Genomic DNA, 121896 nt, shown 5'->3' on the forward strand with positions numbered 1-121896 from the left:
AGCACCTTGCTACATAAACCCAGTACAGAAAGTTTTCACCATTATTTGGGACCTCTGTGCCTGCACAGGCAGAAACAAAACAAGAAGTCAGCTGTGTTAAGTTGCAAGCATATTATTCTCTTCCTAGGTAGGAGTTTTACTATTTCCTAAAATCGTCAAAGATCAAACTGTTCCCAAGGACCTCCTATTGCTTTCATCAACAAGCCTGAAACCCTTTATCTCTTCCTGAGTCTAACATTTATATTTAAAATCTAGAAAGATTAATTAGATGTGTCACAAACTTTTTCAAAGCTTGGTGCCACGGAGTTTGTCATAGGAGAGCACTTTTTCATATCCCACTCCCCCCCCCCCCCCGTATTTTTCTCTTCTCAGAGAAGTTAGAAAGTTCTATGAACACAAAAATACTGTAATCATTCTTCAGGGCAGGTAACACCTTCTGCTGAAGTAGTTCAATGAACTGATAAATTACTGCCATGAATCACTGATTTCTTTGGACAATCTAACCATGCACTTTGTTAGTGCTTCATCCCACATTCATCAAACAATTTTTCTTCTTTATTGCCAGATAAGCTTGGTGGCAGTAGTTGGCTTCTAGCTTCAGTATTGAACTTTGACATAAAGACAGTAGATATGAACCATGCAAGCTGGTTTGATCATGGATTGCCTTGTGCTGTTAGGAAAGCAGCTGCCTTCAGTGCACAGGTGTACAGTTTCCATAAATCACATTTCATTTTGAGACCTGAGTTTCTGCCAAATCTGTGAAGGATGAAATGTCAGCATTTCCCATGGAACTGAAATTCAAAGTGTTGATCAGCTTTCATCCCAAGTGAAACATGTCTTTATAGTTGCCTAGGCACAAGCACATGACATTGTTCTGTCTGCTTGATGATTGAATAATTTCAAGGCTTAGGCAGCAAGGGAGGCAAGTGCTCTTCTCCCCTTCTAGCTCAGTAGTTTCTGTGTTGTGTAGGAATAGTGTTTCTCTCTTTCCGTATTAGAATGGCTGCAGCATAGAACCAGAAAACCATTAAGGTTAGGAAAGACCTCTAAGATCATCAAGTCCAACAGTCAACCCAGCACCACCATGACCACTAAACCATGTCCCAAAGTGAATGTCTACATGTTTTTTAACACCTGCAAGGATGGTGTGTCCAGCTCTTCCCTGGTCAGCCTGTTTTAATGCTTGACCACTCTTTCAATAAAGAAATTTTGCCTCGTATCTGATCTAAGCCTCCCCTGGCACAACTTGAAGCCATTTCCTCTTGTATTATCACCATTTACTTGGGAGAGGAGATAGACACCCCCCCCCCCCCATCTCACTACAACCTCCTTTCAAGTAGCTGTAGAGAGTAATAAGGTCTTCCCTCAGTCTCCTCTTCTCCAGACTAAACAATCCCAGTTCCATCAGCCACTTCTTATAAGACTTGTTCTCTAGACTCTTCACCAGCTTTGTTGCCCTTCTCTGGACACACTCCAGCAACTTGCTGTCTTTGTGACTTTGTGTAGTGAAGGCTCCAAAACTGAACACAGTATTCGGGGTGCAGCCTTGACTATTTTGTGATAAGCCTTTCTAAAAGACTCAGTCTCAGGGCTGCAAGGAGAGGTGTGACTTTTTTCTGTGCTAGACTATATTTCATTTTGCCACTGGGATTCACAGCCCTTTGTTGACCAGCAGAGGCATTTTGAAAATCAGGTGCACTGGGCTTTGTATTCCATATTGGCTGTCAACTTCTTGTCTCTTCCCCGCTATGCTTTTTCTCCTGTTTAGTCTGACTGTTTCAGACCTGCCCTGTCCATACCATCTGCCACAGTGAGCAGCCCAAAGGTCCATGTAACCCACTGCTCCATTCCCTCTGACAGAATCATAGAATTGTTAGGGTTGGAAGGCACCTCAAGGATCATCCAGTTCCAACCCCCCTGCCATGGGCAGGGACATCTCACACTAGATCAGGTTGCTCAGAGCCACATCCATCCTGGCCTTCAAAACCTCCAGGGATGAGGCTTCCACCACCTCCCTCTTCCAACCTCTTCCAGTGTCTCATGGTGAAGAACTTCTTCCTAACATCCAATCTGAATCTACCCATTTCTATTTTTGTTTCATTCTAGTCCTATCACTACCTAACACCCTAAAAAGTCCCTCCCCAGCTTTCTTGTAGGCCCCCTTCAGATACTGGAAGGCCACGAGACTCTGGAGCCTTCTCTTCTCCAGACTGAATAGCCCCAACTCTCTCAGTCTGTCTTCGTAGCTGGCAAGCTCCAGCCCTCTGATCATCCTCATGGCCCTTCTCTGGACATGTTCCTGCATGTTCAGATCCTTCTTGTAATAGGGGCTCCAGAACTGGATGCAGTACTCCAGGTGGGGTCTCTCCAGAGTGTAGTGATACTGAGCACTCATATGAGCAAGAACAACAGCAGCACACGATGATCCTTCCTCCAGCACATGGACACATGTGAGGAATTAAGTCACAAAAATTAAATACCAGGGTTCTACTGACTTTGTATTCAACAGCTTAAGGTAGATGTGAAGGTATAAAATGTTTACAAGTTAAAAGGAAAATGTGAGAGAGGAGGCGTGCTATTATAGCTGCATTGGTATTCACATTTTTTACTGCCTCTGCTCAAGCAGTAGAGGATCTGCACAGCCTGTTACCTCTCCAATATGCTTTTTAATCAACAAATTTTTTGAGTTGAGCTTTTTATTCACCCTCTTTATAAGAGCTCCTGTTCTGCATTTGAATGATGAAAGCCTACAGCTCTTTCAAATCTATGGTTGTGCTTCTGAGCCACCTCTTTCAGCGCTTTTCACATTTCCTATTACAATTCACAGGACTAATTATACTGCCAATCCATTTACATTTTCCAGTTTACAATTCACAGTAGTGTAATAAAGAATTAAGAAATGTTATCTGGTAATCCCCCTTGAAAAGAACTGTACTGGTTCCTTGCTATGATTTAGCATTGCTCTTGTGAAATCAGTCATTTGCATTAGTCATTTGCAGAAAAAAAAAAAAAAAAAGAAAGAAAAGAAAAAAGAAAAATCCTGATGATTTTGTTACTGAAATCAGATAAAAAGTGATTCTGTTAGGGAAAAAAAAGGAAAATAACCATTCAATAGTTGTGAAAGTTGAATAAATGTGAGCCTAGAACTATCTCAAAAGATTATTTAATGCCTCCTCTTTTCTAAAGGCTATCTGGATGCCTGGCAGATGCTATCTAATGTGTTATTGATCCAGCAAAGGTGATTCTAAACCAGGTCTGCTTCAGTGCTTTATTACTGTTACACCTGGAATTTTTTTCCTAATATGTAGCATAAATCTCCCGGAGTTCACACTGAAGCCATTATTTCTTGTCCTACCTTTCATCATACTTTGGTCTTTTTCAATAAATTGCTATACAGTAAGAGACATCTACAAGAAAGACTGGACAAGAGAGAGAAAGCAATGCAGTTCCTCCCGAAGTCACATTTTCTGAGCTTCCTTTTGGTCTTGCTGCCTTCAAGAAGAATTACTTTTCTGTCTCTCCTGCCATCATCCTGGGGTGAGAGTTATATTTCATGCCTGAAAAACATCAAGCAGAACAACATCACTGAATTCTGTGCCCTTCATGGTATTCTTTGATGCATTTAGTTATTTATAACATCATACTTGGGTTCCTATTTATTACAATTTGGGTTTTTTTTCTTGGGTTTTTTTTTCATATTTCCGTAGTTGTTGCTTCCTAGACAATAAGTCCCCATTTTGTGTTTGTGCATTTGATGTCTTGGTTTTCCAGATAATACTTTATATTTTTGTATGAGATTTCTTCTTGCTGATTTCTCCAATCTGTGCAATACATTTAGTTTTGATCTTGTCATTCAATGTGCTTGTAACTTCTTTCAACATGCTGTCATTAAAAGGTTTTATAAGCAGCATTTTTATTCCATTATTTCAGTTATTGTGACTAATACTGATTAGCTCTTGGGGCAAAACCAACCCATTTTCTTGCATTTATTCCTCCTACTTTGATAACCCTTTATTAGGAATGATTGGTTACTTTTCCCCTAGATTATATTTTCTTATGTAGGAGTGCATAAAAAGATGTATTTTACTACAAAATTACACACCTACTATTTATTTCCTCTTCGTCCATTAAACCAGTTGCCCAAGAAAAAATAAAATCAGATTTTTTGATAGGTACTCTTGACAAATTTTGCTGGCTGTTTATGGGTGACGCCAAATGTTCATTTGTGAACACTTCCTGGATTAATATTATTTTGCCATTTTGTTACTTATGGCTCTCTGGATGCTGATCTGAGACTGATGTACTCAGTGTCCTCAGAGCTCCTGCTCTCTCCTATCTGTAAAGGGTAGTGAAGGAGGAAGAATGGGTAATCTTTTTTCATTAATGCATACACACATGCACACAGAGCTCATCTATCATTCAGCAACCCTAGTTTCCATAAAATTCACTGGTATAATTTTGCTAGTATTTCAAGGAATCTACTTCTTTGAATATTTCTGAGCAGAACTGAAAAATACTCTAGAAACGACTTTGGTAGCATATTGCAGCCAAAGATACAGATGTAAAGGTGCATGACCTCTGAAAAAAACCCAGAGATTAAAAAATACACAGGATCCAAGGGTAAGTTATTTTAATGCTTTTAGCTTTGTCCTACAGGATGCCAATGCATGAACAGCACATGCTTCCCAGAAGCACAGAATGATAGGGGTTGGAAGGGAACTCTAGAGATCATCTAGTCCAACCTCCCTGCCAGAACAAGTTCATCTACAGCAGGCTGCACAGGATGGCATCAAGGCAGACTCTGAATGACTGCAGAGAAGGAGACTCCACCACCTTTCCGGACAAACTGTTCCTGTACTCCACCACCTTCAATGCAAGGAAGTTCCTCCTCATGTTTAGATGGAACTTTTATTTATTTAAAAATTAACATTCAATTTTATCCCTAGCTCAGCCTGCAAAAATACTGATAAGTCACAACACAAAAAACTTTATACTGAAGGAGGTTTTATTTCATGTGTTTCCCTATGACATTCATCTGTGCTTGCTCATAAAGATCTGCTCTTAAAGAAGTTCGGACTTCATATTCAGCCTTCTCCTACTATAACCATTAGCAAGTGTTGAGTATTGAACGGTAGTGGGAGAGCACAGCAATATAAAAACCAAGCACCATTAAAACTTCTGTTTTGCACTAGATGTTTTATTTTTGTTTCCCAGGCAACTGCAGAGAAAAAATACCTGATGCATTTATATATATATATATGTATATATAAAGGTATTTTTATTTTATATATATATAATGTATCGAGTCAAATTAAACTAAGGATTAATTTTTTAGGAAAAAGTGGAATGAAAAGAACCTGACATTGCAATTTGCAACTACTAAATTCTAACAGCATCTTTGTATCAGATAATTGACACAGACTCGTTCAAGGAACAGAGGGGAAAAAATCCCAGGGTGTTACTGCTCCTCTGGAGGAACCGCCCCTCTATGTCCAGCAAAGGGCAGATATACAGCAATAAAGTTACAAATAAGCGCTTCATCGCTTTCATGCGGCAGTGTTATCACCGGCGGTTTCAGCATCAACCGAGTAGCGACACCGCTCACCACCGCCGCACCCGCCACGCCGGGAGGCAGAGGGGCGGCCCCAGACTCGCTGGTGCGGATGCCCGGAGGAGGTCACTGCCAGCCCAGATGGGCTTTGAGGGCAGGCGGTCAATTCCTTTCCTTTTCGGCTCGGCAAGGCTAGCTCCAGCTAACCACCGACCAAGCCAAACCCTGCCCGCGCCACCTCCGTCCCCCGCTGCCCGCCGGCCGCTGCCGCAGGAGGCTCCACCCGGCCCGGCGGAGGCGGAGCTGCGCAGGACTCGCAGCCGCCACCGCCTCCGCTGCCGGAACAGCCGCCGCCCGCGCCGGGGCCATGGACGAGTTTCACCCCCACAACGATGAGGTAGGACCCTCCGCTTTCCGATGGGACGGGGGGCTGTGGGCTATGCCCTGGAGGGGTGCGAGCTCTTCCGCCACGCAGTCCCCGGGCCCCGCGCTGCCTCCGCCGCTCCGAAGGACCCCGGCCGAGAGCCCGGCGCGGGGCGGGCAGTGCTGCTGGGGCCCTTTCCCCGGGCGGGACGGGCAGGTTGAAGGCTGTAGCTGTACAGGTGAGCTATGCGTAGTCACCTCTCGTTCCCCGCCACTTGAGTGCTCCCGGGCCGGTGCAACCCCTAGCTGTCCACCTCGAGGCGGAGTGGGGTTCGTTGGTGCATTCGGGGGACTTGGCGCTGCCAGGGGCTTCGGTTGTTACCGGTCTGTGGCAGTTCTGGGAGCTAAAAGTTCCTGCAAGGCAAAGCGGAAGCGGTTTTGGAGGGTGCTGCCGCCCGCTCTGGAGCTGTCGCCCGCTCTGGAGCTGTCAGTCTGCGGCCATCTTTCTTAAATCACCCCTGGAAAAAAATCTAAGCAGCATTGGGCCTGATCTACGCTACAGGCTGATCCCTACTAGCCAAAAGTGAGGAGCCTTTCCTTTCCCATGGGTCTTTAGCCACCAGTTTTCATTAAAAAAAAAAGGTGTCTGTGAGGTTTCTCTCTGTGCCCAAGTATTTGAAATTGATGGCTGCAGTGAGGCAGATGGCACGGTGGCACATCTCATGTTGACTTTGGAAGCCAAGCACGAATGAGCAGAAAGTAGGAGGCACTAAAACTTGCAAGCTTTTTCTGCACTCGAGAAAGTTAGTTGGGTAAAGTAATGACTGTGGGATCTGGTCTTCTTGTTACTAAAGTTCCAAAACCTTGTGTAAACCATGGATTAGCATGTTTGTGACTTCAATAAAAATTGGATTGGGACCCAGTGCAAAATATTTGCCATTTAGCTTCTTGTTATGGAAAATATGCCCATGATAAACAAATAGTGGTGAGATTTAACCTTTAAAAAAAGTGTAAATTGAACCTGTTTCCAAGCTTACTGAGGCCTGAGCTTTTTGGGTATACTCAAACATGACTAGCAAAGCACTACTAAATAAGGTGTGTATGGTGCTGGGGGAAAAAAATGTAAGATTTTAGAATTATACTAATAGACTGTATGATGCAGATAACCAGATGTGAGGCCTGGTCGTTGCATGTTACTTAAAACTGCATAATTTGTTTACTTTTCTATCAGAAATAGTAATAATTCATTTTTATTACAGATGATCTTCAACGCTGATGAGGCTCACAACATAGTTAAGGAGGTAGGTTTTAGCTTGCAGCTGCATTTCAAAGACATTCTTTATCTTACCTTGCCCTCTAGTGAAAGCAATTATTTTCATTGACTATCTTATACAAATTCAATCTCACATGAAAGTGCTACTTATATCAAATAAAGACAGATTTTTATTGGGAGCAGCTTCAAGCTTGATCTAATTGCTGTCTTCATCTCTCTACAGAGAAGGTAGATGAAAGAAAAGAGAACCAGAATTCACTTTACAGTGGAAAAAAATGAGGTGTAGCAGTCACAAACTGCAAGGAAAATTCACTCAATTCCCCCTCTCCCCTGCCTTTATCCAAATAAAGAGTAGAGAGGTTGCAGGGGGAGCTTGTGCAGTCTGCATCCATAGGAATTTTTAAAACTTGACTGGACTAGGTCTTGAGCAACATGATCAAACTTGGAAGTTATCTTGGCTTGAACAGGAGGTTATACTACATGAGCTTGTTGTTCCAGCAATGCTTTTGAAAAACAGTTTTTATACAAAAAGAACAAACTGGCACCAGCCTAATGTTCTAAATCGAATACCTAGTAACTAGACAATGATTAACAAAGCCTGTGGCATAAAGATGCTGTCAGGTTTTGCATGGAACTACTGTTTAGAGAAAGCAATCCCTGCAGAGGGGCAGGTCCTCTCCCACCTGCACTTTGACAGCTGTCCCAGTACACAACAGCAAGCTCTTAGATATTAGATAAACAACGATTCAACCCTTTATATAATCGTCCCTGCCTTGAAAGGCCAAATACGGCATGACAGTGTCTCCAGACACTGGGAGTAAAGCCAAGTGTTCCTGCCTCTGATTGCAAGCTTAGCCAGTGCAGAGGAGCCCTAGCACTGAGTACTTTTTTGCAAGGACCAAAATCCCTGGGGAATCTTCTCATCCCTCTTCTGCCTTCTCTTCTGTTTTGTGAATGTTTGTTTCCATTGAAGCCTTTGTTCAGCTTTGTACGCTGATCAGAACTAATCGGGCTTTCTAAGATCTGGGGATCAAGTATCTTACACAGCCTGTTGGTGGCCAGTGTGTGGGATTCATCTTATGGGATCAGAGGAGACTATAGTTTTATTTTACTTGCTGTGTATTTCTTAAGAAAATTTCTGAAGAAGTACCCATCAGCACATAATTCTGAATTTCTTAGGAGCAGAGAATGCAGTGTAAAAGTTACGCTAATCTTAAGTTTAAGCAAGCATTGACCAGTCTTGTAACTGTGGGGTAACATGCAGTTTTCAAGCAGTTCAGGTGCTTTTTCTATTGCAAGATATGACCCTTGAGTATCTCTCACACTTGTATCTTCCTCATCTTTTGAGCTGGGGCATGCAGCTCTAACGGAAGATTTTTGCTCTGAAGATTTTGGTATATTGCTCCCAGGCTCTGAAGTGTTGGCCAGCCCAAGCTGACATATCTGATTTCTATAACATTCCTATTGCAGCAGCTTCTTAATGCCAAGCTGAAGTAGGCAGTCATTAGGAACAGTGGGATGTGCAAGTGTCTTCACTGGTAAATAGATCATTTTTATTAATCTGGGTCTTAAAGTGCATGGCTAAGGTCTGTCCTACAGGAAATATTCATCCAGAGCCTCTTTCTTTGCTATATAATAATGTGGTATAATAATGTGGTAAACACATACTAAAAATAAGTTTCCAAGAAGGCTCATTTTACCTCCCATTCAGCAACTGATACCTGATGAGCTCAAGTGATTTAAAGTAATCCAATTGCCAGATAAAATTCCTCAGATTATGCAAGACGTTTTAAACCTCTACAATTTGAAGGATGTTTATTGTAATTCTCGTTTTATTTTAGTGCATAGAAAGTGTTTTAGGCAAGGCAGATTATAATCACAACAAAGTCAACCAGTGGACTGCTGCTATAGTGGAACAGTCACTGACACACCTGGTAAAACTTGGAAAAACGTACAAGTACATTGGTAAGTAGAAGCAGTCATAATTTTACCACATTATATCATGATAAGTAATAGCTGAAAGGTTCATTTGAATGCAGTGGTATATTCAGTAGGAAGTTTTAAACTGTAAACAAAGCAGAGCAGATAGCTGAACCCTTCCATTGTATAGATTTTTAGTAATACTTATGGGAAAGCCATGACAATTTTACCTGGGCTAAGCATGTTGGCAGCACTTATCACAGGAGATGACATGTTACACAGTTTGTTAAGCAACTCCAAAACTATTGTGTCAACTTTTTGGCATCACTTCAGGAAATAATTGGTTATCTTAAATAAAATTTTCAGTAGGATTAAACTTCCTGTAAATGCAGGCATTTGAAAGACTTCAGTCCAGTGCTCCAAGTCGTGTCCCATGTTATGGGTTTAAGACCTGGGAGGTCTTAACCACAGAGAAGTCCTCCAAGGACCAGAGAGGTGCAGGGAGGTGGACACCAGAAAATGTAATCTTTTGCTATTTCATCCCGTCATGGCTGCATCTCCCCTTTATAAATGCACATTTCTGGCTATTCTGCCCTTTTTCTCTCTCTCTCTTCTCCCAGACAGACCTTGTCTCTTGTGGGGGAGGTTTGTGGCCTGGCTCAGCCTTGGCAGAGCTAATTTTTCCTGTGTCATTCAGGCCTGGGTAGGGAGGTATAGGGGACAGGCCTTGAGGCCTGGGGGTTTGGTCTGGTGCCAGGGAAGCTTTGGAAGGTTCTGGCCTAGTGAGGTTTTGGAGAAGCCCAGGGTGGAGAGCTGGGCTGAGGCTGAATATGAAATATGTGTATTTTGTATTGTTGTATATAGTTAAGAATAGTATTTCCATTTAAATTTCTGATTCTTTGCAATTCTCTGTGTGTGTGGAGCATTTTTCATTTACTCCTTTGGGGAGGGGTAAGTGAGCTTCTGTTTTCCGTGAAACAAAGACATCCCATTACATATATGTGCATACTTTGGAAGGGAAGGGGAAATAAGGAGAAGTTTTACCCACTTTTCCGGAGTGTCTGCACTCTGTTCTGATTTGGAAGTCTAGGATTCAGATTGTCATTGGTTTTATGACCATTGCACTGTAGTCTAGAAATGCTGCATGTTACTGGAGTGTGGTTTCAGAGGGCAGTCCATCATTTCTTTGGGAAACAACTCCCATCAAATGCAGCTTCTGCTGTACCTGTGAGGACAGCACCTGCAATCCCATTCTGAGGTGCACATGGCACAATCCATGTCTAAATAGTTTAAAAGATAAGACCCACAATCCTATTAGCAAGCATTTTGTTAGAGCTGTTGCCTTTATGCAAGTAAAATCAATCATGAAATTAATACCAAGTTCTTGAGGAAAACACTGGGAGCAAAGAGGTTGTCAAAAAAGGGTTTGACCTAGTTGAATGCCACCTGCTAGCCATTTTGAAACATAATGCAGGCTTGAGTTCAGGAGTAATGAATGATTCACCTCTTCTGCTCTTATAATGAATGCCTTCATTTTATGACTGTATCTTGCAGTAACCTGTGCAGTGATGCAGAGAAGTGGAGCCGGTCTTCACACAGCAAGCTCATGCTTCTGGGATACCACAACTGATGGTTAGCTTCCTCTCTCAAAAATTTGTAGTAAATGTTCCTGCTCAGCTGCCACAGTGAGGTTGAACATTTTCAAGAGTGACTGCAGAAGCAGTAGCTTCCAGGATTAAATGGTTGTTTACAATCCTAGCAGAAAAATGTTGTTAGCGGTCCCTGCCTGTGTTAAGAGCGATTGCTTTGTAAATGATGCGAAGCAGGAGTAGAAATGCCTTAATTCTGAAGTGAGTCAAAACATTTAACCCTCCTCATCCTATCCATAGATAGTAAAACATTGCTCACCACAAATGTAAGTGGGCAGTCTTAAACATATCTGCCTGTCTGCTCTAAAGGACCAGTGCTACTTTGGAGAAGAGAAGTTGATAAACGATAGAAACAATTTGAATATCAGTCTGTGTTTTGGTTGCTTAACTATCAGCCAGACTTTAGATTCCTTTTCCTGCTTCCAAACTAGTTCTAAATGCATTTTTTCCTCAAGGTTAAATAATCTTGTATCTGTCTCAGACTCAGGTCTTTTTAGAAGAGGACACCGAGATTTAACTTTAAAATAGATATGGCTTAGAAAGTCAGCCAAGGTTAAACAAAAATGATCATAAAATGGTGTTAAATAAACAAGTACAGTTTGATCTTTGTGTTTTCTTGGCTTCTAAAGCATTGATACAATAAAAGAGGAAAAACTATAGAAGGGAAACACACTAGAAGGCATTCAATCTGTTCTTGTTTTCGGATTTCTTGTCTGATTCAATCTTGCCAGTTTCGATATGAGATTTTATAAGGATTTTTGCAAGTTTCCTGGAAACCATCTTAAGCATGCAAAGCTCACGTTAGGTAGTAAAGAATGTACAAGTTAATGAAAATGTTTTGAGGAGTATAGTCTATTTACAGCCAAGATAACATAACAGTACTCACCTTAAATCACAACTGAATTATTCTTATTAATTTGACATAATTTTCACCGTGAATGTAGTAAAGATGCTGGCATTAATTTTTTTATTTTGTACTCGTCTCTTCTAGGAACCTGCACAGTGAGATGGGAAAACCGAACAATGAACTGCATTGTCAATGTGTTTGCTGTTGCTATTATTCTGTAGCTTACTGAAAGATAAGTAGGAGCAACACCGAAGCCTTTAAAAAAAATAATCATCCAAACACATGGCTAAATATTTCAAACCATTATTTGTTTTCATATGAGGAGCATACAGAAGTTACATACAGAGAGCATACAGTCTAAGTCAGTTCTCGTAGATTAATTATCTGAAAGCTAGAAAAAAAATGTATCTATCTAAAGAGAAAGTTTTAAGTAATTTAAGTATTCAGAATTATGTTAATGAGAAGATACCACAAAGATCAATACAAAGATGTTGTTTTTGAGAGGAAGGAGACACATCAAATCAAAAGAAAAGGCAAAGGGCAAGCAAGACCTCTCAGGAGTAGAGTGCATTTGGGAATAAATCTGAATGCAATTCAGAGTGGATATACTTTAAATAATACTGGTGCTTCATGGTTGATTAAACAAAGCTAACTGTCACACTGAATGCTGGTGCTTTTGAAATTGCATGAGCATCGCATTTTAGTCAAGCGTGAACATTTACAGGGAAATTAAATCCAGTTAAGCTTTCCTCTGGAGGCAGAGAATGACTTCACTGGGACAAAGGTGAAACACACCTAGTCCTAGCAGAATTCTAATTTATCTTCAGAATTAAGAACATGTTTGTGACCCAGGGAAATATACTGGACATCAAACATTATGATTTATAAATATGAAAACATTCTGAAGATAGTTAAATTTGCTTTTGCTCTGTAAGTGCAGAATTTGTGATGAGCACTTTACTAATTTCTCATGCAGCAGCCAGGAGGTAGGGCAGCAACACTGGGCCCACATTACTCCCAAGTAGGATTAAAGTGGAGAGAGGGCACACACATTTCTAGAGGCTCTTGCTAGCTTTGAAAGCATTTGTCTTAAAGCAACATATCCATTCGTTATGGGAGTGTCTCCTATGTTCTGTAAGTTTATAATTGGATCTTAGTCCTATGAAATAATACAGTTCAGGTTTAAGCACTAAGAATTCCCCTCCTGTAAAGATTTAACTTAGCTTTGCTCATCTTATGAGTCATAACTTGAAATACTCCATGGGGAGGAAAAGCATTTGCACACATGCAAGTATTTGCTGAATTGGGGCCTATGTTTTTTGTTGACTAATGCACAAATTCTATGATAAAGAGATGTATCAACACCAAAAATGCCTAAGTGATGGCTGCCACTAAGTGGCAGCTAAATTAAGTTGTTTTCTCAGATGCTGCTTGAGAATAGATTTTATTTTATTCTTTATTACTGCATATCTTTGGAAGAGACTGGTAACTACCTAACAGCTACTGTAAGGCTGTTTTGTATTTTAACAAATGAGTCTTAAAAGCACTATTACGCAGTTTTGTTTTGATTTGTTTTGTTTTTCAGATAACTGACTTTTGGGACATGTAGCAAGTGTCTTGTACAAAGAACAAGCTAAAAAAACATTTCATTGCTTAAACTGTGTATACATATAGCTAGTGTCAGACTGCAGAAGGAACGTGTGTACATGTAATTCACAATACCATTCAAAATCTCTTGCTTTGCAAATAAAGTTCTGCTTTTACCTAAGTGCAAATAAAATTAATACTGTAATACTACAGTTGCCTGACAGGCAAGTGTAGCGTATATATGTTGTAGTGACCTTCAAATGTATAATAATTTATTGTTACTTGGATTAAGACAGCAGTTTCTAAAGTAGGTGCCAGCATCCAAAAGCTGAGTTGTGGAACTGACAAGAATGCAGTAGTTTTACTGTTATTTGGGATTGTGTAAAGTGAAAAAATAAGTAGGGTAACAACTGGAAAAAAAGTTGGTATGATTGATACAGTTTAAGACGTGAGTAAAAATAGCAGTGGCTGTTATCCCTTTTTAATGGGCAATTGGGTGCCATGGTCAGAAGAAATATTCCAAATAGCCACTTGTAATCTGTGGTATTTTTACTTTACTTGAAAACAAGGTGCACTGAATAAGACTATCAGTTTAATGAGGGTTGTTGGAAGTTCTGCTGCGGAAGAAACATAGAAACTTTGCTTAATTATAAGACTGCTTCATTTTACTTTCTACCAAAAATTAAATAAATAAAGTTTTGCCTTAGTTGTATTTTTGCCTCTTGTTCTTGATCGTTATAAGTAGGAACTGAGAAAAATACTCCTTTTGCTTTCCTTCACTTGTATACAACAGTGAGAACTTGGGGAAATTTATTGAAGTTGTGTGTAGATTTTAGAGATGAGACCTCATCAAATACTAGTTCCCAAACTTTATCTCATGTCTTACACCTCTTGTCTACTCAGACCTCTTCCTCTTACTGCTTGTCTTGATGGTCACTCCAGAAATATTATTGCAAAACTCTGGGAATTTTTATTTTGTATCGTAGCCTAGTTATTTTAACTGCTTTCCCAGAAGAGTTTGCATTAAGGCTTAGCCCACATTCCTTTATGGGAAGGTATGAATATATGAACATACGAAGCTATACATTCCTGTATATGGTGTCATGACAAAAGATGCCTGTTCCTCACATGTAGATTTTGTTAATTTAAACAGACAAGCATGAAAGGGAAACTAAGGGAACAGATTTCTTATTTTCCTTTATGTTACCTGCCAGATATCTGTCAGTAACTTCTTGACTGCCTTCCAATTATCACAGAATCACAGAATGGTAGTGGTTTGAAAGGACCTCTAGGGATCATTTAGTCCAACCCCTCCTGCTAAAGCAGGTTCCCCTGAAGCTTTTTGCAAAGGAATGCATCCAGATGGGTTACTCAAGTACAATCCTGGTATGTTCAATTTAGATTCATGCAATGTACAGCACTTCAGAGAAGCTGCTGAAACCCCAGCGTATAGCTACCCTGTTGAGAGCTGGACATGAATGTCAGCACTGATATTTTATTACACCATAAAAGAGAGAACATTAATTAGATATGCATTAGTGCAGTAGCTGCCATGCAGAGAAAAATAGGAATTTTCCCTAATAAAGGCAGCAGATCCTGTAAAAAGCAATTATTACCTAAGTGTTGGGATGGGTCTTGTGGCAGGTTGTTCTCTTCCCATTTAATTTGGAGAGGGATTTTTTTAGCACAGTCACAGTGTGACACAAGCATGGAGCCAGACTGCACACACACACCCCCATCAGAACGTCCTGAGCCAAGAAGTTCTGCCTGTGTGTCTGTAGAACATTTCAGCTCAAAGCTGGCACTGGTTTGTCTCTTGGGGAATATCTGAGCTCAGATGTGGTACTCTCTAAATGTGGCAATAGACCCAGTTGCAAAGTGGCTCCAACGCTATGTAGTCATGCTTCTGTTGTCTGGTACGTGAGCTGTTCTAGCCTTTTGAGTCTATAGCAGCTAAGGGGGCTGTGCACAGTGGCTTGTCAGTGGAATGGTTTCTCTCTTCACCCCACACTGCAAGGAAGGCTGTAGCCAAACACCACATACCCATTGAGAGGTTTTTCTATTCCAGTGAGTCTAAATCACTACTGACTAACTGGAGGTTTTAGCTCACTCGTTCCATCAAGCATCTGTTTCAAGACACAGAAATACACTGTAACAACAGCTTTGTTATGCAAAAGTTTTCTAAAAAGGAACAGAGTAGTGCCCAAGTGAGAACTACAAACACCCCAGTAACTCCTGTCCTGCTATCTGATCTAAAATGAATTGAAAAGGAATTCAGTTATGGAAACACACCTCACTGACAATTATTATTTGTGTCAGGCTTAACTCTCTCATGTAAACAAGCTTTTGGGGCTTGTGATGGATGCACCTGACTCCAAAGAAGGCAAAGTCATGAGCCATAGCTGGGCCAAGAACTCCTCCAGGAAACCCCCAAAACAGCACAGTAAACAAGCTTAAGTTGTGGGTACAGGGAGTCTCATGTATACTTTTCCCAATGTGCAGTTTGACTGTGAGCCAGCCACTTTATTCCAGAAATATGACAGCGTAAGTGAGCCTTCTTGGAGCTCTCTGATAGGCAGCATGGCTGCACGAGCTGCTCTCCAGCAATGAGATCTCTTACCAGTGGCAAATCAATGGATGAGCCAAATTTCAATTCTCCGTGGGCAGCAACTGGACTGTACACCAAGCATCTCTCCCTGTTGAGCAGGGACATCTCTAGGTGTTCACACATATTAGTTGTTCAACTTAAAAGAGTAGGTTTGATACAGACTGAATCACTTGGAGTTACAATGTTGCATGATTTAGTATGCTGTTTGCTTAGCTTTACTTAGCTGTGAGTCGCTATATCTGCTGAAGCCTTAGGACACGGGATGGAAAGTTCCACTAAGATTTACTGAATATGTACCTACTTAATCAAAACAGGGCCTCCAGAACCTGCATAAATCAGAAGACAAGCAGGCTTCAAGACTACAGCCATAAACTGCAGGTGCAACTAGACAAGATAACAGCTGGGCTGGAGACAGTGAAGGAATTCAACAAAGATGCCGGACAATAATAATTTTTCAGACCCAATGAGGAACAAGAAGACTCCAGACCCACACTGGACTGAACTGTTGTATGAGGGTTGAGTGAATACTCTGTAAGGGTGTAATTGTCTAGGGATTTCATTGTTTGGGGCTTTCCTTCCTTTTCTCCTTCCTTTTTTTTTTTCTTTTTTTTTTCTTTTTTGTTTTGTGGGGTTTTTTTTTTGGTTGTTGTTGTTTGTTTGGGGTTTTTGTTTGTGGGGTTTTTGTTTGTGGGTTGGTGTGGGTCTGTTGTTATTTTTGTGGAACCCTTTCTGGAGAGCCCCTGTGCAAGGTACCCCTGCTGCTGTACCACTCTATTCAAACATTTATTTTATAAAGTGAATTGGGAACAAGCATGTTGAACTTCTGAAATCCTAGCTACATGACAGAAAGGATCAAGTTTAACACATATGATACTTTGACCATAAATACAGTCCTTTAGCCCTAAACACATATAATCCCTTAACCACAAACACATATAATTCTTTAGACATAAATTGTTGACCAAGTCTGGGACTAGGAGGGGATCTAGCTGCACCTAGACTCCTCTCTCAGAAGGAACTTAGAAAGCAAGTGGGTCCATTCAGAACCTCATGACCAAGCAGGAGGGTCTCCCTTACCTTTTCACACACCTTTGATCTCTGTGCAAATCATTCCAAATCAATTTTAACTCAATTTTCTCTTGTATTTTTCCTGAAGGAATTCATACTTCATGAATTGCTCCACATGAAGCAAACACAAACTTCTCTAAACATGCAGTTCTGCTGCTGGGAGTAGGCAGGAATACAGCATGAACCTGTCCTGCCTTTCACTTATCTAGGAGATACAATCTTGGCAAGTTCGGCTTTTACCCCGGACCTTGGGTGCTTACTCTTAAACTGCCACTCTGCACCCATTTCCCAGTTAGAGCAGCTTCATGACAGCAAATACTGAACCGGCTGTGTTAGGGCTTGGGCACACACTGGTTGCCGGCACCTCCGGATTTCAAGGGAGGCCCAGCCGCTCGTTTTCAGGATTTTGGGAGTCTTTGGGTGCTTACTCCTGCACAGGAGCCAGCGCGCCGCGGCCCCCTCACGCCTCCGGTCGAGGGCCGAAGCCGGCGGCAGGTGGCGCCGCGGGAGGACGCGGCCGAGCTCCCAGCCGCAGCTCTGCTCAGGCTCTGGCGAGGGGGCGGGCTGTGCCTCCAGGATCCTGTCGGCTTGTGAAAACTCACAGCTGCTCGGCCTGAGGAGAGCCGTCCCCGGGCGGCTGCGGTGTGTGAGGGGCTCGTAACACTCCGGCGGGTGGCGGCGGGCAGCAGGCACAGAGCGGCCGGGCCGCCGTGTGGCGGGGATTCGGTGTGGTGCAGAGCTGCCCTATGGAGGCTCCGGCGGGAGCGCGGGCAGGGCGCCGCCAGCGCCAAGGAAGGAGAGCGCGGCCTGGCCAGGCTGGGCTGTGGGTGGGAGAGGGGCCGTCATACAGGGCAGCCACAGCTCCTGGCAGCAGAGCTGCGCCGCTCGCCTGCGTTTCACAGCGATCGGTGCAAAAGCCCGGTGCTTCCCTGCCTGGGGCACGGCCGGCTGGCAGCTGCCGCCAAGGGGGCCGGTCTGGCGGAGCCTCCGAGTCCGGGCACAGTGCCACGCCGGGCAAAGAGGAACCCTTACAAGGCGAGGGGGCGAGGCAGCAGCCAAACACAGCCGCTGGCACGGGAAACAAGGAAGGTGGAAAACGCCAAACTGTAGTCTTAGAAGTCGTAGCGATCACACGTAACAGTAACTTTCTTACAAAACAAAATGCAGCAGTTACGGTTATGCCATTCCTCTTGAAACACGTTTTCTGTTGAATTGTTGTAGCCTCCGGGAAACATGAGACTGCAAACTGTGATTGCTAGACCACAGGTACCCCACAGATGCTCTTAGTTCCCTACAGCGAATTCAGGAGTTAGATAGTGGCAGCAGCTGTGAGCTGTGTAAGCAACAGTCACTCCCCCATCTTCTGACTTCGGTTATTTTTACATTAGCTGTTGGATCTCATCAAAGTAAGCTTTTTGTACACATGCTTAGCTATATATATATATATATATATATGGCATCCATCTAATTTCAGTGTTGCTACTATTAAAGACATTTTCTCTTGAGAAGAGACACAGGACTGCCATTCATGTGTCGTACCACAACTGTAGTGATATCTTTTGATACTGAACAGATGTTGGGGTATTAAAAATAGAACTGGTGGTATATATTGTCAGCCTTGTTCATTCACCCATGGGAGCCTAACAAGGGACTGCACAATCTCATAAACATTTACATGATGTTTCCTCTTCATACAATCATAGGGGTGTGGGTTGGAAGAAACCTCTGGAGATCAAGTCCAACTCTCCAACCAAAGCAGGATCACCTTCTTTTTGACAACCACCTGCCAGATATTTGTAAACTTTAATAAGATCCCCTCTCAGTCTTCTCCATACTAAACAGCCCCAGGTCTCTCAGCATTTCATTATAACAGGTTCCAGTCCCTTAATCACCTGTTGAACACTCTCTAGAGTTTCCATGCCCTCTTGAACACAATACTTCAGATGTGGTCTCAAAAGGGCAGAGTAGAGGTGGGGGAGAACCTCCCTTGACCTTCTAGCCACACTCTTCTTAATGCACCCCAGGATACCATTGGCCTTCTTGGCCACAAGGGCACATTGTTGTCCCATGGCTAATCTGTTGCCCACTAGGACTCCAAGGTCCTCCATGGAGCTGCTTTCCAGCAGGTCAACCCCTAATCTGTACTGTCAATATCTGCAAGTCAGACTTGAACTGGAGAAAACCAAGGACAGGCAGTGTGAAGGGGCAAAGTAAACACCAACAGCTGAAACAGAGTCTGAAGAAAGAAGACAGAGGAATAGAGCTCCAGATTTATTTTTTTTATTTTCCACACGGGCAGATTATTTAAATGACAGTCCAGCTCCTGAAATGCAACTGAATTTACAAAGCTTGGCCTCTGTCTCTTTTTTTCAGCAATCCATTTGTTCCCTCAACTCCTGTCTCATTTCTTTCAACTCCTGTCTCATTTCTTTAAACATTAAATTAATTAAACAAATAAACCTATCTTGTAAACTTAGCTAAATTGCTAAACAGTAGCCACTGACATGTGTGAGCCTGGTTTTCCTTAGCAGCAGTAGTAGTGTCATTATAATGTTATTGTTACTGCATCACTTAGAAACACAGAGTTTGCACCAATGCCTTGCTATGCTGGATGTTATTCAAAGAAAAGCCCAGCTGCTCTCTGACAGCTGTTCAATTTGACTTCAAAGAGAAAACTGCAATGAATGGACACAGGCAGTCTTAGGAACACAAGCAATATCAGCCAACCCAAACACAGTACTCCTAAATTGTCTCTACTAAGGACAGGGATCTTCATCTCCGAGGAATGCCATGGCTGAGCATGTTTGTGCTGACTGATATGTAGAAGGGCAACAACTGAGGGCTAGGGATCTAGGGATCTAGGCCTAGCTAGAAACTTTAGTCACAGCATTTGAGAGTTTCCCTCTGTATAAAATACTTTTTCAGTTATAGATGGAAGAGAAGAAGGGGTGGTAGTTACATTAGTCAAAAACTGATTTGAGAGGATTCTTGAACTGGGTGGAGAACAAGACAAACAAGGTGAGAGGGTCCCTTTGCAGCTTGTGTGGCATTTACAAGCTACACAAAGGCCAGTCCTGGGCAACATTTCCCACTGACACCTTCCTTGACAGGAGTAAATACCTACTCAACATGCAAGGCATTTGCTAGCTTGCCCCAGCCATATTTTCTCTTCTGATACAGCTTCCTTGTGCAGTTACAAAACGCAAAAGCTGCCCCCATTAGCTGACAATGAACAGCAGCTTTGTCCACTGGTAGGGAGACAAAGGAAAGTTCCAGCATCTTGAAACAAATTAAATGGCTGTGAACCTCAGCTGGAGGGAACACCTGTTACTACGAAAGGGGAAGTGGCCATCTTAATGGGTTACAGCTTAGTCTTTGCAGTAACACGAGGATTTTCATAATCTCTTTGGTTTGGGGGCTAGTTTCAGTTGCTTAAGTAAGTGCACGTGTGTCTGTTTAATGTTCCTGTTAGTAAGCTGCCTGTATCTATCACCTCCTGACTAAGTCTGAGAACTGCAGGTTTCTTTGAAGCATGCCAATTGGAGGGACCTGTTCTTTCTATCCAGGCTTAGAAGTCAAGACTCATATGGTGGCTCTCATCATCTCCCTCCCTGATTACGACTGTTCTCTTTCTGCCAGCCTCAAAGACACCCTTTCCAAATGCTGCTACACCAATCTTTAACCTGCTATGCCTGCATCTTGCTAACTTACAGTCAGCCACTCTGCTACCATGGAAGTGTTTAGGACATACAAGTTCCCACAGAGAGAGTCAGTGCATAAAGGGCTTCAATAGCAGGAATTTGTCTTCAAGGCTGTCAACAAGGCACACTGTCAAACACACTAAATGTACCAATGTATTTGCCCTGTAATGCAACCCTCAGGCCAACACCCATATCACTACAGTTATCCTGGAGGAGAACAGTTATTCAGAGAGGTTCTTGTGAAAAAGCTGCTGGTATAGCCCAGGCAGTGGTGTGAGGGCACATGTCATAGGGACCTGCAGCCCCCAAATGGTCACAATTCATTGCGTGGCTGTTACAGTGGTACCAGCCAAACATCTGAGAGATTAATGCAGATAAGGGCTTTGGGGCATGAATTGAATTACCACGGCAATGACTAAACTTGAAGCAGGATTCTCTGGCTATGTTTGCAACATGGGCTTTGCTGCCTGCCTCAAAGGGTATGAAGTGGTAGGGAAAGGGCTCACTTCCAGCTGCAGGAATAACTGCAGCAAAGGATACAATTTTTAGGGGTTTCCTGTAAAGTAAAAAAGAAGTAATCTTGGTTAACTGAGAATCAGTTAATCCTCTGTAAGCGGTGTTTCATTGCAACAGTGTTACACACTGGTTTTATCATTATTTGTTTTGGCTTGTAACATTAGTTCTTTGCTATTGAGTGCTTAATTTATGCACATGAGATGGACAACAGTGATGGACAATGATCCACATATTTACTTAATCATTTGCAGCCCTATTATAGTGAGGGTATTTCATGAGTTGCTGACAGGTAAGAGGAACTTTAAACATTTTGAAGCAGAAGGTAACTGCTGATGGTTCATTAGGATCTTCTCCTGTCTTCTCAAGAGAATTTGCTCGAGAAAATGTTTCTTATGTTTGGTTTGCCAGTCTTTGCTAATTAGTTCCTTGCTACTGTCTGAGCAAGGCTAAGGTCTCAGAGGGCACCTGAAAAGAGGCTTGAGCTAGCATTGGTTGTCACAGAAGGGAAGTAAGAGAAAAAAGGCAGAGAGAGTGATAAAACCACAGCAGCAGCTGTCTTCATTAGCTTTTCATGGGAACTTGCACAACCTTGGGTTGTCCTGCAGGAATATTCACTTATGCCCTGGATGCATGGGCTTGCAGGGTAGAAATCTCTATAAAGGTGGAGAGTCTGTGGTATGAAACTGGACACCTACTATGCCAAAATCCCCTGATGTTAACACTGTTATTAACAACTACATTTTGACCTGTCAACTGCAAAGAGATGCTGGCATTTCTACACTCAGGAAAATTCCACCTGAATTTTCTCAGTGCTCTCCATCATTCAAAGAGGAACCTTTCAGAGCTGCTATGTGAACCCAGGACTTTTGTATGGCCCACTCACAGGAGTGTAAAAAGACAACAATAACATAGGAAGCACCTACATTTTACTTCAAAGGCAGCTTGACCAAAGATATCTCTGAAATCCTTTTGTCCTTTACTGAAGACAGTAAAATTCATGGAGGAGCAATTTGCCTATTTTCTGATCTTAACTCCAGTTGATCTACAAGTACTAAACAAAGACAACCAAAGAGTCATTTGCAGGGCACTTTGCTTTGTAAATTGTTCCCAGAATTATTAAGCATCAGTTCAAAGGGAGAGAGGCAATCTGACTTCCCCTTGGCTCACCTTTCCCTCCCTCCCTCTATGGTAAAGCTCAGCAAGGTGAGTGGGTATTTGTGAGGGACTGATTTTTTGGGCCATTTCCCTCATTTCTGAACAAGGTAAATGAAATGTAAGGTCAAGTGCAGGTGTGTTTTATGGGATGAAAGTACATCATTTGACCCATAAATGCTGAAATTCTAGAACAGAGCAGCTCATAGAATTCCATCATTGTAGAATTTAAAATAAAAATTGTTAAGCAAGGGGAGAGAATATTACAGGAAGGGACCAAAATAGTCTGGGCAATCCAGGGGTGGCTACAGCCCTGTCTATTTGTGGTGACAAGGGAAGTTGTATCTGAATCATGATATGTGAGATGTGTGCTGCACTGGTTGGAGCTGGGAGCAAAGCCCTCATGTCTCTCCCTGCACTTGCAGTGGGCGCAAGCATTTGCACAATGAGCATAAAGAACATGGGAGCTGAAGATCTTGGGGAAACTTGCAGAGCTGGGGAACAGGAAGGAGGGAGTTGAGTGAAGGGATGGAAGCAGCAGTTGATAGAAGAGGATGGACAGAGCAAAGTCTAGCTGGGTGGGCAGCAGAGATACACAACCAGTTAGCCAGGCAGAAGAGTACCTGTGGAAAGGGAAGGAATGAGGTTAGCAGAGTAGCAGAGGTGAAGAATGGGGATGGAAAACATTTGTAAGCTTTCAGCAAGTCTCTCAACACTTTTCCACTCTACTGTAATTAATTTTGCTGCTAGTCTGGGCTGGTTTGTGTGTGGTGAATGTAAATGAGACCAACTGGTTGCTAAGGTCTGTATGAAATGCAAAAATGAATATGTGGTTCATGACAAGTAATTACTCTGGCTTCTGTCTGTGGAACTAGCACTGTTGTACACAGTCAAACATGAGGATCTCGATCCTGTCAATGATTATAACCTTTAGCATCTTAAACTATACTCCTAACTTCCTTTGAGCACATATATATACACCTATGTGTTTGAGGTGTCAGGGCTTACATTTGACTACGAATGCTACAAAGAACTAACTGAAAAATAAAACAAACAAAACCAGTCAACATTCATCTGCTGTGTATACTCCAAAGCAGGGTCCTGAGAAAAAGTGTTGTCATGAGACCCTAACAGGACTTCTTGTTTGTTCAAAAGCACGTTGTGTGTCACAGGCAACTTTTGGGTTGTTTTTTCTGCTTCTACTTTGGTTTAACTCACCATTTGAGGAATGAAAGGCAGAAAGTCCCCACCCAGCAGAGAAAGTCTTACACCACTGAAAAGAGGAAGCCCTATTTTGCAACCAGGGTGGTTTCCCCTGGGACATGCATGATGGTGAGTAGCATTTTTATTGTAGATTAAAGCTTAGGAAATCTTAGATTCCACTCGCCTGTGGGTACATTTTGCAAGTGTGTACCAGGCAACGAAGGATGACCAGATGAAACTCAGTACATATTGAGGTCCCACTTTAATTTATTATCTGAATATAGTCAGGTGCCATGCCCCCTCCAAAGCCCCCTTCCAGTTTCCAAAATCAATGGAAACCAGAGCTACCTAGCACCCCAGTCAGTCTTTAAATTCAGGACTAACCACAACAACTCAAAGGATCCAGTGACCATCAAGGATAGCGACAAATTAATTAACTGCATATTCCAGATGATTATATATAGGCAGAGAGAGAAAATATAAGAAGGGAAGGAAAACATGCCGAACTGAGATGGTGAGATAAACTTGTCAGTCACTTTGAACTGAATTCCTAATTGCTTCCATTAGTTGAAACAGTTGTAAACTCTGGTGCAGCATGAGTTCAACAGTACAAGCCAGACAGGCTGTGCTCTTGTCTCTGCTGATGGTGTCAGGAGTAGCTAAGAGGTTCACAACTCTTTTAGAGTCATCTCTCCAGATACAGCAGAGTTGGGACCAAAGGTTATTGTTAAAGGACAGCCTTAATGGGAGAGCTGCTCTTGATGTTCAGTGGAAGTGGAGATAATTCTGGAGCGCACGAGAGACCCTGGCAAGTGTGGCCAGTGGCAGAGCTCTTCCAAAGCAAGCCCAATAGCTCATTTACTTTGGCACCCAGCCAATAAGGAGCTTTGTAAAGTTCTGTGGTGACAACTGACCCTTGTCAATGAAACAAGTGACCCTTGCTCAGTCCTGCCTTCAGCCATTCACTGCCACCCACCTCATGCTGCTTCCCCTCGCTGTCTGCAGAAGCAACCTTGAGATGTCTCTTCCTTTCTGAAAACCTTGTTGGTGCTACTGCAGCAGGGCCATGGTGCCAGATAGTGTTGCCTGAACTGCTAAGTATCATGTGCATTTTCTTAAACAAAGGTGAGAGGCCACTCTTTCCAGGGCAGGCCCTTTGGAGTCAGCAATTTGAGAACAAAAGGATTAGTTTATTGTGAAAAAGACCCCTTCCTTCATTCCAGAGAGACAACATCATCAAACACACAGAAAGAGGAAATTTGTAGCTGAAGCTTAACTGATAGCAGTGGTCAGATTGCAACCAGTGGCATCTGGCCCCAAAAGAGTGGGTCTAAGGTTACCTGTAGCCCACTGCCCTAGCCTTCTCATCCAGGTGAATGAGGGTCACTGGCTGTTCTGCCTGTGTAGCAGTATCCATTGTCCCTTGTTCCTATCACAGGGCACTGTCAAAAAGGGATTAGCATCTTCTTCTTCTTCACAAGCACCCCTCAGATATTTACAGACATTAATAAGATTCCCTGTCAACCTTCTCTTTTTCCAGGCTAAACGGCCCCAGGTCTCTCAGCCTTTCCTCATAAGATAAATGTTCCAGTCCCTTAATCATCCTTGTAGCCCTCCATTGGACTCTCAGTTCCTCTTGAACTGGGAAGCCCAGAACTGGAAAATCAAAGGCAAATATTTCAGTGCTCTCTGCACAGGATGAGAGCTGTATTGTATTTCAATAGCAGTATTTTCTGTTCCACAGAAGAAGTTCCTATAGTTCTGCTTATGCTCTTGTTCTAATTTAGTAGGTGTGCTTCGATCAGAATGATGTGGATTTAAATATGGAGTTTCTCCCTTTTTTTGAGGGAAAGAACTGAAAAATTCTCCACCAGCATTTGCCAGAAACTGATATTAATAAATCAGAGGCTGTCCTGAAGTAGCGTGGAGTGCCTGGATAACATTTTAAATGCTGTAAAGAGAGAACACATCCTGTCTGACAAATGGAGGTTTAAAATACGCTGTGTGCAACCAGATGGCTACACAAGCTTGTCTGAAATTGCCAGAGATCATTTTCTTCTGTAAGAACCTGTCAGCAAGGTTTTGTGCTACGTAGGAGCTATCACAGGGCTTGGCTGTGGAGTTTAGAAGTCACTAACAGTATAGCAGACTGAACTGTGTGGCTTTTTCAAGGCTTTTGGCATTTTTTTTTCTTTTTATTTCCTATGCTGCTGGTTTTAATGCTTTTCTTTTCTCTGTTGTTGGTATTAAAAGCTTTGATTTCCCCCTTTTTTAAAAAAAATTCTTTCTGAGAACCTGTTATCTGTAGTGTACATACTGATAGAAGTATGTATAGAAGTACTATATATATGTAAATAATCTCTGTGTATATATTCATAGAAGTACTGTGCTGCATATGGGTGTCTTGTACACATCAGAAAATTTATTCATAGCTATTCCAGCTACTGCCCACATGATTATTGCTTTCTCAAACCTGTTTCACTGTCAAAGAGGAACAGCTGAACAATAGGGCCAAAAGCACTGTATGCTCTTAAGAATGCTTCAGAAAATTACCAGCATTTAGCAACAAGCTTTATCAGCCTTCAGAATCAGAAATGGCAGTCCTGAAAACACAAAACCTCTTCTTGTTTGGCTCGCTGCACTGTGAATTTGAAGATGTGAAGATATTAGAATCAGCAAAGAGATGGTTTACAACCCAAGGGACTTGGTTTGACTCCATCCTCATCAGCCCACCATATCTGGGGTAGAGGTGGCACTCAGAAATCCAAGTGGTTCCTTTCCAGTTCTCTCCTTTCCTAAAAAGGAACAGCTGCCTGTGTTATCTCTTGGACAAGACATTTAGGTTCCTATTTGGAAGCCTGAAAGATGCTGATACAAAGGGGATTTTCTAATAGCAAGCATTATGCTTTATTCTTTAATAGCATTAAGCCTTATGGGTGTGAATTGGCTCCCAAATGCATAAGGCTGCCTAGAGCCTTCAGCAGTCATTATGAATCATAGAAGGGTAATGGCAGTAAATTGGGAGGAAATCCCATCACACACAGAAAACAGATTTCTACCAAACTGACAGCACCAGGAGGGCAGTGCAAACTTTCCCAAGGTAAAACTTGACTCTTTCACTCTACCACAGTGCCAAAAATAATTCCCAAGAAGCATTAGTGTAGATGAGATTAGAAGCTGGGCTGTCCTTCCCAGACTCTAAACAGAAAAAGGAGATCCAGTCTTTAGACTTTGTATTAAATGGCTTCCACATGCTTTGGGAGTTAGAAATTTTCCTTGTTAAAAATGAAGTGTACTCCTCGTGGGTCAGCTTCTGAGTTGCTGATGCTCTGCTTGTTGAGTGTGTCAGCTAGGCCCTCAGGTCCACAGAGAAAAACACCTATTCTGGAGCTGTTAAGAAAATGAAAATAGGGTCAGAAACTAGGTATGGAGCAGCTGGGTGTTTTTCATGTAAATCACTCATGTTCTGTAGGTTCTCCATTACATTATAAGGAACTGAAGTAGAACTGGATTTCTATCCCTTAAAACTTACAACCCCTTAAAAGGCATTTGCTGCTGCTTCAAAAAGAAATGGTGGGTTCAATCTCAGCTCAGTGAAAGTTACTGAAGACAGTTTTCTTGACCTCAGGGGAATCAAGGAAATAGAGCTTCAAAGAGCTTATAGCATAAATTCTTGAAAGGGACTGTTCTTCATTTTTTCTAATTTTGGATGCTCAGCAAAAAGTCATCCATATTCACAGTTTGGGTTTTGAGGTAGGAAGTATTTTTGGATTTATTTAGACATTCCTATACTTTCTGTTACTAGACAGACACTCCATGAAGTACCTCACCATAAAGGGATGATTTGTTTTTCTTTTTTTTTGTTTTAACTGTAGGTTAAAATTATGGGTCAAGACCATAGACCATGTCCATGCTGAACCAAAAATAGAAAATACCTGGAGATTGTTAGAAAAAATGTTCCTCAAACTTTAACAGCTGAAGGAACAAGACTGTACTATTACGGCATTTACATAGAGGAAGCCCATGGATACTATCAATTTGTACAGGTTTACCCAGGATGCTGTCCTGCAATAGTTTTGAACTCATTTTCCCAGTTAGGTCTTCCATATAAGGTTTTCTGTTTAAGGCCTGTGATCACATCTTTCTCTTCATCATGATGCACTACAAAGTGAGTGGCCTGTAGGAAATGAAACACAAAGGACAATGTAAAGACAGAGTTAGATATGGCAGCATTATGTTCTGTTAAAAAAAAAAAGTAAATAATGTTGATACACACTCAGTGATCAGGGGGTTAGAGCACCTCTGCTACAATAACAGGCTGAGGGAGCTGGGGGTGTTCAGGTTTAGATTGGATGTTAGGAACAAGTTCTTCACTATGAGGGCAGTGGAACACTGGAACAGGTTTCCCAGGGAGGTGGTTGAGGCCCCTTCCCTGGAAATATTCAAGGTGAGGCTCAGTGAGGCCCTGGGCAGCCTGATCTAGTGGAGGATGTGCCTGCTGACTGTGAGGAGGGAGGACTAGATGACCTTTGGAGGTTCCTTCTGGCCCAGACTATTCTATGATTCTATGAATTATTTCCTGATTGAGAATATGGAATTAATGGTAATTAGAAAGGAAAGCTAACATTGGTGCTGACTGTCAGTGTCTATCTCTTCCTTTTCCCCAGACTGGGTGATGTCAAGAGTTAAAGCCATGAAGCACTGGACACAGCAACTAACTACATCTCATAGAATCACTAAAGCTGGAAAAAACATTTAAGACCATCGAGTCCAAACATAACTCAACTACCATGGCCATTAAACTATATCCTGAAGCACCACATCTACACGCTTCTGGAACACCTCCAGGGATGATGACTTCACCTCTCTGGGCAACCTGTTCCAATGCCTCACCACTCTCTCAGTAAAGAAGTTTTCCCTAATGTCCAATCTAAACCTCCCCTGGCACAACTTAAGCCCATTTCCTTTTATAATGAACTGCTTTAGTCTAAGAATTGCAAAATAAAGCTGTAAGGATTAACCAAAACTTCCCCTTCAGGTACAGTAATACAAGTCCCTTGACCTTAGTGATGTCCTGACAGTTTGATCTCTGGAAAGTTTGATCCATATGAGGAGGTCTTCTCCACCCTCCCTGTGCAACTTTCACACAGACCAGCTAAGCTAAGCAAAGCCAGGAAGAAAAGATGTGGTTAAGGACATCAGTTAAAGCCTCATGGAATTCTGCAGCACTCTTGTATGAGAAAAAAGTTACAGGTAACTTTCTCCTCAAGCAAAAAATTGTACGACTTTTCTTCTTCTGTTCCATTTTTTTTCCCACTGCATGTGTGATAACTTCTTATCTTGCTCCCACCTTCCCTGTCCATCTAGCTGAGCTACAGCACCTCAGGCACATGGTGAAACAGTGAGATATAAGTAAATTAAAATATCATGAAAAGTAGCAGGATAAGCACCTTTCCTGACTCAATCACACATTCTCAAGCAGTTCATAGAAGAGCTGCTCCTTTGTATCCCTACAGTCACCTACCTGCATGGGACTAGACAGAGAACTTGAGAGTCCTGAAACAAATATGTCTGCCATTGCTCAAACTTTGTGCATTAGTTTCTCCAGTCCCAGATGTAATTACTTGTGCTTTAAGCAGTACTGCCTGTCTTAGAGATATTTGCATGGGCAGCTAAGGTTGCTGCTGTGAGGAAAGACTGCTTCCCAGGGAGTACAGCTAGAGTAAACCAGAAAGGAAGTCAGAATGCATGTTAGCAGCTGATCCCATGTAGCTTCTGATGGCTAATACATGCCTGCATTTAAAACCTCTGAGACCCAGACAGAGGCCCCAGGATAAAGACCATTTGAACATTTCCCAAAGCATAACAGACTTGCTGACATCAACCTCATTGCACATGTAAGTGGTGTTTTCCACCCTATTGTTACCTGAGATTCATCCCAGCCTGTAAGGTAGATGTTATAGCTGAGAAATTCTGCATTATTCCTCTCCTGCATTTGAGCCTCCAAAGACTGCAAGAGGTCAGCAAACCATTCAAAGGCATGAGTGTCCCTGCAAAGCCAGTAAAAATAAATCTGGAAGAGACAAGAGTGAGCTGTCAGGGGACATAAGCACTTATGGTTTTCTGGTTGTGTGTCTGCTGACAGAATGAGGATTGTAGAGTTCCTGTAGAAAGTGGCCTGACCACTTCAGTAGATAGGTAGGTTGCTATTGAAGCTATTCAGGAGTTTTGATGCTGTGAGGGTTACAAAACAGAATGAGTGACTGCAAGAACAAGGAAACATCTTTCTATTTCTCATCCATCAGCAGGTTACATTATTTAGTTAATGATGTTTCCCCATTTACATCCTTATAAAACCATTTATTAGGATATAAATTAATGATTTAGACATAGACTCTATCTTCCTGCCTGCTGGGAGGCAAGATAAATTAAAGCAGGTAACAAAACCAGTTCTGTACTCTGAATACCTCTCCACACCTCTGCGCAGGGGCTTTCCAGGGGCAAGATGGGGGAGGAGGATGGTAGCAGTGCTCTTCCACTGACATAAAGTTGCTCTCTGTGCTTAGGGAAGGAATGCAATATTTTCATAGGCTGTATTAGTGCCTTGGACTTTGTGCTTCTCATGCAGATTGAACAGCATGTCCACTGCAGGTAGAAGTCCCTAGGGCCACAGTCAGAATTTGCATGTGTGCTTTTGCTCATAGGTTATTTTTCCTTTCATTGTGTTTGAGCTTTTGACCCTCTTATGAGGTAACTGGACTTTTCTCTTAGGACTCACATATGCCTGAAGTCAGATCACCTCTTCTGGGGCTATTTGGATTTGGGCTGTCAGCCTGTGAATGACTACAAGGGTTCTGGGGAAGAGGACATGTACCTTCTTGAGTTTGAGGTTGGTTGCATCGTGGCAGTATTTGTACCAGACAGACTTGAGTACAGATGCAAAGGGGGTGACTCCTATTCCAGCTCCAACCAGCATAACGGTTTCATATCTGAATACATCCTCACTTGCTGTTCCAAAGGGACCATCCACAGCTATCCTGAAATTGAAAGCACATTTAATAAATCAATAGCAAATATTTATGAACACCATTTAAAACAACAATAAAAAGGTAAGATGTTTGTCTGCTACAACGTCCGTTTGGGCTGAATACTAGTCAGCAAAATATGAGGTGGGGTTGATAGGAAGAAACTGTAAAGAGCCATCCAAGGACCACATCTGTGATGGAAATAGTTAAGGATTGTATCAGAGGTCCCACCAAACCGGTTGTGCAAAAATTAAACTGTCATATGTGTTGGTTGATTTTATCATGGAAACTCTTTGTACACACTTGGGCAACTTCCATGGTTGATTTGACCATGGAAACTCTTTGTACATACTTGGGCAACTTCCATGCCTCCTGGAATTCTTGCTTATCACATCCACAGGCATTAAACAAGCCCTCTGTCCAGTCTCCTACAATACGGACATGAATGCTGAAGTAATCCTCTTCTGGAGCAGAGGTTAATGTAAATGGATGCCATTCCAGTTTAGACACTGCTGGGCATTTCACAAAAATGTACTGCCCAACCTCCATCTTGAAGCCCTTCTTCATCATCTGGAGCTCAATTGTCTTGAAGGGATGAATGACCACCTACAGGGGGACAAAGGAAAACAAAATGAAAGCAACAAGGCTGTCTTCACTGTCCAGTGGATGTATCTGCATCCTCCATCTTTAACATCATCATCTGCTAGCAGGGTAAGGTGAAGTTCCCAGACACAACTGCAAGTGAGGAACAGCACCTGACAGACAGATGAAAAACTGGACATGGTGAATTTTTGGTTGAAGTGTTTTTTCACACCACGCTTGCAGTCAGTCCAAAAGGTCAGATTGTCTCATCTTGTAACACATCACCAGATCTATGTGTATTCATGTTGTTAATTCCAGAGGTGCATTACACAGTGACACACACCAGGAGGGTGGTGGAACACTGGAACAGGTTGCCCAGGGAGATTGTTGGGGCCCCATCCCTGGAGATATTCAAAATGAGGCTCAACAGGGCTCTGGGCAACCTGCTCTAGTTGAGGATGTCCCTGCTTACTGCAGAGGGGGTTGGACTGGATGACCTTTAGAGGTCCCTTCCAATCCAAACCATTCTATGATTCTATGATAGTGTTAATGGACCTGGCTGTATGTATAGGGGCAAAACCATAGGGCTGTCATACAGATAGGGAATTGGACAGATAGTAGCATGGAAAGCGATGCTGTTGTGTTATGGCTGTGTGACAACTGTAATATGGGCATTAGCCAAGAATAAATAGAAGCAATCTTTTAGAAACAAGGCTAATATTTCCATCACTAAGAGTTTTTAATCCTAGAGTTACCTGCTAGGGTTAATCTCATTTTTCAGAAGAGATTTGCAAGATGAAGAACTAAGTCTCTCTATCTGTTAATGCAGGTATTAATAATAGTGCTTAAGATCGTGGAAGAAATTATCTGCCAAGAGGGAACTAAGCCATAGACATATGGTGTAGAAATGGCTCAGAGATACTTTGGTAAAATTACCAAAAAGCACCCTAGCATATAGGAGCCTTCCAACATGTCAGCATTGTTCCAGGGCACAGGAGAGTCACCTAATGTCATCCCCCAAACCCTGCTATGATTTGAACAGGGCATGTCGACAAGATGCAGCACAGTGCCATGAGAAGACGTTGCACTGGGAAAGGCCAAGGTAGTTTTATTTGTTTGAGCTTAGTGCCATGCTAATTTGACTGTCAGATTTTTAGAACCAGGATTAATCTCTGCAACACACCATGGGGAATGGAAGCTCAGCATTAGCTTTCCTTGCAAAAAACAGGGACCTCCTAACTATCCTTTTCAGGTGCAATTTGTTCTGCTGAAAAAGAAGAACTAATATTTGAGTAGCTCTGAAAACAAAGATTTGCTATCTTAAGTTACTCTTAAGGTTGTGGAATTTCTACATTGTTGAATTTTTCACTCAATAGAAAGAAAATTAATTTCTCTTCCTGTGCCTTAGCTAATGTCCTCCTCTTGCTTTCTTTTAGGGGCAGGCTACGTTTAGAGGTTAGCATCACGACAGAGGTTAGCATCATGACAGCACCCAGAACATTCTTTTCCTTGATGGCACTGTCTGTGGTGTAGGAACTGCTGACTTTGCTGCACCTTTTGGAAAGCTTGGTAATGTTTTGCCTGGTGTTAAGCATAGCATCAACACATACCTTTGTGATAACAACCTTCTGCTGTGACCTCCACAACCGCACCAGCCTCTCACACAGGTACAAGAACATGGGACCTATTACCCACTTCCATGTCTGTAAGGAGAACAAAATAAGAAGCCAAGTTATGGTCATGGAAACTTAGATTAAATCAAGTCATGGAAATGTTCTAAGCAGAGATGAAATTCAAGTAATCTAGGCTCTTTATCAACCAGAGCAGGGAACCTTTAAGAGCTATGACACCTTCAAAATTACTTCTTGTCAGAGAGGGAAATTATTTCTCTGTTGAGAGTTGCAGCTGGCGTTTTAGTTGCTACTAGAGTTACAGCAAGATATTTTTCCACAAGGGATTTTGTATTTGTCTAAAAATTAAGGTAACTAAGTGAAATGTGGAGTAAAGCTCTGAATGTATCATTGACTCAGTACCATATTATTGCAGGAAAAGATGTTGCTTCTGTTAACAGATCAGGCTGAAATGTGCTTGGTTAGTCAATAAAAGATGAAGTTTCAAGTCACGTTTCCAGAGGCATTAATATTCTATTAATGATCATTAGTCCATTAATAACGCAAAACTTTTTATAATATGAATTATAGCACTTTCTAGAATTCCCCACAAGCCACAAAACACACTTTATGTGAACAGTTCTCAGATACAATTTGCTCTTTTTCTTTGCCTATTAATTGTGGTCATTTTACACTACACTGGAAGTGAGCTGCCTGTCTGTCTGCAGTCCATTTCTGTTTACAATCCATGGTGTTGAAATCTCTTGCTTTATTTAAACTGCCACTGAAGAGCACTGTGGGTTACACAGCTGCTTTTCTACAGCAAGTGCATGAGTTATTTAACAAAAAGAGTAAACTGTAAACATTTTCAACTGGATTTACACTCAAGGCTACTGTTCTTACCATAGGAGGATTCCCTGAAAACCTGGGGATTGGGCAATCCCCCTTCTTCCCCCAGTGAGTGAAGTTCTTGTAGCAAATCTCTGGATTATGTTCCTCCAGGCTCTCATCTGTCTGCCCCCGTACAATACGTCTGGAAACAAATAAAAACCATTTAAGGCAATGAAACGAAAATTAAGGTATCCATCCCTTATTTTTATTCTATTTATCTACTACACTGTTTATGTGGAGCTGTGGACCTCTGCAATGCTACAGCTTTACTGCTCTAACCAACTCACAAAATTACTATTTAAGTGAAAAAAAAAGGGAGGAAATTTTGTTGGGGAAAATATTGACTACAAAATTAGGTAAGGAACTGTGAGGTGTGTTCATTACTGTTTGCAGGGTGTGATCACAATAGGCAAAATTAATTCTCTTCAGAGCTATCTGAAATGATGTAATTATTTTTTCTTCAATAAAAACAAAACCTGCAGTGAGCAAGGTAGACAATTTCCTAGTGACCAGTAAAGAAATTATTTCTGTTGTTTATCTCAGAGAATCTGGAGGACTCTTTCTTATTCTCTTTCCTACTTACATTCTTCCTCCCATCCTTCCTCCCCTCTAAAGCTATGGAATAGCCATTCAGTTGGTTGTGAATGCACACAAATGCTTCTCACCCAAAGCAGCTGTGCCAGCTACACCAGCTTATGTCAGCTGATGATCTGGTCTCTATAATTTTGCTTGATTAAGATTTTCTGTTTGGTTTATTGTTGTTGTTATTTTGGAGAAGCCTGACTGTTCAGCTGTATTTCCAGTGGCAGAGCGAGTGCTGAATGACAGTTTTTAAGGGGGAAAATATATTCTGATCTTGTTCACTATTTCCTGCCTCTGTCTGGATTTCTGCTAACCTCAGAGGTATGTTAGAATCCCAAAAAATGATGTCAATTAGTAGGATGAAGGTCACAGTAGAAAAATTCAGATTAAGATCTGCTGACTTTCCCTAGAAACAGTCCTCTTCTCATCAGGCTGTTCAGTTTTATGCCAACATGATATGGTTGATACCTTCTTCCCATGACTTCTCTTTCTGCTATTCTAGTTAAGTTTCCATTCTCTGGACTATGTTTCTGATCTTTCAAAGAACCCATGGTATCTAAGTCCTGTGTATGCCTAGCTTTAAGTGCCAGATATATCAATCAGAGGATTATTAGAAAGCCAGTGCACAGTCTTGAACGTTAAAATATTGCACTGGTCATAAATATTACTGATGAACCTCTTCCTCATTAAAAGTTTGATTAACATCCTGCCAGACAAATAAAGGGAACCAATGACACTGTCCCAGGAGCATCACAAGCTGCAATGTGTGGGAACATCACCAGTCACAGTTTACTTCCCCACTAGTGACAACGGGTTCAGCTACCCTCTGGGGTGAGTTACTGGAATGGGAGGAGACTATTTCCTGCCAATCAGCTCCCCATTGCTTAAGGAAAAGTGGCCCTGAAGGTTTTTGCCTTGCCCTATGCTCCATTCAAAGTTTGAAAATCTCAGTACCCTGTAATAAGAGAAAGAAAATACTTAGTTTCCCTTGTTACTCAGCATAGATGCTCTTCCAGTACTGTAATTAAGATCATACTTGTCCCATAACATCCATCTTTGCACACTCATGATGCCTTCCTCGAGTGCAACAAGCCTTCCAATTTTTTTATGTGCTGGTAGTTTTACTAAACTCAAAATGTCATTATTGCCTTTAGGGCCAAATAAGTGAGGGCACTGAGTTCACAGAGAGAAAGCATCTTTCCCTCTACAGATAATAATATTTCTGTGCTTATTTCCTTCCAAAAGACAACTGAACTACTCTGACAACCGTGTTCAACTCCACTGCTGTCCAAATTCTTACCTTTTCAGTATGGTGTAATAAAATGGTGGAAACACACTGAATGTGAAAGTAAAGAAAATGTCAACTTTTATGAAAGATCTGCTCCTCACTGGCCTTTAGAAAGAGCAATGCTTACTTTCTGATAGCATTGTGTAGTCACTGCTGGGGCAAGTTTGGCTATTTTGTCAGTAATTATACAATATTTGCTGCAGGAAACAAGTTGTTGCTTTCCTTCAACAGGTTTTGCTCAAAACTTCTTCTTCTTTTGGAAGTTGGAATGAAGAAATATGCTGGTGGCAATTCTCATCTGCCTTCTATTTTTGTTCTTCCTGTTCTAGTCTCATATTTGTCCTTTCTCTGTCACTATTGGACTGAGAGGAAGTGTTTTTGAATAGTCATTTGTGCCAGGCATTTTCAAAGCACACTTTCTAGTGCACCCAGAATTTCCTTCAAAATGGACAATATAGTGTAAGTATGAACAATGAAATGTGGCTTGGATGCTTTAATTGTTTTTTATCTCTTTACCCAGCACTTCTGTGGTATTATAAAACAGAACTAAGGTTAATTTTTCTAAAATTGCCATTTAATCTATTCTGAAATGCTGCAGATACTGAAGTTCATGCAAGTCTGAAAGACAGATTGGTGTCATTATAGTTTTCATTTACCCAACAAAATTCTAGACTGTATCAGTTCTTATGCTAATCTGTGTGATGCAATTCATTTTGTGAGAGAAAGACAAATTAACAATTAGAAACAGGAACCTTGAGAAAGAGCTTTCCAATTAAAATGTCAGAAAGAGTTGAATATCAGTGATCTTAGGTATGCCAAAGTCTCACAAAGCCTGATGCACAGGAATAGGTTGTGGCATTTATCAGTGAGAGGCTCTTGGTTCTTAGAGCCTCTATTGCCCTATCACCACCATCAAAACCCCCTGCTGCTTAAAGTCCCTATACTTATGTGTGTCAAGAGCTTTACATTAAGATCCAGTAGTTACCATGCATAAGTGGGAATACTCACCCAGCACCATGGATGACAAGGCCAATAAAGAAGATGACAAAGAGGTGGTGGGTGTACCAAAATACTTCAAAATAGGACCTTCGGATGGTTTTGGTGGATGATGTGATGATTAGTATGAGGGCCAGCGTGATGACAACACCAGTGAGACCAGCCAAGTATGTGAAAGCCACATAGAGGCCTCCCACAGGATTCTATAAAATAACAGCACATGTTGGTCTGAGGAAAGGGTTACATCAAAGTAGAGCCTCTGTGTCACCTGCCCAATCCTTCACCTTGTTACAAGTCTTCAAGTCATGCTGCGTGAACCTGTCTGTGAACGATGCCAAAATCCCACTCCAGTTTTGCTACAGTGCAGATTTACCTTGACTAAAGAAAGTGGAAGTAGAAAGAAAAGGATTTCCACTGGTTCACACATTGAACATTTTAATTCTGCCACTGCTCAGCAATTTGAGCATGGGGAAGGTGAAAACATTTGTACTGTCCTTTACTAAAATCTGGAATTCTACACCCATGCTTAGGGAGCAAAATGAAAACTCTCCTTTTCAGTGGCATTGTGCAGCTGTGGGTCTTGTAACTCACACACAGACAGGATGCTCAGTGCTTTTGGTCTATATAATTTTGGTAATTCTTGTAATTTTGGTTTTTATAACCAGAACTAGGGCAGACCAAAACTTTTAGGATGCTTTTAGATCAAAACTTTTGCCTTAATTTCTGTGTGCCTTTCTTTGTGCCATGTCTACCCTAGTCAGAAGACTGCTTTACAGGGTATTGGTGTTGACATCATCTTTTAAAACAATATTGAAATCCTCTGGTGAAAAAAAAAAAAAAATTAAATACTCCTCGAATGCTGCATCCAGTTCTGGTGTCCCCAGCATAAGAAGGACACAGAGCTGTTGGAGTCAGTCCAGAGGAGGGTCACAAAGATGATCCAAGGGCTGGAACACTCCTGCTATGAGGATAGGCTGAGGTAGCTGAGATTTTTCAGCCTAGAGAAGACAAGACTCTGTGTGGGACCTTACAGCTGCCTTCCAGTATCTGAAGGGATCCTACAGGAAGGCTGGAAAGAGACTATTCATAAGGGTTTCTATCAATAGGACAAGAGGGAATGGTTTTAAGCCGAGAGAGAGTAGGTTTAGACTGGATCTTAGGAAGAAGTTCTTCAGTACAAGAGTGGTGAGACTCTGGAATAAGCTGCCCAGGGAAGGTGTGGATGCCTCTTCCCTGGGGGTGTTCAACGCCAGGTTGGATTAGGCCTTGAGCAGCCAAGCCTAGTTGAAAGGCTGCCCTGCCTATGGAGGGGAGGTTGGAGTAGATGACCTCTAAGGTCTCTTCCAACCTAAGTCATTCTCTTATTCTATGATTTCCAAAATTCAGCAACAATATTACTGATAAATACAGAAGAATGAATCATATGAAGTTTTGCTGCAAGATGGCCCAGACCCATATTGTGCACAACAGAAACAGGCACTCTGATCAAACAGTCTTGTATGAACATCTAACCAAGTGTAATAATGACTCTTCACAGCTCAATGTCACTTACCCCAATAGTTTTTCTAAAAAAGTTGACATAGGTTTCATGTGGCTTATCACCAAGGCTAGAAAGTGCAGCTGCCAGAGTTCCTTCCTCTTCAACACGGGCTTGCACGCTCCACTCCACGTTGAATAAATGTGCAATGGTGTGAATGGCTAGGAGTGACAGGAAAGACATAACCAGGGTTAAGCACAAGATACTCAGCGGGTAATCATTCAGTTGTTTAGGATGACATTTGAAACTTTGTAACCTTTGTCAACTGCACCTTAAAACCTCTGCCCCTCTCACCCTCTTCTTCCACAATTTCAGATGACTGATGTGTGCTACCGTTAGAGATTTACCATGGAAGGAAGGAAGTTCTGATGGTGGAACACTGGAACAGGTTGCCCAGGGAGGTGGTTGAGGCCCCTTCTCTGGAGCCTGGAGATATTCAAGGTGAAGCTCAACAAGGCCCTGGGCAACCTGATCTAGTTGGGGATGTCCTGCTGACTGCAGGGAGGTCAGACTAGATGACCTTTGGAGGTCTCTTCCAGCCTGGACCATTCTATGATTCTACGAGTAAAGGAAGTTTCCATGATGCCTTTGTTCAACCAAGACTTTCAACAGTTCATGTAATAGTTCCCTAATACTGGGAAACTGAAGAATGGGATGACTTAAATTGTTTGTTAGTATCATCCAAGAATTCTGTAAAAGAGCCAAGTAGCAAATTTGGATCTCTCTGGTATCACATTTGCTGTTGGTGTTTTGCTCTGCTGTACTGCTGATAATCACTAATAATGTTCTTGCTGAGCCGGATGCATCCATAAACCCAGTACAGCTGAGGAGTTCCACACTACTTCCACCACACATTATTGCACAACGCTTTTCTAAACATTTCCCCTTTGGTGTTACCAGACACTTATTCACCTTCAAAAGAGGACCTGATGGGTGCAGACACAACACTCCACAACAACGCAACCTCTGCTGCAGACCTCCTCTGTGGCTTTATGTTAACTGCATTGTCCTGCTCCTTTTCTATGAAGTGGTGATGAGATTTCAGCCACAGCTCAGAAAGGGAACCTGCTCAGCTCAAGTAATCTACTGATACAAAGACTGTTCTAGGATATGTGATTTGTAAGGTACTTGCATTGAGACAGGATTCTTAATAAACAAAATGAGAGATAAAATATGGAAACGTTTCCATGGCCTGTCCAAGTTTTTTATATCTTTCTCTTTCATAATCTCTATTATTAGTTTCAGACATGACAGCTAAGAAATAAGTCTAAAGAAGAATTAAAGACAGGGTATCTGGTTCTCAGGGCACAGCTAAACACCCTTTATTAACCAGTGTCTTAAATGGTGCTGACATTTCATGAGAAAAATAATCTTTCTTATTTGTTTTTTTGCACTCTACCAGGTGCAAAATAATATTTGGAAACTGATTTAAGTCTTAGAATCATAGAATACACTGGGTTGGAAGGGACCTTTAAAGATCATCTAGTCCAACATCCCCTGCAATCAGCAGGGACATCCCCAACTAGATCAGGCTGCTCAGAGCCCCATCAAGCCTCACCTTGAATATCTTCAGGGATGGAGCCTCCACAATACCCCTGGGTAACCTGCTGCCTTTTTTTTTTTTTTTAATTATTAAAAAAAAATCTATTTTTCATAGCCAGGACATTGCCCTGGTAGAACACCTCTGCAGCTTCCCAGAGGGCTGGAGTCCAGCTTAGTCACCCTTGCTCACTGCCAGCCAAAGGCAAAGGTAAGGAGTAAGGAGCTTAACTGGGCTTCACTTGTAGTGCTCTAAGGACACAGCTTTGAGGCTCTGACATCAGGAGCTGGTGTTTCACAGAAAGCCAAAGCAACTGCCCACCCCACCATTACCAGCCCAATGGAGAGTCATTCTCCCTTCCCAAGGAGAGACTCACAGGCTGGAAGCATCAAATCCCAACCCAGAAGTAACAAATCAAGTGGGACCCAGACCCTGCTCCAGGACCCAGCACCCTGACTGAGCCCCACTTCCCAAACCCACAGCCAGAGCTGGATCCCTGTGCTCTTCCCTGGAGACACACTGGAATGTGCTAGCTTCCACATCTGTTGAAGAGGTTTGGTGGCATCTCATGGCTCTCATCTTCTCAGATGGCTGCTAGAGCCAGGCTGGCAGCACCACGGGGTGGGATTAGCCTCATTCCCCACCTTCCTCCACCACATCAGTGGCTGCAGATGGTAACACCTGTGGCATTTGGACTGCTGGGTGTGGGGTTTGCTTTTAAATCCTGCCCTCTCCCTTCTGCAGAGCTGTCAGGGATCACTCCTTTAGGTTAATGAAATCAGGTCACCTGCCATATCCTTAAGAAACTGAATGCCACTTGGATTCTGTACAAAATGCAGGAGAAGGGAATAAATAAAGAAAGATACAAGTACCAACCAGTATGAAGGGCAATCATCCATGCCACCATTTTGTGAAAGGTGAGGTTCCTGTCCAGCTGCCGTCTGACACGGGTAGAGCAGCACTTTGGGTGTGAAGAAGAAAAGAAGCACTTGAAGACTGTTTGTGATATCTCTGTATACTTATTTAAATCCAAGGACAAAAACCGACACCCTGAGCACAACAATTGGTGGTGTGGCTAGTGAAAAATCTAAATAAATATAGATAAAAATATTTCCCCCCCATGCTTCAGAATATGGGAATATGAGAGAATGTTTTCACGTGTTCCATTGAGACAAAGTATTTGATAATGTAAAATAACTTAGCATCCAGTATATCTTATCTGTTACAAGTTATAAACAGAAGGAGGGATCACAGTCTGCCATGGCAGGGGTCTGCTTTGGTAGAGTTTCAAGCTGGCAGCTAGCATAGGACCTGGTGTGGTTCACAATGTATAAAACGATTGCAAAGTTTGAGTATAACTGTCTTAGGGAGCTTCCACCCCAAATGTGCTGGTCATTTATGGTTGGAAATACGAAGTGATTGCTTCCCTAGAATTATGGAAGTACTTGCTGGACATTGATTTACAACTTGTTGCTGGAATTACCAAAAGAGAAACCGAAATTATAAATAAATAAATAAATAAATAAATCTGTGTAGTACAAAAATGGAGAAGTTGGTTCTTAAGAGAAATGATAATTGCATTAAAAATGATGTCAGGTTCCTATCAGGCCCCATCTAAGTTTTACTGAAAAGGAGGTTTCCTGTAACTTCAAGTTCCTGTGAAGATAGCATTTGATGTCTCCACAGAGTAGAGAGCATGATTATCCTGTATTGTGTCTTTATATTGCTTTTGCTGACTGGCAAAAACTGTGAAAACTGACACAAACATTTCCTGAGAGGAACTATTTGTGTGCTTCACACAACAAATTAAGAGAGCCCAGATGTTTGCTTAACTTTCTGGATGGTGGGGTAAAGTATCTTCCCATCTGACAGCATGGAGCTGATCATCCCAAGCCATCAAGGAGTGAAACAAAAGAAAGGATGACAAAACACCAGAACAGTTTAATTTCTAATCTGTTCCTTACTTAGTGAAAGTATACCAGCAGTGGCCTTACTCTTCCATTTCAGGCCATTTCTAAATATCTTACAAGTATCAGTTGTACAGATAAAAAGATGAGCAGGAAACAGTTCTCTCCTTTAGTTATTCTCCAGCTGTGACACTGCTTAAAGGGCAAACTCTAATGCTCTGGGGCTATTGCAATGACTTCAGTAAACTGTAACAACAGCCAGGAGAAATTTGGCCTCCTCCTCCTTGAGACATAATTAAAAGACTGTAGAATAAACTGTATCACAGAGAGGAAGTGCCAACTCTGCTTGACCACCTTCCACCTTATCTTTCTGCTTAAGAAGCTGAAGGCCAAGCAATGGCAAAATGCTGTAGCTGGGTTCAGTAGTGAGGCTCTTTAACTTAGAGATGAATACAGCAAGAAAGGGCATGAAAAGACAACACAGCTGTTCTTTCAGTTAATAACAAACAACTCTGTGGTGTTTGATTTCTGGGTGGTAGGATGGGAAGGGCAAGACTTTCCAGCACATCCTGACTGAACAGTGGGTTTGAACATTTCTCCCCTCTCCTCAAACCCAATGACATTTCTGTTGGAAAGGTGACTACCCCTTCAGTCAGTTATTTGACATTTTAAGACCCTTATTTCTCTTAACAGATCCTCACAGGTGTCACTTGCAGAGCATAGCTAATCAGAGACAACAACAGAACAAGCACAAGCTGTTGTACCCGCGTGCTAAAGCCACTACAGCCCTGACACTGCTACTGGCACACTGGCTGTGCATGTTCTGCTGAAGATACAAAATTACCTCCTTCCTGAGGTAATTCCTGTTTATGGAGAAAAGCAACTGAAGTTAAACAAACTTCAGCTTTATTAGAGTCCTACTTTATGCCTCTCCCTCACTTCCTTGCTCATCCTCAGAGTCCTTCACTTCCTCATACAGCTTTGCACTATCAACAAGATTGCAAACTGCAGGCAGGCAGCAGAAATGGAGATGCAGCTCTCTGCAGGGTTCTCACTTGCAAATTCAGTGTAGCCTGTGTGAGATTGTATCACAGTGCTCAAGGCAGGAGGACTTACTCTGTAGATTAAATACTAAGGCAATAGGGACAGCTTTATCAAAGTTCTGCTTAGAAAAGTCGAGCTAGAAATGACAGCAGATGGGCAGTTCAGGATGAGGAGCATAAAGTTCTGGCTAGCATGCATTTCTCTGATTCCTTGGAATCAGTTTTAAGCCTTTCAGCACTGTTTCCAGAAGTGTCTCCAGCTCTTTTATTGCTTTGACCTCAGAAGACCTCTGCCCAACCTGGTTTCAGGTCAACCCCCAAGGAATCTGTTTCAGACCCCATGAAGATGTTGTATGATCAAGAGTTCATCATTATTTTCCAGTTGCATTCATCCAACAGCAACACTGTTTCTTACTAAATTTATGTTCATTATTGACTTCTGCAACCTGAAGAGTCAGCTCTGAATTTTGGCAGATACTAATTGATCTTAGGGCAGGGGAAGAGCAACTTTAACCCTAAGTTTTACTTACTATTCTTTTTTCCTTTTACACACGTTTGGGGTATGACTCTGCTCTTGTAGCAGAATCTGAAGGGGTATAGCACAAGACTGAAAGCCTGGCCTGTGTAGTTCCAAGCATTATGCCTTCAAAAGGCCAGGGCACTGACTTTACTCCTAAAGGGAATTTAGAAGTTTAATGTGGCAAACACATCCCATTTATTCAACCACGCTGTCAGGATATATGGAGGCACAGCCTTCGCTGTCTCTGATTATTTCCTTATTACTTTGTATCTATCTCACTCTCTTCCCTTACAAAGGCCTCTTAAAGCACTGCATCAATTTTATTGTTTCCTCTTTTACTCTGCTTTGTCAGCCCCCAAAGGCTGTCTCATTTATGTGAAAGAATTTATATCATATTTACAGATGAGAACCAACTTCCGTAAAACAGTTTTGTTGACCATGTATATATCAAAGAGGGTAGAAAGAAAGGGAGAATCATGATGTATTTGTAAAGAGAGTTCATGAGCTTGGGGAGACTATTGCTTTTTCATGACCTCATGGCATGCAGTCTGCATTATTTCTGTTATAACAGCCAGAGATCTAGATTTCAAGGTTGTGATACAGCCAGTGCAGCCTCTCCATCTGTGACTTAGAATCAGTTGTCCTTTCCTTAGGAGTGGTTCCTCAGTGCTGCATATAACATTTGCATTTGGGAGCTAGAAATGTTCTGTGATTTCATCTTGAGATGGAAATGCAGCTCAGACAAGTAGGAATATCATTTATGAACTAGCTGAAAAAAACCCCGTCCCATCTCAAAAGTCTGTGGAAGACTAAATTTACCTTAAGAATTGAACCTGCAAAGACAGAAGACATAGAGCAGGATGTCCAGATCTAAATGGGTCAACACCCAGTGCTGTCAACACAGTGACAAACAAGGCAAACACGTAAGCACCACCTATGGCTGCTGCCAACTGGAAGAAGGACTTTACACTTTACGTGGTACCCAGGAGGCAAGCAAAAAGGGCAGACTGAAAGGAGGCTAATTCAAAGCTAAATCTTTCAACAGAGCTCTAGACCCCTTGGAATATAGATCTCAGTCTTGCCCATACCAAAACTCCAGGCTTATCTACTTCTTAATTAAGGACATCCCCAAAGTATTTTTGGGGAACTTGGATGAAGTTGCTTGGTACATTTGCAAGGCTGCTTAGGTTCCCTTTCATAAATTTTGAAATTCTTTCTTCATCTTACCGCACTTGATCCTCTGAGGAAGGAGAGCAAGTTTCGACATACTGGCAGCAGAATCAGCATGCAATTGAAATTCAGACAAGCTGCAGGGGCCCTTGCCAGAGCCAAAGCACGCTGTAATTGGAGAGACACTGTTATTAAATGCCTTACTTGAGACATTATCCAGGCATATATTTTATTTCTATATTATATCACAACTTTTCAGCAGTGTGAGATCTAAAGGTACTTGACAATGTTCACATTTCAGAGTAGTCATGCTCTGGCCAAGTCAGAGACACATATGCAGACAGAACACATTCCTTCAGCTAGACACCAGTATTGAAGTAATATGGTTGTACAAAGTGCTCGTCATCATATCTGACAACCAATTGCCAAGCACAGATACAAGGGTAAGCCATTAGTAGAGTTATCTGACACAAGGCTGTAAAGAAAGTCTCACTGCTGTGGTTTCAGTTGGATGGGAAGTTACGGTAGACAGAAGGACAGCTTATGAAGAAAGCATTTTTATGTTCTGTGTTGTCAGGGAAGGCAGTGTAGGGAAATTTGTTCCCTTGTCTTTTAGGAATATGTTTTCTTAATATTGCTCTTCACATCTTGGATGAGTTAAGATGTTGAACGAAGGCTGTTTGAAAGAAGGGGATAACAACCATATTACTCCAACCACAATGAAGGGAAGACAAGAAATAATATTGATGTTTGCTTTCCTGGCATTGGCTGGGACATTTTCAGGTTTCAAATCACAGTTACTGACTGTGGGACATTAGGCTGAATTCTAGTTACCCAAGCACAGGTCTCCGTGACTTCAAAGGCAACTGCACTATGATTGCAAAGGACAGAATTTGATCCATAGATGGGAAGCTGTACGCAAAATGGGATTTCACGCCGTGCTGAATTAAACCACGTCTTTGCAAACCTTTTACAAAGTGCTGTGTTCTATAATTTGAAGCTTAAGACTGATTTTCATGTCTGATCAGCCTTTGAAAATATATGAACAAATTAATTTTCCTTGTCAATTAGTCATGACCTGCGGTAGCTTAGGAAGCAAGTTTGTAGTAGGACACTTAATGTTGCATTAACCAGTTGGACTATATTGAATAGCCCAGGGTCCAGGATCACTTCACCACTTGCCTACAGTTCACACACTTGATGAGTATGTGAAGGATGATTGTTTTTCAGAGCCATCAGCTTTATAAACTATTCATGCTATGAAAAGCAATCGCAAGGGGAAATGGTTGCACGATAGTTCAATGACAATATATTATTCATCTTTTGCTTAATTAAGCAGCCACAATTCACACTCCCATTAATCACCAGGAGCATAACAGTTACCTGAATACAACTTTAGAATAGGATCTCTCTCTATTTTGCAAGCAGCTTTCTATTCAGAAGCACTGAACTTCTGTCAGCATTCAGTTATCTGTTTGCATGTAACTTTTAACTCCTGCATGAACCTGCTGCTCCAGCCACTTTAATGCACTAGGGGAAAAAAATGCTGTGTACTCTGTCTATGCCATGATAACCAAGACAATACATGGGTTTTACTTACGCCAAGGAGTACTCTGGTGTAGAAGAATTTTGGTGGGACATCGTAGGCAAGGTAGTACCACCAAAAGAGGAAGACGTTTAAGCCCAACCACACAAGCTGAAAGAAATGGAACAGGAAGCTTGATAGTTTGTTTTCAGAGATCATACATCAAAATTTACACATGGTTCAATAATGGCCAACCAGCTCATCGTGCTCTTGTTTTCACAGAGAGGTGTACTGTAGGGTATGAAGGGTTCAGTAGGGCAATAGAAATTTTTCTGGTGGCAATGGTGTCTGATGTGCACACAGGAATGCTAATAAACCAAAATATAGCAATGGATAGTAGAAACATTTGCACAGCTCAAGAGGTTTGGACATGATTGTATAACAAGCATTGTATTACCAGTGTTCAGCTAAGTCTGTGAGTCAAGCTGAATCTCCAAACATCATTAAAGGTAAAGGCCTCTTCCAAATGGCAGTTTCTCAAACATATTAACCTATGTAAGAGGAAGACTTTAGAGCTGTGACAAAGAAGCTTGAGATCTAAATACTGATGGCCTAAATTACACATATAGCCGAACTGAGTAGGAGGTGCTGAAGATCTGAAATCAGCCAGCAGGAAATATTGAGCACAGGGCACTTTGACAGTGTCTAAACTATCCCAAACTGGGCTTCTTCATAGCTGTACTGTGGTATTCTCTCACAATTGCACATCCTATGATGCAGGTTTCTTTAACAAAAGAGAGGCTATTAGCCCTTCTCAGACCTGATTCTCAAAGCCCATCTGGCCAAATTTGTCATAGTAAATCTGGGCGCCTGCTCTCCTGATGCTGATTGACTGATTTCACATCCTATAGTGAAACCAATCTGTATCAGTGTAGATTTACTAGGTGGTGTATGAAAACAGAGGAGAGAAAGTCTTAGAACTGGGAGAAAACCCAGTCTCTGTTTACAGGTTAAGGATGCTAGAAACCGTGACATTGCAGTCCTTCACCCTTCCTAATGCATATGTTTTGCTAGTCCTTTGGCCCAGTTGACAATCTAAAAAACTTGGGATTAGTTTAAGTCTTGAAAACATCTTACCCTTGTGGCATAAATGCAGGGAAATAAAGGGATTTCCGACATGCTAAGGCAGTGTATGGGAAATCCCCAAATCCTTATTAAAAACTAAGCTCATCTCAGGATTAAATGCTTAGGAGACATACTTCAAGTGACAGTGTGCCACTCCCATGTACGGCAGCCTGACAGCATGCCCAGAAAACCAAGAGGTTTGGCATCATCCCTGCTGGTCTCTCACAGTTATTCTTGGTGCTGACCCACAGGGGACACAGACCCTTTGAAAATGGGTCTATGGACCTATGATGCTCTCTGGCTTCTTGGGTTGAGTGGAAGAGTTAGCAGGCACCCATGCTCTTAGCCAGGACCAATGGAGACAACGTAGGCTGGGGTTAAGGCTGCCATGTTTCTGTTTTATTGAGGTAATCAATAAAAATTCTGCCTGTCCTGTTTCTTTCAAGTGCTGGGCAACTCTGTACCTAATCAACATGCAACAAAGCTGGAGAGGGCAATGCAGAACACTTTGGTAAGGCTTCAAGTGAACTGTCCTTTTAACTGGTTTCTTTATCAGTGACTTCATTAGTATTTTTCCCTATTAGCTGACCTTGTTATAGCTTTGAGGCTCTAAAAAAAAGATTCCTTATTCCTCTTTCAAAATAATTTTTAATATTTCAGTTCTGGTGGAAGAGAAAAAGAAGCCAGAATTCACCTCTCTGCAGTTTCAACTTCAAGTCACTGGAGGTAACAGCAAACACAGTTACTACTTTTTGAAGCACTGTAGTGCCAGATTATGTTCTTAAACTAGAGCTACACATCTACAGTACAGTTTTGCATTAATTGTTCAAACCAGCAGAAATATTTTTTGCATAGATGTTCACACTTCAGTGAGCACAAATACATAAGTTCTATGCCCTTTCTTTTTTTTCCTAAGTATTTGTATCTTCTAACCACACTTGGCAACAATACCTTAACTGATAGTACACTTTGGTATTATATATGTATTTATATATGTATGTGTATGTGTACAATTGTATGTGTACAATGTACACATTGTATGTGTATGTGTACAATTGTACACCTATAGCTCTTGTTTCACATTGTGAAATGAAAAAAAGAAAGCACTGAAATATTAACTTCTGCCTAAATTTTCTTCAAGGAAGACTGCACTACTTTACTCTTTTAAACATGACTGGGATTTTACTTTTAAATCTTGCTCAGCATTAATTTAATATACTTTTACAGCCCCTCTGTGCAAGCTGTGTACAAACTCAATGCAAATAGTAATTGTCTTAATGAAGGATTCATAACTCTCTGCTCTAAATTCTGGAATCTGACTCTAATACAAACTTTATACCCATCAAGACACTTTGCTTTCAGTTACATCCCCTTTTGTTTATAAAAGTGCAAGAAAGGGTGGTTGCTGTAATGGCTTTCTCTGATGAAGCATACATAGTTAGGTGAGATGTAACTGAAGACACTGTTGCATCCAAAAACCTCAGCTACTTCGCTACTTCTAACAAAGCAAATCAAAGTTAACATATGATCATTCCTCAGTTGACAAGGAAGCCTAGAGCAAGCGAGACACTGGACAAAGCTCCTTAAAAACATTATTCCCTCAAAGCATCTCACTGCACTTGCTGCCCTAGTCTCAGCATAGTCAGACGAATCATTCACTTGCACAGCCAGAACCGCTTGGTACAGCTTTCTGTAGAACTTTTTACTGGACACAAATCACAATAAGAATGGTACTTACAACGACAAAGATGGACAGTCCTTCATTCTCCACCCAGTTACCCATGACTGCCTGAGACGAGTGTGCACAACGGCCTGGTTCTTTCGGGGACAGCGTCTGTGTCTTCTCTCATAAGGAAGTGAGAGCAGAAGCTTGCAGCAACCTGTTTCCTTTCTCATTCATTTAGGAAATAAGTTAACCATTGAATCATGTCCATAGTTCTGTTTTAGCCATGTCTTTATCGTCTTCACATACAACTTTTCATAATTCAGATGCATATAAACTGTGGAAATAGTGTATTTTTTTCCCCTTGTGATACAGAGAATAAAATCAGTAACACAATTGGACAGGTTTTCTCCTAAAAAAAAAGAACACATTGCCACTTTTACATAGCTTTGAATGCTGAAATGTAATAGACAATGCAGAGAAGAGTTCTCTCTTCTAAATTCTTTCTGTATTTTATCACCCCAGGTCTGAGTCACTATTCCTGCTGATCCTCTTTCATAAATAATCACTAGAATTCTTTACCTTACAGTAGTTCAATGTCCACAGAAGCTTCCAAAAGTAATCTAATGCTCCTCTTGTCTGGTACACGTAAGCCTTGCTACTTCCTCTCTGTTTGGGCCCACACTGAGAACATGCCTCACTAAACAGGCTATTTTTCATATTTTGTACTCTCACAGAGTCCCCAGCACCAGGAACTGTGTCACTGAATAAGAAAAAAAAAAAAAACAACAAAGCAAGCATTTTGCTTTTGTGATCAGAGAGAAAGATGTAGAAAATTGCCCAAATTAGTGAACCACTAATAAGAGCAAGAGCTGTGGAGGTGAGATAAAACCTGTGTGACTCACATCCTCCGGAAAGGTGACACAGTTTCTGGACTCATTCAGAAACTTGCTTTCTTAGGGCCTGATTCTGGCAGTGATGAGACATTTGGTCACAATGTAAACGGGGAAAATGCCTATGTGTTGGCTAGCAGCTCTCTTCCTACCTCTACTTCTGAACATATTACTGCCCTCACTAAATTTCTCCTGGAATATGGCCTTCATAAGGTCACATAATTACAAAACACCCCACCAACCTCATATATTTCTGCATTTTTCTAAAACATATAGACAAATGTAGCTATCTGAATGACACAGTCGACTTCTGCATTATTATTCCTTCAAGTGATCTAAAGATGTAAGGGACAAAACACAGCCCAGGGATGATCAGCAGTCCTTTACCTCTTCACATAAACAGTCTTTTAATCATCTTACTTCACAGAAGCCTCCAAAGCTGCAGTAACTGAAAACTTAAATGAAGACTTCAAAACTTCTTAAATGGGAGTTTGCAGCAACTTCATTTGACAGGCTCTGTGATAGGCCAGGCTGTCATCTGCTATCAGTCACATTGATCACCATCCCAAATGAATGTTAGCAGAGGGCTTCATCCCCTTAGCCTTTGGGAGCTATACACTCATTGGGGAAGGGAAGGAAGGCAGTGAAGACTAGCCCATTCTCCCTGCCCAGAAATATAAGTGCTCTCATAGCCTTTTTCTTCCCCTTAATTCAGGTTACCTACAGCTTCTCTGGGGTGAGCAAGTGCTGGCATTCAGCATACTCTGAGCTTTGGCAGCCCTGCCTTGCTTGGAAGCTCCTCAGGCACCAGAGCCAGTGAAAAACAGATTTACTGGCTCGGGAGGTTTCTGGCCGGCCACGAATCCAGAAGGGGCTGATCTTAGATCAGTCAGAGCAGTCACAAAGTCTGATGTCCTCTTAACAGCCTGAATATAGGCCATGAAACAGCAGTTTCAGCTGCTTCCAACCTAGCAGTTATCAAATGCACACAGCTGATCTCAATGCCTGAACTCAAAATAGAGGCTAGAGGTGCTGGACTCTTCCACAGCTGGTGTGCTCTAAAGCTATCTGCTATTTGTAACTTTTTCCATTCATTTCAAAAGTGATAGGGCAGTGCACAGCAAACTTTAACTGGTTGCTGCAAGTGACAGGTATGGGTAGAACTGGTACCAAAACCAGCCACATGTCACCCTTGATTTAATTCTGGTGCTTGCACCCTCAGAATTAGTGAAACATCTTTACTGTAACATTACAAAGGCTTGCATGGTCTGTACTTTGATCTAATTTGAAAAATGCATCCTGAACAAGAAAAGACAACATTGGCAGCTGTGTATTAATTACATAGGAGCATGTAAAACTGGAGTCTGCAAAAACATTAAACACTAGCCCATTCTGTTTCTAAAATTTCTTTCAAGCTAGATGATTATGAGTGACATTTTTCATCCCTCTTTGCACTGAAAAGTTCAGTGAACAGTGATCCTTTTGCAGCATGACAGTTTTGCAACAGTATTCAGGTCTCGGGGTTCTTTATTTCCTTGTAGTAACTTTACTCACTTGCTTAATTAATCTAGTTCCTCCCTGGCTCTGCACAATAGTGTTCTGTGTATTCCTGCACAAAATTTAATCAGTTGGAAACACAGAATTGTTTGGTTGGAAGAGACCTTTCAGATTGTCTAATGCAAGTTAACTTAGCACTACCAGGTCACCACTCAACCACATCCCTCAGCACCACACCTATAGATCTTTTAAATACTTGCAGGGATGGTGACTCCACCATTTCCTTGGGAGTTGCAATAGGCCTAGATGTTTAATGCCTGCCTCCTAAAAGGGACAATGTAACATTCTGCATGCATAAACCCCAAAGAGAAAGTGATACAAAGAACACAGTGAAGGCCACCCAGCTCCTGAATTGATGAGGATGTTGCTGAGTTGAAGCTGTTGAGCTCCTTCACATGTAGCAGGAGAAAAGCCAAGGAGAGACTTCAATTAGCCTTTTCTCTTTTTCTTTTCTTCCTTTTTTTTTTTTTTTGGTAGACTGAAATATTTATTTTGAATCTTGTTTACCAACCTTCCCCTGATTCTACACCAAAAAGGAAGAAGCAGACAAGAGACTTGTCAAGCTGTCTTTCCTGAAGGGACTGATTTCATACACAGCCTGAAGCTGTCTCTCTATGTAGCTGCCTTCACTCAACAGAATGACATAGCCTGAAACTTCTGCTGTTCCTGTTTTGTTTACAAAATAAAAGATTCCATGTTAAGACATGGAAGGGCAGAAAAAATTGAGAGGTGTAAGCAAGGAAAGAAGTAGCAGTGAGATTCCAGGACTGACTGGCAGATCCTTCTATGTCTTTGTTTTACACTGTAACAGTGTAGTTCCCTGCTCCAGTACTTCCTCACACTGCCTTTTGCAATGATCATGGGAGACCCACGTGCTGTATTCAAACAATTTATGTATGATCCAGTTGCCACATCAGTCCTGGCTTGAAGTCAAGCAGCACCATCTCACAACAGGCCAGAATAGTTGCACACTGCTGTGTTATTGGAAGGAAGAGCCACCACCAGTGGCATACCCCAAGCACAGACAGAGATTTTATTTCATTAAGCTGGCAGTAGTTTCCAGGTAGAACTGGAGTAACATCGGGATAGCATAAGATCCCATGCAAAATAACCTGCCTTTTTGTGGGAGTGAGGGAGCCCAGCTTGCAGCCTTTTGGCAGGGTGCCAGGCTTTATGATCCACTAGTCTGGCTCAGGGACTGGAACACAATGGCCATCTATTTGCTTCTCCCTCTGTAGCTAGACTTCTCTTCCCAGGACTCCAGATCCACTATTTTTTCACATACCTGTGTAGCCTGGGGTAATGATTCTCTGCTTGGAGAGAGGGACTTCACCAGGAGTTGCTGACCAGCAGTTTTCCACTCAGGAAAACATCTCAAAAGTATAGTGTATTGTATCTCAGAAGATGTAAGAGGGAGGGCAATTTTCTGCTATGCTCTTATTGTGCATCACCTAGAATACTTTCAACTTAGCAAACTGAAAATATGGCAAATGAGCTACAGCTCAAAGGAAGCTTGTGGTTCACCAGATGCTGGCTGCTTGGGGGCCTAGGCACTGGGGAATGTGCAAGGTGGCTCAGCAATGCCACCCACTGGGGAGCACCGACAGGCTCAAGCACAGCACCCAGAACTGAGACTCCAGCTCAGCTGGAGGAGCTGAAAGAGACATACTCATTCTATCCCAGACCTTCCCACCATATGGACCTGCCCCCCATGTTCCCTTTTCTGTTGCAGCCTTGTTCAGATATCTATTTCCTACCATTCCATCTCTTTTCTAGTGCTGTGCTATCAATTTGCAGCTCACAATCAGAGTCTGGAGAAGGACCTCCAGGTATCCATTATCTCAGCTCCATGATTCCAAGTAGGACCCACCAAAGCTGTATTACTCCTGACAGACATTCGCATCACCATTTTCACAATGAGAGGTGCCTCACAGCCTGCTAGACTTGTGCTTCAGTAGCTCATGACCAAGAGTGGGCTGTGCAAAGAGTTAATTTAAAAACACATGAGAAGACACATCTGCTCAGAGGGTGTTAGTGGTCCAGGCCAGGCACTGGGGAGTGAATTTATCTTATGAGCAGCAGCTGAGGGAACTGGGATTGTTTAGTCTGGGGAAGGCTTAAGGAAGACCTTATTGCTATGTACAACTATCTGAAAGGAGGTTGTAGTGAGGTGGCTGCTACTCAGCTCTTACAGCTGGAAAAGTCCTCTCTCTTCCCTCAAGTAAGTAACACTAGGGCAAGAAGAAATGGGTATTGTGCCAGGGGAGGTTTAGATTGGATACTAGGAAAAATTTCTTTAGTGGTCAGACATTGGAACAAGTTGCCCAGGGAAGTGATGGTCACCATCCCTGGAGGTGTTCAAAAATTATGTAGATGTGGCACTTCAGGAGATGGTTTAGTGGTCATGGTAGTGTTGACAGTTGGACTTGATGATCTTAGAGTTCTTTTCCAACCTTAATGATTCCACAATCTCTGTCGGTCTGCATATACTCCTTGCAGCCATCCCTGGACTGATTGTGACAGCGCATCTCCTGTGCTTTTGTATGGGGAAAGACCTTGTCATTCTGCTCCTCAAGGCATCCTGGTGGAGCATGCAGGGTGGTGGGCAGTAGTAAAAAATGAGGCAGATTTTCCTTAGATGTTTGTTGGGGCACTTTGTCAATCATTAGGCTACGTGCAGGACTTCTAAAGACACCAGGAAGTCTCTGAAATTGTTCTAACAGACCCGTAAGAGCTGAGGAAGAAAACAAGCCCACTGTCCCTAAATGTTAAGCTTACATTTTGTGTTAAATGTTAATTTACCATTCAGGAACCAGCCCTTTCATGGGGAAGTATTTCAGGTGATAACAAATCAAAAACAAGAGTGAAAGTCACTGGTGTGAAACTTAGGTAAAATACCAGCAGTTTCAGTTCAGTGGCTGCCATGACCTACAGGCTCCAGGCAGCAGCTACCTTTTCTAAGAATGTCACTTCCTCACTCTTGCCCTCAGGCTCCCAGCTCCCCCTCACATGTCCCACTGCTGACCTTTGCAGCTATATGCTCCACGAGAAATCTGAAAATCTAACAGACTTGACTCATGACGAGCCTTCTGCTGTTAGAGAGAGGCAAGCTAGGATTTCACTATTGCTCCCCATCTATCACCTGTCTCTCATCTTTTAGAAAAAACAGCTTTTGAAGATGAGTGTCTTTTTACTGCATTTACACACTGGTTAGAGTTAGATCCATGACTTGACTGTCAGCATGTTATAATATTGTAGAGGAAAGCAACCTGGGAGCACGCACACACACCCAAAAGCCACCGCTTCACTGAAGGACCTGTGGCCCCAGGTCGAAGCTAAATCTGCAGCATGGTTTATCTGTTGGCTGGCTGGGTTTCCTATTGTCTGAGTTATGACAGTGGAATAAATGGCTTCCATATAACTACACAGCTATAGACCTGTTCTGTGGCAGCTGCTGTTCTGCAAACAAGAGCTGCTGGGATGCATGCGGAGTGCACGATTCTCTAGCCAGAGAGTCAGACGCTGTGAAGAACAAAATGACAACATTCCTACGGACAATATCCTGCAGAAGCCAGCTCTCCAGACACGCTGGCATCTTTTACAGGGGAATTCTTTTTAGCTTATATACAGGGCTGGATTCTATTGGTTAGATGAATTAGTGTGAAAGATAAGAAAGGCCATTTAAACAGCTATATCAAGCAATAGAGGAAGATTGAGGGGTTTAAGGATTCTGTTAGGCACTTCTACTTCTGTTAGCTACTTTTTCTGTTAAGGGCTTCTGGGACTTCTGTTAAGGCCACTCTAAAACTGCAGTGCTGGGGATTCTGCAACACTCAGGGACTTCTGAGATTCTCTATTGTCTGCATTTCTGTAATTCTGTTGTGGAGCAATAATGGGGTTCATGCCTTATCATTAGTCATGCAAATGGCACCCCGAGACTGTGGGTTACTATAGTATTCCACTATCCCACTTCATGCACAGGAAGAGCTATCCAGCGTGAACACCCTAGTGCCTACACCCTAACTACACAGGTCTGTGTTACTTTATATTGCTGCAGTTTGTCTTATAAAATACAAAGGAGTGTAGCTTTTTGCTGATTTTTTCCCTCTCTCCCACTCAGCGTGAGGGTGACGAGGTGACCCAGTTCAGTTAGCAACACGTGGCAAATGCAACCTCTGGCTCAGTCCTGTTTTTTACTGAAGACTTCTAATTTTCATTACTATCAATAGGGGATAAAATGAGGAATGTCAGAGACATCCATCCATTTCTTTGGAAAACTTAACAAAGACACAAATGACATACTGCCTAAGCTTTGAACTGGGATGACTTTCTTCCAGGCTTAATTACTATTGGATTAACAGCTACTGAAGCTCGTTCACAGCACTTTATACACACATATCTACTTCCCTTCTGAAAAACACTTTTAGCACTTCCAGAGCAACTACTGTTAAAAATTAAATGAAAATTAGTGCATTAGATTGTGGAAAACAAACTCCACAATATTATTTATTCATTCTCTTTCTTGCTTTTATGATCTTATTTAACATAAAAGGTTTAATGGCTTAACATTTTTCTGCTATTTCCATTGCTCAGAATTTCCTGGGAGCAGCAACAGACAGGAGATACCTCAGTTCTTTCTCAGCTGGATTTAGAAATCCTTCTCCCAGATAGTTTTTTGCCAGAGCGTAGAGAGCTGTGTCCACCTGGGATCAGAATCAGAGCTTTCAACTGTTAATTACAGTGACCTACATTTTCCTTTGTATTCTGGGACATCAGTCCACCTCGCTGAGACTTTTGCTACCTGGTAGGGAGGGTCTGCCAAATCATACACCAATCCTTTGCCAATCTTTTCCCATACAAATGTGCTCTGAAATGTGATAAAATTGCATTTAGTTTTCTAGTACACTGGGAATTTCTTGTGAATGAGTGATGAGACCACAGAAAGTTTGTGGGGTTTTTCAGTTTTGGATCTCCCATTAGTAAATTTTCCCTTCCCTTTCACTTGCCATTTTTTTCTGTGTTTTCTTGCTTGAAGAGACACCTGCTCATTTGCTGTTGTACCCTGGAAAGAACAGTGATATATGGTTCATTAAGAGAGCAGCTCAAGCACATAAGCGCTTGATTGCTATAGGGCAAGTGATTTATAGGTGTTGACTAATGGATAAGTGCTTGGGGCCCCTGGGGTCTTCCATTTCATTTTGTACCAATGGCAAATTGTGCCGAAGAGTCAGGTATCATTGCAGTGGAGTCATTATGATGTTAGTGGAACAACAGTCCTTAGCCTTTTCTGAATTTGCCTTACTATCAATCTTTACGGCACAGCATCAACATCGTTACTGAGGTCCATCTTCCATGGCAAGACAGAAGTAATTTGTCACTTCCTACATTCCTTGCCTGTCCCCACCTGATAACCTGTTTCCCCTGCAAGGTTTTCAATTTCCTCTTACTCTGAAGTAGTTTGGTTCGTTTCTGATGTACGCAGACAAATCCACATGAGTAACACTCAGCATGTGCAATGTCTTATGCTTCTCTAATCACAGTTTATCTTTCTGAGAAGAACAGACGTTGATTTTTTTTAGGGGCATCACATGTTGTCAGCTAATGAAGAAAGCATGATCCAAGTAGGAAACAGCCAGCCAGTGTTAAAAGCTCTCTGAAATATTGCACAGATCATATGAAAGGTAGCATCAGGCAAGGAAACTGCACATATTATGTCTGTGTTAAGGTTACTGTTCTGACCATATGCATGAAAATTGCCTATTTGTGCTGAGATGCAAAATCAAAGCAAGAGGCTACATGGTCCTTAGTGGCTGGCTGAGGTTAAACCGCAACAGCTCTCTGTCTCCATCCCTGATCATTTTCCTGAAAGTATCTGTCTGACTACACCTCTACACAGACAGGACATAATAAGCAGATGAAAAGACTAACTGATGAAAGAGATATAAGAAGCTAAAATATGTAAATGCTTATTCCCTGTCAGTTTGTTTGCTCTGTCAAAATAGGAACTTGAGCAATTATGAACATGAGGTCACAGAACATGTTTAAGACAAACGGTTTTGAGTTCATTGGGTCTCACCTTCAGTGCCAAAAACTTACAACCGTGATGTTATTCCAGATGGATCTCAACAAACAACATCCAACTAACTAACATCCATCCCCTGCTTAGAGGCTTTTAGCTATTAATCATAGAATCAGTCAGGGTTGGAAGGGACCACAAGGATCATCTAGTTCCAACCCCCCTGCCATGGGCAGGGACACCTCACACTACATCAGGCTGGCCAGAGCCTCATCCAGCCTGGCCTTAAACACCTCCAGGGATGGGGCCCCAACCACCTCCCTGGACAACCCATTCCAGGCTCTCGCCACTCTCACTAGTCTGTGAGTAGTATGGATGGCAGTGGATTCCCTGGGATGCAGACCCAACCCAAGGCAGTAGGCCCAAACACATGGCAGGTAGTCCTGACCGCATGGTCAGCAGCTTTCAGCAGCAGCTACCAGCCAGGGAAAGGAAGGCAAGAGAGAGAGCCAGGCCAGAAACTGCTACATACAGAAGTACAGAGAAATACTGTAGTGTCTAAAAGGAGTCACACTTCATTGTTCTATGCTCCTCAGGGACAGAAACTAGAACATGAAGAAGTTCTTCCCCATGAGAGTGGTGAGAGCCTGGAATGGGTTGTCCAGGGAGGTGCTTGAGGCCCCATCCCTGGAGGTGTTTAAGGCCAGGCTGGATGAGGCTCTGGCCAGCCTGATCTAGTGTGAGGTGTCCCTGCCCATGGCAGGGGGGTTGGAACTGGATGACCCTTGTGGTCCCTTCCAACCCTGACTGATTCTGTTCTAATTCTATTCTAAAAACTGAAGTGTCTGGTGTCTTCCCCAGATACGTGAGGTATGTTCCCATGTGAAGCTCAAGCCAAAAATTCCCATTACCACACACCAACAATTTAATGAGATCTACATACACATACCACACACAAACATGTATTAAGCAAAACAGAAAACAATAATTCCATTATAAAACTGATGTATGAAAACGTTAATTTACAGTGCAATAAATAAATAAAAAACAGCTCATCTCTTAGCAGCACTACACGTGACACATTTTGTGATAAATTACCTCAGACCTGAACTTGAGACACTTCTAATACAACGATGCTGATATCATCCCTATTGAAGAAATTCACATCCTCCATGGGATGGAAGACATAGACAGGATGGAGGCTAAGCTTAGGGCACTAGCAGGTGTTTTGGGTCACAAATTGCTTGCTAGCAGCCACAATGTATAATACTCAAAAAAATTACAATGTGCTAAGCAAATAAAGTGCAAAAAGCTTTCATTTAATTTTTGCAAATACAGTTGGTTTTGTGTATTTCCACTGAATTCTTGAGTGTTCATCTTCTAAAGCTTTCTCAGCAACTGATAAAACATAGAAACAATTATTTGTGTTGATATAGTGCATAGAAGAAAGAGTTAACCACTTCCGTTTCCTCTTCCAGACTTCAAGCCTGTGACACTTCTGAGGTAAAAAGAAGTCAGAGGGTTTTGAACTACTTCTGTAAAACTACCCATAATATATCACAGCTTCAAAAAGGACTCAGTGCCTTCTATCCTCATGCAACAAGTCACTGACTTGCCTGCACAGTGTGGTATCAACTCCCTGACAATCAGGGTGTAGTGTTCATCTCTTCAGCCATCTAAAAGAGAGACAGATAGTCAAAACTAATTGTCAAGGCTTCTGGTTAACACTGACTGAGTAACAGGCCTCCAGAGAATGACTGCTATTTTGTGCCTTAGAGAACATTTAAAGATGGGTTGAATTGCTCCCTGGAGATACCCTCTGGAGAGCACCTACATGACTAGTTCACACTATCTTCCCAAGTTTTAGATATTTAAAGTTCCATAAAGTGAACACCAGTCTAACAACAGAACATGGCAAATTATCAGGTAAACGATCATGTCAGAAAAATGAGCTATTCCAGAACATCACATTTAATGTGTTAAACTTAATTCCCTTACTAACAAGCAGCAAATATGGAGGGTAAAACAGTGCAAAGCCAATAACCAACCTCTCTGTCCTCAGTAACAGTCACAGTTCAGTATTAATAGTGGCTAATTGGCTGTTTCTTGGCAACCTAGAGTACAGTGCATTGTAGAAGTCCAATTCTTATACCACAGAGAGAAGTATAATTTTATTACACTGATTAGAGTGGGAAAAAAAGTCTGCAGCCTGCTCAAAGCAGACCACAGCTACAGTCTATATATAGTGAAGTTCTGTGGTCTGTTTCCATGCTAAGGGTGGCATGCCATAATGACTTCCTACCTGAAACAAAATGCATTTCCTTCCATCCTCAGATTTCCTGAGTAAGATGAGCATCAGGCTAGTTTTTGAAGGATGATTTCAAAACAAGCACAGGATAATAAACTCTGAAACAGAAGTCTACAAAAAATGACTGCTCTCCCTACACAAACACACACAGAGATAGGCATACTCTTATACTAAGTTTTCCACAAAGGTATGCTTGTCAGTTGTCATGCAGTGCTACACCTGCAAGAAGGAAAAAAAACCATCCACAAGACAAGACGTCCAAGATACACAACGTTTCCAGCAGGTGATCTGCCACCTTCCAAAGGCACCTACTCGCTTCCAGTTGTACTAGGCATTGGATGAAACACTCTGATGAGGATTCCCCTTTTGAGAATCTATTGTCTTGCTACTGCCCCAGACTTCATCAGTACGTCCAGGAGATTTCACCTCCGCCTTGTCCGTCAGTATGGTGGATTTGGGAGGCTTGCAAACGAAGCAGAGAAATTTGAAACAGGACAGCAAACCTTCAGATATGCTGGATGAGAAAAGCTTTTTGCACGGATGGCAGAACTGGTAGAAGACCAACATGAAGAGGATAGCCATGCAGTAACTTATCAGGAGCTGCAAGACTAACAAGGGGGCGCAGACATACAAGTAGATATCAGTTTTATAGATGTACCACATCAGCAGGAGGAAGGCGTTCTCGATGAACCGCAGCATGTAATATACAGTCAGGCGGTACCAGTTTTGGGATTTGTTAATTAAGTCAGGATCATTGAGCTTCACCTGCACTGCAGACCAGCAGAACATGTTAATGCCAGCATACAGGAAGGTGAGAAGGCACAAGACGATGGTAGTGCCAACCCTGCTCAATGCCTTCTCTATGTTCTCGGGAAACGGGGACTTGCTTTGCCAGAAGAGAATCCATGGGTAGAAGAAAAATCCAAAGAAATTCACTAGGACAACAGGGAGAATCCAGATTTGGAGCACAGAACTGAAAAGGACCAACACTGTAACCCGTGTAGCAATCTCAAAGCTTCTCCACATGAATATGCAGAGATAAGCGACCGGTTTCACGCTGACATCATAATCGTCATATTTAATCTTAATAGCCAGGATGTTGCAGCGTAAGGCACCATATACAATTGACAGGAGGGAAAGGACCATAAAAATACCTACAAAGAAAAGAGACAAATCAGGACCTTCAGCTTAGCAGCAGTTAAAGACATTGCATCAGAGTAGTACAGATGTAGCTGCCTTCACAATACTCCTGGGGATCCCCAGCAGGCTATAATGCCAAAAAAGTGCCACTCTTTGTATACTTCTGGGTTCTGACTCTAACACTATCTCTTATCTCCATATTTGTTACTTTTCCAAGTAGCTAAAAAGAAAAAAAGGCATTTAACAGTCACAAGTGTCTCTCCTTCCTCCTCTTGCCGAGGGCTGTTTGTATAATCATTGTCCTTGGTAATTATACAGCTCTGTCACATGAGTATCCAAATTGCTCCCAAACTCTCACAGTACTCCACAACACAGGTGTGCTACTTCCCCTCCATACAGATGAAAAATAGCAAAAGAGAAGCTGGAATTGTGGAGTAACTTGGGCAAGCAGATAACTCTTCCACATTCAATACTGCACACTGAGAAATGGCCCTTTTTCAAGGGCCACACAACCCCCACCTCCATGTGTGGCAGTTTGGGCTGGGTGCCCCCTGCCACTGCCGCATGAGATACACCTCTGGTGTCCTGGGTGCCCACCCACAGGGGTGGGCACAGGAAACAACGTATTTCTACCCATAAATCCTGCGCCCTATAAAGCCATCTGCAGAGTCATTCTCTTCCTCTTTCTTCCCTCTCTGCTCCCACGGGAGATGTCCTCTCTTATCGGGTAATGCTGGGGGAGTATCCTCAGGGCCTCTTAGGCCTGACTAGGCCTAATGCCAGGAGGAGAATGGAGGGGGGGGCAGTCTCAGACCTGGCCAGCCTGAGACTTGCCTAGCAGCAGGAGGGGGAAGAAAGAGCCCTGGGGGGTTTGGGTTTACCCTCAGGTGGGAAGAAGGGAAGGATTGGGAAGCTTTGGGAATTCTGTGAGGGGTTCTGTACGTTTTGGGATACTCTTTGCCACTATGCTTTGTAGTTTGTAGTTCTCTGTAGCTTCACCAATTGCTTTTCCATTTAAACTTTCCATCACTCTCCAATCCGTTTGTGTGAGTCTCATTCTTTTGTCCCTTTCGGGGCAAGAGACGATCTGTCTGGCCCCAAACCAGCACACCATGTAGCTGTCATTTTTTTTTTAATTAATCCTAACTTGGGCCTTTTTAGGGCCTCTGCACCTTTCACTTCTCCAGGTGGTACTACCAAAGTGAAAGAGATCCTGATACGTGCCCTACAGTGTGTAAGTGGACCTGAGCTTGATGTCAGCCATCTCTTTGAAGCAAGGTTACAGCTGCCTTTAAGGCAACGCATGACACTGGCAGATGCCAAAGTATTTACTACAGGGTGAAGCTCAAATGTGCAGGAGAGATCTTGGCTTTTGCTCTGGAAGGGGCAATTACATACAGTAACAGCTTTTGCTCTGGAAGTGGCATTTCATACAGTAACAAGTTAGGAATTTCTTCACAGTTAGGCTGTAACCAAAGAAGGAGTGAAGTGTCTAGAACTAGGACTTGCATCAGGCTATTACACATGGGTTTCCAATGCTGCATTTCATACAAGAACGTTCTATACATTGCATGCCAAACAGTCACCAAAGCTTTGTCTTGCATTACTAACCCTAGAGTCTTTGTCCTGGTTTTACAACTCTCTATTTCTCTTGACCTTTGAGTTTTGGAGAATGCCAGACACTGGCAAGAATCTGATCATCCAGAAGAAAACATCCAGAGAAATTACTAAATGTTATGAAATAACAAGAAAGAAGCAGCATGGCTCTGGTTGACAAAGGGTTAGCCAAGGATGCATGCTCTTTTCAGCCCTGTTCAATTCAATACTGGAAGCAATAATGAATTTCAAACAGATCTGAAAGTGCCAAACCATGCTACATATCACGATGGCAAACAGATTTATGTTCACAGATGGCTCTGATCTCCTTACCACTGACTAAACATGACTTAGACAGAACCACAGACAGAGTAGTATAGGAATCCAGAACAATAAGAGACTGATGAGGAGACAAGACACAAAACATGGTAACCAAAATACAAGAAGAAGAGAGTAATTACTATAACAAAGACTGTGCGCTTTGGAGGACCAATGTCAAAGAAGAGGGAAGTTGAAGATATGCAAAGCACAGAAGAAGAGGAAGACTGGCTGTTAAATCACTTTGATGATGCTACAAGATCAAAAGGTTGAAGTCATGTCACAGCACCTCAGAATCTCTGTTTACACACAACAAACAAAAAGAAAAAAATGCTGCATATCATTATTTACTCTAGAGGCTGAATAAAACTGGCGGACAAAAGACAGGCTGAAGAAACAAGCTGGCTAAAAAGATTGCAGAAAATGTCAATCTTTCAGAAGGTAAAATACATGTAGGAGGAATGGGTTAGGACTCCTGGTTTTCTTATGAAGGAATAGACATTGCCATTGTTGAATAAAATAAAAACAAAACAAAATCCTTTTTTCCGCCCTTTTACTTTAAAATTATACCCGCTATGGAGATAGCTTCTGTGAGACATAACTACTGCATTTGCTGGTTTGCTCACCGAACTTCCTCATGAGTCAGTTTCTCTCTGCTTGTTTAACTTTCACACAGAAGGTCAGTGATTACCAGTCTGTGATTCAGAATTTATCTCAGCAGTGACTGGTAGAAGTCAGAAGTAACAGAGCATTACAAATTATTATTAAATATGCTGTTATCTAATCACGTGGAACACAGTGCTTCTCCTTGGCAGTCATGACCAACAAGGTCAACACCAGTACCAAAAGAAATGGAATAAAAAGGTGGCCTTTCTCAAGCAAATCCCATCTGTAGTGAAGTGATTGGAAATTTTGCTCATTGCACTGCTCAGGAAAGGATTCAGCTGCTGTTTTTCTCATCCCATGCTACAGATGTCATGGTTATGTGAAGAGCCTGCCTTAGCTGTGAAGTAGAAAGCATGAGGAGAAATGTCTTTCAAGTAATTACTGTTATGACCATAAACAAGAACTTCTGTATAAAGACCTTAATCTGCTTTAATATCCTTATGTGCTGACTCACCTTTTGGTATGCTAAATTTTTCCATTCTCTGAGTAGAGGGGAGAACCCTGACATTATTATAAAGGCTTCTCAAAAAAATCTTAGCTCCTTACCTTGGTACACTGCCAACCAAAGTACCAAAACTGAAGAAACTGAGATTTGTAACGTGTCACTCTAGCCTCAGCCTCCCTAGCTGTGAAGCTGGTAAAGACCCCTGGCCTCTCCATGCCTCAGAGATAACAAGAGCTATTTTGTATTCCAGCAGAAACACACCTCTAAGTTCACACAGGTGCCACAGTCCTTTCTTACACCAAAAGGTTGGTTGTCCTACTGCCAGGTGAAATAAATTCTTAATTTAGCAGCCAGACAGCAAATCAAGACTTTGTTTGGTTTTTGGGGGGTTTTTTTGTTTGTTTGTTTGTTTGTTTTTAAGGAGCACATAATGGAGCAAGATGCAGAGTCCCACGGTAACAGAGAGGTGTCCTGGAAAATCCATGTGGTACATCAGTGCTTGGTAAAGGTTTAACTGCTTGGGTCCAGAGATAAGATGGCCAAATTTGCTTACTAGCTTATTGAGTCCTGCCTTTTGATTCCAGATTCAGAGTCTGGCAGATATCCTCAGTCCATATTCAAAACTGCACTCCTGAAAGTACACCTTCCTTTATGCAGCATGGCCAAGCATGCTCTGCCCTAGAACCCCAAGGAATTTTCAAGAAAGTTTGTTCAAAAACCAAACCAGAACATTTTCTTTACCTCTCTCTTCCTAAAGACAGATTAGACTCTCCAGCTGCCTCCCACTCATGCCAAAATGGCCACTTTATCAAATTCAAGTTTTTATAGCAACCCAAGTATGCCTCAGAAAGTGTCACAGCCTGAACCATGATGATAAAAACTTGAGAGCAATATCACTGTCATAAGTTGTCAGAGAGATTAAATCCATAGTAACATAGAATCATAAAATCATAGCATTGTCAGGGCTGGAAGGAAACTCAAGGACCCTCTGGTTCCAACCCTCCTGCCATGGGCAGGGACACCTCACACTACATCAGGTTGCTCAGAGCCACATCCAGCCTGGCTGCAAAAACTTCCAGGGATGAGACTTCTACCACCTCCCTGGGCAACCTCTTCCAGTGTCTCACCACCCTCATGGTGAAGAGCTTCTTCTTAACATCCAATCTGAATCTACCCATTTCTGGTTTTGCTCCATTCCCCCTAGTCCTATCATTACCTGACATCCTAAAAAGTCCCTCCCCAGCTTTCTTGTAGGCCCCTTCAGATACTGGGAGGCCACAAGAAGGTCTCCTCAGAGTCTTCTCTTCTCCAGATTGAACAGCCCCAACTCTCTCAGTCTGCCCCCATAGGAGAGGAGCTCCAGCCCTCTGCTCATCCTCATGGCCCTCCTCTGGACACATTCCAGCATGTCCATATCTTTCTTGTAATAGGGGCTCCAGAACTGGATGCAGTACTCCAGGTGGGCTCTCAGCAGAGCAGAATGGGAGAATCACCTCCCTCGATCTGCTGGCTACCCGTTTAGTTCTTGTCCAGGGCAGCTCCACCTGACTGCTGACCTTTCTCCTCTCTCTCCCACCAAAAGATGCAGGTGATAATAACAGCTCTACCTACTTCTGGCAGCTGTGATCTCCTGCTGCAGGACGCAGATGTAGAGCTGAAGCGTGAGCTGGGGCGCTGAGCCGAGGAACGCCTGGATCACAGACGCCCTGCTGAACGCAGACCTGTGTGTGCACAGCTTGCCTTCGGCCTGTCCCACTTCTTTCTCAATTTCTTCTGAGTATCCATCCTTGGGCATCTGCCTCTTCTTTGTAATGCTGACATAGGGTTCCTCAACTCTGCCAGCATGGAAGTAAATGTAAAAGACTTCCACACACCTACAAGCAAATCAGTAAATTGATTAACGGGAAAATAGATTAAAAGAAGAACAAAAGTCTTACCACTCCTCAGTATTTTAAGCCATCACATATTAAGCCAGTTGTACATAGAGCAAAGTCTGTGCATTTTCTCCTGCTAGCAAATTTGGAATATGACAGATTTCACTCTTTCAAACATGAGCTTTGGGCTGCTTGTAGTACTTGGACGTGGGAGGATATGTAGTTGTTTCCTACAAGCTGCCCTTGCCTTTTGCTGTCCTACTTAAGTCCTTAAACTACTCATCCACTAACTGTAGTTATATGCTTCTAACCCAGGACTCAAGTTGGAGTTATTTCTTCAGATTCTCATGTCTTTCTCTTCTTGTTATCCATACAACTGTGACATGCTAATGGGACATGGCAATAAACCCACTTCTGCCTTAAATGAAATATGTCAAAACACTGGAGAGAAGCTTGAGTACAAGTGGGTGCACACACCTCACGAACAGATGGACTCTGACCCTGGCTTTACCAAGCAAAGGTCCAAAACACAAGTAAAAAGCCATAGCAGCAGTAATGAAAACAACCAATTTAAGGCCCTACAACTCTAGAAATTAACAAATTTTTTTTTTATTAAGACACAGAAATAGGAGTGTCCTACTTTGGCTTCCATTCATTGCACTCTTTAAGGATTATTAAACAGAATCTTGCAAGATATTCTCAAGAAGATGCAGTGTTTTCAGTTGCCTGGAGCTCTTTGTACTTGTAAGTTTAACTTACCACAGACTAACTGCCAAGGAACAAAGAGCTGCCAGCAGATGCACTTCTAGTCATAGATTACACACTGTTGTACTACTTAGTGCCTCTACCTGCGCACAGAGAATAATCCATACATTTGGCAGGGAGTAGAAAAGGGCTGAAACGGTTGGCAGCAGCAAACACAGCAGCAACAAGGAGAAATCTGGGTCCCTGAGTATTAAAGAAGATACCACAGCCTTGGATAGATTTCTGAAAAGGAATGGAAAGTTTCTGAAACTTCCTTCCAACAAGTATTTTTAGATTGACAAAAACTGTAGAAAAACTTTTCTAATAAGGTTGCTTGGGTATAAAGGCATCAAGGGTGGGCTTGGGTATCAAGCAGGACCCAGAAGTAGTAACAACCAAGGATTTACTGAGGTATAGGTGAACAGTTATGGAAGAGTCCAGCTCAGAGCCACAAAGATTAATGGAGTGGAACATCTCCCTAAGGAGAAAAGGCTGAGGGAGCTGGGTCTGTATAGATTGGAGGAGTCTGAGGAGTGACCTCCTTCATGTTTATAACTATGTGAAGGGTGAGTGTTGGGAGAACAGCACCAGGCTCTTCTCAGTGATGTCCAATGATAGGACAAGGGGCAATGGGTGCAAGCTGGAGCATAGGTGGTTTCACACGAACATAAGGAAAAACTTTTTCATGTGAGGGTGACAAAGCACTGAACAGGCTGCCCAGAAAAGTTGTGGAGTCTCCTTCTCTGGAGACATCCAAAACCCACCTGGATGCATTCCTGCGTGACCTACTCTAGGTGATCCTGCTCTGACAGGGGGGTTTGACTGGATGATCCTTCGAGGCCCCTTCCGACCCCTAACATTCTCCAATTCCGTGAAGTCACAAGGTCAGACAGAAGAAAGAATATAGAAAAACACCCTTTCTGTCACATTGTGGAAGGGCCTAAAAAATACAGAGTATGCTGTGGAGGAGCCTATGCACAGCAGGACCACAAGGGCTAAATGGCACTGACTGCTGAAAACCAAAACCCTCAAAAGCCCAAACCCAGTGCGGACACAACCTATTTTCTCTTTTATGCCTAACAGTGGTATAAGCTTCAGGAAAAAAAACAACTGTAGTGTGAGCAGAACTGGTGAGGGCTGGTTTCCAGTCCAGAGTGAAGCTTTGGGGAGAGAAACCCCCACTGCAAGGGCAACCATTGGGACCAGCTTTGATCACTTCTCCTCCCACTGCCTGACACACATGGCATCTTCTTGAATGGGCATCATCCTGTCATAAGGATTGAGCTGTCCTCTTTCCTTCCATAGTGCCTGCCAGGGTTTATCTCCTCCACCTGGTTGCATGGTAGGTAATACTTGCTGGAATGCAGCATCTCCAAGTCTTTTGAGAGCTCAGATTTAGCCAATGAGTTTTTGTAATGTACAAATAAGGCTTATCTTCTGTTTATAATATCTCATGATACAGAGCATGAAGCTATGCTTGCTTGAGATGTTGAACTCCTCTTTCCTTCCTTCCTTCCTTGACTTTTTTTTCCACCAACTGCCAAGTCAGAGTCTATCACAGCCTTCTAGTAAAAAGCTAAAAGACCAAACTGTAAAGCAACACTGATCAAAATTCAGATACAAGCATACTGATTTTTGTTTTAATAAGTTTTATTTAATTTTCTCCCCTAAGTGGACCACAACTAAGTTTCACCTGCTCTAGATGGAGAACGTTTTTAGGGTCCTGTAGTACTATCCTTAATTCACTAGGCTCCAGATATGCTACTGTTACCACTAAGCTATTCATAGTGTCTGGTGTGCTGGATGCTTCATTCACAGTGGTCACTTTCTATTTTCTCTTTGTCCATCTTCTCAGTCCCTGCCAGCCATATTCCATGTGAAAGAATCCACACAGCCAAATATAAAGTGTGAAAAGTTAATAAACTACAACTGCTTATGAAGCCAACAAAAATTCTGAAACCAACAAATTGATTTTATTCCAAAAGAAAGATCCCAAGACAGTTTTGTCTTGCTTAGCATTCACAGACATTCATCCATCCTGAGCTGAGAGCAAGGCTGAAGCTATTACAGAAAACGAGATCTCATCATCAGCCTCCACACTCTTGCTGTGTGTGATTAGAAAAACCCAGAGTCTAGGGACCCACCTAACAAGTATGCAGCAATCCCATAGAAGTGATGGTAAGATTCATAAGACTACTGAGCAAAGCAAATATGGTAATCAACAAAATGTTGGGTTTGGAGCAAGCATTTGATTTGTATTTATTAGCTAAGTATGAGGTAGTAGTGTATTGTTTGTGATGGGAAGTAATGACCATATAGAAAAGCAAACATAATGTGAAATGGTCTCATGAGCAAACCTTACAGACAAACCTTAGAGACTCTCTTGTACCTGTACCTGTACAAGAGAGTACTAAAAATGGTGTGTACAAGCACTGAGGCTACATTATTAATGATGCCTATCTTCTCCCAAGCCCTGCCTGCCCATCCCATGTGAGAGCACCTATGGAGGCCATCCGTGCCTTCACAAATGGCTCAGGACTCTAGATGGTGCCACCGCTCAATCGGTTTCTTCAGACAGAAGCAGACTGGTAGTTCATACACTAGAGAGCACCAATCTAAATGTCATAGATCTTAAGAGGGGAGTAGGCACTTGCAGAACCATCCACATGAGAAGGGTTCAGAACAGTGATGAAGAATCAATTCAGGTCACGTTCCTATGCCAGGCTGTAACTTTGCCACTGAAGTGCATTATGAAGGGTTGGGCATCCTGTCTTTAAATGATCTGGCTTGTTCTTTTTTAGCAGGAAACACAACTAAAAGACAATGCTGGAGGGTGATTGCTTCAAGCATCCTGCTTACAAACCTGGAAATTCCCCAGCAGCCCCAGGTGCTCACTGAATATTGCTGCTCTGCTCTGGAAGAACAAAACAGGAGGTTCCAACTTTGCACAAGCCCTCTTCTGCAATGCAGTGATGTTAGGGCCCTTTCAAGAGCTCCTCACATGGCATCAACAGAATACATGCAGTTGGCTAGTTTCTCTGCATGTGAAGCAGTGAGAGTTGCAATATGAGCTCTGAAGGAACTAAAGTTACTCTGAAGAAAAAGAATGTCAGATCTACTCTCTACAGTGAACGTTCAAAGGTAAGATGCTGCTTTCTCCCCTGCTAACAAATCCTGGCAGAGAGAAAAGCTATCTATGCCTTTTCAAGGATCCTGATGGTGCCTACTAAGAATGATTCAGAAGCAACACATCTTCTACACAGTCAGTAGGAGGAATAATCCTATCCTCATATTCCTGTGGAGACCAAGCACCTCATCCCCTCTTTTAATCATGGATGTGTGGGATTTAAATACTGGCAAAATAACAGTGGTGAGAAGAGGAAGGAGGCAATAGAAACAAGGAGCTTTGCACAGCCAACCAATGTTTCAAGAGCTATCCACACATGCTCACTGCAAATGCAGAAGCAGATTTCTCTAATGACTCACTTCTCAGTAATTCCTTTCCCTTAGACAATTGTGCAAAAGTCCTGCAGACTTACTTACCTGTGTCATACAAAGATTTGTTCCTCACTCATTGTTCTACCTTCCACCTGCACTGACTTTGCTGCTCATCACATCTCGAACACCTAACACATTGGCTCAAGAATAAAGGAAAAAAAAGAAAAAAAGAAGGAAAAAAGAAAAGCCTGAAGAGGGTCTAGGCATATTCTTCCCATTTGGAAAAGAGGAAGATGCATCAACAGTTGTAGTCTAGAGCCAGCAGAATCTCCTACAGTAAGGCCTGCTAATGGAAGTCCTACAAGGAAGACGGTTTTAGACCTGTGCTACTGAGCTATAAAGCAGGTCACTAGGAAGGAGAGACTACCCATGAGAGACAATGCTTCTCCATGTGACTGAAGCATTATCTGCACTGTTATAGCTTGTTAGATTTCAAAGCACAGAATGAGATGCCCAAAATATTAATGACTATTAATTTCAGCCTATGGATGTTTTGTTTGGGGTTTGTTTTTGTTGTTGTTTGTTTTTGTTAGGTTTTTTAAAATTTCCTGTAGTTAAAGAGTCTAATTTTGGCTATAACAGCAGCTCCTTTGGCAGTTTGATGCAAACTTCCTACTGCATCTGCTTTGCTGTTGTACTGCATTGTACACAGACAAATGTAATTGTTTCTCCTTATGCCCTGAGAAACAAAGCCTGAACCCATTAAAAAAAAAAATCTATTGTTTATATCCTTGTCCCATTAAAATTTGAGGAAAACAGTCATTAGAGTTTTATACACAGGCCTGTTATATTGGCTTTCAGGTTTTTTTTCCCAGGAGAAGTTCACCACCCTGCAGACAGTCATCTCTTCATTGCATGTTCCACGTAAAGAAGAACATCTAGGCCCACACTAGGGACGGTAGTTGCAAAGACTTAGCTTTGCTCTCTATGAAGTTGGTATCTGAAGAAAGCACTGCCAAGTTCATGACAGTCCCTTCTGGATATGCAATCTCAGTATTGTCTTCAGAGAGTAAGGAACCACCACACCCAGCTCATAGAATCACTCAGGTTGGAAAAGACCCCTGGGATCCTCAAGTCCAACCATTGATCCTACTCTACAAAGTTCACCCCTAAACCATATCCCGAAGTACCACATCTAAACAACCTTTAAACACATCCAGAGTTGGTGACTCCACCACCTTCCTGGGCAGCCTATTCCAATGTCTGACCATTCTTTCTGTGGAAAAAAACCCAACTTCCTCATGTCCAGTCTAAATGTATGTAAACATGGTACAATACCACCACCAACCCCTGCTCATGATTGCAAGCCCTGACTCTTAAAGTCAGTTTGCTGGAAACCCACACTCCTCACTTCAGCTCCTGACTTACTCATTGCTTGCAGAATAGCAGAGGGCAAGCAAGTTAACAGGAGGCTCTCTGGCACCCTTTATTAAAAGCTGTTTGCATTTTGAACAAAATCCTAAGTGCAGAGTGCCACACTACAAAAATACAACCAGTTATTATTTAGTGGAATTGTAGCAGCACCTAAAACCTCATGACAGTGTTCATGTCTCAAGTGCTGTCCAAAGGAACAGGGAACAAAGAGACAGTCTTGGCTCAGGAGCAGTCAATAATGAGCCAAAAACCTCATCATGATCTTATCTAAAGAAAAGACATTGGTTATCATCTCAAGCCAGTTTGGTTTTTGTGTAATAAATTAATTTCCCTGTTAAAAGAATTTCCTTAAAAAAAAAATAAAGAGATAAAATATTGAAATACATTTTCTAAGCATCCAGACAAACTGGCATACTCACAAGGCATTGTGCTGACCTGAAATGCTGCAGGAATACATCTCAGTGCCCAGAAACCTGCAGTCACTTTGTTCAGCCACCTCTCTGCACAATCTCTGGCATGCCTAAACCCTGGGGATGAGAGCCAGGCCACTGAGGCAGGCAGTAATTTTACTCTACAAATTGCTCTTAATTTACAGAGAAACTCGTTGAGAGTGGGAGAATGACTTTAAAAAGGGTGCATTAGCAGTAGTCTCCCAGTGCAGCCTAAGTCCTCTCCTGGAAGAGGGATGATTCCTAATTTTAGTACTTCCAGTGGCAGCAGCAGGACAGCGAGTGCCTCCTGAACAGGTGGAGAGTGGGTGTTTGGAGAAGGTGGTGGCATGCAAGAAGGTTTTATAAGAGAATGTATTTCTTTTCCTCTCTATCACATAGAGGATCCAAAATAGGCTGGATCATTTGGCTTGCAAAGCTAAATACCCTCCTTGCCTGCCAAGATACTTCCATACCATTTCCCAATGTTTAAACTTAACTTTTTAAGGGGAAAAAAAGTGTCTAGCTTTAAAGATGATGAAGAAAACCCACAGAGCATACATGCCCTGTCTGTAATGCAGTGCACTGATATCTGAGTATCTGAATTTCAACAAAGAAATACTAACCGTGTCACAAACCCAACTGTTCTCTTTCTTCAAGCCAGTGAAGCAGGCTGTCCTCTGCTGAAACACGGCCACTCAGTCTAAAGGCTCTAACATTTCTCTCTGATGCTGCCAACAGACAGAGCCTGGGGCAGCTTTACTGCTTATGTGTTTTATTTGACCTAATTTGACCCAATTTGACCCACTCTCTCTAAAAAGCCCTGGCCTGTGCCAATGAGGTGTAAGAGAGCTTGAACACATGGGATGGAGTGAGGCTTCACACCAGGGAAGATGACTAACAGCAGCATGACTCTTTGATGCGAAGGAGCAGAGGTTTGTCTGAAAGGATGAGACCAAATGACTCCAGGGACGATGGTCCTTTTCAGCTCACAATGGCTAAAGCCACAAAACGACAGTGAGGTGATGATACAGCCAAAAAAATATTTTGACTTCCAGCTCTCACCTCACACGTGTGCATTTCAATCAACTCAGGATAGAAAGCCTCCTGTGCAAAGTAGGGAAGGGCAAGCTATTTCACGTGCTGAAAACACATCAGTTTCTACAGTGCAGATCTACACCTGATGGGAAGCAATTGGTTTTCTCTTCTGAAAGATGCAACAATGTTTAACAGCAGAGGATAGGAAGGCAAGGAAGAGAAAATATAAAATACCTTTAATGTCCATCTCAGATCAATGACTTCACCTTCCCACACTTCTGTACTGTATCCTACAAACAGACATATTTCATTGAATCTAAAGAATGATTATTTTCTATGAAACTTTCACAGTGTCACAAGATCTTAGGGGTTGGAAGGGACCTCAGGAGATCGAGTCCAACCTCACTTTCTTTTTTTAATTTGTAGAGTCCTTCAAGCCTTTGGCATGAACATATTACCCTCTTTTCAATTAGTGATTACAGTTCCAGTTATCCTGGGTCTGGAGACCCAGTATGCATGGCTGCATACTGCCTAAATGATGCCATGGGGACTGTGGCACCTACACTGCAGCATGATGGAGAGGAGTGGGCTTCTGTATGCCCACTGGTTTTACAGGAGCAGCTGCAGCTGGAAGCCTGTCAACACAGCAGAAAGTGTGTTCTGCACAAGATGAGCCTTGTATTGTAAACAGATAAAACTAAATGTTGAGAAGAAAGTGAAATCATGCTTGGTGGTTAAGGTCAAAGCAGATGTCTGTCTCCTCCAGATAACTAGAAAGAAAATCCTCTAATTTGTTGTTGCTTATGTTCTTTGTTTGCTTCTTCTCATCTTGCAGCTTGACATGACATTCTTCCCTTGTCTGACATCAAGAAATTGATTCAGAATGACAGAAATAATGAAAACAATTTTTCTTTTGATAGTTGCATTCTCTTCGGTTCCACTCCTTATTTTGCAAAGAATGTGAAAGTATTTTCATCTTCACTTTTAGAAACTCAGAGCTCTTCAAGAACTTAAAACTGTTAAGCCATAACTTCAATCTCTTTAAAATACTGTCCTGGTTTTTAAACAAGTATTAACAAAACAAAACAAAAGGCCCAGTCGTAGTTATTGATGAATTCAATGTTTTTTAAGCATAAGATTTTTTGTAACATCTGAACGGTTCATCCTTACTTGTGTGAATGCATGTTCCATTTCCAAACTGTCCAGGAATTTCAAGAAGATCAGTGTAGTTCTTCATAGCCTCTACTATAAAAATACTTTTTTAAAAAAATATGTGAATATAATTTTAAAATGAAAGCTCCCAGCAAACATTTCGTTATGAGGTTGCACCACCTCTGTAACTTTTCGTGTCCCTTTTCCTAAGGGCATTTTGAGTCAGAAGTTGAACTGAAATGGAAAAATCTCCCAAGTAATTCGGGACATGAAGGTCACTCCCGGCAAGAAGAGCCAAACTAAATCATTACAGGTATTTCCAGAGATGGGATGGATACCATCATTGCTCTAAAGTAGCAGCTGAGTGAGTCTTCCTTTCTCTCTTGGAAGTAACCTCAGAGTGAAGCGATACAGGTAAACCAGCAGCGATCAGACACAACCATTTGCAATAGACAGAAAATAAACGCAGGCAATGCCTCCAGAAGGAAGGAGGGAGCGAGCTCTGCTTGGCTGCCCGCGGGAGCGCAGCCTGCCCGCCACCTGCCTCTCAGGAGGTGCTTAACCCATTTTCTCCAAGTGCCCGCTGAAGGTCAGAAAGCACCACGCCCCTCGCTGTGCCCTGCCTAAGGGCATTTACCAAGAAAATTACTCGTCCCGGAGCTTCAGAAATAAAACTGTCAAGGACCCGATGGTGGCTAATGCCGGTGCCGAGCAGAGGCAGCTGCCTCCCCCCACCCCGCGCCCCGGAGCGGTCGCGCCCGCACGGCACAAAGGCCGGGACGCTTCAGGTGCCCCTGCTGACCCCGCGGCCGCCCTCCGAGCTCGCCCCCGGCCGGCTCGCTGAGGTGGGCAGGGGTGGTGGACTCACCGACCTGACGAGGGGCCCCAGCTGCAGGAGGTGCAGCAGGAGCACCAGCGGGCGGTCACGGCTGACGTCGCGGTGGATGAAGACCAAGCTGAGCTGCACCAGCGCGCAGGGCAGGAGGGCGAAGAGCAGCGTCAGCCACTGCCACATGCGGTCCCCCGCAGCGCGGTACGCCCCGCTCAGACACAACGCGGCCACCGTTTCGGCCACGAAGAGGACGAGGGAGACAAGGACGGAGCCCGGGAATTTCATCTCCACCTGTCCCGCACCGCCACACGCGGGGCGCGTTTTCGCCGCGCCGCAGCCGCCCTACGCCCGCCGCGCCCCAGCCCGGCCCGCCCAAGAGCCGCTGATGCGCGTTGGGCACCGGCGCCCACTAGGGGGAGCCGCCGGCACGACCATCGCGCACCGCCGCTCCCCGCCTTCGCCCGTGAGTGGCCCAGGAGGGTGCCCCGGGGCTGGCGGCACTCCGCCAGCGGTGGCCCCGCTGCGAGTGTTGCGGCTTGATGCTGGCAGTAGAGAGAGCGGGGCGTACCTGGAGGAACACCACCGGAGCCGCCCCACTCACCGCGCCTCTTTTGGCCACGAGATACAAACTGAGCCTAAGGAGGGGGGATTTTTCGGTGGAAAAGTGGAAGCTGTTCTTCCGAGGGAGCTCGGCAGGGCTGGAGAAACAGCCTGAAAGGAGGTGGCAAGGGCAACGTCCTGCGCCTGAAAGAAAATAACCCTATGCAGCAATGAAGGCTGAGGGACAGCTCATAAACGAAAACAAACAAAACCCCCAAACCTACACAAGCAAACAAAAAACCAACCCCCCCCAACAAACAAACAAACAAAAAGAACAGGAGCAGAGTCCTGGTAAATCCCCGATGCACTTAGTTCCATGACCTCCTCACCAGATTAATTAGCCTGCTAGCAGAGGTACCCTTTTACCACTTCATCATGTGGATCTCACCCTTGCTTGTCATGCCTGTTCCTTCAGAGGTTTCCAGGATCACAAACCCCAAAGCCTTGCTGACACCAGCTGTTGGGCAGTAGCATTTGCCTGTTGTCCCTGGGCAAAGCTTTCCCCTTCACCTACAAGAGCAAGAAGACCACCCCATGCCTATCTCCTTTGCCACCAGAGCTCTAGAATCATTTTGGGTATGTGTAAGGTGACCATGGCAGTATCACTAACACCCATGTGGAAAAGCAGCAAAAGGTTGCACAACGGCAACACAAGGCTTTGCCATCTCTCCATAACATCTTAAACCTGAGCACCTAGAAAGTTTGTAAGGTGCCAAGTCAGGTTGGCAAATAATGTCTGTATCCTGCATCAGAGTTGTCTCAAATCACTGCCACTTCTCTCCTCCTCACGGTGCAGATACTTGATTCATGACCCACTGACCTTGTGGGTCTTCTTTCAGCTTGCCTGTTCCCAATTGCAGCTCTGCATGTGGAGCTTAGCCACAAACCAGAGACCTACCAGGACCTCAACAGGAAGGCAAGATACAGAGCTGAGGTGCTATTAGCCTGTTAACAATAACACAGGCTACTCCTGCATGTCTGCAACTGTTTTTTAATGCATCTTAGGTTATCAGCAGATTTATTCATAAATGCCAATAACATTTTGGGGGGCCATATTTGAACTGCTGCACTGGCAAATCTGATGTGCCACTTGTTCACCATCTGGGCTCAGCTCAGGATGGAAACCTTGTTATGGGTGGGTCCAGGTGAATTGTTATGTACCCTTCACTGGGAATGAAGGGTCTTTCTAGAAAGAGGACAGTGTGTACAGAGACATAAACATAAAATAAACACGTAAGTGGGAAACTTCAATCTACAGGCCAAAAACAACCTGTCTTATCTCATGGGAAACTACCATGAAGAGGTTTTACATATGTGCTATGTGCAGCCTGGAAGTTTTATCTAATTCTAAAATGAATGATTTTTACCTTTGATAACAGGTACCACAGAAAACCTTTTTGGAGCCCTAAGTCATGACTGTTCCTGAAGGAAAAGTTGGCAGCACTGTGAAAGACAAACACACATAAGCAAACCAATGCAAAATCACATTGTTCAAGGTTGGGCTTTTATTTAAGGCAAAATATAATCACAGCTTTAATATTCATGATATGGATATACACAGTTTGTTCTGCCACTATGAAGCTCAGTATTATCACTGCTTTTAAAAGGCTATAAAATCTAGTGTCTATTATAATCTGCAATACAAAACTAATACAATAAACACATTCTGAAAGATCACAGTGTTTAAAACATTAGAAGAGCAGGGGTCCTGCTTTGAAACAATAAGGTGCATTTCTAAAGATTCAAATCAATCTTGATTCTAAGGGCCTGTACCATGTTATGGCTGTGAATGGCTGTTACACTGAGAAAACAACACAGGGTGCAGCACGTACTCAAGAAATAAATGCCCTACGTTGGAATATATTGAACAATCAAGTGTCACCAACACAAACTAGACATGAAACAATGCCACTTAAGTTCCATATACTTTTTACTGGTATTGGGATTAGTGTATATTGCAGACATATTGAGGGAAAACGAGTCTAAAACTGCTATCAAACAGAGCCTGCATATGCAAACACCTGTGCTTTCCTCTTGCTGTACACACAGGCCTTACTAGTTTCACAAGACTCGTGTATAAAGGAAAGAATTGTAGATTTGGGCTCTGGAATGATGCACTTCTGCCCCTGTTTCACATGCAAGGAAGGACCTAACCTTGCACGCCTGAAATCAAGTGGAGATTCACCACTGACATCAGCAGGTAGCAAATCAGGTCCTTAAAATGAGTGCAGGAGGCCAATCAGTGGCAAAATCAGACATTATTAGAGGAAATCTTTCTTCGCTCATGTAATGAAGACAGAAGCAGAGTTCAATTTTTGGTCAGACAGCCTTTCTCTTCCATATGAAGTAGAACTGAATGTTTAAATAGGATTTGTTTTCTATTCACTATGGGATATAACTGACTTCAGGACTTCTATATAAAATTTTCTGGGGAGTATGCATGTATAGTCATGCAGTGATGCTGCTGAATATCACTGCATTATAAAGCATCTTTTATCCAAATATCATTATACCACTAGGCAAAATGAGTTCTTAATTAATTTCCTGCCACTGTAGTTGGTATTGCTGTACTTGACCTAAATGCCTCCAACCTTCTCTTTGAGTCATGCAATGAACAAAGTCAAGGGACTCCTTCATAAGTACTAAAAATAAATACAGCCATATGTGTTTTCAAGCAGATTTGACTTTTTCCAAGAGCATGATGTAAAATTTTAAATACACAGAGTACAGGACTAACAGTGGCATCAGAGACAGTAGCAAATTAGTCAGGAGGTTTAATAATTCAAAGGCAGGTCAAAAAGTTGGTGCATGTTGGCTTTTTGGAACTGTCTCGTTTTTTAACTGCCTAAGCATAGTTAGTGTCCATCACTTCTATTCCATCAAATGATAGGAGTAGGCAATAGGTTCATCTACAGGCAACTCCTTCACTGGCAGACCTTTTTCAGTGTATGATGACACTGCTGTATTCGCAACGAGTGTTCAAGGCAGCTAAAACCTGTACAGTGCACTTGTACCACTATCTGTGCAAAGAAGCAGACTGCACTGATCTCCTGGAAAATGCTTATTCACATCTCTAAATTGCTGTATTGTTCTGTGAGCCCTGAGGAATTGTGGCTTATGGCTTTGAAGTACGTTGTTCCCTAAGTAATGTGAATTTTGGTCATTTTCTTATTTCTTTTCAATTTAGCTCTTTGCTGCTTACTACCTAGTCCAGGACATATTTATATAAACTGAAATGTCTTCTCAGAGCAATCTAGACTTGCTGGTAGTCAGTAATTACTTATCAATGTCATTCTTCATAGGAAGATTACTCTTTAAAACCTACAGGGCAGTTCTTATTCCTTATGTACTAATCTTCCTACAGATTAGAATATGCATTCCTGCCAGTGAATATTCAAAGTATGTAGGAGAAGATAACTGCACCCGAGATTTACTTGGCAGACCTCAGAGATACACTCTATCCATGGATCTTGAGGTCCAAGTAATGAGGATATATTCTCAGAATGCATGCATATGCTAAAATAGGTCATTTTTTTTTTTGCATAAAACATGTAGCATTTTGGCAGATGCTATAAATAATATGCAGAGAACGATATAAGTCGAACAGTTTCATTGCCATTTGCACATACTGCACCTGAATACATCAGATACATAAATTTTGGGTTGTTTTTTTTTTTTTTCCCACAGTGTTTGAGAAACTAATCAGTATTCTTAGCATATTCTCTACATGGCTATATAATTGGTATTAGAACATTAAAGTGGCATTAGTTAATTTCAGGGAGCAGTAAATAGGGTGACTCTTATTTGCATTCACTTGAGCATATTTCCCAGGACTATTTAAAATGGGTATTTTGTGGTGTTTAGCCATTACACTTTGTTTTGATTGTTTTAATAGAACTGAGATACTAGAGAAGTGAACAAGCTCCCTAGAAAGTCTGTTTAATGATGTAAAACATCAGTGACAGTTGTATAATAATTTTTCCTTAGCAGGTGGGAAATGGCGGAGCCTGTTAGAAGAGGCCACCTGGGAGTGTAAAAAATAATGTAATGCAAATAAATGGAACACCCCTCTTAAGCAAAATTAATCAATCTTATTTCCAGGAACAAAAGACCTGGGCTGCTGCTTCAGTCTTCTGAAGTTATTCCTAAGTTGGGAAAGGCAGGGTAACTAAAGGAAACAACGATGCAGACAAGGCAGATATTGAAAACAGGGGCACAAAACAATTATGTTATCATGCTGAGAAGTTGTGAGTAGCAGAAAAAATATAAAGACACATTTGTTAGAACTTTACTGCTGAAACTTATTGCATCTGGCTCTATGAATCCTGAGATCACTAAATCTGGATATTACAGATCTAGTTTTCCCCCAAATTATTCCATGACAGTGACCTACAGATGCCCTACCGAAAGGTCATGAACAGTAACTCCTTAAACTGATTTGTAATCTACAGATTTACTCACAAACAGCACCACACAAACACAGCTACGTCACAAATAAGCACCAATACTCACACAACGCATCTTCTTTTCTTCAACAGCAAAATCAGAAATACTAATATATCACTTAAATTCCTATTGCCTACACTTTAGAAACTAAACACATGTGCAAACATGACACAGTAACTCGTGTTTTACACTTTAAGAGAGGCTTCTCAAGTTTCTGGTCAGTCTTTTGTCACAGCACCATGGCAGAATCTGCTCAGGAATACTTTTTTTTTTTTTTCCAGTCTATTAGGGCCTGATTTGGGATCAGGAGGAGGCAGCACCTTGCTGACAATGGCTAGTGAAGGTTGCATGGTTGATTTCTCAAAGCAGTAAGAAGGGAACACAAAGGACCTTATTTCTTATTACTCAGAAAAGTGCTGATGGCTCTGCTCAGGTTGCTTTCCTGTCAACGTCTTAAAAGCCACAAATAAAGGTTGCAACAGTATGTATGTAACAGCATATACAGGAAAAAGGAAAAAAAAAACCAACCAAACAAAAAAACACCAGATAGAGAATTAAGAGGAGGAAAAAGATGACAAAACCCCTGCTTGTTTAATGACTTTTTCAGACGAGCTCTGGAGTGTATTTACACTCTGTTCAGAAGCTTTCATTACAGCATGTGTTGCAGCCACCTTTACCCAGCTAGGCAAGGTAGGAAAATCCACAAAGCTCTTAAGAATGAGCTCAAACTGCCATGTCTGATGAAAGAGATTAATAATTATGTTCCACAATTTTACAAGATGCATGCCATGAGGCTGGATGTTTATGTTAATGATCTCAGGTGAAATTTTAAAACATATGTGGTATATATGTTACAACATAAGCATTCATGACTTGGTCAGGATCTAACCTACTGTACTGATTTATTGTGCTCTACATTTATTTGAGGCTTTGGCAAAGATTTTCTTCTTCAAACATCTCCTGAGGAATATCTAATTGGAAACAATTAAATGTCACAGCCCACTGATAATTAAAAAGTGGGCACTGGGGACAAAATCAAAAGGGCATGATTGCTATTCTGATATGTGGAAATTCTGTTAAGGCTTCGATTTGGAGTTGTTTGGGGTTTTTTTTGAGGATGTAGTTAAAACACAGTGGTTTTGTTTTATGTTTGCATCTCTGAATAAAAAGATTCGGCAATAAATCTAGGATTACAACATCTTAAATCTGGATTATGGCAGAATCTATTTGTCTGTCTTACAATAAGACAGAATACAGGTACACTAGCTATCTAAATGCTGTGGCACAACTGTTATAACTTACATCTTTTAGCTGAGTGACGTTACCCTAAAGCAAAAACTGAGACTGAAAAGCTGTTGACCACGGGGAAAAAGTGGACAGGACAAGTTTTACCTTCCTTAAACATTTAGAAAGATTCCAGCACTACAGGAAGCAGCTAGATAAAAGTCCTAGTGGACTTCAAATCTTCACTACTGACAACTGCCTTAGCTCTGGTCTAACAGGAGCACTTCAGCATGGCCAGGCAGAGCACGTGCACATCTCCACTGACTTTTTGATGAAGTTTCACAGGTACTCCTCCCTATGAAAGACAGCCTCCTATGTGAACACATCTCACTGCTCAGAGTAACAAAGTGACATTGATGGATTTCTTAGAAGAACTTTTATCCCACAATTAATAAATACATAACAACTGTAAATTGAATTTTAATATTTCCATTCACCAACGAATTCCTAAATTCTTAACAAACTGATACAGAACTGCACTGCTTTATCCACCAATGAAATATGGTTACTTCTATGATTAAGTAATTAATTAGAGCTGCACAGCGCAAGACAAAATAGCAGAAATCCTAATCTGCAGCTCACAATAATGCAAGGCATCTCATTAAAATAACAGTGCTAAGAGTAGGAATGGGATTAGTATATTAAAATGCAGAAGGATTGCAAGACCTGGCTTCAACTTATAGCCTGATCAAGGCTCACTAAAATTAAATGGGATTTTTAATGCATCAGGCATTAAAAATAAAGAAATTGTAATCTCCTTCAGCTGAGAATACAGGAAGAGAGACTGCATTGTTTGGCAGTGCATGTAGGTCAGGTTTTTTCCCCTAACTTCAATTTTTGACATAATGGTCTTTCCAATCTGTCTTTAAAGATAATTGCATTACATTATTCCCATATAAATAAAAATAAATAGTAAATACATTTTAAATACAGATATTGATTTTATAGTTGTTTTGGTACAAATCTACAATAGCATTTTCTTTAGCTTTCAAGTACCTTGTTGAATATATAATACATATAAAACAGCACATAATGGCAACCTTAAGTGCTAGTGCAACTAGTGTTGAGCAACCCATTTGTTTCTATAGCTACAAATCATCAGGGCATATACCTTATTTTGTTAACCAGGAAAAGAAGCAATTTGGAGGTTTGTTATCAGCTTTTTCTTAAGATCAGTATGCCATCCAAGGTTTGCATTCAGTTTACAGGGTTTTGCAGTCAACAGTTCATCAAGGAAAAGGGATTTTCCACTCCCTGAAATATGTATGTTATTGTTCAGAAATGCTGCTGTAATTAATTTTTAAAGGAAGCTTTTGTATCACTGAACAATACTTATCTAGTAATGTTGTACTGTGAAGAAAGCATCTGCCTACTGTATCTTTGCTGTAGAACTTTTCAATCCAAGACTTCTCCAGGGCTCCACTCATCTTCCCTGTGACAGGGAAAGTATTTGACAAGAAGTGACATGGTTACAGTAAACCTGTAAGGAGACCAGCTCCTCACCACAGACTGAGCTCTGAAAGGAAAGGTCAAATTCAGTCCTCATCTACATATATGAAACCCCACTAGCTGAAATGAACCTGTCAAACTGCTGGCTCAATATATAACTATCTACATAACATTATATGCACATGAAGATGAAAAAGCTCCAAGATACTGGCACTTGTAATACATGTTACTAGAACTAGTAGATGTGGTTTAGGTTTAAAAATCCCAGATTGTGCCTTTGTGCAGTGTAGTGACATGTCTAGGACAACCTCCCCAATAAGAGCATTGCTGTATGAAGACTTGCTTTTGCAGGTGTCTTTTAAAAAACTACTGGATACATAACTGTTTCTTCTCTGCATGTCCCCATAATTCTAGCTTTTTTGTTTTTTTTTCTTTTCTCCTGTGTAACCACCAAATGAAGTTTGATAATGCCCCTTTATCTGTCACTTGAATAATTAGGTTTTGCTTATTACAGCTAAATATTTACCCCACTGGATTCAAGCATTCCCCTCCCCCCACTTTTTTTTCTTTTCACTGACTATTTTTTTTTTCATCACACACTTCCTTCCCAAAGCCCTAAAGTATTTTCTTTTTTCACCTGACTCCCAGCTATGTTAAGGCTAGCAGAAGTGGTACCTCTGGCTTGTTTTGTAAATAGCCTCTCTTGACAAATAAGTGAAACCGCAGTGCCCTCTCCCACTGCCACTAGGACGTGGCCCTGCAGAATGTTACTCTCTAGACAAAGACACTGAAGAGAGGAAACTCAGCTTGGTTGGGTTGCAGCAAGTCAGTCAGGAAACACACAGTTCCTGAGAAGCCTTCATACAGACTATACACACTTTCTAATGCCCGGGAACCAGCTTTAAATTCTTCTGTAAATAAGAACTCTGCAAACCTAAGAAACAGGAAAGAAAAAGTTTGTTATTATTTGGTGTCTCTGTACATCTGCTTGTTGTTTGAAAGCATCATTTTAGTAACATTCAACGATTAAAAGAAGTAAAATATTCATTATTTAACCTTATGTGGAAATTTTACACTCTCCAATATCCACAATAAATTGAGGTCCAGAGAAAGAAAAGATGAACCTTTGCAAACTGCATGTGTGCTACTCTTCTTTGAGAGCTATAAAACATTTTTTCTGATTTCTATGAGACATTTTATTAAACAAACACTTTCAAATAACTTTGATCTTGGTTGTTATTTCCACAGGATGCAAGCAATGTTTTGCATCGATGCAAAAAAATCTGTAATGCTGAAATAACTAAACAAAATTTCCCAGTTCAAAGCAAATGGCTGAAAATAGGTTGCCCTAATTACCTCCTCATTGTTCCATGCTGTAAGGAAAACAGTAAAAAACATTGAATATTATCTTTTCAAACATGCATAGGAAATCAAGGAAATCAAGATAATTGCAGGACTGTGACAGGATTTTCAGTGGGATATACTTTGCATCAGGCCAAATGGAATCAACCCCACTGGCTGAATAAAACAGTATTGCAGTGGCTAAAAATGGGAATGGTAAATTAAAAAAACCCAGTAAAATAACAGCAAATCAGGTGCCACACTTATTTTCCATGTTTAATAATAAGGGATAGTGTTAAATGCTCTGAAAGTCAGAACAAATCAATATAATGAGCAGCATCACGATTTACTCTGTTCCTGGACTTGGGTATACAACTTGGCTGTTCTAACCTCATGTCAAGATGAGACCTGCATGCCTACTGTTCCTCCCCACAGGAGTGTTGAGCAGGGAGGGAGGGTTGCTGGAAGAACCCACTGCCTCTCATGGAATCACAGAATGCCAGGTTGGAAGGGACCCCAGGGGTCACCTGGTCCAATCTTTCCAGGTAATAGTATAGTTTAAATGAGCTTGGCCCAGCAGGCAGCCTGGCACAGGCTGGAAGCAGGCCTGCAGGGTTCCTGCCCTACAACCCAAGAGCTAGAATTGCACCTCAGGTTTAACCTCTTAGGATGCATCCAAGGGTGGTGATTACCGATTCTGAGGAGCTTTATAAATGTTCCTCAGACTTTCCAGTGTTTCCTTGAACCCAGAAAAGGAGGAATGCTAACCTCTGTGCCCTGTATATGTATTTTGAGTTTCCAGTGAGCCTATACAGCAGCAGGAACACATAAGCACTACCAGCCACTCCATGGCAGATTCCAGGTCCCTTCTTCAGCAGGCCTTTCTGCCAAGTAAGCTCTCCACAGCGGATACAAGTGTCCAGATATTGAGGCTTCTTGGAAACCAGGTAGGCTTTGGCAAACAGATATGCAATGCCTAGCAAAATAACAAGCAAAATTGTCTGTTTTAAGAAGGAGGCCAAGGGTTTCACAGAACACCCAAGAAAGTAAAGATTAATATGCTAAAACCCTGCAGTCTCATGCCTTACATGTCAACATTACATAAATATGTATATATATATATATATGTGCTACATATGGAGGACAGACTATCTGGTATGCTAAAAAGAACACGGTAAGATGTACTTCTCCACTCCCTGTGACAATACCACTTCCAATCTTTTCAATGCATGACTGAATTCCAGGGTTTATGCTAACATTCCCAGACTCTTACTAATTAAAACAGTAGTCACATTTTCTTTTGCCTTTAAAACAGTCAACTCTTAGCACTGTCCTCTATTGGTTTTGAATTCCCATTCACCTCACCTATTTACACTGAAAAAAACCAGAAGGATGTGGCAAGATAAATTGTACGTGTTGCCAATGTAAGAAGTTTTTACTGAATGAGAAAAAGAAATTGCCCTTTCTTTGTTTTTTTCTTTTCAGTGGGGTCCATACTGTTTTATTCTGGTTTTAAACAGTTGTGCATAGTAACTTCTGTTAGAAAAACAAAACAAAACAACACAACAAAATGAAACAAAACTATTTGGCTTATTTTTAGAGGAGAGTCAAATAAATTAATCATAATCTTCAACAGCACACTGCACAGCTCAGTTCATGGTAACCTTAAACGACTGCCTGTGACACGTAACCAAACTGAGTGCCTAAGGAAATGTTAGCTTGTGGTCTGAATAGAATATACACTGAAGTATCTGAAAAGTGTCCTTGTAAACTCCATGTGCATTATTAACCAAGAACACTGATGGGATATGGGATTTTCTGGGGAAGAACAATAGCAATTAATGAATTTACATCTCTCTAAAGTAACATCTTTATGCCCTTTGGGATTCTAGCACTTTGTTTCACTGCGTGTGTCTCCACTAACAGTTAAACCCAAGAAAAAGAGGGCATCTTCCTTGCAGGTCTCATCACTAGGCCAGCCATGCTATAGAAGTCATTTTTCCCTCTTAAAAAAAAAAAAAAGATTTGAATACAAAAGCTGTTTTCACTTCACTTACAAAAGGTGTTTTCACTTCACTTCATTAGAGTGCAAGAGCAAGAAGCTTGTTCCTTAATCATACTAACAAAAAGTAGAAAGTTTAAGGGGCGTTAATTATAATGTACTCTTTGTGATTTCAATAGAACACCTTTAAAAGCAAGGCATCAATGCTCATGGACATAGTTTAATAAAAGGAAGCTTTTCTGTAACCTTCTAGGTTCATCTAACCAAGCCAATGTGACTAGTTAACCATTAAATTCTGCCTGGGGGTTAAGAAAGCGATTTCAATAAACAGCACTACTTGTCAAAATTGCTAAGGTATAGGATTAGATTCTGAACTGGCAGACATCAGCCTTACCTCATGAACCCAAACTAGGACAGATTCTCCCTGAAAAGCCATTTTATATGTCTGAATTTCAGAAAAAAATGCCTCTTGGTAGTACACCCTTCACATGAAAACATTTTGGTCAAATGTATGCATTATCCATATAATAAGGGCAGCTAAGATTTAATTCTGATGAGGGGAAAAAAGCAATTGTGAAGGCTTTCCCCAAACTTACAGATGTGTCTGCATCAATGTTCCTTCACATACTATTTCTCTGTCCAGCATATGCTGTCTTTTGACTCAGTTGTACAATTCTTTGACGTCTTGCCATGAAAAGGAGCAAGAGTGGAAAACATGGTTCAAGATGATCAGAATTCTTTCAGCTGTGATCACCTCTGCTTGTAAGGCAGAAAATAAGCCTATCCTTCCAGCCTCCTCATCACTAAATAACACTCTCTTAACTGGAAGAAAGAACCTAAATAGTTTGCCTGCCTCTCACAAAATGTTGAAATTGTTCAAATTTAACCTGAGTTTATCTTCTACCTGGAATCACCTAACAGGACAGATCAGTACCTGCTATTTGTAGCATCAATGGAAAACAAACCTGGAGCTCCATGACACCAGTGTACAAGCTCATTCTCCCGCTCAATTGTCTCTCCCAGCTCAGGAGGCCAGTTGCTGTTCTGTTCTTGGTCCATAAGAAAATCAACACTCTGCCACACAAGCTCCTGATCTGCTGGCTGCAGGTAGTCGTAGTAAGAAAGCAGCATCTGAAGGATTGACGAAAGCCCATGTGCTGCACCTGTAATGAACAGCAACACCAATCACCATCTTACAGCAACTTTCTCTTCAGACTTATCTCCCTGTCAAGTCCATGGTGCTTTAATCTTCTTTATGTATTTTATGAGTACTGGGAATAAAGTTTTTTAGGTGCTTGACATTATGATTTCTTACTACTTCTGTCTTTACCAGCTCCTCGAGCTAAGCAAAAATATGATATAAATTTTGTCTGTTCCCTGATGTGACTGAAACTCAGTGTGTGAAGTCACACTGAACCTAAACTGAACACTGTTTCAAGATGTTATTCTTCCTGACACACTACTGAATCTGGAACACTATTCTGTAGTCTTTGTTGAAGTCAAATTGAAACTGGAGCATAAATGATACTCCCGGTGTCATTCAGCTAAAACCTGTAGTTCAGTGCAAGAATTGTTTGTACCTGAAGGGTCTGTGAAGCAGCACCACTCAGTGACTTCTCCCTCTACTCCCCTGCCAGGGAACTCTTAACACCTGAAAACCAATTTCACGTTTTTTGCCGTGTGATATTGTGCCTTGAGGACCTCTCTAGGGACTTGCTCAATGACTTGACTTCAGATGAGCTCCATGATGGGTAGAAGATCATGATGACTGAAAGCTGACCACATGCCTGAGTTGCACTGCTGCAGCCAAAAACATTTTGCAAGCCCCTGCGTGGCAATAGAAACTTACTAATAACATCCCCTCTGGGGACAGTTCTCTCTGCTAAACTTCTCCACACAGGCATGCACACCATACCTCTTGCTGCCTCCATCTGGCAAGGGCAGATTTACCAGGGCAGAAGGGAGAAAGAAGGGAGAAGAGGGAACAAAGCTGCTGCCTGCTGCGGCACAGGCACCTCTTGTGTTGCCCCAGCACTAGGCAGCACCATTCCTCCCCTTTAGGTTCTCAATCCACTTAGCAGTTTTAGGAGGCTGGATAGTCCAGCTCAGTGAGGAGAAATCCCATACTGTAGTTTTACATATTTTATTTCTGGTGGCACTTTTTTTTTTAATTTTAAGTGTCTACTGGCTCAGCATCTACACACAGTACCACTTTCGAAGTAGTTGGCACGTTTTTACTCACCAAGATACTCTGTTCCATAGTAAGAATACATGAGTGGGATTGGTTTCCTCTTCTTCACTGCATACTGCTTTCCTGATTCTAGTATGGCCAGGCAAATTGATTTTATTTGTGCTGGGGTCAGCACCTAGAAGCATCAAGACAAACATCAAGTCTATGATAATAATTTCTAGACGTTTTCCAAGACCTTGCTTTTCTGCTGGTACATAAGAGAAAGTAATGCCTTTAATCTTATGAGCATGCCATAAGGTACATCATTATTAACACTACCTTACATAAACCAGTAAATTTAAACAATGTTTCTCAAAAACAGAGTTTTATCCCATCTCAGGAAAGTGAATGTCAAATCTTCAGCTGCACAAAAGAGGTGAAGAGACACACTAAGAGCTCCTGTGCTTGCTTCCCAAAGATGCACCAGCCTGATGGATGCTGACAAAAAGCATCTGGCAAGCTGCAGAACAACAGACTGGAGGAAGAGACACGAGGAGAGGACAGAGGAAAACAGACCTATAGAAGCAGCATATTGGGACATACTAAGATAAACAGATTTTACTCAGTCAATAGAAGAGGAAGGAAGAAGGTACTAAATTTTATTGAAGTAATAGTACCTATGTGGGTTCAGAACCATCTTAGTGAAAGAATCAGACCTTCTTACTTCAAGAAAATACAAAATAAAATGCAGTGCAAGACAGATTTCTATGAAGAGGGGCTAGCTGTCTTTAAGGGACTTTATAATCACAAACAAGTCAACACTGCCCTGAGAAATGACTAATGCCTTACTCTTAGTAGTGTAAAAAGTAAGAAAGACTGACAAATCATACACTTCACCAGATGTGAACTTTTTCCCAGTTACTGACCTAAAGCATTCAGTGAAAAATTGGTTTTACAGGTTTTAACTACAGCTCTAATTATATGCAATTCACTGCAATCATCTGCAATTTCCTCTGTCAGCCACACCTGTACATTATTGACCAATACCTACGTCATTTAAATAATGTAGTGGAAGCCAGTGTTCTGGCTTTAAGGGAAAGCCTGTATGGCAGCTGTACTTTGCAAAAATATATAAAAATATATTTCAACTTATGAGAAGTGAGAAAGAAAAAAAAGGACAAAAATGAAGCAGAAAAAAAAGGCTGTAGAAATACCCTTGACAAGATAAGCAGTAATCCTAAAACTGACTGGAATATCAAGCTCATGTCTTTACAATGTTCCTGAACATATTTTGGTTTGCTGTAATTTGTATTATCATAGGATTTGCAACTCTTCAGTTTTAAAAAAATACAGTTAGCATTAAGTATGGAAGCAACATCTGTTATGAGCTATATCCTCTCATCTGGCATGTAAAATGTGCCTTGGATAATTAATGTCACTTAGAATTTAACTGAAAGCTAATAGCTGAAAAATTCTGTTTGTTCATCTTACCTTGCTCCCTGCTAACAAGGCATTTTATGACAGCTACTCCAAATGACTACGGTATTTGCACAAGCTGGAGAATGACCTACTTCTGATCTTGATGAGTGGTTTTTAATGTTACTGCAGTAGAAGTAAATTAGCCATTAACATCTGGAGGCTTCACTCGTTTCCAGTCATTTTTAAATGAATTGATTTAGCTCCACTGAGTTTAAAGAAAGAGTTTAAACCCTAAGTAAATGTGGAGATCAGAGACACGGCGAGACTGATTGTGTTCTCTCCACAGCTCTCATTTTACTCTCTTGCCCTTTGGGGCCTGGTCCTCCAAATTGTACATTTTGTAAAATCACAGAATCACAGAAACATTCAGGTTGGAAAAGACAAAGTCCAACCAATAACCCTACTCTGCAAGGTTCACCCCTAAACCATAGCCCCAAGCACCACATCCGAACGACCTGTTTAGCAAGGTAACCCTTTTAAAAACTGAATGTGAAGGACAGGATTCCCTAGTTGTAATTCTGCAAGGCAAAGGCACACTGAATTGAAAAGTCACAATCGTTTTCTGTATGTAATGGTTCCTTTCCCTCATAGATCAACTGTCTTTCAATACCAACCACGTTTTGCTAAGCTTTTTTTTTTTATGTTGGGTGCATTTAATTTTTAAATGGAATTAACAACTGTTTTAAAATGCTGATTTGTGCATTTTAAATGGATTTAAACTTCCACCCAAATCCAGTCTTGCACAATGCTGCATAAAGAAGTGTGAGCTAGCACAAAATGCATTGTTCAGCGTTTTTTAACATAAAGTAAGAGTAAAGTCAAACACTTAAGCACTATAATTACTTAATTGTATAGTATAGCATAGCCTTTTGGCTGGCATAATGAAATATGCTAACAAATATCACCTCTTTTTCAGAATGCAAAAAAGAAGAGCCCACATACAAAGCCAGATTTGCATTTATTTAACATGCAATTATTTGCAATTATTTAAAATTGTGGTTAGAATGGGTAATAGAAATCACTCTGTCCTGACCCACTTCCATCTTACCAAATGGAACAGGAAAGAAAATAATCTGTATGTTTTGAAAACAACTTTCTCTCTGGTCACTCAGCCTGATCTGGACACTTAAGGCAGGTAGTAGAAAGAAGATTTTGGTGCTGACTCCAAATATCTCTTACCAAGTGCCTCAGTTGTGGTCATTGTAGGGATGCTGTCTCTTTTCCAAAACACTTATATATGAAGGATTTGTATTTGATCCCTCTTGTAGGAAATGGTTGGCTGGAACACAATGGCATCCTAGGCTGCATCAAAAGAGATGCTCTCAAGCCAGCAGCTTGAGAGAGGTATTCCTGCCACCTTGCTCTCGTGAGACCTCAACACAGGAAGGACATGGACTTGATGGAGAGGGTCCAGAGGAGGGCCATGAAAATGATCAGAGGGCTGGAGCACCTCTGCTACAAGGACAGGTTGAGGGAGCTGGGGCTGTTCAGCCTGGAGAAGAGGAGGCTCTGGGAAGACCTAATAGCAGCCTTCCAGTACCTGAAGGGGACCTACAAGAATACTGCAGAGGGACTCTGTAAGTAGCAACAGGATGAGGGGCAATGGTTTTACATTAGAGAAGAGCAGATTTACATTGAATGTTAGGAACAAGTTCTGTACCATGAGGGTGGTGGAACACTGGAACAGGTTGTCCAGGAGGTAGTTGAGGCCCTATCTGTGGAGATATTCAAGGTCAAGCTCAACAAGGCTCTGAGCAACCTGATCTAATGGAGGATGTCCCTGCTCATTTCAGAAGGGTTGGACTAGATGACCTTTGGAGGTCCCTTCCAACCCAAACCATTCTCTGATACTATGATTAGTGGCCTTCCAAAGGTTGAATGATGAGAGATCACATTTAAGACCTTCAGCAGCTTCCTGCACTTTATTTCAACCAAACCTTTGTAAAACCCTCAGATTTCTTTTACCTTCACCTGTGTTCAGTCTCTGTAGTCCCCCTCATAGTAACTTTAATAAAACAGCTAAAAACTGAGGACCAAAATAACCATCACAGACTACATTAATCATAATCACAGACAGTGTAGTGTGCTTCTACAAAGTTCATTTTCATTTCACTGTATTTGCAATGCCTCCTTGCCCCTGGGAATTACTGAAGCAATAAATTTAATTAGGGATGGCAAAGAAATAGACTGATCATCCCAAAGGCTTTGAAAGGATAAATTGCATATTGATATCACGTCCTCTGGTGAAAGCTGTCTGATGCTTTGATGGAGAATAAAGCCAGTATGAGAATATGCTGCCCAGAAAAAAAAAATCATGTCTGAGTCAGACACATTTTTTGAGAAACTTCTTGAATGTCATTTAGTGTAAGCTGGATACACAGCAGGTAAAAATATTCTTTATCATACAACCACAGAATTACAGAATCAGTCAGGGTTGGAAGAGACCACAAGGATCATCCAGTTCCAACCCCCCTGCCATGGGCAGGGACACCTCACACTACATCAGGCTGGCCAGAGCCTCATCCAGCCTGGCCTTAAACACCTCCAGGGATGGGGCCTCAACCACCTCCCTGGACAACCCATTCCAGGCTCTCACCACTCTCATGGGGAAGAACTTCTTCCTCACGTCCAGTCTGAATCTCCCCACTTCCAGCTTTATTCCATTCCCCCTAGTCCTGTCACTACCTGATAGCCTAAAAAGTCCCTCCCCAGCTTTCTTGTAGGCCCCCTTCAGATATTGAAAGGCCACAATAAGGTCACCTCGGAGCCTTCTCTTCTCCAGACTGAACTGCCCCAAATCTTTCAGTCTGTCATGTCAGTACTTAGTCAAAATACTACTGACACAAAGAGATATACTGCTGGTGTTTTAGTATTTCTGCTAACTCCTTTTATATTTTTAAAGACTCCACAACCTATCCTGTCACATTAGAAATGTCTATTTTAGCCTCCTCACTAGACCCAAGTTTGGAATACATGCGTTCCACATTTCCCCTGCAATTTCCTGATCAATTGGTTGGTGGAGTTCTTTATTTTCTGTTATAAATAATTGTCCAGTGTTGCTGTGTGCTGTTAAACAATTGTTCCACTCATACTGGTGACAGCTGCATCCCCATATACCTTTTACTTTAAGAACAACATCTATAATAGTTAGCTTTTGCACTACTGCCTGTGCCCTGGAACTGTACTTATACTGAAAAAAACAAAACAAACAAACAAACAAACAAACAAAAAAAAAAAAAAAAAAAACCACAAATCAAAAAGCCACTGTAATTGTTTCTGAAACTATCTCTGTTTTTCTCTTGTGCTACTGCAGACAGTGTGCCTTCTGCCATTAAGGCACTCCAAAACATGTGAATTATTTAAGGCAGGTACTTATTCCATAAGTCCCTAGTAGAAGTCAGGAAGGAAGTGCTATGTCTACAGCAATCACAGAACACTCTCCTTTTTTTTTTTTTTTGTTTGCTGTTAGCAATCTTTCTCAACGTAAGATCCTTTAATTGGAAGTAAATAAGTTCACAACTCCTTTTAATCTGCTAAATGGTATTTTGTAGTGTATTGGCTATGACATGTTTCAAAAATTGGAAGCAGAATTCTTGCCCTTGAGGATTAGGCAGAAAGAAGCAGGACTGACTCTCCTATGCTTCTGATTAAAATAATATTTTCAGTACATCATTCAATCCTCTGAATGGTTGCTACAAGTCCCTTGGCTCATGATTTGCCCTCTGAAAACCAGTGGTACATAAAACTGTGTTGAGTAGGTCTGAGAACTGTAAGCTTTTAATTCTTTTAAAAAAAAAAATGTATTTCTTTTCTTAGAGCTCTTTCCTGTGTGCAAGTAACAGAAGGCATTACTGAATGCCAAGTATTATCTTTTTAAAGATGCATCAGGACTTTTAGGAGATAACAGCTACACTTACAATAATTATTATGGAAAAAGCCTTCTTCTATGCATGAAAACAAATTTAGCATGCATCTAATACATCAAACCTCTCTCTGCCACACTTCTAAAAAGCCATCTACATGAATTTGATCATATACTTTTTCTAATGCTGTAGAATGTCAAAAATAAGCTGGAAAAAATGAGTCAGTCTACAAGAAACCCAAGAGAAGCTTTGCCATTAGTCTCCTATGCTAGAAGTCCAGCAGAGGGAGCTTGTGAATTAGTTAATACTACTCAAAAATGCTGTCAAAAAATATCCTGAATAGCAGTACAGCTGACTCAATCAGAAAGATGTTGGAGTCAGCTTGGTAATTTAATGACATTTTCCTGCACTACGTGATGTTTAAGTTCATTCCTTAAGTGTGATATTTTTCTACTAAAGACAAGGGCTGGAATTGTTCAGAGATTTTTCCATGCTATGTCCCGGCCAGTTTTTTTCTTCTTTCAGATGATGCTAAGACCTGGAGACACAAAAAGCATAGCAGGTAGAAAAACAGAGGGGTATGCCTCTTGCTATCACAGAATCACAGAATTGTAGAGGTTGAAAGGGACCTCTGGAGACCACCTAGTCCAATGCCCCTTCTAACACAGTGTGCCTTGAACAGGTTGCACAGGAATGAGTCCAGGTGGGTTTTGAAAGAGCCTAGTGTTTTTCACCTTTGATGTACTTCTCCTGCAGCTGAGAAAGCCAGCTCCAAGTGCACAGCTGTCTGCTTTCCTTACAAGCACTATGTACATCTTTCTTTAATAAATAAGTAAATTAAAATATCCTGAAATTTTGCTTACGGCATCAGGTTAGTTCCTGAAGTACTACTGATATCATTGCTTTTGGAGGATGTTTCATGCTGTAACAGCACCATAAATAGTACATTCTAAAGAGCATACCTTCCCAGATTTCTCATACTAACACAACTACATGACAGTGCGTGGAGATTCAGCACAACTACTAATATGATTGTGTCAGTTCACTGGAAAATGGTATTTGGTAATCTTGAGTAAAACAGACCTCCATAACAAATGGTAATCTTGAGTAAAACAGACTTCCATACAGATCCCATTGGTATTGCTTGATTTTAATATGGAAATTTGGAGGATGTTGAGGCTTGCTCTTTGCCTTAGAGTGTAAATAGCAATGTAAGTCCTATCTTGTTTCCCTGTGTCAATAATCATGGCTCCAATCAGATACTGAAGGCATTTATGCCTGATGAAACAGGTGACTGGTAAAGAAGACAATACAGCACTTTTGTTATTGCTAGCAGAGTACAACATTTCCACAGGTCTCACTTTCTAGGACTGTGTAGCACTAAACTCATCAAGTTCTGCTCTTAAATCTGTCCTTCAGAAGGAGAAAATTTCAGACATGGCTAAAAATTAATATTGCAGAAAGGGATGGAGCACAACTGTTACTGTAGCTGGGAGGCTGGCTGAGAGCAGCTGGTGCTGCTACACAGTTGGTCCAGTGCAATGAGCCTGTCTATTCATTGTGTCTCAGATGCTGGATAGTTTCAAGGTAAACCCAGCAATCAGCCTCTCCTCAAGCTCCCCCTGTCCTGGGTCAGTGAAGAGAGAAGGAAAACATGACATTCTCTGGTTATACTCTGTTCCTCTTCTCTACCAATCTTCCCACCCACCAAGTTAATGACAAGCCCCCAGGATCTCTCATGCGGCTGCATCAGGGTCTGGCTGGAAACTGCTATGTAATTCTAACATAGTGGTTGGTCTGGGTCTTAGGAAAGAAACAGGAAGTTCTTGTCACCCTCTTCACTTGAATAAAGTCAGAAAGCACAACTTTCCATTCTCTCCTGCTGGAGAACTGAAGCAGGAAAATGTCAAGGAACATATCTAAGAGCAGAGCAGTTCAGATAACCAACATGACTGAAGACACCAGTCTGTCTCTTGAGAGCTGAGGTGCCATGTTCAGCTGCACATGGCTAGTTCACAGCAAAGCCAGCAGGGAATTGCTCATGAGGACAAGCCCAATTACAGAAGAATTGAGGTATCCTGGGATGCACTCCTGTGTTACAGCTTTCAAAAGCCATCTGTCTGCAGCCCAGAGCACGTTCTCTTCTGCCTGGGAGAGGGTAAGAGTTAACACAGAGATCTGAGCTTAATTTCAAGCATCTCTCCCTAGAATTGCACCCAAATGCAAGAGCATGACTTGAAAAACATGTTTAGAAACAGTAAAAATGAAAGATTTGCAAATTAAATGAGAAACAAATCCTGCACTGCTTGGAGAGGCTTTTTTCTACATTACAGGATTCTACCCCAACTTTTTCCAACAAACAAGCAACATTCTTCTTTTTTCCTTCCTTCTTCTTCTTCTCCTTAATTATTTGTTATTCACCAGCCTTATAATGCATGGCTGAGACACTCTGGGGGCACAGACCCTGGGCACTGGCCAAAATGGATGTATCAGTGATCATCTTCCTGTGATCCAAGTCCATTTGGTGCTCGTATGAGTCAGTCGCTCCTCCACCAGACATCAGAGCAGTTTATGACAACTGCAAATGAATCAGAGATTAATGCTGCACCAGTACTGCTTCCTTTCCATCTATGCTCCCCAAATAGCAAAAGAAGATTCTTTTACCATGTAAACTTTCCTTCAGTGGGAAAACCTCTGACTGTTTATCTCAGACAGAAAACACCAAATCCTGTTGGCTTATGCCAAAACTGCAGCATGGAGCTGCCATGTCCTGATGGGAGATCAATCCTTCTGCACTCTAGATGTGTGTCCCTGGCAATCCTGCATTATGATAATAATCTTCCATGCTGGGCATCTGGTATTCTTGTTTGGGTAACAGGCAGCCCAGTGTGTTGTAGCTGTGCTGCCCCTGGAACTCAGTCCATTTTTCACATTAGTAATCAAGGAACATCTGCTCTGCCAGTGTATTTTGGATTATCTTACTTAATCTTGACAGTGGGAGTGCTGGTTCGTCGGAAGTGAATCCATGCCCTCATCTCTTAGGCAGACATTTCTTATTGTGATAAAGCTGGCCCAGTGGTTGAACTGGTTGATGCATGCAACCTATGCAAAGGCATACCAGGTACTATCCATTCTTCCAGCTCCAGAGAAGCAGGGAAACAGGATACATGAAACAGCCATTGCACAAGATAAAAGCTTTGTAACATGGATGAGAAAGACTCCCCAAACATTGCAGTAACCTTGACAGTGCCTTTAGCCCAAACTCTGGGATCTACTGGGACTTCAGGCAGACAGCTCCTTGGAAAGATGAATTTATCAGTGTACACAACTGCAAGTAAACACGACATGGGCAGAACTTGATGTTGAGTCAGTTAGTGAAGGCTAGTATTTTTACAGGGAGGCTGACCTAAGCCTGAAGTTCTACAAATTAATATAGCAACTGTATCTAGAAACTGAATAAAGTTGATAAGCCATATTTTAAAATCTATTGAAGGTCCCCAGAAAGAAGCAGACGTAACGTACTGTGTTTGTTTCTGAGGAGTATAAATGTGGGAAGAGAGATGTTCATGCTAAAGTCTCTTAAGATTATGAATTGTACTGCTGCCAAGTTCATGAAGACATCATTTTGAAGTTGCCACTAAATATAGAAGTGGTATCAGGCACTGTAAAGTACTGTTTGCAAAGGGTAAGAGGAAACGAGGACATCTCTGGTTCATCTCAAAAATGCAAGCTCAGAGAAAGTTAGTCTAGTTCTCCATGGGAAACAAAAAAGCTGCTTCAGCCTGAAGTCTGGCTAAGAAAGACTAAGGAAGAATGACACTGTGTATTACATCATACACCTGCCTTGAGAAAAGCTTACTGCTGTACTTGCTTCCAGTAGAGGCTATGTGCTCACAGGCTGGATAGCTCTCATATTCCTTGTCTGGCCTGGGAAGGTCTAGCTGGGTGCCACATTGCAAAAGGTGCCATGAAACAGAGACAAGTTGGTGTAACTGGCCCTGGGATTGAGGGAGAGGGTAAAGAGAGAGAGAGAGAGATAAAAGACTGAAAGAGCTCTTGGGCCCATAGGCTATGTTAAGTAGCTCTGTCTTAAGAGAATGGTCTGCATCCAAATTCAGTGATGTACTGGTCTGGAGAAAAAAAAAATACCAGCAGTTTGTATTATAGTATTTGGACGATTCAATGCTCTTCCACTGCACCCTTTTATTGAGACATCTCTCTGATCAAATTACTGCACAGAACCTGTGTGGTTGCACACCCTTTTATCTACTTCCAGTTTATTTAAAGTATCATTTTCATGCTGCAATGGTAAACCTTAAAGTTTCACTTGATTCAACAACAGTAATTATGCTGCTATTGTGAAATCACACCTCTGCCCCCCCCCCCCCCCCAAAAAAAAGACAAAACCAAAAGCTATTGGAAACTTTACCAGGTGGTGTAATTTGTCTAAAATATAATAACAAAACAGAGAAATAGAGTCCTTACATGAGCCTTAGTAGCCAGGTCAATAAACTATACAGTTTCTATGACATGTAGTTATTCTTGTAAATTCCTGTTATTCCATGTCTTGCCAGTAACACCACGAGGCTTTCTTATAGTCTGTTGAGACCAACAATAATTTTGTCTGAAATGGATTGAGACTACAGGAGACTAAAATGCTGACCTTGCTGGTGGATGCTGCTGAGCATCCACCACAGATACAGCTGAGCAAACACCTAAGCCTTCAAGGATTAATCCTGCTCTCATTTTCGTCAGTTTGGAGGGAAGTGACTAGGAGATGCATCCTCATTCATTGCCCTGCACCAGTGTGAAGAGCATGGCTTACACTCAAGAAAAATATTTGGGGTTCTTCATCACCTTTTCTTCAGTTCACAGTTGTGTACACTACTGAGCAAAGCTGCACTTACAAGCTTTGTAGTTCTCCCTGGAACTCCTGGAAGAATTTTACTTCATGACAACAGACATTCTCAAGAAGATTGCTTCCTGTGGTGAGCTGGGCAATATACCATCTTTCCTATCTAAATGCCTTTCAAAGCTGTTGTGCTAGGCTACGGTTCATGGATGCAGCTGTGATTATAGAACATGTCCAAATTCCACTGTTTTCTAGGGGGAAATTTTTCTGCCAGGACTCCAGCATTGGGCCTGGACTGTACCTGTTGAAAGCATTTCATGACTTTCCAACTGCTCAGGTATTATAATGTAAGCAATTGCACACTTATTTACTTATGAAATGCATTGTTGGGTGTTATAATTTATTTGCTCCTCCTAGGTTTGGCTTCCTCAGTGTTTTGTTTAGCACTGTTCATATGGATGCAACTCAGTGAATACACCAAGTACATTGGAAACACAAAAAGGCAGAGACTTCACTCTACGCATTACTAAGCAACCTTCACAGGATCACGGGATGTTAGGGGTTGGAAGGGACCTCTGGAGACTTTTAAGCCCAATCCCCTCCTAGAGAAGAACCATACAATCTAGCTCAGGTCACACAGGAATGCATTCAGATGAGTCTTGAAAGTTTCCAGAGAAGGAGACTCCACAACCTCTCTGGGGAGCCTGCTCCAGTGCTCTGTGACCCTTACAGTAAAGAAGTTCCTCATGTTGAGGTGAAACTTCCTGTGCTGTAGTTTAGATCAACTGCCCCTTGTCCTATCACAGGGTGCAAGTGAGAAGAGGCTGCCCCTTCCCTCTTGACACCCATCCCTCAGATATTTATATACATTTATTAGATCCCCTCTCAGTCTTCTCCAGACTAAAAAGCCCCAGGTCTCTCAGCCTTTCCTCATAAGACAAGTGCTCCAGTCCCTTAATCATCTTTGGTAGCCCTCCATTGGGCTCTCTCAAGTAGATCCCTGTCCCTCTTGAACTGGGGAGCCCAGAATTGGATGCAATATTCTAGGTGGGGCCTCAATAGGAGGAGGAGAACCTCCCTTGATCTGCTGCACACATTCTTCTTAATGCATCCCAGGATCCCATTTGACCACAAGGGCACATTGCTGTCCCACAGATACTTGTCCACCAACCTGTTAAAGACACTGCGTTCCTCATCCTTCATCATTATCATCCACATGCAGCAATTCCCAATCTACCTCTGATGCTTGTATCTTGAGTGTTCACACCTCCTCCCTCTATACAAGTAAACATAGTCCATGCACAGGCTTAGCAAACTAAAGAAGACAACAGATATGCCTCCTCAAAGCCTCATGGCAGAAGTGTCAGAACAAAAAAAACCCAAGGAAGAAGAGTGTCTGAGAGGAGAGGCTCAGTTACAGCATCCATTTCACACTCCTGTACCCAAACCCCAAATATTTTGCTCCCAACTCACAACCAATACTGAACGTCAAGAATTCTGCTACAGAAAGTAGCATTTGGAAAACGATCCATAAAAGGCTTTATAGCTTGTTACTTGTGCTGAACTTGCACAGATGAATTACAGAAGCACAGAAAAGCACAATATTATTATTTTCTTAATCTATTTCAAATTTATGTTTAAAAAAGAGGAAATGGCTGCTGCCAGGGTTAGAGTCTCCCAACTAAAATGCTTTCAATGTTGTGGGTTCTTCCCCCATTTAAGACCAATAAAAGTTTGAGTTTACATCTTCAGATGCTATGTAGGGATGCACGGAATGCCCTGACATTGGATGTATAATACATGCACAGTTGTAACAGTTCAGTATCTTATAGCAGACCTTGACCTTCTCAAAATCTTACACTCATGGAAGAGAAGAACCTAAACTCTATGTGATGATTTGCATACTGCTTTGCATAGCTCAGTGAAAACCTCTGCTTAGTGTATTGCAGTACTGTAGAGCGTAAACTAAAAGTGTTGGGATGTATGTGAGTAATACTGAAATGATTATTAAAAAGATACTTTATCAGTCATCATTCTTTCTTCTGATGTTTTTCCAGGTCTGTTCCCCCATTATCAAAATAAAGCAAAAATTAAAAAGTCAAGCAAATGCATGTATTTTTGAGTCAAGTACAGAAGAGAAGGTTCCAGGGAGACCTAATAGTGGCTTTCCAGTACCTGAAGGCAGCCTACAAGAAGACTGCAGACGGACTGTTTACAAAGGACTGCAGTGATAGGTCAAGCAGCAATGGTTTGAAAGGAGAGAAAAGCAGATTTAGGTTGGATGTTAGAAACAAGTTCTTTGCCATGAGAGTAATGGAACACTGGAACAGGTTGCCCAGGGAGGTAGTTGAGGCCCCATCTTTGGAGACATTCAGGTCAGGCTTGACTGGGTCCTGGGCAACCTGATTTAGTGGAGGATGCCCCTGCTCACCTCAGGAGGGTTGAACTGGATGATCCTTGGAGGTCACTTCCAACCCAAACCATTCTATTATTCTCCTAAGAAATGAAGCTAAAAAGATCATAATGTTTATATTCTGGACAGGAGGTATTTAAATGGAATGAAGAACACAAAAAGTTATTTTATTTTGTAAGGAAAAAATGAAAAGCAGCATGCTTAAAATATATCTCTGCTCACTTAAGACTCAAGTAAGCTAGGGAATTTATTTCTGATGAGTCCACTTGCACTGTGGAATTTTAACTGAACTTAACTGAACTTTTTTTTGGAGAATGTTTTTGGCTGAACTGCCAAGAAGTGTCTCACCACTCCAACTAAATTAAATTACAATCCTTCAGAGCCTGTGTTGTTTAAATAAATATTTTATCACCTTGCAACTCATCAAATATTACAATGTAAGAACTTTCATTCCTGTCAAATGTTGCAAAGAAGTCATGCAGTCAACTCCCAGAACTCAGCCTATGAATTCTGGAAGGAAGGTTAACCCTTGTGTTTCTGAGCATAAAGCCAGTCCTTAGAAATGAAAGTTAGGGATGTTACAGTCAACTCATTTCAAAATTATCTTCCACAGACATTCATGCAGCTACTCTGAGTCATCCAGTATTGGTACAAGATATTAAACGAGATGGAGCATTGGAAACAAACCCTGAAGAATTAAAATTTGTTTGTACACAACCATGCTCCTCACTGCAATCAAGAGGAAACATTGAACTGTTTGGACAACTTCCACTCTGTGCTGTATGTAACAAGGTTTGAAAATGGTTACTCAAAGCTTTTCTGCAGTCAGTGTATCTCTGCTGTGCAGGAACAGTTTCTTTCCATGCTTACATTCACAGTTACAAAGAAACAGAGTGACTTTGGAGAATGGAGTTTGGGGCACTTTTCTCCAGGTCTTACTCTGAAGAACACTTGAGTATTGTTTTTATAAGTAATTTCAATCAGAGCTGCAATAAGGCAGACTTGCTCTAGCCATCATTACACTTGTCTTAGAGGCACCAGCTTAAATCATTGCACTGTGTCAGAAAAAGAAGGGATATGAATTTGAATTACCAGGTTAGTGATAAAATCTGAAAGTTATTGCATATAAAAAAAGAAGAGATTATGACCCTCACTTGGACTGTTATTTGTTCAGAGCCAAATTTCATCTTCAAACCTGTAAGGGTGACAAGAGGTGAACATTCTGTCCTTGGCAGTGGGGAAAGAAGTGATGCTTAGTTCACTTTAGTCTGCAGCAGCCCAGACCCTGTCTGGGGCTTTGTGAGAAGAGCAAACGGGGAGAGACCGCAACAAGGAAAGGAAATAGGTGGGATGTGCTCCCCAGCTGCAGCTTTACAATCTCCTTTGGAGGAAGGAGAGATATGAGTTACAGCAGGTGAGATGGAGTGCAAACTCCTGTTACTGTAGGAAAGCAACTGGAAGGAGCTGTATAAACACCATGGATATATATAAATCTGTACCAGAGCTTCATGGATTATGAGTGGTGGAGCTGCTACCATATGAATTCTGACATGGCTTATGTGCCCTGCAACACAGCACTGCCAGGATCTGCATGCCTATCAAAAGACGCCTGGAAGACTTCAAGGGCATAAACTGGGTGACTCTAACAGTTAGGCATGTCTAACTTTAGTCACCAGCAGGGCAAAGTTTTGACTACAAGACTTTTGGGTCTCGGCATCCAAAGCAGGTTTTAGGCAGTGGAAAGGCCAAAAGAATCCACAATACCTCTGCTGGGTGGAACAGCTGTGTGGGTAATCCAAACTTTCACTGAGCTTCTGGATGCCACGTTGTGTTAACCTCTATCAGAACTGGTTATGGCTTTTTATTCATACTAGCTGTTCATTCCCATGCAGAAAAAATGCAATGAAACCTAGCATCAATTTACATTAAAGCCAGCACAGAGCTCTGCTGTGCTACCACGATCCATCCAGATGGACCAGGAGTGGTGCAGCATGTGTGCAGACAATATGCTAACATGTGAACTGAGCACATGCACAACTCAGGCCCTGTCATGTTCAGCTTACTTGAATCTCAGTTTCTTCTTAGCAGAGAGGATAAGAATTGTAGATAATTCTCCCCAGATACACGTCCTCATGCTGCTAAAAATAAACCTTGGGTTAGCTTGTTTTTTAATCTCTTGAGCTTTTTTTTTCTTCATACTTTCTCTGTGCCTGTGTATGTTATTTGGCACTTGTCTCAGTTTAAAAGCCAAAGCAATTCTTAGCCTCTTCTAGATAATTAATGAAGATAACAAATAAGGCTGGTTCCTACACAAGTCCTTCATTAGCAGTCACGATTATCTTTGCTTGTGGTCTTTCAGCCAATTCCAAATCCACAATGTCCCCATGCAAGGCAGCATGAATTAAGTTTTCAAGGATGATTATCTCTGACACAGCATCAAAAGCTCTATTCAAATGTAAACAGGATATTTGTTACCATGCTTTCACCAGCCACTAATTTTATAATTCTGTTATTTACAACAAGTGTTCTTGTTTGTCTCTCAAGACTTCTTTATTCTTCTAAGTCACACTGCTTTATGTGCATAGCTCCATTATGCAGGTATTTATGAGGCATGTGACAATGAGAAGTCTAAATATTTGCTGCTGAGGAACAATGTGGCTACCTGCAAAATTAGTTAAATGAGGTAAATCACACAACAGTGTCATTCACAGGCTAGCAGAAGGATAAATTAGTCACTTTAAAGCAGCATCAGCACTGCTTTCAAGCAAAGGTAATTCTAGAGAACTCTATGGTGGCATCATGCCACTTTTACTTAGCATGATGATTTGCAATTTGTGCCATGCCAATAAGCTACTGAATAGAAACACCAACTTGAGCTGCAAGAGGAACGCTGGCAACATAATGCAGGAAAACCAGATGAAGGTGATTGAGTCCTCTGAGTCATCTGAATTTTACCCTACTCTTAGAATGTGGTAGCAGTCTGATGTCGTAAAAATCCGGATGATCTGTATGTGGCTCCCAGATCCTCCCACGCACATTGACAAAGACAGCTCTGAAGTGAAAGTAATAAAAGAGCTTCCAGTGACATACACTGCCATTAGCACTGCCTGGAAATATGCCCACAACTACTAATACAATTCATGTCATATTTCAGATACAGACAGTCACTTAAAATTCAATACTGCCACATTTCAAGGGCAGAGTCAGAGCTGTGGGATTAATCTGAGCAAGTGTGGGATACTGTGCTTTTTAAAATGCAGCTTACTTGGTAAGTGACAAGATCACCATCCATACTTCTGTCCTACTTAAAAGAAGATTACCATTTGGTAATGTAATAAAACTAAGGAAATGTTACCAATCTTCCCTATGTACTAAATCTTCTCACTTGTGACTGTGTATAAACTAAGCATGGTTGGGAAAAGAGACTGCTGTGCCAGAAGGTGCAGTTCAGATCACTGTAGAAGAGTTCAAACCTCACACAGAAAGGAGGAAGAGGAGGAAAAGCAGTGAGACAAATAACACCACCATCAATAAACAAATATTCATTGCACTTAGCCATTAGCTTGCATTTAAAGATCTCAAAGTGCTGTATAATTAACTGACAGGAATTACTATCACCTCATGCTACAGCTTACACTGCATTGTTCCTGCCCTAGGAGCACTCAATGCCATGCTTCTCTTCTGCTAGATTCATTGTTTTACATGGCTGTTCTTTGCAGCCCTACAGAAGACAATGTGCAAAGTCAGACAAAAGGGCCCAGGCAACTATTTCTGGGTGTATGAATGACCAGAGGTGTTTTCCAAGTCTAAAGTCTAACTACATATATGTAAACTTCTTTGCCAAGTGCCTTTCCTACTTATTCTCTGTGCTTAATATTCTGATGCCCTTGGAATAATGCAGCTTCACTTCAAGGGCTCAGAAGCACACAGAGGTCCTCTGATGTTTACCTTGCAAAATTTGAAAAATATCTCATAAAAAACCCGCAAAACAAACACCCCCCCCCAACTAAACAAAACCCAGACAACCAAAAAACTACAACCAAGCAAACACACACACAAACAAATAACAAAAAAGCTCTTTCATAACCCCTGTGCTTGAAGGACATCCTGGCTACCAGCAGACACCAGGAAGAATGTTTTATCACCCCTGGCTTGTAACTCAGCTTTCAGAAAAAGGTTTCACTTTCTTCCACTGATGCATCCCTGGCTCCTCACACATAATATGTGACAGGGAGCCCCCCTCCTCCACTGGCACACAACAACCTCAGATTTTTGATTATTACAGGTGCTTAGGAAATAATTTTCCCATAGCTCAGGGGTGCAGGTCCTTTTAGGGTATTTCTTGTCCTCCTTTAACTGTGGGGCATGAGCCACCTCTTCATGATTGTCCAGACATTTTAACTAACAGATGCCCAGTGCCGCAGGGCTGCAAGGCCCTGAGAAGCCCTGGGGCTGCAGCATGCTCTAACACTGCTTTGGGTTTGCTAAAATATCTTTACACTAAAGCTCTTCAGACCCTGAACTTTCCTAGTTACCTACAAGAGCCAGGAACAATTTTGTCAACCTTAATGCTTAGCTGCTGGGTAAAGACCTTGCTGTTCCTCAACACAGCGAAGAGATGAGAAGGGATGCAACCAGTGCTCAAGGCTCTGTGGAAGAGCTTGGCACTGAATGGCTCTTTTCAACCTTTCCAAAATTCAGGCTCTTCCCTGCTTGCAGCTGTAGGGGGAAATACTGCAATCCTTTGCCCCTCCAAGGTACTGGAGGAAGTCAGAGGAAGTGGAATAGCATTGTAAGCCTGCCTTTGGGGAAAGTGGCAAATGGAGCAGGCATGACTGCAATTTATGGGAGCCACATTTAATTTTTCTGGCCCTACATAGATGCTTTCTGTATATTATTAACTCAGGGATTGTTCAGCATAGAGAAGACTATGGGGAGGTTTTATCAATGTGTATAAACATATGATGGGTGAGAGCAGAGAAGATGGAGCCAGGCTTTTCTCAGCAGTGCTCAGTTACAGAAAATTCTACTTAAACAGAAAAAGAAACCTTTTTTTAGTCCGAGGGTGGCCAAACAGGAACAGGTTGTCCAGGGAAGTCACAGAGTGGAGATATTCAAAAGCAAGTGGGTACAGCCTGCCCTTGTGGACCCTGCTCTGAGCAGGGGGCTAGACCAGAAGACCATCAGAGATGTCTTCCAGCCTTGGCCATGCTTTGATTCTAAGGCTGAGCCAAATCCCAATGCAAGTGAATATGTTGATGCACTGTTCAGACAGATGCTATGCATTTTACTCCTCCAGAGATCTTGAGATTCAACTCTGATTTTGACTTGGCTTACCTGTGTTTTTAAAAAGCTACTTGACAATATTTGTTTAAGAAAATATGCTAGCAGTCCCACAGAATCACACATTAATTGTAGGGGTTGAAATGGACCTCTGGATATCATCTAGTCCAACCTCCCTGATAAAGCATGTTCACCAAGAGCAGGTCCCACAGTGCTTAGAGAACAAAATCAAACCAGGACAAATGCATTCATAGTAGAACTCTGTCTACATTTTGTCTTCTGGATGTGTAGAAGTTACATAAGCATTATTCTCAGGTATTTCTGATGGCATAATAAAAAATGTGTATGTACAAAACCAGCAGCCTGACAGAAGAAAACTCATAATTGATTCATCTCTACAAGACCAAGAACAAACAAATCAATATTTATTTAAAGAGCCTGAAGAAGTTTGTTTTGCTGTTCTGCTCTGAAGAATTTTTCTCAGCTTCATATTTGACCAACTTATGTCTCATCAGATTTAAAAAGTTACATGTGGAATGCATATCTTGGGGTCCACTGCTATTATAACTGCAAAATTGTCTAATTAATCACTGTCTTAGCCTTAGAAAACCAAATCAATTAAGTATAACATTAGTCATTTGACAGATGGCTAGTAGAAATACCTAGAGACCAGGAGGTAACTTTTTGAGATGAAGAACCTTAGTGTGAACACCACGCTCGTAGTCCTATGAACATCTATGGAAAGGCTTCCAATCCCTGCCTGTACTAACACTTCACTGCTTTTGTTAGGACAGTTCTGGTAAGCCAAAACCCAGAATTTGGTGATTTTGGATGAAGCTCTAAGAAACTTCTCTAAAAGGATGGATTTAACATTGACTCATGCTGCTGGTGAATCAAAGAATATATGAAGTGGCCCTCACTAAAGATGACACATCTAGGGAGAGAGTCAAAATTGAGATTTATCTTTACATTAGCAACAAAAGTAAATCACAAGAATAGACTGAATTCAATCTCTAGATACTTCATCAAATTTCACTTATTCCTTGATTTCCAGTGTGGACAGAATAATTTAAAATGGTCCTCTCAAATACATTGTTTCAACTATACCTCCACAAAGGAACTCTTATCACTTCACAGATGTCCCCTGAATGGCACATCTGGTGTTACAACACAGAACATGTTCCTGGGTTTACTCACAGAACAGAGGAAAAGAGATTCTCTAGTTGACGTTAATGAAGCAAAGTTCCTTCAGTTGAAGGTTCTAATTTTGTGTACCACAGCACAGCTTCTGCAGTTCAATGATTTCCTGTCTTTACATGACCCCTACCTACTTCACTTGTTCAGAGGCTTCTCCTAATGAATGTAGCAGCAGCCCATTAAAAGACTGATGGATAATAGCAGGTCATGAGCTGGATGTGAGTCAGTGTCACACTGGTGCGAGATGTGAACACCTTACTGAGCTGTATAAATAGAAACAAGACCTGGAAGAAACACAAAAGTTATGTCTCTGCTCAGTTAGAAAGGCCTGTGCCAGAACCATGTGTCCAACTTCTAGCACTCTTCAGGAAAGGCTAGAAAGAGTCTGGCAGAGTGCAATGGGAATGAATAGAGGTGGAGACGACATGACAGGCATGGGAAGATGGCAAGGGTTAGAATTGTTTAAAGAAGGAAAGATTAAGGGTAGAAATTATTGCAGTCTTGAAATGTATGTATAGCTTCTGTAAAGAGGAATAGAATTTCTCACTCTTTCTCAACAGATAGGACAAGGAACACCAGACTTAAATTACAGCACGATTCAGATTAGTCATTAGGCTAGACATTCTAATTAAGCAGTCTCTCAGACTCCAGATTCTTCATTGCTGGGGGATATGAAGAGCAGGTTAAAGAGGCTGCCAGGGATGACACAAACACAGGTACACCTGCCTGGGGGGTAGACAGCTGCCTAAATTACCTCTCAAGGGCCCAGACAGTTCTTCGATTCTGTCAGGGATACCATTTGGTTGTCAGGACTGAGCATACAAACCACAGAGCACTGCCAATATGGAATATACATTACCCACAATTTTCCAATTCTGCACTGACCCACCAGTGGAGAGCTGCTTTGTTCTGTGCTGCTTCTAGTCCCAGACCCTCACACTTTTGAGGGCAGCTTCCATTTCCTTGACACTGAAATCTAAATGCAACCAGTACATCCCAACATTTACAAACCTCAATCTTGTTAACATTGTAGCAATGAGGGAATAGAATCAATCTTTGGAAGGGAAAGATTAGCCACACAAAATAATTAAATGCCTTGGACAGCTATAAGGTGTATTTATCTGCCACCTGTTTTCCCCCAAGTCATTCAGTGCTATCTGACATCCATTCCATCTCACTCACAATCCGCTTTTCTTCAACAAGAGATATACTAAGCTATTAAAATGAGACAGTCAGGAATGCTGAAAAAATAGATTTATGGTTCTGCTCTCAGACATCAAAATATACCAATCTGAGAAACACCAAATGACTCAGCAACACCTTGGAGTGCTATTAAGATACTCCTTGATTATATTTTTATATTATTATATTAAAACAAAATACCAATTTCAGTTATTTTGCCTGCTACTCTTAGAAAAAAAATCAATCATTTCTCTAACCATCACTTGAAAATAATCCTACAACATAGATAAGAAATAATTGTTTTTGACAGTGTGTTCTCATTGAGCTCTGTTGTAATGGAGTGGACAGAAGGTTACACAACATCACTCAGTGCTTAATCTCATGCCTGTCAATGGTCAAAGAGCTGCCTGACAGACCCAAAGAAGCATTTTGACAGACTGTCTTATCAAAAATGGTGACCTGATTGCATATACTGAATTCTGATTTATTTTTTTTCTAAGTGGGTGGAATAGAGAAGCTGGCTGACAAACAGAATCATTCATAGCAAATGCCTTATGCCATGCTGTGACAGCAGCAACAACAGAGCAGGACTATGAGACTTACCCATTTTAATTGCCTCCCTGGTCCTCTCTACAGAGCTTGTCTACTGCTTGGAGGCGAGGCTTAAGACAGCAGTTTACTGGCTGAGTGAACTGCTCTGCAGCCTTTATAAGGCCTGTCAGTAGGGTGGTAGGTTGCTTTTAAGACTGTGCAGCTGAATTAAGAAGTAGGGCTTATTCACGTAACAGAGGAGAGAGGAAAGAAGACCATGGGTTCTATATTGGGGCCCTGATAGTTGTGGTGCATACCTGTGCTATGATTTATGTACAAGTCCAATGTGTTAACATTGTGCATTAAATGCCAACAAAGAAGCTTAAGACTTAATTTTATCCCATCATTTCAGTTCTGTAAAGTGCTGAGGATGCTACTCTTTCATTAGTAATTGTTAGCCTCATGCTCCTTTCTTCCTCTCAGGAGCAGGTCAGTCTTTCACATTTCTGTTCCTTTAGCCTGGTGTCAGAGTAAGGTTTACTAACAGCATTACCATTTAGGTTCCATACTAATTTATAGTATTACGGAGATGTAAGAGGAAAATGTTGGTGTTAAGAAGAAGTCCGGCAATGTTCGTGAACATGTCCGTATTTTCTTTCTGAGACATCAACTTCTTATCTCAGTTATTCCTTAGAAGAAGAGAATATGGAATATAAGATAGAATGTTGTGATCTGAATGTGTAAGCACTGAATCTGATGACAGCTATTTTTGTAAGTGTATGAGCCTATGCAAAGAGAATACAGTGACAGAGGACTGACAAAACCCATGCAGACAGAAATAGTAATTTTCCTCAGCAAAATGTAGTTTACTCCCCTGCCTGCACCATAACACATTTCTCCCTGTCTCTTCTGTTGAACTTTTATCTTCTTCTGAATTGCGTACATTAGCCATCAGATCAACATCAGTTTTCCAGAGAACCTCGTATTAGTTTTAAATCTCTCCTGCTCTAAAGTCTACATTATTTCTTGCCTTTCTCCCTTCATCTTTGATTTCTGCCACCCCTCTGCAGCTTTCCATTTTTGTATTTTTGCCAGTAACTTATTCTTTTCCTTTTTTATCTTTTTTTTTTTATTGGCTCTCCCTTTCTCCTCTCTGCTCAGCCTCCCTCAAGCATTATTTTTCCCCAAGCCTGCCTATTTCTCTTCCTCCACATAATCCACCATATATGCATGTTCTGCACATGCACTCTTTCTTTCTGCTATGTCATGCAGTGTGAGCTGTGAGTTAGTGGAGTTAACTGTGGCTCTTTGTCCTTTGTGAGAACCATGCCAAAAAAATCACTATTAGCCTTTATCGTGAAGGAAAAAACAAATGTCAAATATAGCTACCTGAGAAACACAGTTTCATAGTGAAGTTCTTTGACATACATATAAAATATAACATACAAAGATCTGAACACCTAAGACAACACATTTAAGAAACTTCCTCTGCTGTGCCACTAAACTGACCACAGGTAAAGAATAAGTTCTTTTAGTAACAAGTTCTTCATGATGAGAGTGGTGAAACACTCAAATGGGTTTCTCAGGGAGGTGGTTGAGGCCCCATCCCTGGAGATATTCAAGGTGTGGCTTGACAGGGTTCTGGGCAACTTGATGTAGTTGGGGATGTCCCTGCTTACTGCAGAGGGTGTTGGACTAGATGACCTTTGGAGGTCCCTTCCAACCCAGACCGTTCTATGACTCTATAATGCTGTGAAGAACAGCAGCTTCTGCTCAAGCCCTGCACCTCTCTGCTAGAGAGATCCCCCGCCTCTCTGCCTCAAACACTGACAGCTCTGGAAGCTTCCAGAGATTCAGTCACCAGATACACTAACGAGGCCCAAAGAACTGCTCAGCACGTTTTCCACAAAATGCCCTTGTTCTGAATCCTGCCTTTTGTTCGGCAGTTCTCATCTTCAAGCCAGAGGCAGCAAGCTCTGCTCTGCAGAGGACAAAGACAGGGAATTCAACACCTCTGCTTCTAGCGGGCTAAGAAGCAGTACTGACAAACTCTAAAGAACAACCTGAAAGTTCTCTGTGGTGAAAATAAGGAAGATCACTGAGCTGACAAGGCTTAAGTATTAACTTCTGAGATGTGAAATTGAAAGGAGTTAGAAGAAGGGTGGGAAAAGAGAGATCTATTTTGGATAAAAGAGATGCTCTGTATAAATGCATGTCTTTTATGAGTGTCTGTTAAAAACTGATATTATAACATCAGTATTACTGCTTGGGCTCCTTTTTCAGCAAAAAGATGATGCCGTATAGGCAAACATTTTTCCAACAGCACAAAGCAGTACAGAGATAGGACACTGCTTGTGTACAGAACTACCTTTTCAGAAGATGAGGGCCGATTAATACCACTCTGCAGCTATAAGCAGCTGAAACCTGTACTGCTGCAACAGAATATATAACATATGGAAGCTAAACACGTCAATCAAACCTCCAATCCTGGCAGAATCCACACCAAGACTTCTGTACTACAGTGCTTTTTTTTTACTGGCTGTTAAACGATACACTTGACGTCCGACATTTTCAGCCCCAAATTTTCTACTTTAACTCTACAAATGGATATTCAGTGTCCGCTGTGTTGTACTGAATCCAGGTGACTGTTATCAAGATGTCCTTATCTCTGAATTTCAAGGCAGTTTAAAATAAAACATAAAATAAAAATTGCGTTGCTAAAACAAAAATTGTCCTGCTGGAATCAGAGAAATTCTAAAATATTGACCCAAACTATTTCAGAATGCTTTCTTTAAAAATCTAGGTGCAGGTAATTCCAACTGCTCTACTGTTTACTTCAGAAAATACTCCACTTACATTCATCAATTTAAGGAAATTAATGCAAAATTTAGCCATCTGCATGTGGCTTGGGAAACCATGGCTAGAAGAATGTACATTTAAAAGAGCCAGGCTAGTATCAAAAAGCTTTTTATCTTTACTGTTTTCTCATTTTAATCCTCTGTGGCAAAAAAAAAAAAAACAAACAACATCCTGGCTGTGTAGTGGCCTGTGTAAAATGAAATAATGAAATTAGTACAGCTCCAGCTAGCACCAAAATATTTGACATTTCAAACACCACTATGTTTCAGACAAATTTGCTAATTCTTCCACAGACAAAAAGGACTTCAACAGGCACAGAGAAAGCCTCAAAGGACAACCCTTCCCTTTCAGAAGGAGATGAGATAAAAAGCCCAACATGGGAACTCTGTGCAACAGCACTTGGAAGTACATCTCTTCGGTGGGTATTTTGCAAATCTCTCTAAGATCAGTCGATTGAGTGTCTTTCCTAAACATTATGCTCAGCAGTAATACATTTACATTCCACTTTAAAAAGCTGAAAAAGAATATATTCTAGGCAGAAGTCAAGAAGCACCTTCCTTCCACACTTTCTGAATTTTTTTCTATGAGACTTGAAAAAAAAAAGCAGAGTGAAGTAACCCAGTAGTCTTTAAATATTTGCTGGAGGGAAGACAAGTAACATCATCTAGAGCTGAGGAGATGAAAGAAAATATTTTTCAATCGTTTATATCTTCTTACCCCGAATATTAGGAGACACACTGGCTGGCCCTGTCAGGTCCCATGCACTGCACATCACTCTGCTCCACCACCTTTTAAAGCCAGTCCTGCCACACGCTTCCCTTGCCCTGGCACCCAGATCCCAGACATGGCACAGCAGTGCTATTTCTGTCTTCTGTGTACTGGGTGAAGTTGGTCAACTCCACTTGCAGTCTTGTGTATTTCAAGAGAAAGAGGTGCTGGTGATACATAGCAGCCAGAGTAACTATGTTTTTTAAGCAGGGCCCTACACTCAACGGAGCCCTGCTAGAAACACCATTGTCCTTTCTGAACACCCCATAACAGAATAGTATCAGAATTGTGCCCTCCCTGTAATGGGAAAACAACCTTGGAAACACACACCAAATCATGCAAGGTCTCTGCAGGCTCTCAAGACTCAGTCCAGGGGCTCAGCCCCAAAAAGAACTGGCTTGGCTGCATTGCAGGCATAGTGTGCTGGTTCAGTTTGTCACCACTGCAACTGCAGGCAAGGGTCTCTTACAGTGTCCAAAATGCCCTTCAAAATTAGTCTCTAACGAAACCACAGCATTACAGAGTCATGTAAAACACTGCCCAGCCTCCTACATGGTACACTGCTACCTGTCACTGTTTTTATTGCTCGTGACCCAGACCGAGTGGAAGTCAGTCAAGTCCATTGGTTCATTCGGTTATTAAAAGAAAACCTGAGCTATGCTAAGCGGCGTTAACATCTTAGCAGATGGTGATGCAAGGAGCCACTTGAACTTCTGTACCTTTTCCTCTGCCATCTGACAGTTACATTGCCAGAAGGAAGTGCAACTACTGAGACACACCATGCTCCATCAACCACGAAATGGGACAGAAACAATCACTGAGAAAAAAATGAAGGGTAAAATACTATCTGAACAGGAGGTTGGGGACCGGACCACCATTTTAATGGTGCCTTCCTGCTGTTTTCATAAGAAAATTGAGACTGAGTCAAGAGAAGTAAAAGCAGGTGTGACAGATTTCCCCAAGAACACATATGAATGAACACTATAAGCATCAGAAAAGGAGGTACCCAAAGACAGAACAGAAATAAAATTTCCTCTGAACAGTGAAAACACAGCAGTTAGGGACAGCTGAAGTACATGCACCTTATTTATATGTACCTTATACAAATGATACATTGTTTCTGCCAAAACAATATTTTACCCATCTCTGCCTGGGAAGCAGTGACTGCAATGTAATGGAAATTAAAGAAAGGATGAAAAGAAACATTTTTCCTAATGCATAGTGCATTATGAAAGTCAGATCCCGTTAAGCTTTGACTGTGGAAGTAATCCTTATTCATGCAAAAACTCTCAATTAATTCATCAGGGAAAAATGCTGCATCAGTCTAAAACTCTGACAACCAGCTGAATGCAAATTCCTTCTTCATATGAAGTCAATGTTATTCAACAGACTGGATCCTTCAGTATAGTCCATTAACTTTCTGAAGAACATGTGAAGCTTTAAAACACTGAGACTCTTTAGCAAGAAACTGAAGCACCAGGGCACAGCAACTGAGCTAATTTGGCGTTTACTGAAATAAAGCAGCCTCCTTCCTTTCCTTCCCGGAAAATATAAAAACCAAACCCACAAAATAAATAGTAAAATTTGCTCAAAAAACTGTCTTCCAAGGGCAAGGAATTTCTTGCATATAAGTCACCATTCAACTTCTTCAGAGGGAAAACCAACTATACAGGCAGCAGCAGCAGCAGCTGTATTTCAGTGTGAAGAATGGATTTTACTTTGTGCTGGAATGTTTGCACAGCATCCTCAAAAAAAAAAAAAAAGGAATGTGGGAAACAAGAAAACATGCTGCAGTGAGCCATGTGAGACTGTGCACAATCAAATTACAGGAGGTAGCATTTTCCAGTAGTTCAAATCACAAGACGTTTCTTCTATTCTGGGATGTACCTGGCTTACCATTTGACCTTGGGTAATAAATCACATGCGCTCTCTCTGGGCATCCCTTTCTTCATTCGTAAAAATGATGCAGGGGCTGGTCTGGCAATGTACTAATTAAAATAATTATGTATTGGGATGGGGACATTTATTAAAGGACCACAATTTTGCTCAAGCATAAGTACACATAGACTAGACATCATTATCATTTTCCTCACTAAGGAGCAAAATATTCTAAATAGAAGTTTTCACTTTTGTTAAAACTAAAGTTGGGTTTATTAACACTTAACAGTTTAGATTACTCTGATTTATTTCTTGCATGATACATTTAAAATTACAGTGTGGTGACAAAACAAATACTATTGGGCAAGGATGGTAGCTCACTGACTAAAACATCAGCAAGGGGACACATAATAATATGTTCTATTGGCAAAATAAACCCCTCTATGATTGCACTTAACTGACTTGCTAAATGGATTCCACAATAAGTTGTTCATGTGCTCATTTGCAGGGATGTTTAACTCTTTACAGCTGCATAAAGCACAATTTTTCAACAAACAAGCAGAGAGGAGAGCATTTCCCTTCCTCACACTGCCTGCCAGAGGTGATTGTACCTATCCTCAACTGTTCAGCAATTCTTCTCAATAAGACAAATGAATTAAATCAAGCATTAGAATCCAGGGTGCCACCATATTCAGCTAGTATGTCATGACATCATCATAAGCACTGCCATGGGTTCTTGACACACTCCCTCAGTGCAAACTGAACTAAAAATGAAGATTTATTTCTCACAGGAATAAATTACTTTCTTCTGTGAGGAATTCCCCTCAGTCTGGCACTGCTGGACATTGCATGTAGGATTGTGATGTGTCTACAAAACTTTTCTCTCATAGAAAACTCTGTCAGAAAGAAAAGTTTGGTGACGTTATGGTTACAAATAACATAACTATCCTTATGGTTATGATTGTCAGACAACCCTGTAGAAAGAAACAGTTAGCATGTATGGTATGCTTCTTTAAATGCTTAGTGCCATAAGAATTTTTGTTAAAAGCAATCGAAACATTTAACTAACTTAATATTCTTCATGCCTTCTGTGGTTACCCTGGAATATCCCAAGTCCTCCATTAAATGAACTTCCTTGGGCTCTGACTGCAGTAACTGGTATCAAATGGGGCAGAGCCACTTGTTTTTACATCATTTATTTACTTGTAATAGTTCCTTCCTCTCCCAGGAGGAAAGCAAGCCAGAAGCATATGAACTTGCAAATTAGTGATTAAGAGAGGAAACACAGATTGGACCTGACAAGATGACAGGAACAAAAATCTAACAAATGCCTGCTTGGATACTGCACTGACCACTTAGTAACAAACACCACAGCAAACAGAATCAGTTGCATTAATTATTATGCAGTGGTCAGTGGAAGAAGCTCTGAATTATCAGCACTGACAATGACAATATCCTAGGGTAAAGTTCCAGCTACTGAAACCAACACCACACTGAATAGCAATCACATCTCACACGTACAAGAAAAATCAGTTCTCATTCATGAAAAGCGCCAAAACACATGGCCATATTTCAAAGAGACTGCCAGCTTCTGTATGCTGAGGTTAGTTAAGATCAAGTGCTTATGAAAATATGGTTCCTTGCTTGCAAATTATAGCACAGCACCAGGGGCTACTCTAAGGTTCCTTACTCTGCATTACCCAATACTGTAACTTTTTTTACCCACTTCATTTTACGGAAATATTATTGAAAAGCCCGAGGTGGCTCCAGAAATAATAATTCACCACCTGGCAACCAACAGCTGATGCTCTCGGCGTGCCCGAGGAGCGACCTGCAGCGAGATGCTGCCCTCCCTCCAAGGCCTTGCCCTGGGTTCGGGGCCACACCCCGCACGCTCTGCGCCCTCCGCTCCCTCGTGCAAAAGATACACCTTTAACTTTGGGGAAGGAGCGCTGCGGAGAAACAGCTACTCGACAAAGACCCCCCGGGGTTCTTTCTTAAGTCTGCCCCCAAACTGCAAACTAGAAAAGGCGCTTCTCCCCGCTTCTTCGTTTTCTTTTACGGTGATAGCCGCGGCACCGGTGCATCCCCACCTATCGCGGCCCACATGAGAGGGCATTGCTCTGTCTCGGCAGCCGCGCGAGGCGGGCCGCCGGGGTGCCAGCCCGAGGGGCAGCGCCGCCAGTTCCCAGGGGTCCCGCCGACAGCCCCGACAGCGTGGCCGGTCTCCCCGGGGGTGACCCACCGCCCCTGCCCTTACCTCCATGCCCAGCCGCTGCTTCAGCACCAGGGCGGCGCACAGGTATCCGGCGCGGCCGACGAAGAGCTCGTCGGAGCCGCACTCGAGGAAGGAGAGCGGGGCGCAAACCTCGCTCAGCTCTCGGAACTTGTCCAGCGGCCGGGCGAAGTCGGGTAGCCCTAGGGCGCGGTAGACCAGTGCCGCCACAGCGTACACCCCGGCGCCGCCCAGCAAGAAGGCGGCGCGGGTATCGGCGTCGGCCTCGCCGTTGCCCTCCTGGTAACGCAGGCAAGCGTCCACGACGCGGCGGGCCGCCCGCAGGTAGGCCTCCCGCGACGGCGCGAAGAGCGGGCACTGCGAGACGTGGTAGAGCATGTAGGCCACGCCGGCCACGCCGCCGTATAGCCCGCCCTGGCAGCCGCGGGGGCCGCCCAGGGGCGGCAGCTCCCGCAAGATGCGCTCGATGGTGGCCGTCACTAACGGCACCGCCGCCTCCCTGTCCGGCGCCGCCGCCGGGCTGCCCGGGTAGTCATCGAAGCGGTTGGCGAAGCAGCGCTGGCTCTCCATGCCCCCGCCGGCGCGGCACTCTGCGCAGCGGGGAGCAGCGGGAGGGAGCGAGCGGGGAGCTGCCGGGGGAGGGGGCGGGGGAGAGGGGAGGAGGGAGCGCGGCGGAGGCGGGAGGGAGCGGGAGAGGCGGGAAAGGGGCGCCCCCGCGGTCCGCTGTCGGGGAAGGTGCGTGGTCGTGCCCGAGAGGGGTGGTGGGCGAGGCGTCCGCTGCCGAACCGGCGGCTGCGGAGGTGAGGGCGAAATCAGTCCTCAGTGTCGGGGCTGGGTCTGCACAGGGTGGCCGCCGCCTCCCCGACCCCGGGCCAGAGCGGCCGCCGCTGAGCCCCACCTCAGCGCCCCTCGGCGCGGGAGCCGTAGACCGCCGCCCCATCTGCGCTCAAGGCGCGCTTCCCAAGCAGCCGCCGAACTGTCGAAGAGGTGGATGTGACTGACCCGGATTTCCAGAGACGAACCATGGGTGGTGGCCGGCCTGGTTCTGGTGTCCAGCTCGCCCTGCTTGGGTTCTTGCCACATGGAAGGCCCTGCCATGCCTTTGCTCCATCCGTATGCAGATCACCTAGACGCGTTTTAAAGTCCTCCTCCGCCCCGTTGCTGCCGGAAGATTTGGCTCAGGGATGAGTGCCGGGCTTACAGGAGAGATAATGGGGGGGGGTGGGGGGGTGGGGGTTGTGTGCTGAAAGCGCTCCTCAGTTATTCCTGGCAGTGGAACAGCCCCTCAGGGGCTTCTGCAACCAAAGCTGAAGGATGTAGCTAAACCCAAACGAGGGCAGCCCGGGGCCAATTTACATGGAAAGCTAAACAAGTCCCCCAGCAGACCAGCAATGGCGCAAGGCCATCTTTGGCCCCTTTCCTAAATGTGTAAGCCAAGAAGACCTTACGAGGAACAGAAAATTTAGACCACTAAATAGATTCCTAGTTAAAGAGAAAGAAAAAAAAAGAAAAGGAAAATCTTGAAGCCACACTAATGCAAGCAAAACTTGGAATCCAAGCACAACTGTTACATGGTACAAATACATAGTTGTCATATTTTCCTGTGATGCTGTGAACATGAGCAGCATAAGTGGATTTATACTATCAAAAATCCATGATTTATGGTCACCTTGTAGTCTCTGGTACTGTCTTTGGAGAAGCAACCTCCGTAATCAAGGGCCTCCCCAAAAGAAGTTGGAAGTGGCAGTTTGCAGTAGCAATGGCCAAAGCACTGTCCTTTGGACCTTTCTAGAGTTGTGGATAGTTTCTCTTTGCTTTGTGTAGGCTGTTTGTTTCAGCCCTCTTCCTACCTCCCCCTTCAAGTGCCTTCAACTCTGTGCAGCTCCTGACTTGCACTTTCACACCTACTTCTCATTTCAAGTCACCTCTCCTTTTTCTTTCCTTCCCTTTTTGACCTGGGTTTATGATCAGCTGCGAGACATTCACTTCCAGACTCTAATTTTCATTTCTACACTCTCCATCAGTGCATTTTTGACATTCCAGAGACCATCCACTAGTCTATGTTTGTACAGTGTTCCTTAAAGCCACATTTTCTGGTCGATTCATGATTGTACCATATATGGTTTCTACCACACAAATCTCGGTGATCTAAAGCATTGCAAATGTGAAAATGTCCTACCAATGGATAAGACATCTCACTGATATATTATTTTCTGTCATAAACTGTCTTCTCTGGGCTGTAGCTAAGTGTTTTCCAGCATGATTTTTGTTGGTTTGTAAAGAAGTGTATTTCCTAAGTGCTCTTTTAAGTTAAAATTTGGCAGTTTTAGTTTTGATGCCATTGCACATTTGGGGGATGCTTGCTTCATCTTTTCAATCCTTTTTTCTAATTAAAAGGGTTGATGTTTTCTTGCAGTCTTCTGGGGTGGGAGGTGTCTTGGACATGGTACTGCCGTTGATGTGAAGGAATCCTTGCACTGTAGGTGATTGTCTCCCTGCATTCAAAGTAACTGAACGAACAACATTGGCACAGGCACCTTGTTTTGAGCACCTCAGCGAGGGGGAGTGGATCTCTGCCAGTTTCAGCAGCAAAGGGTTAAAGGAAAATACAGACTGTAAGAAAAGCAGTTGAGCTAGAAACGCTTTTCTGTATGAGGGTCAAATGAGAGCAGGATATTTTTCAAAAATAAGTCAGTAGTGACATGCCAAAAAGGAACAAATCCCATGCTCTGGAGCATTTTTGGGCAAAGAGTGCATAGCCACTGTAGGGTTAGTAGATATCATACAGCAATCAAGCAAGAAATGAGGATGACTATTTCTGCTGTACTCCTTTTATACAGGAGTATTAAACCACCAAAGCCAAACGGAGAGCTACATTAAAATGACACATATGCTTCTTACAGCCATAAAAAATGTCAAGTCTTAAACTGCTTATGTTTTTATGTACAGAAGTATCATGCTTTTAGATAGGATATGTTCTATATCTTTTTCTCTCAAACATGCATTCTTGATAAAAATGCAAGAGAAACGGGTGATTATCAGGTGTAGATCATGTGTCTCTCATCAGATCATCCTGTGAGGTTTGCACTCCTCTTGGGCTGAAGAGTAAACATGCGCCTGCAATGTATGGCTTCAGCTAGAGAAAATGTTGAGTCCCCCCTCTTGCCCCTCTGCACTGCTGCAGCCCCCTGGTTTGTGCTCCCTGGGTGTGCCATGCCTCTTCTTTAGCTCTGTAAATGTGATGCAGCAAGCCAAGGAGGTGAAAACAAACTACAGATTATACAAGGAAGAGTATTTTACTGGCTTGGTGGGTGGAGGAAGGAGCAGAAGCCTCAGAACTGTTTCTTCTTTTCTAGTATACTTGTTGCATATTGATAAAATATGGAATCATGGAATAATTCAAATTGGGAGGGACCTTAAGAGGTCATCTGGTCCAACCCTTGTTCAAAGTAGGGCTAACTACTTATTGGTGCACTTGTATGTGTATGCTTGTTCACTTCTACTTGTTTATTTGTGTATTCCTTCAGGGAATCCATGCCATCAGGTATTTCCAACAGACTACAGCAGTCTGTCGTCATTTGTAGTGTAGGGACTGGAGTCATCTAATAAATAACTTACAGGTTAGTCTATCATTTGTCTGGTAAACCTTTTAGTGAGTAACAATTTATTGTGCCTTCTGGATTTTTGGGTACCCACCTGGTTGCCAGTTTTGTTCTTACCCACTATCCCACACTTCTCCTGAGCTGATTGTGAAACACTGGGCTCCCACACAGACTGTGCTTCAGTAACAGGAGTGTACTTAGTGGTGTGAACGCATTAGCAGTGCTGTGCCAGAGGGGCTTCAGGCTGGTTTGAGCACTGTCTGTTAAACTCAAAATTTGTTCCCATCCTGCCTGTGAAAATCAGCTATCGTACCCCTCACTGCCCAGTGCTGCTTTTCCCTCCCCAGAGAGTTTTGCCACCACAGGTCAGCTCTGTAACTAGCTTCTCTCCCTGCCTGTTTGGGCAGGATCATGTCACTTCTGTTCCTGCCTTCTAATCAGCTCATATTTGATCAGCAGCTTTTCCCTGGGCATTTGTCAGAAGGGAATGAATTAGAGCCATTTCATGCCCACATTAGAAAGAAGTGGTCGTCTCCCCTGCATGCCCTTCTACCTTCCCTTCTGTGGGTTCTTGAAGAGGAAATTGTCACTGTGCACTGTGAAGACCATGCTAGTAGCCAAAACAGCAACCTGAGCAGGAGTCATGCAGCAGAGACAGCCCCAAGGGTTTCACAGCATTGCCATTCAGTAGCCACGTTGCTCCAGCAGTCCCTGGTTGCTCAGTGTATTCTGGTTGCTTACCATAAGTGTGTTTTTCACTTCTCATGTTGAGTTATCCTATTCTGCGTGGACTCCACCCACAAAGCTACACAAAAGGTTTTGCGTCATTTGTGCCATGACTATCAACTGTGATATCTAAGTGATATGAGGACCTGTTTTCCAAATGAAGGGCTTCTTGGCGTTGCATGATGGAATCTCATTTCTTAAGTCAACCTTTTATTCTTACTTGTGTATAGTTGATAATATAAACACTGCTTCTGCATGGTAGAACTGGTATAACTTTTAGTGCATATATTGCTATTTCATCACAAGGAAAACTACACATTAGAAGGTAAAGTGCATTGTTTCACAGAGATTGTATCAAATATCAGATATTTAAACTACTCTGAGATTTGCATGTGTGTACTAGCTGGTCCATGAGTTAATAAGGTGTGGTGTCTTACAGATTTGCTTTGTTCTTTCCATTATCACCATCTTATTCTCAGGCCTCTCCACGATGGCGTTGCTCACCTTGGTCACTGCATCCCAGATATGCTCTTCCCATTTGGTGACAAGCATGTGCTGTAGATGGCTTAGGGGAGTTGACAGGTGTCTGCAGCTGGTGAGTGAAGTTCAGTTATAGTTGGCCCATGGTATGGGGTTGCACTGAGTTACTTTTTGCTCCAAGGGCACACTGAATTTCTGTCTGCTGCTCTGTTTCATGAAACTTAGGAATTGAATAGAGGTTTAATTTCTTTGAAACTCTGTCTTTATTACCAAATTTGGTTAAAATTAGCCAACAGGTAAAAAGTTATGGGAATCATGGAAAATGCTGAATAGGTACTTGGACAGCCATGCATCGTTATGCAAATCTTGCTTCCTTAAAAAGTAAGACTAGAAAGTTTTTTGTGGTTTTGGTTTGTTTGGGTTTGGTTTTTTTTTTTTTTTTTGGTGAGAACATACAGTGAACAAGCTAAAGGTCCAGGTAAGAAGATACTGGAAGTGTGGGTAGAGGTACTTGTTGCAGTTTCTTTGTCCAGCAGATTATGCCCATTTTTTAATGATTAAGATGATTTCTAATAAACCACAAGTACAGTTATATGCTTGGAGAGCAGTAGTTGCTCTTCTGTTAGACAACTACGTGGTTCTGACATTGTCTGATAGAATTAGGAAGCAAAACATCCCACTAATTAGTCTGTCAGTACAACATATATTGTAAATTCTCAATTTCCTTAATTGCATCTTTTCTACAGTTGATGTCAGTGTGATATTCAAGGTTTTAGTTGCAGCTTTTTTTGTCAAAGTCAAAATTTGGAAGCATTTCAGAGTACAGGAACAAAAATCAATGTCTGAAATCAAGTAGAGTTTTTAACCAGAAAGCAGTTAATGTTTTTATCCATGATGTTTTACTTGAGTGTTCTCTGTACATTTTCCTATTGCC

General features: G+C 42.0%; 4 protein-coding genes across 4 annotated transcripts; 1 reads left to right on the plus strand and 3 right to left on the minus strand.

Moving 5' to 3' along the window:
* The first annotated feature begins 5914 nt into the window (after window positions 1–5914).
* Window positions 5915–13883, plus strand: DYNLT3 (dynein light chain Tctex-type 3). Its single transcript, XM_054382538.1, has 5 exons — window positions 5915–5948; window positions 7174–7215; window positions 9029–9152; window positions 10662–10739; window positions 11748–13883. Exons 1-5 carry the CDS (start codon window positions 5919–5921, stop codon window positions 11822–11824), a joined length of 351 nt encoding a protein of 116 aa, XP_054238513.1. The 5' UTR covers window positions 5915–5918; the 3' UTR covers window positions 11825–13883.
* A 12818-nt stretch (window positions 13884–26701) lies between these two features.
* On the minus strand, window positions 26702–48562 carry LOC128969207 (cytochrome b-245 heavy chain). The gene is made up of 13 exons (XM_054383929.1): window positions 48518–48562; window positions 45730–45825; window positions 44187–44297; window positions 40366–40450; window positions 37965–38110; window positions 36425–36615; window positions 33559–33688; window positions 32656–32748; window positions 30816–31069; window positions 30313–30475; window positions 29365–29511; window positions 27491–27615; window positions 26702–26828 (listed from the first exon to the last, which is right to left on the minus strand). The coding sequence occupies exons 1-13, from the start codon at window positions 48560–48562 to the stop codon at window positions 26702–26704; spliced, it is 1713 nt and encodes a 570-aa protein (XP_054239904.1).
* Window positions 48563–59543: 10981 nt separating this feature from the next.
* Window positions 59544–74606, minus strand: XK (X-linked Kx blood group antigen, Kell and VPS13A binding protein). The gene is made up of 3 exons (XM_054388723.1): window positions 74362–74606; window positions 64993–65255; window positions 59544–60370 (listed from the first exon to the last, which is right to left on the minus strand). The coding sequence occupies exons 1-3, from the start codon at window positions 74604–74606 to the stop codon at window positions 59544–59546; spliced, it is 1335 nt and encodes a 444-aa protein (XP_054244698.1).
* An 8268-nt stretch (window positions 74607–82874) lies between these two features.
* LANCL3 (LanC like family member 3) lies at window positions 82875–116724 on the minus strand. The gene is made up of 5 exons (XM_054389261.1): window positions 116179–116724; window positions 87686–87809; window positions 86409–86606; window positions 84210–84417; window positions 82875–83034 (listed from the first exon to the last, which is right to left on the minus strand). Exons 1-5 carry the CDS (start codon window positions 116722–116724, stop codon window positions 82875–82877), a joined length of 1236 nt encoding a protein of 411 aa, XP_054245236.1.
* Window positions 116725–121896: the final 5172 nt, after the last annotated feature.

The sequence above is a fragment of the Indicator indicator genome, chromosome 1 (genome assembly GCF_027791375.1).
Source record: "Indicator indicator isolate 239-I01 chromosome 1, UM_Iind_1.1, whole genome shotgun sequence".
NCBI lineage: Eukaryota > Metazoa > Chordata > Aves > Piciformes > Indicatoridae > Indicator > Indicator indicator.

Excerpts from the sequence above, each read along its gene's own strand:
- DYNLT3 (XM_054382538.1), top strand. The coding sequence starts at position 5,919 with ATGGACGAGTTTCACCCCCACAACGATGAG. Across the intron at positions 5,949-7,173 it reads TTCACCCCCACAACGATGAG|ATGATCTTCAACGCTGATGA; the intron begins GTAGGACCCTCC and ends TTTTTATTACAG. Across the intron at positions 10,740-11,747 it reads CTGGGATACCACAACTGATG|GAACCTGCACAGTGAGATGG; the intron begins GTTAGCTTCCTC and ends CGTCTCTTCTAG.
- LOC128969207 (XM_054383929.1), bottom strand. The coding sequence starts at position 48,562 with ATGGGTAACTGGGTGGAGAATGAAGGACTGTCCATCTTTGTCGTT. Across the intron at positions 44,298-45,729 it reads ACACCAGAGTACTCCTTGGC|CGTGCTTTGGCTCTGGCAAG; the intron begins GTAAGTAAAACC and ends CTCCAATTACAG. Across the intron at positions 27,616-29,364 it reads CAGGCTGGGATGAATCTCAG|GCCACTCACTTTGTAGTGCA; the intron begins GTAACAATAGGG and ends CATTTCCTACAG.
- XK (XM_054388723.1), bottom strand. The coding sequence starts at position 74,606 with ATGAAATTCCCGGGCTCCGTCCTTGTCTCCCTCGTCCTCTTCGTGGCC. Across the intron at positions 65,256-74,361 it reads CAGCTGGGGCCCCTCGTCAG|GTGTGTGGAAGTCTTTTACA; the intron begins GTCGGTGAGTCC and ends ATTTGCTTGTAG. Across the intron at positions 60,371-64,992 it reads GGAGATCACAGCTGCCAGAA|GTATTTTTATGGTCCTTTCC; the intron begins GTAGGTAGAGCT and ends TTTTCTTTGTAG.
- LANCL3 (XM_054389261.1), bottom strand. The coding sequence starts at position 116,724 with ATGGAGAGCCAGCGCTGCTTCGCCAACCGCTTCGATGACTACCCGGGC. Across the intron at positions 84,418-86,408 it reads CTGGTGTCATGGAGCTCCAG|GCATTGCATATCTGTTTGCC; the intron begins GTTTGTTTTCCA and ends TTATTTTGCTAG. Across the intron at positions 83,035-84,209 it reads TACATATACAGGGCACAGAG|GTTTGCAGAGTTCTTATTTA; the intron begins GTTAGCATTCCT and ends CCTGTTTCTTAG.